The sequence below is a fragment of the Ochotona princeps genome, chromosome 8, assembly GCF_030435755.1.
Source record: "Ochotona princeps isolate mOchPri1 chromosome 8, mOchPri1.hap1, whole genome shotgun sequence".
NCBI lineage: Eukaryota > Metazoa > Chordata > Mammalia > Lagomorpha > Ochotonidae > Ochotona > Ochotona princeps.
This window is the reverse complement of record NC_080839.1, coordinates 8,290,905-8,412,800: the sequence shown is the minus strand read 5'-3', so window position 1 is coordinate 8,412,800 and position 121,896 is coordinate 8,290,905. Positions and strand designations below refer to the sequence as shown.

General features: G+C 47.0%; 3 protein-coding genes and 1 non-coding gene across 4 annotated transcripts; 1 reads left to right on the top strand and 3 right to left on the bottom strand.

The window, feature by feature from the left end:
• The first annotated feature begins 2,171 nt into the window (after positions 1-2,171).
• On the top strand, positions 2,172-12,570 carry CNOT11 (CCR4-NOT transcription complex subunit 11). Its single transcript, XM_004594208.4, has 7 exons — positions 2,172-2,805; positions 4,382-4,546; positions 6,492-6,644; positions 8,750-8,952; positions 10,021-10,223; positions 11,956-12,052; positions 12,131-12,570. Exons 1-7 carry the CDS (start codon positions 2,301-2,303, stop codon positions 12,326-12,328), a joined length of 1,524 nt encoding a protein of 507 aa, XP_004594265.2. The 5' UTR covers positions 2,172-2,300; the 3' UTR covers positions 12,329-12,570.
• Positions 12,571-16,063: 3,493 nt separating this feature from the next.
• Positions 16,064-16,173, bottom strand: LOC118760779 (small nucleolar RNA SNORD89). Its single transcript, XR_004996985.1, has one exon. It is a non-coding gene; the product is annotated as a small nucleolar RNA SNORD89 (small nucleolar RNA).
• Positions 16,174-17,465: 1,292 nt separating this feature from the next.
• RNF149 (ring finger protein 149) lies at positions 17,466-42,796 on the bottom strand. The gene is made up of 7 exons (XM_004594251.4): positions 42,264-42,796; positions 32,018-32,268; positions 31,161-31,229; positions 27,291-27,373; positions 25,032-25,128; positions 21,052-21,253; positions 17,466-18,177 (listed from the first exon to the last, which is right to left on the bottom strand). The coding sequence occupies exons 1-7, from the start codon at positions 42,715-42,717 to the stop codon at positions 18,134-18,136; spliced, it is 1,200 nt and encodes a 399-aa protein (XP_004594308.3). The 5' UTR covers positions 42,718-42,796; the 3' UTR covers positions 17,466-18,133.
• A 43,627-nt stretch (positions 42,797-86,423) lies between these two features.
• Positions 86,424-110,656, bottom strand: CREG2 (cellular repressor of E1A stimulated genes 2). Its single transcript, XM_004594250.2, has 4 exons — positions 110,135-110,656; positions 106,212-106,381; positions 90,171-90,284; positions 86,424-86,774 (listed from the first exon to the last, which is right to left on the bottom strand). The coding sequence occupies exons 1-4, from the start codon at positions 110,573-110,575 to the stop codon at positions 86,627-86,629; spliced, it is 873 nt and encodes a 290-aa protein (XP_004594307.2). The 5' UTR covers positions 110,576-110,656; the 3' UTR covers positions 86,424-86,626.
• Between the last annotated feature and the right edge of the window lie 11,240 nt (positions 110,657-121,896).

The window sequence follows — 121,896 nt, the reverse complement described above, 5'->3', positions numbered from 1 at the left end:
ATGGGAGTAGTGGGAGGGATATCCTCCGTCTGTCGGTTCACTCCCTAAACACCTGTGACAGCCAGGATCAGGCATGTAAAAGCCTGTAGCCAGGAATTCACACGGGTAGAAGAGACCTAAGTAGTTGGGCCATCACCTGCTGCCTCCAGGCCCATTAGCAGGAGGCTGGATCTGAGGTGGACTGGCAGGGCTGGAACTGACCTCCAGTGTGGCGTGTGGCATTCCGAGTGGCAGCTAACCCACAGCACCACCACACCAGAGCCATAGTACTTTTTCCGAGTGGCAGCTAACCCACAGCACCACCACACCAGAGCCATAGTACTTTCAAGCTACTCTGATTCAGTTTCCCAAGCCACCCAGTGACCCTTGCTATTGCTAGGAACACTGAATGGTGCAATCATTATGGAGAGCAATCTAGCAGCAAGACAGATAAGCTTTTCAACAATGCACCACACCTGTTGCCCAGTAATTTGTCTTCTTCAGAAAAGGATTAAGGTGGTGGGCACTGTGGCATGGCTAGCTAAGTGCTTGGAATGCTTGGCTGGAGGCTTGACGATTCACCCTTTGTGATCCTGCGTGCTGCTCCCTGGCAAGCAGCAGAGAATGGCTCCAGTGCTTGGGGTCCTGCCACCCAGGTGGGAAGCCCCCATGGATTTCTGGGCTCAGAGTATCAGGCTGGACCTGGCCAGGCTGTGCTGGGAATTTGGGCAGTCAATCAATAAATGGAAGACAGCACTTTTTCCCCCTTTCATATGTGCTGCTCCACTTCCCATCCAGCTCCCTGCTTGCGGCCTGGGAAAGCAGCAGAGGATGGCCAACTCCTTGTACCTCTGCCACCCTCATGGGAAACCTGGGAGACGTTCCTGTCCTGGCTTTGGACCAGCCCAGCTTTTAGCTGTTGTGGCCATTTGAGGATTGAACCAGCAGATGGAAACTTTGTACCTCCCTTCAAACTCTGCTTTTCAAATAAGTAAACTAGATCTTTTTCAAAAGAAGAAAATCTGGAGACCAGTACTGCTACAGTGGGTCAAACTACTGCCTGTGGTGGCTGCACCCCAAAGGAGCACCAGCTCTGAGCCTGGAATCTCCATTTCCAACCCAGCCCCCGGGTTACAGCTCAAGGCAGGTGTGAAGTCCCAACTGCTTGGGCCCCTGCACCTACGTGGGAGAAAGAAGCTCCTGGTTCCTGTATCAGCCTCTTGGGGAGTGAACCAGCAGTGGGAAGACCTCTCTGTAACTGCCTTTCAAGCAAACCAGCAAATACGCATTAAAAATAAAAGGCTACTTAGATGACACATTAAGAAAAAAATCATCAGAAGACTAGACAAGGAGCAGCCTGCACTGCTTAGCCTACATTCAGATGCCCACACTGGGTGGGAATTACTGATGCAATTACCATAGCGCTAAGGAAATGCCCCCTTGCGGCCCCGCAGCAGGTGCCTCTCAGCCTAGACGGCACCGCAGGCACCCGGGAACGCGTTACTTGTGGGCACCCAGTCAGAATCCCTCGGGAGTGGGGACAGGCCCTGGTGTCTTCTAGCGGCTTGGCCCAGTGAAAGAGGCGAGAGCAAAGTAAAGCAGGGGCGCAGTACGCGATGGCGTCCACGCGTATTTACTGCCAACATTTTCTCCAAGCCTACACACAAACTCTGGGAGAAGATCCCGTGCATGCGAAAGAGGCGAAACCTTAACTCGGCTTAGCGTGTGCTATCTTCAGTTCATGTGAACGGGCGAAGTGATCTGTTTCCAAACAACGAGGTACACTCCCCCCACCCCGTTTCCTGGGGCGGTCTGGTGTCACGCACTGCCCGGGGGGGGGGTCCCGGGGAACATTCCCCCGCCACACCGCGGGCGGAGAACCTTCTCCACAGCCGCCCCGGGAGCGGCGAGGGCGGAGAACAATCTCCACAGCCGCCCCGGGAGCGGCGAGGGCGGAGAACCTTCTCCACAGCCGCCCCGGCAGCGGCGAACATTGCCCCGCCACACCGCAGGCGGAGAACATTCTCCACAGCCCGCCCCGAGCCCGCCCCGAGCCCGCCCGCCAGCTCCCGCCCTCAGCAGGCCTCACCCTCACTTCCGGAGGCGGCGTCCCGTCCACCCCTCCCCTCGGCCCGGCAGCCTCATCCCTTCGGCGGTGCTCGGCATCCTCCTCCTCTCCTCCTCCTCCTCAGCCGTCAGAGTTCCCGGGCGTGTTGGCGTGCGACGCTGTCGTGCCGACGGCCCGCTTTACGGCCGCGAGCACGGAGCGAGCCGGCGCCGGGGCCGCTCGGGCCGGCAAGCAGGGCGGGCGAGCGAAGTGGATGCCCGGCGGCGGCGGGGCGAGCGCGGCGTCTGGCCGGCTCCTCATCGCCGCTGAGCAGAGAGGGACCCGAGAGGCGGCGGGGTCGGCGGCCCGCGGCGGCGCGGGGAGCTCCGGCGTCGGCCGAGGCCTCGGCTCGGGGGGCCCCGGTGCGGGCGGCCCGGCGGGCAGGATGAGCCTGACGCCCAAGGAGCTGTCGAGCCTGCTGAGCATCATCTCGGAGGAGGCGGGCGGCGGCAGCACGTTCGAGGGCTTGTCCACCGCCTTCCACCACTACTTCAGCAAGGCCGACCACTTCCGCCTGGGCTCGGTGCTGGTGATGCTGCTGCAGCAGCCCGACCTGCTGCCCAGCGCGGCGCAGCGGCTCACGGCGCTCTACCTGCTCTGGGAGATGTACCGCACCGAGCCGCTCGCCGCCAACCCCTTCGCCGCCAGCTTCGCGCACCTGCTCAACCCCGCGCCGCCCGCCCGCGGCGGCCAGGAGCCCGACCGCCCGCCGCTCTCAGGTACCAGCCCGGGGACGGCGAGGGGCCTGCTGCAGCTCGCGTCCCTCCCCCGGGGCTCAGCCCGCCGCGAGGCTGGGTCGGCTTGCCAGCCTCTGGTCCGTAACTGCAAGTCGGTGTGCAGCCGGTGGCTGGAAATGCATGTGAGACAAGCGTGGGAGGATTCAGGCAGTCGCCTCCCTGGGTTTGTTAGGTGCCCCTGGATCCTGGGCTGGGAGCACAGTGAACGGTCTCGGTGTTGTTGAGACAAAATGCGTGCCGGTAGGGTAGATGGCGAGGAGGCATTTTGTTTTTATTTTTTAAGCGCAGGTGAGAGGTTTCTGTGAGTTTGCCCTGGGAGGCTCTTCAGCCAGGCACAGAGAGGGTGATCATGAATAACAGGACTTAACTGGGAGCAGCGTAGTGCGGGAGGCAGGTGGTTGGGGCCGGTGAGTATCTTGGTCTCTTAGCCCCTCGCTGGATTATTTCAATGCCCAAGAGGGTGCCTGTGGATCCCAAGTCTTGGTTAACTGCACTGCCTTTACCTTAACAAGGCAGCTGTGTTGTCCAGGGCGAATGCCCTTGAGATCTTGATACTTAGGCCCCCCTGTGAACAACAAGCCAGAGGCCGGCTTCAAATGCAAGAATCCTGATGCGGAATGTGGGTACTGCAGCCTACTACATGCTAAGCGCCTGCCCCTTGGTGGGTGTGATTTTAAATGGAAGAATCAGGCTTGAGAGAAGAGGTTTGCAAAGTAAGCTAGATATTAGACTCCAGAGCCTGCAGCCTGGTTGGGGGCACAGGCCCAGCAGCGTGGGGAGGGCTTGTTCTCCGCCACGGGCCTGTGGAGCCACGGAAGTTCTAAGGATATGCTGTGCTGGCTGCATGCGAACCAGGGGTTGGGGTGCCAGGGAGCAGTGGCGCTGAGGACTGGTGCCCTTAGAGAAGCTGGGGGGCCTTGCGCAGCTGGGTGCCCCCTGCCTGGATGGGAGGGCCCTGGAGGGTGTGCAGCCTTGTCTTGTCTCTGGGACTGTGCTGTGCTGAGCTTCCTGCTCCAGCACAAAGGGGGTGGGGTAGGTCGGGAGGGCCCTGCTGTGAGCCAGTGGGGATGGAGCTGAAGGAGTGCTTTGTGAAAGTTGACCAGAGTCTGGGATAGGTGAGGTTGCTGAGCCAGGGAAGGTGGGACACTAGGGGAGGAACGTATAGTGGGTGGGGGTGTGCTAGCTGTACTGTGTGTTGAAACCAGGTGTGCACAGGTGCCATTGCGTTGTTATTCATTGCTTCCTGTGTCAGAAGAGGAGTAAACACATTCAGAGTGCGGTAGTATGTATTACCTGGCTCTGCCTTATGCAAAACATGTGAGACAATGAAATTCTTAATAGTTAACAGGACCCTTTAATTTGGCTGACTGTCACAGATGATAGAATTTTTCAGTGACAAATTTAATTACACAGGTCATCAATGTATTTATTTGGCTAATTGAAACTGATAACTTGTTCTTTAGAAATCTGAAAGCTTGAGTTAATACTAATTGTTCTAGATTCACGTGAATTTTTCAAAGTAGCCACTGGAAAAAGTGTCCTATATTTCTGTTGACAGGATTTTTACCTCCCATAACTCCACCGGAAAAGTTTTTCCTCTCCCAGCTGATGCTGGCACCACCCAGGGAACTTTTCAAGAAGACCCCTCGGCAGATTGCCCTGATGGACGTCGGCAACATGGGCCAGTCTGTGGACATCAGCGGCCTGCAGCTGGCCTTGGCTGGTAGGGGAAGCGGCCATCTGGGCCTCTTTTCTTTAGGGGTTATTACTTCCATGTAAAGAAGTAGATCAAGTGCTGGATGCTATAGGGTGTATAAGTTCATTTTTGAGTTTTCACTTCTCTTCTAGTTTTAGAGGATAATACAGGCTAAAGTTTCATTTTTATAAGAGAACTGCGATTGAAGACTGACTATCGATAAGGTGTCAGTATTACTCAAAACAGTCTACAGATCGAGTGACATTCCAGTTAAAATACTAGCAGCATTTATGTAGAAAAAGAAAAATTTTAAGGAATTTCTAAAGCTGGTTCATCCCTCCCAAAAAAGACAAAATTTGAATGTTAGTTTTTCTTGAGGCATGTGTTTGTTTTTAAAGACCTATTTATTTTTATTGCTAAGGCAGATTAATAGAAAGAAGAGGTAGAAAGATCTTCCATCTGCTAGTTCACTGCCCAAATGACTGCAACGGCCAGAGCTGAGCCAATTTGAAACCACGAGCCAGGAGCCTCTTCCAGGTCTCCCACACAGGTGCAGGGTCCCAAGGCTTTGGGCTGTCCTTCGCTGCTTTCCCAGGCCACAGGCAGGGAGCTGGATGGGAAGTGGAGCAGCCAGGATACGAACTGGCGCCTATATGGGATCCTGGTGCTTATGGGGCATGGATTTAGACACTGAGCCATTGTGCTGGGCCCAGAGGCATGCTTAAAGGATTACAACGAGGTGAACCTGAAGCAGTGGCATCCCAGGTTATGAATGGAAAGTCTTCAGGGCCTAGAGGCTCTAGTGATCTCCCGACGCTGTGCCTGGCTGCGCCCTGTCCCCGTCACTGACTGTGATAATCACTCTCGGTTCGATTGATCGCCTTCCCTCCTGTCCAGGCCTGTGTTCCACTTTAGGTATCAGATGCATGTTGACTCATCCAGCCCTTCCTTCTACTGAGGAGTGTTTGAGCTAGGAATCTGTTGACTTTTCATTGTTGAAGTATTTTTATGCAATAGTATGCGAATTCTGTTGGCATGCTGTTGTTGAAGGATATAATATAGCTAGCTCGTGGTTTGAAAGCTCACTGTGCACACGCATGGCACAGGGTCTAATGAAGGCCACCCAGTGGATGGTGTGATGTAGAAGATCACATTTTTTTTTAAAGATTCATTTATTTTTAGTGGAAGGGCAGATTTACAGTGAGGAGACAGAGAAAGATCTTCCATCCGCTGGTTCACTCTCTAAGTGGCCACAACAGCCGGAGCTGAGCTGATCTGAAGCCAGCATCCAAGAGCTTCCTTCAAGTCTGCCATGCAGGTGCAGGGTCCCAAGGCTTTGGGCTGTTCTTTGCTACTTTCCCAGGCCACAAGCAGGGAGCTGGGTGAGACGTGGAGCAGCTGGGACATGAACTGGCATCCTTAGGGGATCCCGGCGCATGCAAGGCAACGATTTAGTCACGAGACCATCGTGCCAGGCCTGTGGCTCACATTTTGAGTGGAAAGCCAAGGAGGGCAGGAAGAGCTGGGCCTGCTGCTTTGATAATAACCCTGCCTACAGGGTGCTGGGGGTTAGGATCCCACATCTCCAGTGACCCAAGCACCTCCTCAGAGGTTCTGGGGACTGAGACTCTCACACCTTGGTGGGGGTACCCCAAATCCAGACCACAGTACATGGTAATGTCACATTGTTTCCCAACGTTGCTGTGCCATTTTTTCACTCCCAGTAGTGGCAAGTATATCTTCTACATTTGTTTAATTCTTGTAAGCTTGGGTCAGTCTGGAAGGAATATGTAGTATGGTGGACTTTAATGGAATCTTCCTTGGTTTTTAAATGGATTAAATGTCATCAAATGTATGTTGACCACTCAAGTTTCCTTGTAAAATACCTATTAATTTTTTTTCTGTAATAGTATCTTTTTTTCTTTCTTCATGTTGTCCTCCGTTTTAAAAATTCTCTTTTAACCTGTTGCAGAACGTCAGTCTGAACTGCCGACGCAGAGCAAAGCCAGCTTCCCTAGCATTCTCAGTGACCCAGACCCGGATTCCTCCAATTCTGGATTTGACAGCTCAGTTGCCTCTCAGATCACGGAAGCTTTAGTCAGTGGACCAAAACCCCCAATCGAAAGTAGGTGCACGCATACATTCATTCCCTGTTCCATCAGCACTCCTAAGAACTTGCTTTTTTGAGGCACCTTGTACTCAGCGGCTACTTGAACTGGAATTTAACGGGAAACTTCCTTAGTATAGTGTCTATAACAGTAGCAATAGAAATGCTCACTGAAAGTTCGCTGCTGCTTTAAAAAAATTATACCTAAGTTATTATTCATCATGAAGATGCTTGAAGATTTAAATTGTTTGACTCTAATGTCTTTGTAGCTTTTTTTTTTTTTTTACTGGAAAGTCAGATTTATAGAGAGAAGGATCCACAGAGAGAAATATCTTTATCTGCTGGTTCACTCCCCAAGTGGCTGCAACAGCCAGAGCTGAGCTGATCTGAAGCCAGGAGTCAGGCGCTTCCTCCAGGTCCTAAGGCTTTGGGCCGTCCTCTGCTGCTTTCTCAGGCCACAAGCAGGCAGCTGGATGGGAAGTAGAGCAGCCGTTATATGAACCGGCACCTGTATGGGATCCTGGTGCATGCAAGGCGAACATTTAGCCACTAGGCTAATGTGCCAGCCCTTGTAGCTTAATTTTAACTTTTATATATTTTTGGTAATCTTCTCACTGTTACATCCAGCTCCACTTTAAAGCTTGATTGATCTTACAACTCTTAATTCAGAGAAAGCACCCTGAGTTGAAGTGTGGCTGCGTTTTTTTGTTTCAAGGGTTCTGTCTGGTCTGAAGGAAGAAGACAGTGCTTTCTGTGGAGGCTGTAAGAACTTGCTGTCCATGTGTTCATGTTCCATGGATTTGAAATTCATGCTGTGGTTTTTTTATAGCATTACGTTAGGTCTTTCATAAGTGGTTTAATAGTGCATTTGAAGGAGTTGTTTACTGAGGTGGGGAACCTTTTTTTCTTCCCAGGGTTGTGGGTATTTATGACATTATTCGTGAGCTATGGCCTCCTGTAGAAGTATTGCATTTTTTTTCTTTTATTCATTCTTCAGGATTTATCCCAAGTGTCCTTTCATTAATTAATTTACTTAATCTATATCTGACAAATATTGTCTTACATGTCAAGCATATAGAATTTTTAAAAATAATACTCTGTTTAATCATTCTATTTATGTAAGGTGATCAAATTCCATGCGTTTCACAACATAGATTCAGGAGCATAGTGACACACTCCACCCTACCCTCCCTGCTATCTGCATTCCCCACCCATCCTCCTCCTCCCTTATTTGATGTATTGAATTTGAAGTCCTGTCTGTGGTTGTTTGGCAGGCATGAGATAGCAGGTGGGACACCTCCCAGGTAGCAGGTGGGCTGGACAACCCCGATTTAATACATTCCAGGCACAACTTTGAAGTGCACGGTCCCCAGGAAGATGTGAGCGGCGCACTGTTGATCGTGAGTGACTGGCTCTACAGCGGGTGTCGCTGCCATCTCGGTGCTGCTTCCCGTAGTGTTCAGAACTGTGGATGTTTCTGTGTGCTCTGAAGGACACAGCCATGCCAGAGTCTATGCTCAAACATGGTGGCTCTGTTGAGCGACCAGGGTGGGTTGATACTGATTGAGAAGTCCTGGCCAGCAACTGTTTTAGTGGACTTACCACTTAGAGATCAATCATACAAGCAGTTTAAGGATTCAGTCTCTTCATTTTACTGTTGTATTTTTACTGTTTTTCATGAATTCCTAAATTCACAAGTACCCTGTTCAGTTTCACAAATCTCTAGGATTCACCCGAAAATGTCCAAACTCAACCATGTTTTGGTATATCCTTGAATTTCCCCCCATAGTGCTTGCTTCAGCAGCACATATATGAATCTTCCTCATCAGTTTTCCCTGTAAAGTTGTAAGATGTGAGGGAAAAACCAGTACAATTCCAGGTCACCTTTGCATAAAACAGTAGTAACTTAAAGAGTAAAGTAAGTGAGGACAAGTCATATTTCCTTTCCCATCAGAAAACTTACCATGATGTCAGGGTTTCATTCTGAATTGCAATGAGAGAATGTAAAAACGAGCTCTTTATGTTTGGAGAGTAGAGGAGAGCATGGCCGTGTTCTGACAGCTTTAATGCAAGTGGATCCCAGGGCTTGGCAGTAAAGGGCCCAAATGCCACTCTGCTTACAGGCCACTTCCGGCCGGAGTTTATTCGCCCGCCGCCTCCACTGCACATCTGTGAGGATGAACTGGCCTGGCTCAACCCCACGGAGCCGGACCACACGGTTCAGTGGGATAAGTCCATGTGTGTGAAGAATAGCACTGGTGTGGAGATCAAGCGGGTCATGGCCAAAGCCTTCAAAAGTCCCTTGTCTTCCGCCCAACAGACACAGGTATGTTTACTGCAAACGTCTTGTGCACGCCACCCTGAATCCACTGGTTTTCATAAAGGGATGAATCAGCAACGAGCGGCTGCCATCCATGTGAGGTAGCAATAGGGCATCGGAAAGGTTCCTTTGGCCCCTGAATCTTTGTGCAGTGTGTTTCCTTTTGAAAATTCTGCTCTGATGAAATGGGCATTAAATCTGGCAAGCATTAAGTATTTCAGCTTTTGTTAACAACCAGTTTTGCTCTTTGCAAAGAGATCTAGAAGTTTTGTCTTCCTTTTTGGCATCCCACTGCTACCACATGCCAGCCAGGCCCCTTCCACACAAGGCTGTGGCAGGATGGACAGTCTCCCGGGGCTGAGTGCTATTACCAACTTCCGGGGACAGCAAGGGAAGGATGAGCTAGCTGCCTCCCGTAGAGCTTGTGGAGGAGTTGAAGGTAAAGACAGCCCTGGCTGTGAGTGGGAGCATGCCACTGCAGGTGGCGTCTACCAGGCTCATCGCCAAGTGTTATTTCAGAATCAGGTAACGAACAGCTATGTTTGTTCACTTGCCACGGTCCAGTGTGGAATGGAGAAGTAGGCTGGCACAGAAACACAGAAAGTTTTAAAGACAAAGCACTTTTTTAGTGGGAAGGAAAGTTAGAACGAGAGTGTGGGTGTTGTGTCTGGGCCTGGTTGCCTCTTTGCCCAGCCTCGAGGGTGGGCTAGCACTGTGCTTGCTAATGGCAGTCCTCTGGTTAAGCTAGTAATTAAAGACTAGTTTTGGTAATAGCAGATGACAAACATTTAAAAATCTTTAACAGTTTAAAAAATTTGGTTACGAGCATTCAATATTGAACCTGGTTCATGTCCTCTGGGGTGGGGGGAGGACAACCATTGGGAGATTCAGTACCACATTTCACATAGAAATTTGAAATATGCAACTTGAAGATCATGGATTTGAGGGAAGAGATTTGTATAATAGATTTTTTTATAGTTTTTTGGGGGGTTATAAAATGAAGTATTGGCTTTTGTATGCAGGGAAGAATTGTCAAGTTTGACTCAACTTCTCTTAAAATTTGGTTTTGTTTAGCTCCTGGGTGAATTGGAGAAAGACCCCAAACTGGTTTATCATATTGGCCTCACTCCAGCCAAGCTTCCTGACCTAGTGGAAAACAACCCTTTAGTGGCCATAGAAATGCTGCTGAAACTGATGCAGTCCAGCCAGATCACCGAGTATTTCTCTGTCCTTGTCAACATGGACATGTCCTTACACTCGATGGAAGTTGTGAATCGGTAAGTTTCCATGTCTGATGCAACGTGTGAGGACATGTAGACCCAGATGGAGTAGGAGTGACTCTGCCTTCAGTCCAGAATAACCCTCTGAAGAAACGGTCTTGGTCGTAGCATTCCACTGCGTGTGAATTTAGCATTCACTGGAAAGAGCTCAGGGCAGAATTTCAAACACACTTCAATGTTACTAGAAATTTAAGGGAGACTTAATTGTTGAAATCTCCCCAAGCATAGTTGTGTCTAGATTATTACTGCATGAGGACAGATAATTTAGTTCTTAAGGACTGACAGCTAAATCATGGGCTAGGGTAAGAGACTTCCAAGGGAAACAATGCTTTCTGACATACTCTGCAGTTTCCACATTGCTTTTTTTTTTAAAGCTTTATTTATTATAAAGCCAGATATATAGAGAGGAGGAGAGAAAGAGAGGAAGATCTTCCGTCCGATGATTCACTCCACAAGTGAGCCGCAACGGGCCGATGCGCGCCTTTCCGAAGCTGGGAACCAGGAACCTCTTCCGGGTCTCCCACACGGGTGCAAGGTCCCAATGCATTGGGCCGTCCTCAACTGCTTGCCCAGGCCACAAGCAGGGAGCTGGATGGGAAGTGGAGCTGCCGGGATTAGAACCGGCGCCCATATGGGATCCCGGGGCATAGGTCTTGTGTTCTGAACTCCCTTTCATATGCTATTTTGGGTGAATTTTATGGCACTTTTGTTATGTGGGGAAATGAGAGCCAGGCAGCCAAACTTCTGTTCAAATCCTGGTACTCACTTCTCATCCATTAGCAGCAGCTGTCTTACACTGACTCTTAACCCAAGAATAACTATTACCTTGTGTTAGTTTGAACCTGTCTCCCTCTTATCTTGGAATTTCAAGGAAAGGCCCTGGTTTTTGTTTTCCCCTATTACATATCATAATTAGTCCTAAGTGTGAAGCAAACTTCAGGTGGCTGCAGTAGTCCACTGCAGTGTTTTCCTGGCACCCCAGTTCCTTAGTGCCTCAGGGAAGACAGCTTGAGTCAGATAAGCTTGAAAAAGGCAGTGTGTGTTACCTGGGGAATGTGTTCCTTGTGGTTAGTCTAGCAGCTTTGCAGTACCAAGCTTATTTAATGTGACCCAGTCTTTTCCAGACTGAACTGGCAAAGAAATGTTACCCAGACATTTACTCCTTTGCTTAAAAGATTCCATGTAGTCCTTTGAAAAATACGGACCTTGGCCTTCAAGATACTAAACTTGAATTCTTTTAGTTAACACCCCAGCCACTTTTCTGCTGTGTTCCTGAATATGCCATGCTTAGGACCAAATCTGAACCTTTATGCCGGTTTTCCCTGGTTGCCAGGATTGCCCCTTAGGTTCCAGTCATGTGTCCTTCCATTACTTTCCCCAATAAGCTCCGTTGGTGTTTGGGTCTATGTTGTACTGCTAACACCGTGGATTTATGGCTTCTCTGACACAGTGCCTCTCACAGCACTGACGACTGGAGCTGGGGAGGTAACGGACCTTGACACCTGACTCAGTCAGGAATCCTGAGGGACATGGTGCTCAAAACAAGAGTGCTGTATGTAGTGCTTAAACAGACTAGAGGGGTCCCAATAAATGAGTGAGGGTTACTGTTAGGTTTATTCATCTAAGTATATGGTAACCTAAGAAATTAGGTCATCTGTCAGAGGATCACTGACTGGCCAAAGGAAGTTTGGGTTTAACTGAAATAAACCTGTTTTCTCTTATGAAACAGACTGACTACAGCTGTTGATCTACCTCCAGAATTTATTCACCTTTATATATCTAACTGCATCTCTACTTGTGAACAAATCAAGGATAAGTACATGCAGGTAGGTAATAGAAACTTCTGTCCATTTCCTAAGTACCTGCTAGGAAAATGGTCACACTGAAACTTTTTTCTTTTTCAGAACCGCTTGGTCCGTCTGGTGTGTGTCTTTCTCCAGTCCTTGATCCGTAACAAAATTATTAATGTGCAGGACTTGTTCATAGAAGTGCAGGCATTCTGTATTGAATTCAGTAGGATACGGGAAGCTGCTGGCCTTTTCCGGTTGCTGAAAACACTGGATACTGGGGAAGCGCCACCGGAGACCAAAATGTCTAAGTGATACCTCAGCCAAGCCACCCTATTCATTGTCATTGCCTTGCTTAGACGTGTTGGCCGCATGCATCCAGACAACATTCTATCTGCTTCAACCACGTTCGGTTTTCCTGGATGACTTTTCCTGTAGGTGAATATTTGTAAGAACTTGGAAAAAATGTTTTTAAGAATCTTCCTGGCTATCCACAGGAAAAAGTTATCCACCCACCAAAGTTATTACAAAATAATTTTTGTTTTGCACTGCAGAGTAAGTGCAGACTTGATCAGGAGTTGTTTCCCTGAGGCGAACAGAAGTTTGGTTCTCGTACCTACCTACAAATGGGAGCTTTCCACTTCTCACGGAACACAAGCCGAACCAAGGACATGCTTGTAACTTTACATTTCGTTATGGGGACCTAACAGACAGCAGGAGAAATGCATTTCTGGTGTCACACAAACACCACGACTCTGACGCCCTTTTTTGGGCTGAAGCAGCCGGCAGTTCCCTATTGTTTTTCTTTCTTGAGATGTTCTCTTATTTGTAAGAAAGCCAATTTTTGTTTTAAGGGCCAGTATCCGTCACCACTAAGACCCACTGTACACTGAGTGGGATGGGCACCTTCCTAGCATACACTGGGCTGTGTGATCTGAAAAGCCAGTGCAGGGGGTAGGGCTGCATGAGCTGTTATCCTTCATGTGACTGTGGACAACAGTGCCTTCCATTAAAGTTTTTAAATCAGATGTGTTTTCTGATGCGTTTTTTCCTCCTTTAAGAATTCATGAAATACTCCTTTTACCAAGAAGATAGTTCCAAGGCCAGTTTATAGGAAAAAGATCTGTTCAACAGGAATTATCCTCTAATCCAACACTTGGCAAGAGTTAAGAGGAAAACAAACATAATGGTTTAAGAAAATTACAATCTTAAAACACTAAAGAACAGTATGTCTAGGTTTGTAACAAATTGTGTCTGCTCTTATGAAAGTGTTTACTTGGAGGAAGCAATGATCCAAACCCAGAGTACCTTCATATAGCTAAAGTGATGTAAAAAATAATTCTCTTAGTACCTTATGCATCACTACTTTGCACGTCAGAATTTGGAATTCTACTAGAATGACAGTTTCATTGATGGCTGGACATAACCCCACTCTGATTATCTGTGGTAATACAACAGTGAGTCTCTAACCACCACAGCATTTCTCCTTAAGCACATCATGGCCTATTCAGGTGGAGGCCATTTTGAACAGCGATGGTGCCAACAGAACTATGAAATGATGGCATAAGTAAGGCCGTCTTTGTAATGTGAGCTAGAACAAACAGCAGTCCCGCATGCAGCCTCGGGAGCACAGGTGTCCGGCACACAGACTCGAGCGTGGGCCTGAAAGCACACATGCTGCACGTGAGGACTGTAAGCTCAGATCCGAGCAGGCACAGGCTCGGGTAGGCCTGAGACAATAAAGATCACGGAAGTCATGTTGAACTAGAAAACCAAACATCTTCAAACAATGATTTTTTAAAATTTTTATTGGAAAAGCAGATTTACAGAGAGGAAAGACAAAGATCTTTCATCTGCTGGTTCACTCCTCAGGCAGCTGTCAATGGCTAGAGCTGACAGTCTACCTACAACAGAAGGAACTATCACCCTGGGTTCAATAACTACAATTATGTGTAATGAGTTCAGACCTTGAGTTCTCAGGATTTCCCAGTTCCAACTTCAAGCTTTAGTGTCTTCAAATCACCTGTTAAAGAAGACAGCAATAAGTTATATCTTAGGGCAGAAATTTCAAGAGGAAACAGTTTCTGTTCTTAAATGTTTAAGTACATTATTCATTTAAGCAACTTTAAAAAAATATCGGGCAATTTCAGAGCATATATTCATTCACACCTAATTTTGTAGCTTACTGTTATTGTGTAATTTTTACGATTCATACTCCCAAGAAATGAATCCTCTATCTCTTTAAATGCAATTTTCTGAGATCTTTTACACTAAAAGTTCTGGAAAATAAGTGGATAGGAAGAACTCTTTACAGATTAAGAGTCTAGGATCTTGTATCTAATCTAGTAAAACATTTTGCTCACCTTACATCAATGGCAGAGAAGCGGAGATCTCCAACCCTCTGGTTCACTCTCTGAACGCTTGTTTAGGACAGTGAAGGCTGAGCTATTCTGGAATTCATTTTGGGGTCTCCCACATGGGTGGCAGGGAGCACTTGTGCATCACAGGGTGTGGACTGAGCAGATCTGGACTTGAACACAGGTACTGTGCTAAGAGCTCCAGGTGTGCTGAGTGGCATGTGAGCCACTGTGCCCGTCCCTATCTTTTCATGCAGCCACTAGTGTTTGAACACATCTCCCAGCATGCTCCAACAGAATGGGTGTAGAGCTGGCCACAGTAATTGCAGGCAGCCCACAGAAGCACCGGGGTTGCTAGGTTTATTAGTTCATAACATAAGCACAATTCACTGAAAAGGATCCACTTTTCTCTATTATTGTCAATATTTAACTATCTTCAGGGCAAATCCATAAGTTTGATACTCGTTGCAGACAGGGGTCAAGTCTAGCTGTCTGGCTCACAGTGATACTATGGACATTCAACTTTTTAAAAAAGCAGTGCTAGTATTTTTGAACACTAAATGGTGACAAGTACTTTAAAGCTTTACTAGCTGGGAAAGGCGTAGGTGTCTTCAAATTAACTGGCTATTGCATCATAGCAGCACCTGAAACACCACAAAACTAACTTTGAGTCAAACAACATCCTGTGCTGTACTAAGTTGCAACGTAGGGCTTATACTGGGCTGTGGAATCTAGTTTTGACCAAAACGTAATTCTCAATTCTAGCCAGGAACACATGTTTAATCTCGGCTTTCACTGAGCAAATGCATTTTAATGTGGTAGAGAGACTGCTACCTAGTGAAGTGACCTTTCTGGGGAATCTGGTACTCTTGAAGGTCTGTTATTTTACAGTCTTAGCAGCTTCCGATTAGGTGAGTACGTCTCAAGGAACACAGATGCTTACTACATGTTCAAGCCCCAGTGTTTTCAAAGGGTCAATTACCTTTTTAGACTTATTTTCACTTCAAAGACACATTTACAGAGAGGCAGATACAGAATGATCTTCCTTCTGTTGGTTGGTTCGCTCCCCAGATGGTTGCAATGGCCAGAGCTGAGCTGATCCAAAGCGAGGAGCCAGAAGCTTCCTCCAGGTCTCCCATATGGGTGCAGGGTCTCAAAGCTTTGGGCCATCCTCTACTGCCTTCCCAGGCCACAGGCAGGGAGCTGGATGGGAAGTGGAGCAGCTGAGACACAAACTGGTGTCTACATGGGATGATCTGCTTGCAGGTGAAGGATGAACTTATGGAGCCTCAGCACTGGCCCCAACATTTTCTTAAATCCAGTTCCGTGGTAGGTGTCTGGCTAAGCTGTTTCAGACACCCTTGCCCCTATCACACTGCCTAGGTTGGATCCCTAGCTCTGCCTCTGGACTCCAGCTGCCTAATGCACAGACCCTGGAGCAGCGATGATGCTCAGGTGACTGGGTTCCTGCCACCAAGCTGGAGACCTCCATTGCTGTTTCTGACTCCTGCCTTAGGTGCCAGTCCAGCCCTGGCTAGTGTGGGAGTCTGGGGACTTGAAGCTGTGAACGGGAAGTGTTCTTTCTCTGCCTCTTAGGAAAAAAAATATAATCATCTCTTTGGGAATGCCTTTGTTGGTAACTTCATCTAGAAAAGCTTCCACATGAAGCATGAAGCTCCCCACTCCTGACATCACTGAGGTCAGACCAGTAGTTCGCTTCAGGAGATTTTGTCATCGTGTGCCCAGAGAGCAAACTGTTGACAGACACTGCAATTCGGCCTTTTACTGTCATCATTCCTCAGTCCTGCAGGAAGCGTTTTTTCAGGAAAGGCTGTATATTCAAGATCTCTAAAAAACAGCATGCACAAGGAAATGATTACCTGCCCGTGTGTCCCCTCTTCCCGCTTCTTGGACCTCTGGCTTCCTGCTGGATGTCCACTCGACGAGGGAAGACGCCAGGAGGCAGGGATTCGCAGCGAGCCTCACCGCCACTGCCGATCTCCAACTTAAGAAACATCAAAGCAGGAACTCTGCTGACTTCATTAGACTACTGTTTCTAGAGGGAAGATGACAATGATTCCAGCCTCTTACCTTTTATTTAAAGGAAGCTGTTTGCCAAACTGTGTGACCAGAGTGCATAGGAAGTGGAGCTTGACAACTGATTAAGGACTCACCCCCTCTGCATTAGTTAAGGCATTTCCCCTAATAAGGACGGACATTCTGAGAGCATGGGGCAGATTTCAAATACAGCTGTTATTATGGAAACCTACTGTGAAGCTCAAGGCAAGAACATTTCCTATTTCTGAAACTTCTCATTGACTCTAATCACACCGTTTATTCTGGCAAAACTGTTTACTCATTTCAGATAAAGAGATGAAGGAAAAAAGTTTTATAAACCCTTTATCCTAGACAAGGCTACAGGATAAATTCTTCATAATTTTAAAAATTGTTTGTCAGTAAACATTTATTCTTGTTTACAAAACACACATAGTAATCTGTTTAGAAGGAACCAGGAATTCCACATTCACAAATGAATGCCTCAGCTCCGACTTCCACCTGCAAGATGTGAACACAGGTGAGATTTACGTCATCACGTCCTCAGCGGGGCTACAAAGCTGCACATTCCTCTGCACCTCTGACCCACCAGCAGGAGCAGCCAGGTGGGTGTCTGCTAAAACACCAAGCAGTAGGCATTTGACACAGCGGTTAGGACACTGGGATGCCCACTCCCCTTAGTGAAGGGCCAGCTTCAGCCCCAGGTCTGCCCCGTTTCCAGGTTCATGCTAAAGTCCATTCTGGAATGCAACAGTGACAGCTCAAGTAATGGTGTCCCTGTGACACTGGTGGAAGACCTGGGTTGAATTTCCAGCTCCTGGTTCTGGCCAGAAAGGTCTCTACAGCCATGTGGGGAGTGGACGGAAGCTCTGCCATCTGTTTCTTGGGTTTGTTTCTCTGCCTCTCTCTAATAAAAACTGTCCCATATCACACTTAAATGTGAAGATCAAATTATAATTGAAATCAATACATTATACCGTTGAAAAAAGTCAGGATATGCCTACTTCATTTCACAAACAAGGCCATGAAGAACTTAATGCTCATGTATAGTAAGGAATCTTAGTTTTATTTATAGGAAACACTGGACAAATTTTCCCAAAAGTGTCATAAGAAAAAATGCAATAAAAGGGAAAAGTGTAAATCCCAAAGTCCTCTAGTGCTGCTCTCTAATTCCAAACAAGGATAAGGTGTCCCAGGTCTGAAATCTCTATGTGCATACAGAAGTGCAAGAAGGCTGCAGATTTCTCATCTCCTAACTGTAAATTTCCTAAAATGTCTTTCCGCCAGGGAAAGCCCATATGACCAATTACTGAATTAAACAATTCTATCTCAATTATCTAAACAAATCTGTGTGTTCAGACTTAAAAAACCTTCAGAAATAGGATTATCTTGTTTCTGCCGTATCATGTAGCTAGTCTGGTATTTGGAAGCACACCTGCCTTTCAGTAGAGTGCCTCACTTGGTGTCACCTTTGTGACAACCTGAAAGCACAATTATCCTAAATGCTATTTTAGTAGATAAATATGAAGACTAATCAAAAACTTCTGTAAGAATAAAATATCTTAGCCTTTCACATATTAAATCAGAACCTGAAGGTAGAATAATGGACATTGCTTTCAAGTATACAAACTATGTGCTTAAAAAAAATAAAAATGTCCTTTAGTTCAAGCCAAAGTTGTATCCGAGACGCTGTCAGCACGAACATGTGCTAGGAGTCAGGTCCTGCGTGCTGCGGGTCACTCCTGCCAGTGTCTGCAAGAAAGCAACAAAAGCCAGCTAACGTGGGCTGGACAACAGCCCATCCCAAGTTTAAGTTACACAGACATAGCTTCTCATTTAAAGATAACTTAGGAAACGAATTACAGAGGATATAAATGCGAAAATGACAACCGATTCCAGGGAGATAGCAATAAGGAGAAACCTCCCAATGCAGAAAGTTTCCCAGTTTTAGCCCCACAGCACCCTAATAAGCCTGGGGTTACGGAGACACAGCGCGAGGCAGTGGTACTGCAGTATCTGCAGAGGCAAGCATGTGGCAGTGGGGATGACGACTAAGGAAAGGAACAGCTCACATCTCCTGGACATTCAAGTACTGAGGACTCTCAGACACACTGGCATTATTATTCCCATTTTGTAGATGCCAAGAAAGCACAGGAGCTATATGAAATGCAGATAGCTGGGGGATCACCAACAGTACAGTGAGCAGGAAGTGCAAAACCACTTCGATGTCAAAGGCTTCTGATGACCACAGATTAACACTTTAACACAGCAACAAACCAAATACCCTCTTTGCAAATTAATTTTTAATGGTGAAGTAGTACTCATTAAAAGCTCATCCTCCCAGTTTTAACACCAGTTTTTTTAATTGGTAAAATTGCATATTTGTGGCAAAAATTTCATATTTTTGGTGTACACCATGTTTTCAAATATGCATCCACCATGGAATGGCTAAATCAAGTCAAGCAACATATGCATTACAACTTACACATAGCTTTTAGCTTTGAGAACACTTAAAGAAAACTATTGTGCACAATTTTCAAGTATATAATTGTTACCAGTTATCAGGCCACAGAGCAGACCTTTTGAGCATACTTCCTTCTATGTACCCTGGAATCCTGGCTCTTTTGGTCAGGACACATCAACCCCACCTAGTTCCCAGACTCCCTTCAGAGGTGTAGAGGAAGTAGTCAGTGGGAGGGCGAGGAGGAGGAGCTGGCAGCGCCTGCTCTGAGCTCTGTCATTAACGATTTCCAAGTTGCTCACGAGAAGCTGGAAACCAGGTGTTACGGAAATAGAATGCCTGCTTGAAATAACTGGTTTTCTACATTTAAACTGTTATAAGAACATTATATAAATGACCCATCAGTTTACTAAAGAACAATACTTGGGAATAAAAAAAAAAAATGAAGAAAAACAAACCCTGAGCTCAGCCCCAGAACACCACAGGGAAGCCTGGTGTCCACAGGAAACCAGAAGCGCCTGGGCCTGCTCCCCAAGGCCCTGTAGTCAGGGTAAATGCTTCTAAGCTACAACAATCATAAACTACAGAAACCAAATCTACTCCTGAGTTTATAAACACTGGCAGACACCAACAAGCGGGCCCCGCCTAACTCCACGCACTAAAAATAGGCCATTTATGAATAAAACACAGTGTTCTGAGCTGCCGAAGGGAAGATGCTCCTACAGGTCAGCTTCTATCACTGTGCCATTCTCCACAAGTGCTCTCCTCTTCCTAACACCCATCTCAAACTGAAGTTTCAGTATTTCATGTTTTCTTAGCTTCACAGTCACTTAAACATTTTGATATGAATATGATTTAGCTGGAATTTTATTATTTTGGGGAAAAAACATGCTTCCTTGTCCAGAAGAGCAAAATTCAAGAAACACCAACTTTTCCCAGTTGGCAGTAGCAATTCTGATGGGATTTTCTGTTACTTTGTAAAATAATTTTAGGATTAATCTTTAAAATTTCATAATAGGACCTGGCACTGGTTCATATCCTGGCTGCTCCACTTTCCATCCAGCTCCCTGCTTGTGGCCTGCGAAAGCAGTAGAGGATGGCTCAAAGCCACCCGGAAGAAGCTCCTGGCTCCTGGCTTTGGATCAACTCAGCTCTGGCCATGACAGCTACTTGGGGAGTGAACTAGAGGATGGAAGATCTTTCTCTCCCTCTCCTCTAAGTCTGACTTTCCAATAAACATAAATAAATCTTAAAAAAAAAATTCATAATAGCCCAGAATGTTTTTAAAAGAACAAAAATGTATGAATTTGCTTTGCCTTGCAAATATTAAATTTGCAAGTTAGTATTTATTTACTACACAATATTAGGACAACTGTTAAATACTTGGGGGGAAAACTGATTAGTTAAATCATATCTTAAATTATGTGCACTAAAATTTTAAATGTAAAATATAAAGCCCATAATTATTAGCAAAATGCCAGCCAAAACCTACACTTGATCTTAGCAAAAAGGCCAAGAAATGATTAGCCAAAATTTAATTCTGAAATAAAACATCATCCTAAACAAGCATGCTACTAAAGGCAGAATAATGAAAGGGGAAGGTAAATTCCATACAGATTAAAATTTCTATGTAATAAAATTTATGAAGAAGTCAAAAGATACAGAAATTGGGAGGAAATGGAAGACAAAGACCTGACACTTTCAACAGTAACTAACTCTAAGAGTCCATATGGATAACTGGTATCTTCACAGAATCAGCTAGGGAGGGATGGGTACTTCCTGAGAGGCCCAGTGACGCACACAGCAAGGGTTAAGGGCATCCCTGATATTAGCGGGCAGTGCCAGACAACAGAAGCCACCTAAGCAAGGGCTAACACATACAACAGCCTGATTACAAGGTGTCACTCGTCATAAAGGAAATGACAGAAAATCCAACATGCCAGCAACACACAGCTATATATTAAAATAGATTAAAAAGCTGCTTCTTGAAAAAGGAGCTTTATTCAGTGAAAAACACAGCGTGTGTTTGGTATCTTTTCCCATCCTCAAACACAGAAAACACCGGGGCTGCCCAGGGTTCATTTTTTCCTTGGTGTAGTTTCTGCATTTCCTGATCTCCTGCCTGCTGCTGGCAGCCCAGCATGGCGGGCCCCACAAACACTCACCGAGCAATGCTGTGCTTTCTCCTGCGTCCTCCTTCAAGCCGGCGGGGTCCTGCGGCACAGCTTCGCTTGTGGATGCCGACAGCAAGCTGCCCGGGTGACTTCTGTCATCCTCGTCTTGCAGACTCACATGCAGAGTCACCGGAGAAACGCTTCCTGGGGTGGCCTCGGGAGCAGGCAGCTCCTGCACAGCCTCAGGCTCCCCCTGAGATTAGGACAGAAGAAAAATACTTCGCTAAGCAACAGGTTCAAAGCTCATCCACCATGTTGCTTCTAGTTCCCATGCTACTCACTTCTCCTTATCTGAGACTATCAGAAAATCCACGGCTTCTCCTAAGCAGCCTGCTAAGGCCAACACGTCCTTAATTCTGCAACCATTTCTTCCCTTTCGATATGAGCTATTCTACCTTCGGAATCATTTATTGACATAATGGGACGCTACCTTCTGTTTTCCTACTTCTGCTGTACATCATGACCATAACCATGAATTAACTGCTGCCTCACAACACTTTACACACTACATTTTCAAAGATGAACAGAGGGCTTCATACTGTATTTTAATCTTCTCAAGAAGTAAGAAAAATCAGTTCTGGCATCTTCCTTACTGTTTCTCAGCTGCATCCCACTTCCAGTTTCCCTTCACTACCTACTTTAAAGATAATAATGTTAGGCTGGCGACTCCATCAGCATCACAGTACAAAGTCTCAGTTCCTGGGAGCACTCCAGCGAGCCGAAGATGGTGCCACCTGCACCAACTTGGTGTGGGCTCCTGCAGGACACAGCCACTTCCCCAACCCCACAAGGCCCAAAGGCCTGCTGTCTCCTGTTTATCTCAATACCTACCCAAACTTAATTACCTGTCAGTCCCAATCCCAGAGTTCAATCCACAAACATGTCATCAACCTGACTCCCAGCTCAGCAGCCCTCTAATATCAACTCTTGAACTTCCCACTCCCAGGCGGCAGGTGAGTTGCTCCTAGACAGCACTTCAAACACATCTCTGTTGCCATGCTGTGTGTGTGTGTGTGTGTGTGTGTGTGTGTGTGCAGTCCAGTCCCAGCAGACCACAAAAGTGAAATCCTCAAGACTCTGATCCAAAAGACCAAGAAAAGCTCTAACACTTCCGACGACACTCCTCTGACCACTGCTTGCCGAATGAGTGAAAGCAATGGTAACAAGTGGTGACAATTCAAGCCAAAGGATCCTGCCTCGTAGGCCCGCCGTCTACCCGGCTGTGAGGACTGAGCTGGTCACCAGGGCAGAGCGTTCATACCTATCCCAAGCACCTGGTGCAGAGCAGGCAGGGGTGACCATCTACCAGCACAGCGGGAAACATCAAACACAACCAGTAACCAGCACACTTCTGAGAAGTGACATTACTACATGTTGCTGTTCCTCAAAAACACAAGTTCCGGGGACACACATCCTAGACTTCCAGAAGTAACATCTTTAGAAATCAGCTCAAGCTTATGAAAAAAGGAAGAATCTTGACTTCTAATATATGAAGCATGCAAAAGTTAGGATTAAAGTCCATTTGCTAAGGTCAGGGACACACCTTTTAGGTAAGTGTCCAGAAATAAAAAACAGGGTTAAGATTATCCCCTAATAAAGTAAACAGCTGTGAGTGAGCTTCTAAAACCACCCAGGGCCTGGCGCGGTAGCCTAGTGGCTACATCTTAGCCTTGCATCTGCCCGGATCCCATTTGGGCACTGGTTTGGGTTCCAGCTGCTTCACTTCCCATCCAGCTCCCTGCTTGTGGCCTGCAAAAACAGTGGAGGACGGCCCAAAGCCTTGGAACCCTGCACCTGTGTGGGAGACCTGGAAGAACCTCCTGGTCCCTGACTTCAGATTGGCTCAGCTCCGGCTGTTAAGGCCACTTGGGGAGTGAATGCTCACTGTTATCTCCTCTGTGTAGATCTGACTTTCAATTAAAAAGTAAATAAATTTTAAAAGAACAACAACAAAACAAAAAAACACACTTTGCCCAAAGCTTCCAGGATTCCAGTATTTAAAATGTTGTCCCAGAAGGCCTACCCTCTTCTCTAAGGTACAATTTACAAGGCTGAGCAGATGAACCCAAGTTCATGAACAAAGGTTATATCATGGTTATATCATGCTAGGCAGAGCTATAAGATCAACAATCCTGAACAAGCAACATTTATAAATTCCAGAGGAAAGACACTTTCTAGACATCTCAGAATGAGTTTCCAGCAAGATGTTTCCTAAAACCTGACCTTCCCCCTTTGTGTGTCCCTGTGCATTCTGGAAGTTGCATCTAAAACCATAGCTCCCAGGGGCTGGTATGGGGGGTTAGCAGGCTCTGTTCTGTGGTGTTAGCATCCCATATGGGTGCTGGCTCACTTCCAACCCCGCTCTCTGCTTATGGCCTGGGAAAACAGTGGAGGATGACCTGAGTCCTTGGGACCTTGCCCCCATACAGGAGACCTGGAAGAGGCTCCTGGCTCCTGACTTCGGATCAGCTCAGCCATGGCCTTTACAATCATTTGGGGAGTGAACCAGTGGATGGGAGATCTCTCTCTCTGTCTCTCTGTGAAATCTGCCTTTTAAGTAAAAAATAAATAAATCTTTAAACAAACCCCATAATTCACAAGAAAGTATAGTAGCCATCAAGGTGGAGATTTCTTAAATATTTTTCGAGGACACCTTAATCTGGAAGGTGTAACGTTCTAAGTCGACCTGCTGTTCAGAAGGCAAGTTTTCTAAAGAAGTAGAACTGTTTAGTGACGCTATTCAAACAATCTTACATGGCTATTATGGCCTTGAATTGTGTAACATGACCATGATATTTCTGTGCTGTTCAGGGCAGGTGTTGTGGCACAGCAAGTTAAACTGCTACTGGCAATGCCAGCTTCCCATATTGGGGCACTGCTTCAAATCCTGTCAACTTCACTTCTAGTCTAGTTCCCTGCTGATGCACAGTGCAAAGCAGTGACATATGGCCCAAGTGCCTGGGAACCTGCCAACCACATGGGAAACCTGGCTGGAGTTCTGGCCTTCCACTAGACCTAGCCCCAACTGGTACGGCCATCTGGGCAGGGAACCAGCATAGGAAATCTCTCTCTCTCTCTCTCCTTTGCACATATGTTTAGCAACAAGAAAGTATTTTTGATATTTTTAATATGTACTTTTTTCCCAAAGACCCTTAAACAGCATTATTTAATAGAGTATTTTGAACATTAAAAGATTGCATTAAAAAAAAAAAGATTGCATGGAGCCTGTAAAATCAATGAAAAATATGATCAGAAAAACTTTCTCCCCCGTGTGGCTGCCCTCCCTGGGTAAGGCAGTGGTTACGAGCTGCAGCTTGTCATCAAGCAGCCTCATGTCTGCGAGACGGTTCTCAGTTAACTAGCTGTGGGGCCACGGCAAGTTACTCAGCAGACTCTGGGCCCAAATATCTAGTTAGTAAAGCTGGGTGTGAACACGCCGTCCACCAAGGTGGTGAAGATACACACAACCACACAGATAAGGCACCTCGGCACGTGACTGGCTAGCCGCCACTTGCACCTTCCACTCTTGTCTACCGAGGAAAGTCCTATAACCATCTAAGGATCACAGCCTGTTGGACTGACAGGATGGTGATGTGAAAGTGTTGGCCTCAGGTTCCTCACATGTCAAATGTGCTGTATGAGAGAGAACAGTTCAAGGATCCCTAAATTTCAGACATTTTGATTCTGGTTTATTCAGAACTGACTACATGCAGACATTCTGCAGTACAGCTTACCAGAGCACACTGCTCAAGTCATTATAAATTCTGGCATCTCATTCTATCATACATTCAGTACATTTATTTTGGATTGCCTTAGGAACTCGTTTTAACAGAGCAATGTTTTTTCAAAGAACCACAAGGATGTTGGGAATAGCACCTCATCAGTTTCTCTTGCCTCTTGTCAATAATGGAACGGGAATCCCTCAGGAAGAACCGGGGCAAAGGTTGAATATAAACAAAAATGCAACAAACCCAATATCCCAGGGCTTTGATGACATCAAGTTTACACATTGGACACGTTCGGTGATCCAAAAGCCATGGGTCAATGCATATTCTATGAAAAATATGCCTAAAAAAATTAAGTATGTGTTAATGTCTCAGAGTAAATGTTTATAAACTCTATAAAGGATATAAGACATTCTCTAACTCATCCTCTCATTACAATTATCTGACAATACCTCAGCAACAATCGGCCAGTCACCTGCCCTAACTCACTGCTCATCTGCGGTGTGCAGTGACATCCTCCCCGCAGGCCAGGAAGACCATGGCCCATGTGCACTTCATGCCAGGCTGCACACTTTACGTGCCACTGTAAATTACAGGCCCCCCGGGAATGAATGTAGCACAAATAAGCTAAGAAATAAATTAATATTGACTTAACAGATATTGATACTGACTTCACAAAATGATTGCAATGAAAACAGCAAAATATGAACAGAGCATCTGCGAGCCATAAGCTTAAAGAATACTTTTCCCTTCCCTGCCTTAAGCTGGGTCTCTTGGCTGTTGTGGCCACCTAGGGAATAAACTAGTGAACTTCCTCTATCTCTTTCAAAACTACATAAATCAATCATATATTTCCATAAATATATATATAGGGGAAAAGGTCATTTAACATTTTCTTCTTTTACTTATGCATCTTAGATGGCTAACTTTTCCTCTTATGTGATGAAAATCAGGAGTTCTGGGTTTTGGGCTTGAAAACAGCTGTGCAAGCTGAGGGCTGTGACTGGAAGGAGGCTCCTGTGCTCTCTGCACCTGTACCAGCGGTATTCGCAGGCACACACCAAATGTGTGCAACAGCGCCAGGTACAGCACAGAGCTGTTGTATGTGACTATTATTGTTCTCAGAAGATACTTTCTTCAAACAGAAATCCAATATTTACAGTCCAGTTTGTCTTTTGGCCTGTCCATCCTGACTAAACACAAAAGGAATATATATATATATATATATTTTTACAAAAACACAAAAGAAACATTGGCTTTACTGGGGACTTTGTTACATAGAACACAAGAAAATACGGGGAACGGGGGATCCAGTCCCAAGAAGGAGGCCGAGAGTGTGCACAAGCGACAGGCCTGCACCGGAGGGTCGAGGGTAGACTCCAGCCCCGCAGCCAGCATCCTCCTTAGTGCATCCTCCCCATCTGTGCAGGTACGGAGCACCGCTGCAAGGCAACAACCTGCTCTAAACCAGCAGCTAGCACGACCTCACTGCCGTCAACACCCACTGCCCCAATCCCATAGCAGTGCCTCCACGTTTCAGACAGCTACTTCTATTCAGAAAACTTTCATTTTGTTATTCTGAAACTTGTTGCTTCAGTTCATTCAACAAATGATCAAGAATTTAGCCTGGCAAATATCTTTGCATGCATAGTCCAAAAACATGTAAAATGGAACTAAAAGGGCAAATTTATTTTGGTGCAAAAATATTCTGCAATACATGCTCATAAAGTGTCATCTTGTTATGTAAACCAAGCAATTATTAAAAAGGTTTTGATTCAAGTATCCCATTAAATCTCAAACTTTCTGTTGGTAAACAAAGCCCCCGCGGTAGCTACAATAAAGAAGGAAACACTCATTTTATACTACTTCTGAAAGAACCAAAACCCAAGGTGCAAATCACTAGGGCCAGATGCCACCTGCGATCCTGGCAACCCACGTGAGCACTGGTTACAATTCTGGCTGCTCTGCTTTGGACCCAGCATTCCCACTCATCTGCTTGGCAAGGCAGAGGAGGATGACACAATTACTTGGGTCCCTGCCACCATGTGGCAGATGCAGATGGAGTCTGGCCGGACCCAGTCCTGGTCACTGTGGCCATGTGGGCAGTCAACCAGTGGCAGATCAACCTGCCCGCCCTGGCACCTCTGTGGCTTAGCCGCTCTCCCTGCCTACTTCCCACTGTCTATTCGGGGCCCTCTCCTTTGGGGTTCTGCACTCTTCTTCCCTACAGTTTCTTCTGTCCTAACACAGCACACTTTTGCCTTGCTGAAAGTGGATAAAAACTCCTGGGATTGGAATTAGCTTTGATTATGAGCCAACCCATGATAAAAATACATAATGAAACTTAATGGTCATCTATGAGTCTCCTAAGCAAAACATTTTTAGAGTGACACTGAAGTTCAAGTTTCTCTTTTAAGAGATGAGACGACCTTATCATAAAGATATATAACTCTTATGGAAATCTATTATGTAATTTTTAATAGCTCATTAGAAAAGAGAACATACTTGCATGGCAATATTCTGATAATATCCTTTACTTTAAAATTTTCAATACACACTGCACAATTTTCAGGATCAACGTCAATTCCCTGTAAAAAGATGAGAAGTATTTATTGTTAACTTTGGTGTACACTGCATCGTTTCAACTCATTAAACCCTGACTAAATGAGGAACAATATCTCCATTGGTACAATCTGAAACTAAAACAGAAATAATTGTACTCTGTATTTACTTTTGTCACCATCAAAAGGTTATTTTAAAGGTGGATGTCTGCCCTAGAGGTTACAACACGCACATTATACATGAAGAGTGGCTGAGGTGGCACCAGCATGCCATGTGAGAACCAGTTTGAGTTTCAGCTGCTTCACTTCTGATCCAGCTTCCTGCTAATGTGCGTGGGAAAGCAGCAGAGGATGGCCCAGGTGCCTGAGCTCTTGCATCCCCATAGGAGACCTGGATGTGTCCCTGGGCTTCAGACTGACCCAGCTCTGGTCACTGTGGCCATTTGGGAGGGAAGCAGCAGATGGAAGATCGCCCTGTAGTGGTCTCAAACTCTTCCAGACAACTAACTCAATCTTAAAAAAAACTAAATACATACACTCTTAAAAAAAAAACAAAAACAATATTTAACAAATCTGGCTGGAGAGTCACTGATTGCCTAATCAAATATCAACAATATTTAAATACTAAACCAACATACATGCTTTGCTTTTAATACCCAGTGCAGTAGTAGCCTAGTGACTAGTCTTCTCCTTGCATGTGCTGGCATTCCATACAAATGCTGATTCGTATCCCAGTGGCCCCGCTTCCCATCCAGCTCCCTGCTTGTGGCCTGGGAAAGCAGTAGAGGACGGCCCCAAGCCATGGGACCCTGCACCCAAGTGGGAAACGCAGAGGAAGTTCCTGGCTCCTGGTTTCAGATTGGCTCATCTCCAGCCGTCGCGGCCACTTGGGGAGTAAACCAGTGGATGGAAGATCTTTCTCTGTCTTTCCTTCTCTCTGTCAAATCTGACTTTCCAATAATATGTAGATAGATCTTTTTAAAAAAAGTATTCATGTTCAAAGAGAGATATATATATATAGACATGCAAATGCCTGCTGTGGCATGATAAGTTATTTTCCAGATATAAAACATAAAATATGAAGGAAGTGTATATTCAATAAGCTGTCTTCTGATACCATTAAAAAAAATAAATTTGCTAAAAAACAGAGTTAACAATTTGTAAAGGAGAAATGGTAAGTGGCTAAATACCTGAAAATGTTCATCTAACTAGATATAAAAAAATTATAAACTAAATAATGATTTTTTTAATCCAACAGTTAACAAAGGTACAGAAAACCCAAAACAGCTGAGGAGGAGGCAGCATTGTGACACCACATCCCCCTCTAAGGCCTCTCTGGTGGGTGCTGCCTGCACCTGCCTGCTCAGTCCTGTCCCCATCCACCAAGCAGCCAGGGTCAGAGCAGTCATTTGACCCACGACAGCCCCACACAGTGCTCTTTCCTGGGATTCCGGGGACAGAATTCTAGAAGCAGAAATCGCTGTCTCCATACGGCTGCCTCTCTGGCAAATCCGTTTTATGGAAGGCAGTGACACAATCCTTGGATAATCATTCAAAAAAATAGTATGTGGCCATATGCATCATTCACTAACAAAGAAGCAGTAACAACTCCAATTTATATGTACATAATATTATCAAAGTCTGTATTAAAATTAACTTCAGACATTTAAAATTTTACCCTGCAACGAAAGTAAATACTATCACTTACGATTAGCAAATGCCATGCAGAAGTACCAAAATAATTTTGAAGTCCCTAATAATGGTCGGTAAATGCATATTTATTAATTTATTTAAGATTTTATTTTTATTGGAAAGTCAGATTTACAAAGAAAAGGAGATACAGAAAGAAAGATCTTCCGTCTGATGGTTCACTCCCTAAGTGGCTGCCAACAGCTGGAGCTGAGCCAATCCAAAGCCAGGATCCCATTTTCCTCTGGGTCTCTCCTGAGATGCAGGGTCCCAAGGCTTTGGGCTGTCCTCCGCTGCTTTCCCAAACCACAAGCAGGGAGCGGGACTGGAAGTGGAGCAGACAAGGTATGAACTAGCATTCACACAGGATCACAATGCATGCAAGGCAAGGATTTAACAACTAGGCTACAGTGTTAGGCCCAATGCATATGACTCCAGAAGCTGTTTAACAGGTAGATGGAAAAATATTTTTCTGTACAATTTTTAAAAAAGATTTATTTAACTGTATTGAAAAGTCAGATATACAGAGAAAAGGAGAGACAGAGAGGAATATTTTCCATCTGATGATTCACTCCCCAAGTAGCCACAACAGCTGGAGCTGCACTGAGCAGAAGCCAGGAACCAGGAGCTTCTTCTGGGTCTCCCACACGGGTGCAGGGTCCCAAGGCTCTGGGCCACACTTGGCTGCTTTCCCAGGCCAAAAGCAGGGAGCTGGAGGGGAAGTGGGGCCGCTGGGATTAGAACCAGTGCACATATGAGATCCCAGTGCATTTAGCCATTTTAGCCACAAGGCTACCATGCTGGGCCCTCTGTACAATTTTAAAATGTTAAAACAGCTATTTCTTGGGACTATCCAGGCATGCTTTTCAAAAAACTGTCCCAGAAGCATATTTTCAAAACTATTAGGGAACTCTTTATCCATTTACTTATATCCTCAAAGACTTGACTCAGTAAAGCATGCTATATCCTTATTTTTAAGGATAGTGATTTCCTCCTAAGTCGTGTTCCCAGAACATTACAGTGTGGGCTTGTTAGTAATTTATGATGATGAAAGTGTGCAGTGTCACACGCGGTACAGACTCGCCCCCCAAAGAGGCTTGATGATTTGTGAATCAGATGCTAATTAAGCCCCTAGAAGTAATTTTTTTCTGTTAAAACCTTTTTGGCTTAATACACTGTATTACTCTGTTCAATACATGTGGAAAGAAACCAGAACCTTACATAAATTACTAAAATGAAAATGCGTAAGAAAACAAAAGTTATTAGGGAAGGAAAGACAGCCAGCAAGATGATGCCCCCGAATATCTTAACATTACATGTGATCACCAGAGCCGTTAACAACAGTCTCCAGATTTCTAAAAACGTTGATAATTTGCTATTTTTCCTCTAATTTTTAAGTAGGTCATAGAAACATATAAGCACGAAAAGCTAAATTCCTCTCTTTTAGTCTCAATAATTTAGTGAAATGAAAACAAACATAAAAAGAACTTAGCCCAGCATACCAGTTAACACTTCAACACTGACATTCCACAGCAGAGAAGCAGTGTACAAGACAAAGAGCAAATGCTACTGCACCTGCAAGCTTTCTCCTCGCAGGGATTCTGCCTCCTGGATTTCAGATCAACCCTATTCCCAACTGCTTTAAAGCTCTCGGCCTGGTGCGGTGGCCTAGCAACTCAAGTCCTCGCCTTGCAAGTGCTGGGATCCTGTATGGGCACCGGTTCTAATCCCGGTGGCCCCACTTCCCATCCAGCTCCCTGCTTGTGGCCTGGGAAAGCAATCGAGGATGGCCCAAAGCCTTGGGACTCTGCACCCTTGTGGGAGACCCAGAAAGGCTCCTGGCTCCTGGTAATAGATTGGCTCAGCTCTGGCCTATGTGGCCACTTGGGGAATGAAAAGCCAATGGAGGATCTTTCTGTCTTTCCTACTCACTGTAAATCTGCGTTTTCAATAAAAATAAATAAATCTCTACAATGAACTCTTGTATGAAAGCTTGTGCCAGTCAAACTTGTTCAAGCTCCACCAGCTTGACCATGAATTAGCAGCCTGCAAGAAAATTACTCACATTAGAGACACATTCTACAGAGTCTAACCCAAAATCAAAAGAAAACCAGGAAAATATTACCTTCTCCGTATGCTTTACAGTGTGAAGTGGAAGCTGGCCAATAACTTTCTTAGTCTCCTTTCTATGACTCTAGGCAGAAAAAACACACCACTTGATGAAATTTTAATTAAATCACTATTTTTAAAAGTCACAAATAATATAAACAAGTATAAAGGAAAAAAGTCATTTACAAAGCAAAGCTGAATGACTACACTGACAATAACAAGTAAGTAAGAAAACACACAAACAAAAACCAAGCCATTCAAGTATTAATGTAAATAACAGCCAGATGTAACTGAAGAGCTGTTTGGTCAATACTTTTTTTCAGTTCCACGTTTGAAGAAGGAATGAATGTTCTGGTTACCATTAGCAAGACAGTACTTGGCAGAGGAAAGAGCCCTGCCAAGCCCAGTGGTAGGGAGTGAGGCCTGGGCATGGTTGTGGGGGCCTGGCAGCCTGGGTGTGGCTGTGGGGCCTGGGAGTGGGCACACTGCTCCTTGCTGGCCCGAGACAGGACCTCCCTAAAGCAGGTGGCTGCATAGCAGCTCAGCGGGGTCCCCTGCCTCTCGGCTCCTGGCCTATAGGCTTAGGCAGAGCAGCAGGGTTCTATAGGCAGCAGGCCTGCCCCACTTCATGCCCCAAAAAGGACAAACTGCCTTATTTACATAAATCAAGTGTGCAAATTTCAAGGAATCTAATTCCCCACAACAAATCTGTTATATTTCAACTGAAAAAGTTATTTCCAAAAAGTTGCAATAACCACACATGATAATGAAACTAACAAGATAACAACACAACAACTTCAGGGAATATAAATATATCTCATTTTTATGAATTATCTTTTAGAAAGCAAAATTATAAGAGTTAGCCATAATTACCTGCCTTCCAAACTGTGAGCCCGTGTACAGGAAGCGCTGTATGTAGTAGAATATAAGCCAGGCCAAGGAGATGATCATCATGGTGATAAAGGCGATGGCCACAAACACCACAGACTGACTGTTGATGAACTCCTGCACGTGGCGCATGCCAATCCCGATGGTCATTTTGACTGGAATGCCTTTTTGCACCAGATCCAAAATTTCTCTTCCTTTTGGGTAACTAATCATAATGACCACTATATTTCCTGTTCCTGTAGGGAAAACAAGAAAAAACAGAATAAAGACCCTAAATACAGAGAGAATGAGCAGTGTTGGAGCACTACGCCCGTCTACACAGTTACACACACTGGAACACTTCAGTGAGATGGATAAGCCTCAAGGTGAACACCAATTATAAAAAGTCGTTCCCAAAGAGAAAAAAAGACCAATTATCCTGGAAACAAGCATCAGTGATCTTTAAACGGTTTCAGAGTTAAGATGACAAAAATCTAAGTTTCAGAATGATTTCTAAGATCCTAAGTATATAAACACAGTCACGAAGAATCTCACAGAACAGTTCTACTTTTGAACACTAATACCCAATGCTAAAAGCAAGCTGATTAAACCCAGGAGGCGAGAGAAGAAAATCCCCCATAGTTATTATCATTAAACACTGCCATTTCCCCAAAAGCATGAGTACACACAAGACAAAGCGAAAATAAGCAAGCAAGCAAAAACAACCCAGAAAAGCAGGACAATAATCATCTCTAAAATTAATGGAAGAATCATTTTAGCAAGAGGATTCTTCTTCTTTTTTGGATTTATTTTTATTGGAAAGTCAGATTTACAGAGAGATGGCGAGACAAAGATCTTCCAGCCACTGGTTCACTCCCCAAATGGCCCCAATTGCCGGAGCTGAGCCCATCCAAGGCCAGGAGCCAGGAGCTTCCTGGAGGTCTCCAACGCAGGTGCAGGATTCTCAAGGTTTTGAGTCATCCTCTACTGCTTCCCCAGGCCAGAAGCAAGGAGCTGGATTGGGAAGAGGAGGAGCAGCTGGGAAACAAACCATAAGGGATCCCTATGCCTGCAAGGCAGATTCAACCACATGAATTAGGGCACCAAGCCCAAGGTCTTAAACATTGCTACTTCACAAGTCTGTTTAGGGAGAAATGAACAGAAAGAATTTTAAACAGCAAAACAACTAAATAAAGCAGTATAGTACTGACACATGAACATCCCACAAAACAATGGGCTGACTGAAAAACCTAGAAGGAGACTGAGATCTCGCAAAGAATCTAGAGGGTGATGAGGAGAATTCCAAGGGCAGGCATCTGGAAAGGCCATAAGATACTGCTCCTGATAGTGGACATCCGGATGCCGGGGCTGAGGCCCAGCAGTCTAATGGGACTCCCAGCTGAGTCCCGTTTCCAACTCCAGCTTCCTGGCAATGGTGAGGCAGCCCTGACACCCACGTGGAGACACAGTTCCTAAACACTAGTTTCAGCCTGGTCCAGCATCTGTAAGGGAGTGGTGGATGGGAGCTACTGGCCTCTCCAGTGAGCCGGACCAAGTGCACGCACAGCACCTGGACGCCACCTGGAATAGCGCCCCACGCTGGGAAGGCTGGGTGTGAGTCCTAGTGTCCTGCTGCTGATTGCGGAGGCCACAGGAGCCGGCTCCAGTGCTTAGGGTCCCTGCCACACATTCCAAAGACCCAAACCCAGTGCCTGGCTCCTGGGTACAGACATATGGGGAGCGAACCACCAGATGTAGGTATCTCTCTGCTCACAAACAAGCAAAACAAATGAGATAAAAAAAACGGTCTACTATGGGAAAAAGATGTAACATAACAAACAAATAGTTAGTTCCTTTGGGCCAGCACTGTGGTGCAGGTTACGCAGCAGCCTGTGACTGGAAAGCTGGTTCAAGTCCTGGCCACTTCACTTCCAATTTAGTTCCTTATAACATACTTGAGAAGACAGCATTGATGGCTGGGACTCCTGCCACTGACGTGCGAAACCTGAATGCAACTGCAGGCTCCTGGCTTCACTCAACACTTTAAAAAGTGTGTAATTCAATGATTTTTACCATATTCACAGGACTAAGCAACCAATGAGCAACATGTCATGTTTTCATCACCTCCAAAAGAAATCCCGCGCCTCCTGGCAATCTCTAGCAACTGGCTCCCAAACCCAAGAAGGCTGCAGGAGAGATGAAACATGGCCAACGGCAGAAAGACAAAAAAGAGCAAAGCAGCTGCTGCATTACCTTGGCATGAGTAACTATACACGGCTGGGGCAAGGAACTACAGGGAGCAACAGGTAGGGACATTTTTATAATGGGCACACCTCATACACCCAGCAATTCCACATCTAGTACAGCTCCACACACATGTCCTTATGGAAGTACACTATGAAGCATCTACAGGGCCCGCTGCGGTAGCCTAGGGACCAAGGTCCTCTCCTTGAGCACACCAGGATCCCATAATGGCCGCCAGTTCGTGTCCAAACAGCCCCACTTCCCATCCAGCTCCCTGCTTGTGGCCTGGGAAAGCAGTCAAGGATGGCCCAAAGCCTTGGGACCCTGCACCCATGTGGGAGACCTGGAAGAGGCTCCAGGCTCCTGGCTTTGGATCTGCTCAGCTCCAGTCGCTATGGCCACTTGGGGAGTGAATTAGTGCAGGTAAGATCTGCCTCTTTGAAGTCTTAAAAAAAAGAAATATCTACAAAGATACTGTGAATTTTTTTCTAAAATTTTATTCTTACAATGTAAATAGCCATCAAACATAAAGCAGCCATAGACACTGCAGATGAGTACCTACACAGGTAAAAGCAGCAGCCTGACAAACACTCATGGTACTCATAACAGAAGCGGCATGCAAACCTGACTGGATAGCAAACCGGTGTTAAAACACAAAGAACACCCCAAGAGCAAGTGTCACACACGTCTATGTGCTACCCATGGAAAGCCACTCCAGAGACCAGGGACCAAGAGAGCCTCTGGGGAGAGGAACAGAGCTGACAGGAGGAGGAGGGGTGGGGGGAGAGAGTGTACTTTGCATAGGAAAAACTGTGCACCATACACACATTATTTACTCAGAGAGCTCTAAAGTGAATATAAAGAATGCTTCCTGAAATGACCCTGAAACCACATCCTAATACTATTTTATGGCAGCAAAGAAATTTCACCTGTAGCTGATCTACTGTGGATCTTAGCCGCGGGATTCAGTTACTGAAACACCAGAAGGCCACTCGTGTGGGAGCCAACCCTGAGCCACACCAGGGCCAGGGCGCAGCCTGCATTGCGCTCCCAGGCGCCTGTGCCATCCCCGGGGACGCCCTGGCAGGATGGCACTCACCATCTCCAGGAAACCACACACCATTGTGTCGGTTATGCCACATGTAACAATTACACGGTACTCTACACAAACTCAAAGTCTTTCACTAAACCTCCACACGTGGAAACTTTCAAGGATGTCCAGGAAGAACAGCTCCATGAACCTTATGTTCCTATTTCAGCAAAAAGTGTTGCCACGGGAAACAAAACTGCTTCGATGCTGATTATGGGAGAGCATTTCTGATACTGATGCAGCATTCTCTGTGTCATAATGGGAAAACACAATTTAAGCCACTTTCATATTTCTGTCCCTTAAAGCAGACAGGGGCCACGTGGAGAGCTCGCATCCTTAAGTGGGTTGCCCAAACATCACAGACCACCTGGAAAACCAGGTTCTAAGGTCTGAGACCCAGCTCCCAGATAACATCTCCTGTCCTCTCTTCCATTTAGGCCTGGGCTTAAATCTGTTTTGCCCCCCTCCTTTTTTTTAAGATTTATTTATTGTTATTTGAAAGGTAGTTACAGAGACGGAAGGAGACAGAGATCTTCTATGTATTCACTCCCCAAATGGCCACAATGGCCAGAGCTGAACCAGTATGAAGCCAGCAGCCAGGAGCTTGCTCCAGGTCTCCCATGTGGGTGCAGAGGCCCAAGGACTTCAATCCTCTTCTACTGCCTTCCCAAGCCACTAGTGCGGAGCTGAATGGAAAGTGGAGGCATACAGGAAGCTGGCACCACAGGCGGAGGCTTGGCGTGCTACATGCCATGACCAAAGGCAGGAGGTTCTTTTGAAGGCTCTCTCATGTGGGTGCCAGGACCCAAAGACTTGGGGGCCATCCTCTGCTGCTTCCCCAAATTGGAAGCAGAATAGCTGGGACTCAAAGCAGTGCCCAAATGGGATGCTGGCACTGCAGGTGGCTTGACGCAAGCCCTTGAAGAGTCGCATGGACTTTCTTCTCAGGCGGCAGGACTCGGGACAGAGAAAGCCTGTAGAACTGTTTCTTTCCCTGGGCCTCAACACGGCCTGACCGAAGGAAAGTCCCTCTTGCACAACAAACAGGGGAACCTATACCTCTCCCCACTAGATGGGGTGCTGCTTAAGGGCACAGGTTTTTTTTGTTTTGTTTTGTTTTTACTTAGCTCAAATTTTTTGTTTGTTTTTTCTTGTTTTGTTTTGTTTTTTACCTAGCTCTGCACATCATTGATGACCAAAAACCTGCTTGTTGAACAACTGACACTAAAACAAACAGCGAACCACACTACCTGTAACACAATTGTGTTCCTCTTATCACCTTGTCAAAAACAAAACAACTACAAAAGGTACACATTTCTGACTTGGCCCATAACTCCAAATTCTGTGATATTTACATTCCCTCACAAGGAAACTAAAGGGAATTTCAACATTCTGTTGAAGGAGATGGGCACTAGGGATATATGTAAAGTGCTGGATTGGATTTCTGTTCTAGAGAACTCACTGAGACACAGCCAGAGAACCCCATAAACTCTCAGGCTTTCTTTGCGTCAGCTCACGGATGTGTCACACTCACTCCACTTCTCCCCCTTCCCTCGAGAGTCCTTGGGTGGATTTTCACAACTCAGCTCAGGTTTCCACTGCAGGCTTCCTGGCCTGACCTCCTCTACTCACGCTAATAGTAACCCTCTTAGAGCTGCGCCCTCCTGCACAGCTGTTCCAAGGCGTCCATGGGCCTCTCCAGGCAGGCCAAGTTCCACCTGTTCCTTTCTACCTACTGGCTTATAGCCTTGACACCACACAGTGCCCAGAGGAGGATTTCTGCACGGACTGACCTATCTGAGGGATCTTCTAGTCCTACACTGAAATAACCCACATCAGAATTACAGACTTCGAAGCAGGGCATTAGCACAGGAGAGCCAACAGAACTGTCTTTGAAGTCTGAAGCCATGATGAAAAACAGCTGTTTTTACAGTTGGCCAATAACTACAATTCTCTTTTTGGCATTTTGGCATTTTAAATTAGATTCTGAGCAATCTGGCTTGCTGAAAACTATCCTGGATTTCTTGAATATACTGTTCAGCAGGCTTAGAACTTTCGCAGTTTTCCCAGTGCACGGCTGTATCTCAAGAGCCTCAAGCTTTGGCAACTGCTCTTTTCTCCACCAGGTATGTCCTGTACACTACTGCACGCTATGCACACCTTTCTCACTGATCTAAAAACTTTTATTTAATTATTTATTTGAAAGGTAGGGGATCTGGAGTGATAGCTCAGTGGCTAAATCCTCGCCTTGCAACTACCAGGATCCCATATGGGCACTGGTTTGTGCTGCGGCAGCGCCACTTCCCATCCAGCTCCCTGCCTGTGGCCTGGGAAAGCAGTCGAGGACAGCCCAAAGCCTTAGGACCCTGCACCCGTGTGGGAGACCTGGAGGAAACTCCTGGCTTCGGATTGGCTCAGCTCCGGCCGTTGTGACCACTTGGTGAGTGAATGACTGGATGATCTTTCTCTCTTTCTGTCTCATCCTTTCTGTAAATCTGCCTTTCCAACAAAACTAAAAAGGATATAGATGGAGGGTGGGGTGTATATTAACATCTGCTGCTTCACTCCTTAAATGGATGTGATGTTTAGGACTGGGCTAGCGGAAGCTTGGGGCTGGAACTCCAGCCAGGCCTCCTATGTGAAGTCTAAGCACTTGGGGATCTCCTGCTGCATTCCAAGGCAGCATTAAGAAGCTGCATCCCAGCTGGAGCACCCAAGACCTGGACTGGTGCCCACACAGAATGCTGGCACTGCTGCAGCTCAATTTACCTGCTATACATCGCTGTCCTCTCCGCATCAACATTAATCTGTCCTTCTAAACTGAGCCTTTCTAGAGAGCATCCTAGTTAGGCCCACCTCTGGTAGGCTGTGAGGAGTGTTTCTGTCTTCCTACAGAACCAAAACACAGTTTAAATTTGAATCTAGGATTTTAAAATCATTTGAGATAGTGCAGCATTACAGATTACTAAGAATTTATTATTCGCTCACAAAACAAAGTCAGAGATTGTTCCTACATCTTTATAATCGTCTCTCTTCCCAACCCAACTCTGGCCATTTCCTCAAACACAGCTTTGAACTTTCCAAGTCCCGAGCATCCAGTAAGCAACAAAGGAATGAACATGATGGTTGACAGGAGAGATTTTCAGCTGAAGGACCATCTACTAACCAGCAATGTCCTGCAGGAGAGCTTTCATTGGAAGGACTTGCCTGTGATCCCACTGCCATCTCCTATACCTCTCCATGCCCGCTGCATGTGCCTACCTCTGAGGCCTTTGGGGAAGGCAAGACATTCCAACCCAAAAGCACTTCTTTGACTTACCTCAAGCTGGTGATTCAAGAGACAGCCTGCCCATGCAGACACAGCAGTGGCTGGAAGAGCCGTCTTCGTGCAAAAAGAAGCGGACAGCTATCTACATTAGTAAGGTCCCACAGATGTGGCCACAGGGGTAACCAACAGCAGCCCTTGGCCTGGGAGAGACATTTCCAGGATTGCCCAGACAGGTGCCGACACCTGGGAGACTCCACCACAAAATAACACAACTCATGTCTGCCATGACCTCTCCCTACCGCCACCCCGTCCTCCCAGAAGGCCAACTCATGGTGCCTGGGCAGATGTGTCGAGTCCCCTATCCTCTCAGAAGGCTAACTCATGGTGTCTGGACAGATGCATAGAGACCAACCACTGCACCATGGGCACCTCCGGGGTAAGCACTGTTACACACAGCACACCTGGCCCACACGGCCACCCGACAAAAGTAGCTCAGTAAGCAGAGCTAACCTTGGCTATCAGCACAACATTCCTTAAAGTGTTCTCAGAGATTAAAGTCACTTTCCTAGAGCCACGATAATACAGATCTAAACTAAACAACAACAAAACAGAACTGTACTAGAGTCTAGAATAGACAAGCAATGGGTTTTAGAAAAACCTACAGAAATTTTCCCTCCAATTTGGGGTGGGCCCACCAGTATTTGTTTTTACAGGCAGATCACAGCAAGGCACATAGGAACAGCAAGGTCACCAATCAGCAGATTTTTCTGCCTCCACTCACTTTTTTCCTTCTTTTTTTTTTAGATTTTATTTTTTTATTGGAAAGTCAGATATACAGAGAGGAAGATCTTCTGTCAATTCACTCCCCAAGCAGCTGCAACAGCCAGAGCTGAGCCAATCCGAAGCCAAGAGCCCGGAGCCTCTTCCAGGTCTCTCCACACGGGTGCAGAGTCCCAAGGCTTTGGATCATCCTTAACTGCCTTCCCAGGTCACAAGCAGGGAGCTGGATGGGAAGCAGGGCCACTGGGATTGGAACCAACATTCATACGGGATCCCAGTGCGTGCAAGGCAAGGACTTGAGCTGCTAGGTACTTGGACCCGGCCCTCCAGTTGCTTTCTTACAGGAAACCTAACTCTGAGCTGCTTTCCAGGCTCAGCAGAATCGCTTGAAACCCAAGCACGCCACAGCGGGCTTCTCTCGAGGCTGCTTCATTCCATCTGCACAGAAATCATGATACAGGAGCCTAGCAGTTAAGACACCTGCATCCCACAATGAAGTATGTGAATTAGTTTCTCAGCTCTGGCTCCTGACTCTAGCTTTTTGTGAACAAGGACCCCGGGGATGCAGTAATGGGTCTTGTCACACACCTGGATGGAGATCCCAGCTGCCCCCACCCTCCCAGCCCCTCACATACCTGGCATTTGGTGACTTAAACAGAAGATGGGAACTTGCTCTCTCTGCCTCCACGGACACACCGCGAGCCGCAGGTAAGTCAACATTACAGTTTCTGGCCTCACAGTTCTGTCTGGATGCCATCTCCAGGGTTCCCTCCATTTACTCTGTAACACTGCCACCAAACTCATCTCTTTCAGGTCAGTGGTCCCAAATGTTGGATGATTTTTCACCACCCCCAAACCCAGCATCTGGCAGTATCTGTTGACATTGTGGATGTTCACAGCTGAAGGCATCCTTTGGCGTTGTACCGAGTGGTGGCCAGGAATGCAGCTACACATCCCACAGACACAGCGTCTACCATAACCAGAACGACATGATCAGACTGCCCTGTTCTCCCCAGCCAGTCATTTACATTCTTCTGAGTCTCTGTCTTCTCATTAGATTTCAAGTATCAGCCTTAAAGGGGCAGCACCAAGAGCCACTGCACACAAAACAAGGTCTACAAGCGGGCATTTTTCCCCCCTCAGTTTTTCTCTCAATCAGAATTGCTCTCGTGCTGTGCAGTCTAGAATGGATGTGGAGAACGGAAACAGAATGATTTCACATCATCACCATGTTTCCGTGAGGTGAGCGTCTGACAGTGGTTAAGACACAGCTTGCAAATGAGGGCCTGGCTTGAGTGTCAGCTCAACTTCTGACTGCTGGCAGGTAGCAGAATCGGCACTGTTGGGGAGACCCTGGCCCTGGCTTTACCCTCGCCCAGCCCTGGCTGTTGCAGGCATTTAGATCATGAGTCAGCAGACAGAACATCTCTCTCTCTCAAAAGTACATTTTCCTGAGTCTGGAAAATTATATGTTGATAATGTAAGTGAGCAAGTTTGCTGGACCAGGGGCAGAACAGGCACCCTTGCCGGGAAAGATGTGAATGTACTTATCCAAAAACGCAGTAGGGGCCAGCACAGTGCGACGGCAAGTTAATCCTCTGCACTGCGGTGCCAGCATCCCATGTGAGTGCTTGATATCCCAGCTGCTCCACTCCTTGTGGCCTGGGAAAGCAGCAGAGGATGGCCCAAGTCCTTGGGCCCCTAAAGACCTAGAAGAAGCTCCTGGCTCCCATATTAGCTCAGCTCTGGCTGCTGCTGCTATCTGGGGAGTGAACCAGAAGACGAAGACCTTCTCCCCCCATCTCTCTTCCTCTCTCTGCAAAATTCTGCAACTCAAAAATATAAATCTAAAAAAAGGGAGTAGATTTGAAAATTCTGAGGTGATGAGCCTGCTGTTTGATGGAAGGAGCCAGTCTCGGCAGAGCCTGGCACAGCTCCTGGATGGAACTACTAGTGCGCGTGGGAACAGTGCTAAGGTGCAGGGGACTGCTCCGTGAGATCTGACAGCATGCAACATGACAACGAGCTGGACTTGTGCCCACAGAAGAACCCACACCAAATGGTCGTGCCAAGGGCAGTGCCAGCAACCAGACACCTGCCCTTATTCCCACCTCCCCCCAGCACTGTCCCTGAGACCTCCGCCTCCTTCATTCAGATCACTCCTGCCACACACTCCCTCGATCTGTGGCCAATCTTCCTGGATCAACTGCCCTAACTGGCTCCCATCACCACGATCCTACGAAAGAGGCCAAATCCTGCCTCACTTCTCTGCCCTCTTCCTACCGTGAGGGTTCTGAACTGGCATCCAACTAACTAGAACAACACAAAGCAGAAGTGCACGACAGGAAAAGGATGTGTCACACACACACAGAGGAAGCTCGCGATGAGTCAACACAGAGCTTTTCCCAAGGCGAATGTGAACTCAGAAGATGTGACTGCAGAAGCCCTGCGTCACCCACCTTTCTTACCCTGGGCTCAGCGACCAGGACGCTATTTCACACAGCGAGACTTGGAAGCTATCGTGCCTGAAGACGTCAACCTCCGCCCGAGGATGGCCAGCTACCCAACAACTCAGTACTTCTGGAACGAACATCACCCACTTTACCATGCGCAGCTCGAGACTCGAGGAATCAGATGGGCAGCAGAGCCAGGGAGCAAGTGACGCAAGAGCTAACACCCAGGTTTTCTGACTCAAACATCTAGAACATTCAGACACACCTGATGCCACCAAACTCTCACTTCACGTGAGATGGAGAAGAGCACCCCAGGGAGCCACCGCCTCTCCGACTCCCAGCACCCCTTCGAAGTCCCGCACGGGTCATCACGACCCCCGAGGCCGAGCAGGCCGCCAGCCCGGCGCCCCGGCTCACCCGCGTGGGACATGGGCGCCGTCAGGTTCCCGTAGAGCTCCTTGTTGTACACCACCACGGCTGAGGCGTTCCTCCGCGCCGCCACCAGCACCTTGTCCTTGAAGGTGCAGCCCCCGCGCGCCACCAGGGCCACCCAGGGCGCGGCGCCCCGGTCCCCGGCGGCCGGCCCGAAGCGCGTGTCCGGCGCGCACCCCTCCAGGTCCCCGGCCGGCGTGCGCGGGACGCCCACCAGGCCCTGCGCGCCCTCCTTAGGCGAGCTGTCGCCGAAGCGGCCGCTCTCCGACACGCTCCGCACCGTCAGGTTCGTGTGCGGGTCCACGTACTCGGTGCGCACCACCGCCGAGTACCACTCGAGCTCCCGGCTCCTGGTGCCCGGCGAGCACACGGCCAGGACCAGCAGCGCCAGCGCGCCGCGGGCCCCGACGCCGGCCTCCCGCCGCCGAGGCCTCGCCATGGCCGCCGCGCCGAGCTGCGGACGAAGGGTCGCGGGTCGAGAGGCAGGGGGCCCCCCGGGCCGAGGTGGCGCGGGGTTGCAAGACGCCGGGACACACCGACGCTCTCCGCCGCCGCTCCCGCGGACAGTGAGGCCGGCCGCTGCGCGGGGGCGGAGCCGCGGCGCACGCGCACCGGGAGTGGGCGGGGCGACGAGGGCCCGCCCGGCCCGGCCCATCCGCCCTGTGCGCAGGCGCGGCGGGGCCCGTCACGTGAGCAGCACCCCAGCTGGAGTTCCGGGGTGCGGTTGTGGGGCGCGGTTGGACCAAGTAGAAAGTGGGGAGACTCCTGTGGGCGGGCGTGGGGCTGCGGTGCCTCGGGGTCGGCTCCAGGGGTGAATGTACAGAGGTGGACTGTCGGGAAATTCTAATTTCTACCCTCTGAAACGTCTTAGATTCAGTCTGTGATAATCCCCATAGATAAGAACAAGAAGGCTTTGCCTTTCTGAGCCATTTAAAAAACTGTACTTTTGACCTAAGAAATTCAAAGGCATATATTTATTAAGATGCCTTTTGTTGCCAGTCTTGTGATAGAGTCCTATGTTTTTCTCAAGTGTTAGCCTTTGGGAGGGGGGAAAGAGGTTGAATATTTTCTGTATAAACGAAATTTTTGAAATAACTGCATCAAGCTACAATGTAGATAAACACATAAGTTGCAGACCATTCAGTAAAAGGAAAAGAGGGGAAGGGTTTATTGCTTGGAAATAAATCCTGGGTCACAGAGAGTTCATGAAAAACTGTGGATACAAAGCTTGTTTGTTAGATAACATTGAAGTGATTTGCTGCGCTGACACCGTGCTAGGGAATGATGTTCTGCCACACAAACTCGGAGCTTCTTATCCAGGAGAAAGCGCCTTATCAGACCCAAGTGGACAACTGATTAGATCTATAGGGAAGATCTATTGGAGAGAGGACTTTGGGAAAACTTGCCAGTGTGGAGCCAGGGCTGATTGCACTCCTGCAGAGAAAACTCTGGAGCAGTTGATATGGAAATGAACAAGCCAGTCTTCAGGTTTAGATAACAGATCAAAGAGAAATACTTTCTCTCTCACAGCAGGGGAACAGGAACTAACAGACCTGAGGAAGGCACCTGCTGATTAACAAAGTGTTTACTAGCGAACTGCCTCTTGCTGTTGATGTGTAAATGCCTCAAACTCTCCTCCCTGTGCCGGCTAGACCCTCACTCTTTAAAAAAGTCTAATGCTGTTAATTAACTCCGGCTATTGACCATCTGTCAATACTCCATCATCACTGTGGGCCAGCAGAACACCAGCCTGCTCTGGAACCCCAAATAAAACCTGGGTTCATTTGCTTGCCTTACAGCAAGCCAATCTCTTAACAGCAGAGTTTAATAAGAAAGCAAGTATTTATCTTGCCAAGGGCAAAGCCAGGCTCAATTCCTGGAAACTAAGGGATTAAGAATAGTGAATCTTACAAAGTGACAGTTGAGCAATGCATGATCAGCTCCTTGGCAGTTGTCTGGTTGGTCCACGGTGTTGTTGGGTCCTTGAGTGGTCAGCAATAGCATAGCCATCCTGTTTTTCAGTGTTGGGTAGATAGGCTCCAGTCTGTCCGGGGTCTAGGTGTAGATGGCTATTACTTGATTTGTGCGAAGCCTGGGGTTCCTGTGAAGTGTTTCAAAACAGAGTCCAGCATTAGGGTGCTAATTGCAGAAGTGATAACTAGAATCTTAACTTTGTATTCCTTGGTCTCCTGTCATGTGTCCGTTCCTTAATTTGATGAGTTAGTCTTCAATAAGGAGTGTGTAAGGAAAAAAATGGGACAGAGAATGAAACGAGAGCCTGACCAGGTTTATTTATGTATTTTTAAAGATGTATTATTTTTATTGGAAAGATCAGATTTACAAAGAGAAGGCGAGACCCTCCACCCGCTGGTTCACTCGCCAAATGTCGGCAATGGCTGGAGTTGAACAGATCCAAAGCCAGGAGCCAGGAGCTTCTTCAGCTTCATGTGGGTGCAGGGCCATCCTTGACTGCTTTTCCAGGTCACAAGCAGGGAGCTGGATGGGAAGTGGAGCAGCTTGGACACGAACTAGCATCCATATGGGATCCAGGCACCTGCAAGGTGAGGATTTTGTCACTGAGCAATTGCACCAACCAGGTTTATTTTTAAACAGGCTTGGCAAGGGGAGGGGGATGCTGCCCTAAAGCTGGACTGTCCTGATAGGGGGAGATCCTGGGCTGGGCAGCCGAGATAGAGAGAGCCTGGGAAGAGTGAGGAGTGTTAGACTGAGGCTGGGTTCTTCAAAGTGTGGTGTGTGCATAGAGGCACAGAGGGACTGTGCTATCAGGGCTGCGAGGTAGAAGGCCTGTTTGCTGTCATGCAAGTGAGAGGCCAAATGGGTCTAAGGTTTCTGTCCTTTCTCCATCAAAGTTGACCTGTGGTCATCAAAGCAGAGGCAGAGGGACTGCAAGCCAAGGGGAAGAGATCAAGGCGACAGTGATGGCATTGGAAGTAGGAACTGAGCTTCCCTGCTTCTATTACTCCAGGACTGAAGATACAGTTAAGCCTAGTAACTTCAAGGACTGCCTGCTGCTCCACCCAAGTCCAGAGCTCAGGCTGTGACAGATTGGAGCTCATCTCCAAAGCTTGGCCTGTCCCTGTGGCTGTAGCCCTCAACATGGAGGGTCTTCTCCTGTATCCTTGGATCTCCGCTGTGGTGGGGCATGGGAAACCCACAAGAAACTCCTGGTTCCTGGCTTTGGATCGGCTCAGCTCCAGCTGTTGCAGCCATTTGAGAAGTGAACCAGCAGATGGAAGATCTTTCTCGGTCTCTCCTCTCTGTAACTCTGCTTCTAAAATAAAAAAATAAATAATTTTTTGAAAGACACTATTGCTGCAGGAAAAGAAGTTGAGAAGATTAATTTTTGGGCCCGACAAGTGGCCTAGCGACTAAAGTTCTTGCCTTAAATGTGCCTGCATCCCATATGGGTGCTGGTTCTAATCCCGGCAGCTCCACTTCCCATCCAGCTCCCTGCTTGTGGCCTGGGAAAGCAGTCGAGAATGGCCCAAAGCATTGAGACCCTGCACCAGTGTGGGAGACCTGGGGGAAGTTCCTAACTCCTGGCTTTGGATCGGCACAGCACCAGCCATTGCGCTCACTTGGGGAGTGAATCATTAGATGGAAGATCTTCCTTTTTGTCTCTCCTCCTCTGTGTGTCTGACTTTGCAATAAAAATAAATCAATATTTTTTAAAAAAAATAATAGAAGATTAAATTTTAATTGACTCACCTTATTTGTGTAGGAATCTGTAGGTAGGGGTTATTGGTGGTCAGACCACATGTTTTCATTGGACCTTAACTCTTCATGAGTTTCCTCTTGGTCTTTATATATACATGGCTTGTTTTGTTTTTGTTTTTAGTTGAAAGGCAGAGTTATGACAAAGACAGGAGAGACAAAGAGAGATTACTAATCTTTCATCTGCTGGTTCACTCCCCAGATGGCCACCATGGCTGGAGCTGAGCCAGTCTGAAGCCAGGAGTTTCTTCTGGGTCTCCCACATTGTTGCAAGGGCCCAAGGACTTGGGCCTCCTTCCTCTGTTTCTTTCCCAGGCCATTAGCAGGGAGTTGGGCGAGAAGTGGAGGAGCTGGGATGCAAGTTGGTGCCATGGGTGGAGGTTTAATGTGCTACACCATGACCTTGGCCCCTCCTCTTTGTCTTTTCTTGAATTCCATCTGAGTTCCAAAATTCAGCCTTGTCCACAATGCATGAGTGCATCCAAGTTGGGTTTCTTCTTCCTTTCTTATCGGGAAGTTAATTTTAAAAATCCCCAGATTTTACAAGTTTAAGATCTTACCTGAGTCCCAGACCTAGAATAGTGGATATTGACACAAATAATCAGTCTCTACAGAAAAGTTAATAGAAGGCTTACTCAGGGTGATGTGGACACAGGTCTAATATTTTTTCCCCAGTTCCTCGCCTCACACAAAGACCGACATTCCAGGTACAGAGATGTGTAAGGTATGTAGTGATAACACAGTTTGTTTAAAATGTGAGTAAGTGAACACACAGGCTCACATGAGTGTGGGATGCCCCATACAGAGTGACACCCATTATAAGCAGGCTAGAGGAATGCCCGAAAGGAGGAAATTGAGGGAGGGAAGAAGAGCGCCTGTGTGTATTATCCCCAGGTGAGAGGCAGTTGGAACTCTCCTGAGTGGACCTCTTTTATAAAGTAGGGCATGGCGCATCTATAGGTGTGAAGCCGCCTTGGAATTTTAGGGTATTCCCGCAAGCTCCTTGTGAAACATAAGCTCCATATTTTCGTGGTGTTTCCCCCCATTAGGATCTGGCTGAAGTAGTTGCATCCTGGGAAAGGAGCATTTTGGTTGACAAGTAAGTAGGAAGATGGTATTATATGTGAAGGCTTTCAGCAGCTTCCTCCTACGGAGTAGAAACCAGCTACCTGCCTATTCACCCCACATTAAGGGCATAAAATGGACAACATGGACCTGGAAGACATAAGCCCCGTAACTTTTAAGGAGTCCCAGGAATGTTCTACAATGGTCAGTTTTATGTATTCCACAACAGCAAGTTTTCCCTTAGCAGGATACCTTGAATATATGCTGGCTTGGCATATAAATAACAGGCTTTAGGTAAATTGGGTCAAATTTCTCACAGGCTGGGAATGACTGCTTTTAGAGCAAGATTGATTGCAAACATTCTCAGAGGCAGGTACGCTGAAGATTACAAGTTCGTTTTAAGAAGGATATTTCTTGGAATAGATACAAAAAAGGAAAGCATAAAGGACAAAATGTTATGGGCAGGTACTACAAATGGCTAAGGTAAAACGGACCTTTCATGCACATTCATCAAGTCACCTTAGTCTGATGGACAGGATGAGTAACTGTGTGTGACTCTCCTCAGACAAGTCTTAGCAGGTATTTCTCAAGTGCTTTGGAGGCTTTTTTAGGGAGCAGTTTTATCTTAGGATAGTAAAGCATAATGGTGAGTGAGGTTGGAGGACAGATTCTAGGCTTCCCCCACCAAAGTTGCCCCTTTAATTGGGTCTCTTCTGGATACCCTGAAACTCTAAAACCCTCTGCTAGGATTCTCTGTTTTATTACTGAATAAACAAGGTAGGTCTACTTTCTGTTGCACAATCTGCATGGCCTCTTTGGAGAAGAAAAAGTCTTTCTTCCCAGGAGGGGGCAGGAGAAGAGGAGTCAAATTTACCTCCTCAACTGGGGGCCTGAAAAAGCCTTGTGGGTTAAGTGGGAGAAAGATGGTGTGCGGGAACACCTGGTGCGGCAATTTCAGATTGAAGGACCTTGGAATCAGACTGACGTGGTCAGATAGACTTCTGATTCTGATTGTTGTGTCAATGAGGGTCCTGGTATCTTTGAACTCCTGTTGTGCGCTAGTTTCTTCGATTGCTTTGGCTGGATTCCCCACGTGCATATGCCCAGGCTGTGTCACATGCAGTTCTCTGGGTTCCCACTGCATATGTTCAGTACTGTCCAAAAATGCAGGGACTTGGGGCCGGCATTGTGGTATAGTGCGTAAAAGCTGCCTCCTGCAATACCAGCGTCCCATATGGGTGCCGGGCCTAGTCTTGGCTGCCCTACTTCCCATACAGCTCCTTGTTATTTTACTGGGGGAAATCAGCAGAAGATGGCTGGTGTGGCTGCACCCCGACACTAAGTGAGAGACCTGGATAAAGCTCCTGGTTTGGTCTGGCCCAGTCCTGGCCATTGTGGCTATCAAGAGAAAACCACCTTGGGCCATTCTCTAACAGTAGATCCCAGTTGTGAAAGCCTGGTCACAAAATCACTGGTTCTTGTTTTACAGGCTTCACCACCAAGCTGGCCTAAGTCTGTCTCAACTAGATTGGCAAGTTGGGCAGCAGAGGGCCAATGGAGGCCTGTGACCTACAAATTACGCATCCCTTCATAGAACCTGCAGGTGGAGAATTTAGTAGTAACAAAACAACCAGCTTTGGGAAGTGGAGGTGTTTGATGTTATGACATTGGCTGACTGGGTTTTCTCATACTAATCCATTCATGGGTCCTGACAAGGCCCAGCCAATCAAAAATTGCCAATCATATGTCTATACTCCAACTTCTCTTTCCTGACCCCCTGAAATCTTTTCCTGGCCTCCAAATCAGAGAGGAAGATTTGGGTTGTAACTGTCTCCATGCTTACCAACTTGCACACTAAAATTTCTTTTCACATAAGGCTGACAATTCAGATTGGCTTTATATACTTCAGGAAGCTAACCTACCTCTTTCAGTGACCTCCCACTTTATAATACAGCAAAACAAATGCTTGAAGTTCCAAGAGCTTGCCTGTGGTTTCATGCCATGCCTTGCAAATCCATTTCCTTCTTTCTGCAGTAACCTCCTGCTCCTGGTCCTGGTGCTGGCCAACAAGAACTTGATCTTCAAGTTTCAACTCAAAAGCTGTTTCTAGGCTTACCTAGATGCTTCCCCTGTGTCCCCTGTTGTTTGGGTATGTTCCACTTATGCATCAAAGCTGATCCGGCAGTCCTGCTGTCCAGTTAGGAGGTTTGACCTCGTCAGACTTGGTGAGGACTGTGCTTGCACAGTGGCTCTTTCCACAAACCTGCCTCAATGAGTATCATGTATATCATCAGCGTTTGTTAAATGAGCAAAATGGCTTTCATGTAAAAATATCTATGCTTGGTTAAAGACTTGTTGCCCAAAGAAACCCAGCAGACCAAGAGGAAGAGCATCCATGGCTTATCTTTGTTCAAATGAAAAGTTTATTTATATGAAAGAGTTACAGGTGAGGATGGGGGAAGAGACAGAGGCACTTTTCCATCCACTGGTTCACTTCCCAAATGCCCTTGAGTGCTGTGGACGGGTCAAGGACTCAGCCCAGGGTTCCCATCTGGATTGCAGGAACACTATTACCTGAGCCATCACTGCAGCTTCCACAGGTGTGCATCGACAGGAAGCTGCAGTCAGGAGCTGGAGGCAGGGGTCAAACCCAGGCACACAAATGTCTTCACTGCTAGGCCAAGTGCCTGGCCACTCCATTGGGTTATTTTGAAGCAAGCCACAGATGTTATAAATGTCTTTTATTCATAAACACCTTTATTTGTACCATTAGAAGATAAGGATTTTATAAAAACAACCTGTTGGAACAGTACATTGGTTGCACTGCCTGATGCATCCTGTAAGCCAAGCTCAGAGACATCAGCATTCGCAAAAGGAGAGTTTAGTATTTGCACAGTAAAGCAACAAAGGTAAGGGTTCTCACTCCAAACTACTTACCCTGAGACTCAACCAACAGGTGACAGAGATACAGAAGCAGGAGCTGGGCAACTTTGGAAGAGGAATCTGGAATTGTCCTTACAGTGGTTGGGATCAAATCCTCGCTCCACTGCCAATTTCAGCTTCCTGCCAGCATGTATCCGGGGAGACAGCAGGGTGCTACCTGTGGGGAACCCTGTCCTTCACTAGGTTCCTGGTTCCTGGTTCCTGGCTTCACTGTGGCTCATTTATGACTGTTGGGTGCATTTGGGGAATGAGTCAGCAGATGGTAGATTTCTATCTCTATGTATGTCTCTGTTCCTCTCAAGTGGATAAAATAAGAATATTAAAATACCAAAGCAAACTTGCCATCCTTTACCCTTGGTTGAAAAGGTTAAAAAGACCCCAGCGTATGCCTGAAATCACAGATGACAACTAAACTATATATGGTAGTTTTTTCCTCTATATACATAAATACAATAAAGATTAACTTGTAAATTGGGTACATTAAGAGATTAACAATAACTAATAAGAGAAAAATATACTCATATACTGTAATAAAATGATGTGAATATAAACTTTTTATTTCTAGAATTTTCTATTTAATATTTTCAGACTGTGGATAACTGAAATTGTAGAAAGCAAAGCTGGATAAGGGGAATTGAGCCATGTTGTGCATGATAATTAATGACATGACTTAATAATTTGCAACATGCGTTGCATTATCCATTTGGCAAGATCACAGACTGTGTAGCACAAAGAAGCAAACTTAAGGGAAACCATGAAGTTTCATGAATACTAACTCACCAACATTCATCAATGTTCACCAATTATAATAAATATCTACAGCAACACGAGATGTTAGTAATAGGAGAAATTGAGAGGGAGGATATTGAAGCTATAACCCCTATCCATTTTTTTTTTCTCTGCAAACTTGAAAACTACCCTCAGAAATAAAATCGCTAATTTAGAAACAAAAACAAAAAATGAAGGTCAACATGCCCCCCAAGAGTCTTGAGCCAGGCCTTCCCATAAAGGGAACACATTTCATCTAGACAGTTTTAAGAGCATAATGATACTTCTCTCCCTCCCTCCTACCTTCCCTGGTGTGTTTTTCAAGGATCTCAGGTGCTTAGGAATGTGATGACAGACTTTCCCAGCCTCTACACAAACCAGTTTGGTCAGATTGTCTGGAGGTTGGACCCAGAGTTTGGCAGTTTTCAAAAGCTCCTCCTGATGATTCTAACTTGCAGTCAGACCTAATACGGAAGCATATGGAAGAGGATGACTTATGATTCCCAGTCCAACCCTGGGCTGCACCCAGAACAGCCGTATAGGGAGAAGCCAGGACTTCCCTTTCTTGCAAGCACATCTGGTTAGTGCAGTCCCCTGAGATTAGCCATGCAGACTGCACCAGTGACTCCCAAAGGGCGGCCCTCTGACCAGCATCTCAGCATCGCCTCCAGGTTTGTCAAATATGCAAATCCTTGCACCCTGCACTAGACCTACTGAATCAGAAGCTGGGGAGAGGATGAGGAAGGAGGGCCTAGCAGGTTGTTACACGGAGGAGCTCTCCTTGAGAACACTGTGTGGCACACCCATATTTGAGAACAACGGATCTAGTCTAAATTCCTCCTGGTACATGCAATTTGACCTTGCTTCTTGAGAAAAAATGCACCATGAAGCAGAGCAGGAGGGGACCCCAGAGCGGAGCAGGGGGACAAGAGGAGGCTTGTATGCCAACCTTGAAGACTCCCGGATCCTCACCAAGGACTATCAGTACGAGCACCAAGGACTACATCCCAACTGCCAAGGAGACCATGGGGAATTGGAGTGCCTTCGGAGGCCAAGATCTCTAAGGTCATCCACTCTCGCATGGATCTACCACATGGGATGAAAGAAGTCCAAATCCTTCCTCGCAGGATCCAAGGGCGTCAGAACAATAGCCAGGAGCCCTGAGCAGTCCTCAGAAACAGAAGAACAGTAAACTTCCTTTAGGACTAGGGAGCGGAGCTTTCTCTTCCTCACTTGGTTCCAACTTTGGGTTCCCACCCTCTCTGGCAATAACCATCAGGCTTGCTCCGGGAACCCCTCAAAACAAACAAACAAACAAACAAACAAAAACTCTAGAATAGATAGAGAACAATAAGGAAAGCTTAGAATCAGACAGGAAACGATCACGTGGATTCACTTATACCTTACTAGGTGGGACACAAAGATTAGTTACTCCTCGTTAGGGTGTTGAAGATTTCTCTGCACACCCCTCTTAAAACTGTTCACCTAAACTGTTGACATATGCCTTGTTAGAGTTATAAGCCAGTCTAGACTACCTGAAAAAAAGCCAGGTTCAGCAAAACTATGCTTCCATGCTATAAAATGCTAAATACTATAATGAAAACAGACATGAGACAGCTAAATAATAATCTATAGCCATTTTAAGGTGTGTAGAACCCGGTTGTATATAAACTAAAATTGAAATGTCAATGAAGAAGTCACAGGATGTGGTAAAAAACTTGCATTTTTTTAACATATTGATTACTCAATACTATGTCAATTAATTCCATAATGTTATAAATTGTTGCTGATGTTATGTTGGGGCTTTTAATTGATTGGGATGATACTCTGCCGGCTCTACCTTCAGACCAGATGTGGTCTCCCCAACAAGCCGTTGAACTTATCTGGACAATAAGATGCTGGATTCTATGCTTGGTATATGCTTGCAATGAAAGAATGTCAACTGAACTTGAACTGTGGTAATGCAACAAGGTGGAGGAATCCACCATGGTGGGGAGGTTTTGGGGAGGGGTGGGGGGAATCCCAGTGCCTATAAAACTGTGTCACATAATGCAATGTAATTAAAAAAAAATTTTAGTGTCCTTCCCAAAAGGCCCACGTGTGAAGTGCTTGATCCCCAGTTTATTAGGTTAACTGATTAAGAATAGAACTTAATTTGCTTGCAGATGTCTGAGGGTGGAGCTTGGAAACTGATGAGACTGAATATAGTTGTCAGGGAGGAGCTTTGTTGACTAAATCATTGTGATGCTGCAGAGAGAAAAAGGCACACGAGTGTGAAGCAAGAGTGTGCTCCTGGGGCGGGCACTGTGGCATAGCATGTTAAACTGCCACCTGATGCATAGCGGTGCTGGTTCTGGTCCCTGCTAATGTGCCTGGGAAACATGGAAGATGTCCCAAGTGCTTGGGGCTCTGCACGCACATGAGAGACTCAGAAGAAATGCTCTGGCTCCTGGCATTGCTCTGGCTCAGTTTGCGCTGTTGGGAACCATTTGGAGAATGGACCAGTGCATGGGTCTCTTCCATGTCACTGTAACTTTGCTTTTCAGATAAATAAAATAAATCTTAAACAATCAAACAGAACAAACCAAGAGTGTGCTCCCTGTCTCTGCTTGCTTCCTGACTCAGTATGTGATCACCCTGTGCCTGAATCACTAGGGTCCCCTGATGTCGGACTGCAAACCTCTGAGCTTGGCACCCAAATTTTCTTTCCTAAGCAGCTTCTTTTCTGTATACAATTGTAGCAATGAAAAGCTGACTAATACAATGGCTTACTCTACAAGAGTTCCTGTGTTACCTGTAACTGATTATGACTGCAAAGAAAATTCCAAATTTCAAAGCTGAAACTAAGAAACACACCTATTGGGCTCAGTGCGATGGCTCAATGGCTAAATCCTCACCTTGCATGTGCCACAATCCCGTGTGGGTGCAGGTTTGTTTCTCAACTGCTCCACTTCCAATCCAGTTCCCTGCTTGTGGCCTGGGAAAACAACAGAGGGTGGCCCAAAGCCTTGGCACCCTGTAACCGCTTGGGAGAGCCAGAGGAGGCTCCTGACTCCTGGCTTGGGATCAACTCAGCTCCGGCCGTCGTGGCCATTTAGGAAGTGAATCAGCAGATAGATCTTTCTCCCTGCCTCTCTTCTGAAAATCTGCCTTTCCAATAAAAATAAATAAATCTTTTAAAACAAAACACACCTATCAGAATAATATGTTGCTATTGTTATATTATTTGATTCACACCATAGACTTTGTGTGACTATGTTGGCTATTTCTTGTTTCACCTGTGTCTGGATAAAACCTTTTTTTCCCCCTCACAGGTGTTTTAACTTTTTGCAAAATCGTATTAACCGGAAGAAAAAGTGTAATTCTGTTTAGTTTCCTCAAGCGTCACAGTGGAAGCCGACACACAGCCACCTGTCAATGTGAGCAAGGCTTTCCTTTAGAGTGTGCCAAAAAATCCCCGGGAGGGCTCAGTGTTGTGGTGGAGTCTGTTAGGCTGCTGTCGACAACGCTGGCATCCCTTACAGCTGTCAGTTCAAGCCCTGGCTGCTCCACTTTCGATCCACCTCCCTACTTCGAAAAGTAGAAGTTCTTTGACCCTAGCCATTCCTGCAGGAGACACAGAAGGATCCTTAGGCTCCTAGCTTCAGCCTAGTCCAAACTTGTCGTTTCTGGCCTTCTGGGAACTGACCAAGTGAATGGAGTCCCTCCTATTCTTCCTATTTTCTCTCTTTAACTCTACCTTTTGAAAAAAGAGACAGAGAGGAAGATCTTCCATCTAATGATTCACCCCCCAAGTAACTGCAATAGCCAGAGCTGCGCTGATCTGAAGCCAGGAGCCTCCTCCAGGTCTCCCACATGGGTGCAGGGTCTCAAAGCTTTGGGCCATCCTTAGACTGTTTTCCCAGGCCACAAGCAGGGAACTGGACGGGAAATGGGGCTGCCGGGATTAGAACCGGTGCCCATATGGGATCTTGGCAGTATGCCCATACGGGGCCCCAAGAAAATAAAATTCAAAACAAAACCCCCATGAAAGTTGTTAGAGTTCAAATGAAGCTGCTTGTGGCGAACTCCAACAAAAAATACACGCAGGTGATTCAGAAGCAGGGGCTTGCATGCCTGTACACCTGATATCAAGAACTCCCACAAAACTGCCAGAACCACAACCTTACAGAAAGGCTACTGAGAAAAACTGCACACACACACATACACACACACAGATACACACAAACACACACTCACTCATACACACACAAATACACACACACACACACACACTACTTTCGCAAGGACATCTTCCAGTCTGGAGTGATGCCACCCTTAATGCCAAGAACTAGTACTTCAAAGCAGCTTACACAACCCTCCTTATCTTGCTTTTAAGGTTCTCCCCTTGCTTCCGCATCCTTGGATGTGCACACAGCTTGTAACGTCACCCGTGTTCCCTGCCCTTGAATGAAGTGGCTCATTCTAGGGGAATCTCTGCTTGGCATTTGTCGTTGACATCCCTAAAGGGCCCTTAGGGAGTAAGAGTGGTGAGGTCAACCGCCAACAGAATTCTATATTCAAAAAATGGTTTCTTGTCTCCTTGATCAGAAGAAAAAACGATCGAATATTAGTTGATGTGTCCTGAAAGCTAGAGAAGCAAAGACAGAGAGCTCTCCCATCTGTCGGTTCGCTTCTTGAATGCCTCCAACAGCTCAGTGGGCCAGGCCAGGGCCAGCAGCTGGAAGGTCTCCACGTCCAGGCACCCATCCCTGGGCACACAGCTGGCAGGAAGGCGGAACTGGAGCTGAGTCAGGCCCTGACCCAGGGTGCAGGCATTCCAAGAGGCATCGTGACCACCACACCACTACACCAAGTTCTTGTTCCTGTGTTGATTTTACAATCTATGTAGCAGGGGGTGATCTTCTCCACAATCTTTAGGTACACAGAGTTTTCTAGCTCTTTGTTCTTCTAGGTGACTTTTTGTTGTTGTTTGTTTGTTTAAAAAAAAAGATTTATTTATTTTTGTTGGAAAGGCAGATAGACAGAGAGGAGACACAGAGAAGAAGATCTTCCATCCGTTGGTTCACTCTCCAAGTGGCTGCAATGGCTGGAGCTGAGCAGATCCAGAGCCAGGAGCCAGGGGCTTCATTTGGATCTCCTACCTGGGTGCAGGGCCCCAAAGCTTTGGGCCGTCCTCCACTGCTTTCCCAGGCTACAGGCAGGGAGCTGGACAGGAAGCAGAGCTGCTGGGCTCAGAACTGGTGGCTACATGGGATCCTGGCATATGCAAGGGGAGGACCTGAGCCACTAGGCTTTCGCACCAGGCCCTGTTTGTTTGATTTTTAACTACTCAAGAGGTAGACTGTTCTCATTTGCTGATTTACCTGATGGCTAGAGCTGGGCCAGGCAGAAATCAGACATCAGTCTAGGTCTCCCACGTGGATGGCAGGGACCTAAGCCACTACAGCCACTACCACTGCCTCCTGGGGTTGTCATTGGCTGAAAATGTCACCAGTGTCAGGCGTGGAGCCAGACCTCAAACCCAGGCATTTCAGTATGGGATGCGAGTGTCTTAATTAGTATCTTAACTATGAGACCAAATTCCTCCCCTGGATTTTTTTTTTTTTGTCTTAAAGATTTTTGAATATTTATTTGAAAGGCAGATTTACAGAAAGGAGAGAGAGGCTTTCTATCTGCTGACTCGTTCCTCAAATGGCCATGACAGCTGCAGCTGAACGCACCATGGACTATGGACTCTGTTCCCAAATGGGAGTTGCAGCCAGCATGGGATTCCTTAAAAACAGAATTCCTGAATTCTGGTGCAGTCCGGAATCTAGGGCTGGACCCTGAGAAGGGTGCTTGGGTCTGTATGGAGGACAGAAAGGTGTGAAGGGAACTGTTCCATTGCAGGCAGGGCCACCAGGAATTTCCCTCTGCATGGCAGGCCTCGGAGGATGTCTCTGCATCCACCTGAAGGCAGTTCCATCTCCCTTTGCATGGACACTGGATTACCCGGCTGAGAGTTCTATAATCTCTGGAGGCATTGTTTGCCACTGCTGAGTTGGTGCTTACTATCAGTGTGAGCTTGGAAATTGCTGTTGCTGATAACATCTTGCAAAAGGGCCTTTTACAATTCATGCTGTCTCTGTCTCTGCTGCCCTCATTGACTTTATGCTAATCAAGGGATCTATGTTTAGGGTTTCTTTCATTCTTTCCTCCATCTTTAGGGTCCCCCCCCTTTTTTTGGTGATGCATTTCTTCCCTTGACTGATTCAAGATGAAGTTGTAGAAGGAGGGTTGTAGTAGGAATGGATTGATATGCACCATCTATTGAGAACTTCTGGTGAGAGCTTTAAAGTGAAACACCCACTTGACCATGACGTAAGAAGTCTGTGCCAGAGCTTGTGACTGCTTTTGTATAAATAAAGGGGACAGTTTCCTTGCATGGTCCATTATGATCCTGAAGTTGCTACAAGACTGTTTATTTTCTCTTACGCTACTCCACCCACCCTCTGTGAGTTCCTAACTCGGCTGGAGCTGGACTCCGGCAGGGGGGAGGATTACGTGGTTAGCAGCGTGCTGAGCATACATTGCCACTTCTTGCTGTTTGTGTGCTGCTCGCATCCCATACGGACACTTGTTCGAGTCCCGTCTTCTTTACTTCTTTTTTTTTTTTTTTAAGATTTATTCATTTTATTACAGCCAGATATATACAGAGGAGAGACAGAGAGGAAGATCTTCCATCCAATGTTTCCCTCCCCAAGTGAGCCGCAACGGGCCGATGCGCGCCGATCCGAAGCCGGGAACCTGGAATCTCTTCCGGGTCTCCCACGCGGGTGCAGTGTCCCAATGCATTGGGCCGTCCTCGACTGCTTTCCCAGGCTACAAGCAGGGAGCTGGATGGGAAGTGGAGCTTCCGGGATTAGAACCGGCGCCCATATGGGATCCCGGGGCCCTCAAGGCAAGGACTTCAGCCGCTAGGCCACGCCGCCGGGCCCCCGTCTTCTTTACTTCTGATCCTGCTCCCTGCTAATGCACTGGGTCAGTAAGCAGAGGGTGACCCAAGTCCTTGGTATCCTGCCACCACATGGAAGACCCCGATGAAGCTCCTGGCTATGGCTTGGCCCAGCTCTGGCCATGCAAGCCATTTTGGGGTGACCCATCAGGTGGAAGATCTCTCTCCTTTTTTCCTTCTCTGTGTTACTCTATTAAAAAAAATCACGAAATAAAAGGTTTTCCCTGACATTTGTTTAAAGAACTCAGTTTCTTTCTCAAGTACCAGAGATCTTCGGTTCCAGGACTTTTGTGTACCTAGTATTTCGTACTTTCAAAATATGATATTTTTTCTTTTACAAATATTCCTAAAGGGATCCATGAAGTAACTCTTTATTTTTCATGATCTAGTTCCTCAGGCTCAGGGATTTCTCCTTCCACCCTCTCCTACCCCTCCTCTACCTTCTTACTTTTTTGAAGATTTAGCTCCAGTAAATGAAAAAAAATTACTAAAACACTTGCATGAAATCTTTCTTATTTTGCGAAATAAACAGGCTACACATACCACAACTCCCAAAATATAAGTAAGCAGATTTAAAAATGGTTGCTACAAGGCTAGAAGAAGGTCTGCACACAGCGTTGTCATCAGTGCAGGCTGTAATTTATAAATTCTTAGTGAGTTTTTAGCTCTAGGTCATCCAGTGATTATACCTAGAAGTAGAAAAAAATTGCTGTGTATGATAACAAATTCTTCCTTAACTTAAATTCTTAAGTTTGTGGATCAAATTGTTCTGGAAACGATGCAGCATTTATTGATTTACATTCGTAGGACATTTAAAAGAAAAGGCAAAGCTGTACTTCACTGATCTGGGTAGGCAAGTAGTTGTAGCTTTAACGGGAAATAATTCAAGCAAGAAGTAATGAAGGTGTAAGATGAACTCATCTGATGAGATTTAGGATGCAGGTTATTTTTAAAAAATGATTTATTTTCTATTACTTGAAAGTCAGAAAGAGAGAGATCTTCCACGTACTGGCTCACTTCCCAAATGGACACAATGGCCAGAGCTGGTTGGTCTGGGACGAGGAGCCAGGAACTTCTTCCAGGTCTCCCAATGCTTTGGGCTAGCCTCCTCTACTTTCTCAGACCATTCGGGAGCTGGATTGAAATTGGAGCGGCTGGGACTTGAACTGGTGCCCGTATAGGATGCTGGCACTGCAGGTGGAGGATTAGTCTGATATGTCACTGTGTTGGCCCCAGAATGCTATTCTTTTCTTAACTATAATTAGTCTTTAGAAATGTGTGTTTATGAATAGGCAAAAAGTATACCTCTGTTGTGTAGATAATTTGTTATGTTTGCCTTTCTAATAATTATTTTTTCTAGGCTACCTTATTGGCATATTATTGGGAGATCTGAAAACATTTTTAAACAATACTTATTGAGTTTGAGAAGGAGAGACAGAGAGACAGTTAGACAGAAAGACAGACATACATTGAGAGACAGAGAGCTCCCCTGTGAGCAGGGATTAGAGACCAGGGAGAGATGAACAGAAGGAACATACGGGGCAGTAAACACTCTGTGTGGTGACATAATGATGGGCACAAGTCATCCACCCTTGTTCAAAGCCATGGGAAGTGCATCACCAAGGTGAGCCCTAATGGGAGCATGGACTTGGACTGACTAGGTCAGTTCTTGAAGCTGAACTCATGTGCCCTTGTGGTGGGGGATGTTGGCAGTGAGGGAGGCTAAGATGTAGGCAGAGGGAGGGCAAGGAGGGCAGGGGAACTCACTGTACCTTCTGTTCAATTTAGCTGTGAACTTCAAAACGCTCTTTGAAAAAAATATTAAAAAAAAAAAATAAAAAGCAATTGGAATGTACTGTGTTCCGGGGCAGTGCCAATTCAAAGCATGGTTGGGTGCCAGGCAGTGAATTGTTTGTTCTTGGTCTGCTATGAGATAACAGTTTGTTCCAAAAGGCAATTCAGTCTGCTATTGCTTTTGTTCAAGAAATCTTGCCTTGAAAAGAAAAAAAAAAATCAGCCAAACTTCAGTGTGCTTAATGATGTTCCTGCGTTAGTACCCAAGGCTCTGTCCCGGAGCTACAAAGGGAAATGTGACACAGGTTTCCTTACAGTGATGGGCCATGAAAGATACATCCGTGAGCTGGTGGTTGGGTAAGCTGCAGCAGATCCCACAAGACGCTCCAAAAAATAGCGAGAGGGTTTCCCATCAGAAAAATCCTTTATTGCTTCTTGGAAACAGTGAATCTGAATTAAGCTTTCAATGCTGGGGAAGATTTCGCTGGCAAAAGTAGGGCATAGAGTAAGAGAAGGCTCGGAAATGGAGTTGACGGTTTTATTAGGGAATGTGAGAGATCTGTTTGGAATGGAGAGTTGAGTGTGTAAGTTAAATACAAGGGTACTTCAAAAAGTTTGTAGAAAAACATAGATTGAAAAATTTTTGACACAAAATTTCTAAGTCTCTGCATAGTTTGTTCATAATATGCATTTTCCATGAAATTTTTGTGATCCTTCATAGAGTGAGGTAATTTCAGAAAGTATTTGAGACTAAATTAGAACTTGGATTCAGTATCAAGGGGTCTATCTTCCATTTGGTGAACAATATTTTGGGAGCCCAGCACGATGGTTCAAAACAAATCCCTGTCTTGCAACCACCAGGATCCCATATGGGCGCTGGTTCGTGTCCTGGCAGCCCCGCTTCCCATCCAGCTCCCTGCCTGTGGCCTGGGAAAGCAGTAGAGGGTGGCCCAAAGCCTTGTACCCGTGTGAGAGACTCCTGGCTCCCAGCTTCATATTGGCTCAGCTCTGGTTGTTGTGCCATTTGGGGAGTGAGCCATTGGATGGAAGATCTTTTTCTTGGTCTCTCCCTAAATCTGATCTGCCTTTACAATAAAAATAAATGAATCTTGAAAGAATAAATGCACAGTACTTTGAGCCAGGAAGTAACACGATCCTATGCTGACTTGGAAGATTAGCCTGGTGGGTGGGCATTTGGTGCAGCAGTTCTCTGGCTGCTGGAGATGCCTGCATCCCACATCAAAGGATCTGGGTTCAATACCTGGCTCTTTTCTGACTCTAGCTCCCTGCTAATGTGCACCCCGGGAAGCACTGGTGTTGGCTCAAAAGACTGAGTTGTTGCCAGTCAATCCTAGACTGAGTTTTGACTTGAGCTGGGGCTGTTGCAGCATCTGGAGGAGTGAGCCCACAGCTTGGAGTGTACACGTCTCTCTTTTCCCTTTCTCTCTTTCTCTATCTCCCTGCCTTTCAAGCAAATGAAATTTTTGAAAAAGAAAAAAAAAAAAGGGCCTGGCGTGATAGCATAGCGGTTAAAGTCCTCGCCTTGGATGCACCAGGATCCCATATGGGCGCCGGTTCTAATCCCATCCAGCTTCCCATTCAGCTCCCTGCTTTTGGCCTGGAAAAGCAGTTGAGGATGGCCCAAAGCCTTGGGACCCTGCACCCCTGTGGAAGACCCAGAAGAAGTTCCTGGCTCCTGGTTTCAGATCGGCACAGCACCAGCCGTTGCGCTCACTTGGGGAGTGAATCATCGGATGGAAGATCTTCCTCTTTGTCTCTCCTTCTCTCTGTATATCTGCCTTTCCAATAAAAATAAATAAATCTTTTAAAAAAAGAAAAAGAAAAAAATTTGTATCTTCTGTCACTAAAAAAGGAAAGGGCAGGAAGGGGGACTTGCAATTAGCATGCTAAATAAACAGTAAAAGCCTAATCGTGAGGGATTGAACCAAGGTGACAGCAGTGTGATCCAAAAACAACCCAACATACAGGGAAATAAGGGAGACACAGACTGAAAGGTCTTGGAAACTTCTGAAATAAGAATATCCAGGCAAAGAAAGGGTGCCTGGAGGGATGATAGTACAAAAACCAAAGAAGGGCAGACAGCCAGCAGAACTGGTTTGGTGGGAAGATGATGTACTTGGGTTGGATTGAGTTTGAGGTACTTGGCAAGAAATGCAAGTAGAAATGAGGCGAGACAAAGTAGGTCAGCAGCTTGAGAGAGAGAGGTGAGGTCTAGAGATCCTATTTTGAGAGGCAACAGCCCAAAGAGGATTAGGGAGCCTTGAGGATTGAGGTGCTGTATGAGAGGCATGGAGGGAGAAGGGACTTTTGGCAAGGAGAGAAGCTTGGGCCTTATGGGGAGGGGGAGAGAAAAGGCAGTGTCAGAGAAGAACAGGGGAAGCAGAAAAGCCATTGAAAAGAGCCATCAGCATCCAGGGGAGCATGTCCTGGCATCCAAGGCAGGAGGAGTTCGAAGGCCACAGAGAAGAGTGTCACAATATTGGCAGAGTGCTGGTATTGGCTGCCATTTGGAAAGGGAGCGGAGCTACACATGTGGATCACTTTGTGTTGTCTGAGAAGAAGCAAGTTGGTAATCCCAAGTAGAAGGGTTGAGGGGAGGATTTCTTTCCCAGGGTTTTGGGAAGATAGGAATGTTTGTAGGCAGACGGGTTGGAACCAGGGACATGGGAAGGTGGAGGCTGCAGACTGGAGGATGTGGTTGAAAGAATAAGTCCGCCACAGGAGTTGAAAGGTGGGAGTGGCATGAGTGGGTGACCCTGGATGGAAGGAGATGTGTGCATTTCTTCAATGCAAGGGAGCAGATGAAAAGGTTAGTGTGGACACAGAGTCGTTTTGATGTGTAGAGGCAGGGAGCTGATGGTGTTTTTGGCAAGTGGTGCTTCTCAAGATATTAAGTGATGTCACCAGAAGCTGGGATGGGATGGATGTTGAGACTGGAGGATAAGAGAAAGGATGGTGGGAGCTGCTAGGATTGAGCTGGGGGTCCACTAGAAATGAGTAAGCAGATTCTGAAAGCCACTGCGAACCTAGCTGAGCCTAACTCCAAGCACAACCAATAAAACCACTTAGCACAATTACACAAATGAAGCAGAGAAACCAGATAGTGGGGTCTACCCAAGAGACAATCTAGTCAGCTCTCCCTCTCTTTTTAAAGATTTACTTATTTATTTGAAAGTCAAAGAGAGAAAGAGAGAGAGAGAGTGCTTCCATCTGCTGATTCACTCTCTAGAGAGCTGCAATGTTCAGGGCTGGGCCAGGTTGAAGACAGGAGCCAGGAACCAGGAGCTTCTCCCTGGTCTCCCAAGTATTGGCAGGGGCCCAAGTGTTTGGGCCATCTTCTGGGGTTTTTCCTAGGCTGTTAACACAGAGCTGGATCAGAAGTGGAGCAGCCAGGACATGAACTGGTGCACATATGGGATTGCGGCATTGCAGGCAGTGGTTTTACATGCTATGCCACACCTCCAGCTCTCTCATCTGTGTATTTTGCAGTAGCACTGCAAGTAGATTCATTCCTTATTCATCAATGTAGACCCAATATCCAGTGTAATTAGCATACTCATACTTAATAAATGTTTATGGATCAAATGAAGGAGATGTGCAGTGAGATCAAAGACTCATTAATTGGCTGCTACACAGCCAAGAAAATAGTAAGAGAGCAGCAAGGGTATTGCTAGGGGTGAGTCAGTGCCCTGCCAACAGCTGCCCTATCTTCACAGGCTAGGCCAAAGGCATTGGAACCTCCAGGTCCTCTGCCCTTGTGTACGGAAGCTGCCTAAGCCCAGCCTGTGCTGTGGAAAAGCTCCATTAAAGTCCCCACTTGCATCCCCTCGCTTACCTTGCCAGTTTCATTTGGCTTCCTGGGATCTAACAGGTCCAATAAAGGTCACAGTCATACTTTACTACAAAGACTTTACCTTCTTTTAATATTAATAAATTGGTGTGATGGCTTGTAAGCTGGCTCTAAGTGAACTCAGTTCTTGGGAAGCACATTAGTTAATAAAACAGGTTCTAAAGCTACAACCCTGGCCAGCAGCGTCAGGATCACAAACAGTCTACTGTGTTATTCTTCTTCCCCAAACTGCCTTTCTAGAACATGGCTAAGCCTGAAGTGAAAAAATAGAGTTCAGAATTTCCTTCCAGTATGAACATTTTGTGTTTCAGTAAAAGACATAAAAATGTTTAAATGCATAAATAAAATCAGACTCCATAAAGCGCGTAAGATCAACTTGATAATCATTTAGATTTGTTAAGAATTTATTTGTTTTACTTGTAGGATAGACACACATATAGATAGATACAAAAAGAGAGATCTCTCATGTTCTGATTCATTCCACAACGAGGCAGGCTGGAGCCGGAAGCTGGGAACTCAGTCCAGGTCTCTGGTGTGTGGCAGGCGTTCAACTCCTTGAGCCATCACCTCCTACCTCCCAGGGTGTGCATTAGCAGGAAGCTGCAATTGGACTCTGCCAGGAGGTGCAGGCATCCTAAGGAGGATCTTAAACCCATTCCTTTAGTTGTTATGTAGTTGTTTATGTGTAGTTGTTATGTTTGTAGTCTGCAAACCTTCACTTGCAGCACACAACCTTGAGAATAGTTAACTTTGAAGTTGCTGTGCTTACGGACCCTGCTTCATTAACATGGAATTGCAGGTGTAGTGAACTGGTGGCTGCTGGTTGCTCCAGCTAACAACGGGGTGTGTACTCGCAGATGCAAAGGCACCTGGAAGACAGTAATTGTCTTGCTGCTGCCTTAGGCAAGGGAGTCTCCCTGCAGTCTTATAGAGCCTTCTTGGTTCACACAGAGGTTAGGGACAGTCCAAGCCTCCCTCATTCACTTGGGGTCACGTTGGTTGCTCTCAGCCTTTCCCAGTTTCCTCCCCATCATCTTGTATGAGCATAATAAAAAGCTTACATCATTCATCCCATCTTGGAGTCTGTTTCTCCCAGGACCTGGGCAGATGTGGAACCTCTGCACAAGAGTCCAGAGGCTACCTAGGGCTGATGGCATGTAAGTTCGCATAGCGTTCTGCAGTTACTGCATAGACTGACACATCAGAAAACCAACGAAGCATCACTAGCAAACAGATAAGTCTATGGACTGTCTCCTCTTTCCTCAGTGTAAGAAAAACCTCTTAACAAAGCTGGCCTGGAAGAAGTCATGGCAGAGAAGAGCAGAGCTGCTTGGTAGCTTTTGTGTCTGGCCCTGGGAGCCCACCCCGAGATGGCAGAGAGGTGTAAAGCAGAGGTATTCAGCTCCTCTGCAGGGCGAAGCAGACCCATCAGGTGGGCTGGGGTGGAATGCGTGATGAATAGGCTCAACTGCCACACATTGGCCTTCACAAAGCACTCCCTGGCAGAACTATGCTCTGTAACTGACACCTGGCAGTTTTCCTGGGGAGAGCATCTGGCAGGTTCCTCCTCTCCCCTTAACAGATAAGAGGAGAGAGGGGCAGTATACGGGAATGGAGTATTCTGCCCAAAGCAGGCCCCTGAGATCAGAGTAGTGGGGACCTGTGGAGGTGCTTGGCCAGGACTCATTCCCTGATCTTCTGTAGGACATTGCCGTTTTGCTTTGTAGAAATAGCCTTCTACACCAGACATGGTCTTTTTTTTTTTTTTTTTTGAAAAATTTATTTATTTTTATTGGAAAGTCAGATATACATAGAGGAGGAGAGACAGAGAGGAAGAGGAAGATCTTCCATCTACTGATTCACCTCCCAAGTGACCACAACAGCCGGTGCTCTGCCGATCCAAAGCCAGGAGCCAGGAGCTCTTGTGGATCTCCTACGCGGGTGCAGGGTCTCAAGGCTTTGGGCCGTCCTGGACTGCTTTCTCAGGCCACAAGCAGGGAGCTGGATGGGAAGTGGAGCTGCCGGGATTAGAACCGGTGCCCATATGGGATCCTGGTGCTTTCAGGGCAAGGGCTTTAGCCGCTAGACCACGCCGCTGGGCCCCAGACATGGTCTTGATGAATGTATCCAGGATGCTTCCTCTTCCGGTGGTCAAAGGTTGGGCAAAGGCAGTCATTTGGCCAACCAGTTAAGATGTCAGTTAAGGGGCAGCTGTTTGGTAGGCAAAGTTAGCCTCTGGGACATCTGTTTGCTATACAAGTACCTGGTTCAAGTACTGGCTACTCCACTTCTAATTGTTCTTCCCGCCAAAGTGCATCCTTGGAAGCAGCAGACGGTGGCTCAAGACTTGGGTTCCTGCCACTCCTGTGGGAGATCGTGCTGGAATTTCAGCTTCCTGGTTTTGACCTGGCCTAGCTCTGGCTGTTGCAGAAAGGCATTTTGGAAGTGAACCAGTAGATGGAAGATCTCTCTGTCTCTCTTTTTTAAAACATTGATTTACATGCTTGTGTCCCATATTGGAGTGCCTGGGGTCAATGCCTGACTCTGGCTTCCGACTCCAGCTTCTTGCTAATGTGGACCTGGGAGAGAGCAGCAAGTAATGGGAATCAAGTAATGGGAACCTTGCCACCCAGGTGAGCGGTCTGAGTTGAGCTCCATGCTCTTGGGTGGGACTCCAGGTTTGGATGAAGTTTTTCAGGGGCCAGGATTCTAAAGGGGTGCAACTTGTGTCTTGCTGCTGTTCAGAAGTTGAGAATTTCAGCTTTGTTTGACATCTATGGTCATCTATGAAGGCTTCTAAGACAGTGGTTTGCTTCAATTAGCCAGAGGTGGTGTCAGCTGGTGGAACTGATCGTAGCCCTAAACAGAATCCCTTCAAGATAAAAGCAGAAAGGAGCACCTAGGAAACCCGGACATTTGCCCCTCCTTACAGGTGAACACACCTCTTTCCTTAAGTGCACTATTACATTTGTTGTCTCAATTGGACCCCTCAAGGTCATCTTCACTGTCATTATTTTCATCATCATCATGGTTGTCATGGTCATTTCATCCACATTATCCTCCTAAGAAAACAAGCCTGCCTGGGATAACACAATTAGGGACTGACAGTGTCGGCAAGAAGCTATAGCCAATTCTGATTCACTAAGGTTGTGTTAGGGTCTCGACACCCCTCCACAAGCCCGCCCTGGTCTCAAGCAATGATTTGGGCCCTACCACTGGTAACTGGCAGCCCAATAACATTCCTCTGGGCTCAGTTCCCATGTTACAGCACGATATCCTACAGAGGATAGTCTGCCTCCTCAGTGATGCTCCCTCCTTCCCCCAGTTTACTCTTTCTGTGAGACATCGTGGGTAGAAAATATAAGCGCAAAATTACTGCCATTTCCTCAGTGACTTCTGTGTGTCACACCCTACCTTAGCACTCGATATAATTGATTCAATTTTCATAATAGCTTGATGATTAGGCACTATGTTGACCCATGTGACGGCAGATGAGGGAAGTCCAGAGAGTTTTACTGATTTGATCAGAACCACAGGCAAGTGGCAGATCTGTTAACCACCATGCATTCTGCTCCTGTGACAGGAGCCCCATAAGGGCGTGTTTGCTTCCTTCCTGTGCCTACTCAGTACAAAGTAGACACTCAGTAAACAACTCTAATAGATAAATAAACAACTTAAAAGGAAGAAAAAATAAGAAACTGGGGGCTAGGATATGGTGTAGCAAACAGAGCTGGTGCTGTGAAAGCCGTCATCCCCTATGAGTGCCACTTCAAGTTCCGACTGCTCCACTTCCAATCCAGCTTCCTGTTACCATGCCTGGCAAAAAAGCCAAGGTGGCCAAGATGCTTGGGCCCCTTGAAGCCATGAGGGGGACCTGGATGAAGCTCCTGGCTCCTGGCTCCTGGTTTCAGCCTGGCTCAGCCCCAGCTATTGCAATCATTTGGGGAGTGAATCAGCAGATGGAAGAGTCATCTGTCATTCTGCCTTTTAAAATAAATCTTGAACAAAAACAAACAAACAAACAAAAAAGTCCCCCAAAAGCAAGAAGTGAAAGAATAAACAAGGAGGAAAACAGAGTCCATTTTTTTCCAAATCTAAATCTAAATCTAAATCTGATTTTTGTGATGCTATTTTTTTAAGTAGGTAATAGACATTTTAAAGCAGTTTATGAATTGGTTCCCTTTTTAATTTCAGCTGATGTGAGGATGTATTCTATGAATCTGTTTCATTTCTATATTTTTTATTTCAAGCAAAACAACTAACTCTACTACAATACCCAACTGTGCTAGTGCTGGGATGAAGACTCAGTGTCGTTTGTTTCATCAGGTTTTGGTAAAGGCAGTCTCAGGGTTATGAAATGGTTTGTTGCAGCCCATGTAGCCTGGTTCCAGAGGGGATTTCTTTGAGCATTTCATTGAGGAAAAATGCAGGCAAACTTGGCCTTGGTTTATGATACGTGGGCTGGAAGAGCACAGCTTTAGGGCCTGCCTGCAAGGCAACAGGAAGGGGGAGTTCTGAGCTGAAGTTTCTGGATGGGGAGAAGGCCAGAGAAATGGCACACATGATTCAGGGATAATACTGGAAGGCTGGCTAGATAGTTATGGCCTTGGGAGATAAAAGCTTAAGGACAAGGACTTCTAGAAAGACAGCATGTGAAAGATATCTATGAACTGGGCAAAGGCTATAGAGATGTTAGGGATGCTTTCCAAAGAGCAACTTCTGTAGAGAAAGAACATGCCCAATCAGAGAGCAAGATGCCCTGTTCTGTGGGTGTCAGCCTGCCTTTGCCCAATAAAGATAGGGACTAGACAACACAGGGACTCAGCCACCTGCATTTACTCTCACAAGGCCAACGCAGCTACTGCAAATTCTGCGTGCTGGGTCTTCCAAAAACAGATGTCAGTGCTGGGTCCCTGATATGGCGGCATTCCCAGAAGGAGCAGCCCACCCAGCTAGCACACAGGTGTGTTACAGGGGACCTTCACTGCACCCTAGGGTTCCTCATGTCCTGCAGTCACGGGCAGGCAAGCTGTGGAGACTGCATCTCATCACCAAGGAGAAAAGGGCTCTTGCTACACAGAAGGAGTTTGAAATAGTGGATGACTGCAGCAACCAACAGGGTAAGACTGTTAAACACCAGGCTTGCCAGGAGTGCGGTTTCGGCCATGCCTCTCGGTAGTAAGTCTCATCTGACCCGCAAAACAAAATTTAAAGGAATGTGGAATGGATAACAGAGAGAGAACTGTCAGCTATGGTCTTGGGATCAGGTCTGTGAAAAGGAGTATAGCAGCGATCACATCTTCTCCTCTTTATCCTCTTTATACATTTACCCATATTTGTTAAAAGTCTCCCTCCTCCTTCCCTGTGTTTTAGCAAATATTTTAGTTCTTTTATTTGTTTGAAGTCAGAGAAATCTCTCACCTGCTGGTTTGTTCCCTGAATACCTATAGCACCCAGGGCTGTTTCAGGCCAAAGCTGGGAGCCAGGAACTCCATGTAGGTCTCCAACATGGGTGGCAGAGACCCTGTGCTTGAGCCATTAGCCACTGTCTCTCAAGGCCTGCGTTAGCACGACGCGGGAATGATGGGTAGAGCTGGGATTTAAATCAAGATGGTTTGATGTGGGATCTGAGTGTCCCAAATGGCACCTGAAATTGCTGAGCCAAAGCCTGGCCCTATCACAGTGTCTTGAAGTTAGATGCCGGGGCTTGTGTAGAGTGGATGTGCCCATGTGAATTGAAGGGTGTGGGTGCTGAGTGGTCCCTGGGGTGAACTGTGCCGATTGGGGCTCAATTGTTCTCACATCCCTGATGACTTTTTTCTATATTTCTCTGTACTTTTCAGGCCTGGGGTCTGCATATTCTCCTGGAATGTGGGATTTCACCTGGAAATTCCAGACTCTTTTGCCAGCCAACTTTCAGTTAGCTTCTGCCAAAAGGAGGCCCTGGTGGGAGAAGCCAATACTAACAGGAGAGAAATGATATACTTTAACAGATAAAAATAACTATTTATGCTACAGTAGATAGTAATTTTCTCTCTCTCTCTTTTACTATTTTCCATGATGCACTTTCGTGGCTGAAGGGAGTTCCCCCTGGTTTTCCCCTCACACCGTTTCCCTCCACATTATTCCAGTAGTATAGTCTGTTAGTAACAGTTAAAAGTCTAATTTTCTGCTCAAATAGCAAGCCATTTAATCAATCTTTTCAGGTATTTGAGTCTTATATTTGAAGTTGTTAACTTAAAGGTCACATACTATTAAATACAAGCACCAGCACGTACTCATGGTGGCCAGCATCACTGGATATTCGCCATCAAGTTTATCCCAGAAGTGTTGTCCTGAGAAGCCTGTGGACAGGTGGCAGGAAGGCTTATCAGGTTAAGCCACCTCTTAGGAGACCTGTGCTGTACATCTGTGTGTCTTTTGTGAGTCCTGTCTGCTCTCTTCAATCCAACTTTCTCCTGATGGATCTGGGACAGCAGTGGATGGTGACCCAAGTCCTTGTGCCCCAGGCACTCACGTGGAGGGACTCAGATGGAGTTCTTGTCCTAGGGGGACATGGAACCAGTGGAAGGAAGATATCCTTCTCTGTCTCTCAGCCTTTCAAGTCAATCAAGAAATAAATCATAACAGATCAAGAAGGCCTGCGGCACACCCCTCACCCTGCACATATCGAGCATCTCTGCTCTGTGAAAATGGGCACGGTGTGCACTTTGCTGGGCAGTCACATTGAGAGTCTTTTTGATCATTGTTGGATTAAGATTTGGCTATCTTTGTTGGCATCAGAAAAGGAAAAAGGCTGTCACAGAAAGCTGTTTGAGGTCTGGCTTCTTTTACTAACTGGAATTATTAAAGATTCATGTGTGGTTAATATTTGGTAGATACCTGGGTACTTGAGGTTTGTGAAAACAATTATTTAAAAAAAGACCTTGGTTACACCATATTGTGAACCTGCTCAATGCTACTGAACTTTTAAAGATCTATTTTTTTTTTTTGAAAGTCAGTTATACAGAGAGGAGGAGAGACAGAGGGGAAGATCTTCCACCCTTTGATTCACTCACCAAGTGACTGCAATGACCAGAGCTGTGCTGATCTGAAGCCAGGAGCCAGGAGCTTCTTCCAGGTCTCCCACACAGGTGCAGGGGCCCAAAGCTTTCGGCCATCCTTGACTGTTTTCCCGGGCCACAGACAGGTGGGACTGCCAGGATTAGAACCGGTGCCCATATGGGATCGTGGCATGTTCAAGGAGAGGACTTTAGCCATTAGGCCATCGCACCAGGTCCAATGCTACTGAACTTTATATTTAAAATGACCAATTCTCTGCTTAATGAATTTTCCTTCAAGAAAAACATTTTAAGTATTTCTGCACATTGAAAAAGCCAACTGACTTGGACTTGTACCTGGAATTCTGGGTTTGCAGTTCCATGGGGGTGAGCCCACATATCCCCCCCAGATTTCTCTGTGCCTGCTTTGCCTCATCTCTGCTGAGAGCCGTTTGATGCTCTTAGATCTTGAGCAGTTTTCATGCTCAGTGGAGTTTATGATTGTTAATCACATTATAGATGAAAGAAGATGTGAAGGACTCACTCGCCCCCGATTACTTAACTACTTCAAAGGGTTGAAAACAGCCAACTGTGGGGCATGCACACTAGCTTTCTCACAAGTCCTCAGAAAAATGACCGGCTTGAGATTTGTATGAAATGATTAGAAAGGAATTTTGAAAATGAACTCTGCACAGATTTACTCAGATAATTACAATCAAATGTGGCATGAATGCAAAGAGTTTGGAAGCTTGTTCAACATTAATCTTAACTTTCATATTTTTTTTCTCCATATGAGGGAGCTTAAGAAAGCTATATGATTCCAGCCCTCATTGCCATTACTCCCAAGCTGGCAGCAGCTTGGGGCAGCTAGCTTATGTGGGTTTGGGGGTGTGGGCTTGCAGGGGGTCAGGGGAATAGCACTGGTGGGGGCATGTGGGGACCTGGGAGCTCATTCCAGGCAGGCAGGGCGAGCCTGGGGATTTCTCCAGGTGCTTGGTCCTGGGTAGGGTGTGGGGAGGGGAGGGGAAAGTCCCAGGTCAACATGCAGGTGGGCAGGTGAATTGGGTTTGGGGTACTTTGGACAGGCCTGGATCTTGGGTGTGTGAAGGGATGTGATCCCAGGCCAGCACACGTGCCATGAGCCAGGAGGCTGGGCTGAGACACCCAGCCACTGAGTGTTGGTCAGGCTGGGCAAGATAGCTTCACCTGTTGGCAAGTGTGTGTGGTGGATCTGAAGGGGGGCAGACTGGCAGGGCTGGGCCCTTCTTGACCTATTGATAAGTGCAGGCACCAGGCTGGCATGCGGGTCATGCTGGGCTAAGCTGTCACACCTGCCAGTTTGCATGAGCTAGGGATGGCAGCAGACTGGGTAGGGGTAGGCTTCAGTACCTACCAGCAAGAGTTGGGACTGGGGTGGGCCGGAATGGGTCAGGCTGCAGCATCCAAAGGCACAGGCCAAGACAGGGGAGGGGCTATGTCAAGTTGGGTCAGAGCAACCACTGTCATGCACAAGATCTGTGGCTGGGCACAGTCCTGATTGGGGAGCTAAGAGGACACCCCAGCTGCATTGTGGTTCCCACTGGTGAGTGCAAGGGCTGGAGTAGGGGGTGGCAATCTGGACTGGACTTAACTGCAGTGTCCCTTGGCACAGGTGTAGACGGGCCTGGGGTACACCAGACTGGGCTAGACTCTAGCACCAGTGGTGCTTGTGAGAGCCAGGGTGTGTATAGGATAGGCTGAGCTAGGTCTCAGCTCCCACTGAACCATTTGAGAGTTGTGTCTGGGCATGGACCAGGTGTGGCTGGACTGTAACACCCAATAGTAAGAACCAGAATGGATATGGGCTGGTTGGGTAAGGCCGCTGTTGCTGCCAGGACAGGAGGTAGACTAAGTTAGCCTGGGCCAGGGACCAACTGGTATGTGTGAGATTTACCAATGGGAAGAGACCTGATAGAAGAGCTTGGGGAACTCTGTCAGGAAGCAGTCCCTGCAGGTAAGAGCAAGAAACAAGGCTGGGAGCAGCTCAGACCAGGCCAGGTTAGGTACTCACTGGTATATGTGTGTGTGTCAGGTCTGAGGCAGGGCTATAACACCTGTTGGCTTGCATGTGAGCTGGTTTAAGGGGAAAGTCAGGCTGGGCTAATTGATTGTACCCACTAGTGCGTGCATAAGCCAGAGTTAAGTGCAGGCTGTTTGGGCTTTTCCACAGCATCAGCGGGCAAGTGCTGTGTCTGGGGGCAAATCCTGCCAAACTAGACTGGTAGAACCTTCTGTAGAGTGCAAGATCTGGGACTGGGAGTGGACCCATTAGGGAAATGGTGGGCACCTCTTTGATGGGTTGTAACTCCCACTTGGTGAGCATGGGAACCAGGGGTGGGACAGACCTGGCTAGACAGTTGGTGGCACCTGCTGGCATGAGTGAATGTGGGATGCAGAGTGGGATTGGTTGGATTGAGCTAGACTTCAATACCCTGACATGGGCAGGGTTGGGTTGGGTTGGGTCACAGTATTCCACTGGTTTATGTAAGAGATGGGGCTGGAGACAGAACTGACCCAGGGACTGCAACTTACAGTGTGTTGGGGACGGACAGAGCCGGGTCCTATACTGGTAAGCACACACAAGAGTCAAGTCTGGGATCACCTCAGACAAGGCTTGTTTGCGAAATCCCTTCAACTGAACCACTGAACTTAAAGCTCCAACCATGGGGAGCATTGAAGGTTCCATGGTTTGACTGTGGAGTGCATGTGTCAGAGCTGGGCCTCCTCAGTGACTTAGACGGAGCAGTGGGCAGCATACCCAGATGCATGTAGAGTATATGGCAGTCCACTGGGGCCTGCAGAGGACATCTGGTACCATAGCAGAGGAAGAAGGGCAGAACAGAATGATCAACTGCCCCAGCCAAGTGTTGGCAGCAATTATCTGGGCAAATGGAGAATCTAAAGTAGATTGTATCAGCAAATCGACCTTGAAGGATTTCCTTATTCTTAGACTGGTGAGACAAACAACATTTCAGAACTACTAAGCTAATTTTAAAAAATTTTATTAGTGATGATATATACATAATTAATCAGGGTAGGGAGGATAGAGGATCAGGGGGTAGTGGGTGAGACCCTTGTTTACACATTTTCTTCTTCTTCCTGTATATGGGAGAGAGGGAGATACATGAGGAGAAATCACGTCCAGTCTCCCAACCACTGCATTACGCCGGGGTTTGGGGAACTGCCACCCGATATCATCCCAAGTTCCCTATTACAGAGCATTTTCTGGGGATTCTGTTCATGTGTTTTTGATAGTTCTGAGATGCTGTTGATATCGCCACTCCACAGATGAGGAAATCTTTCCGAGGCCGATTGGCTGCCATAGTCAGCCTCTGAGTCTCCATTGGCCCAGAAATTTGCTGTCAGGTTTCATGAGTTAGTTGATCAATTTGTTCTGCCCTCCATCCTCAACAAACCAGTGGGTGCTGTGGCCTAGCCCAGCCCTGTCCAACACATATTTGGCTCTAACGTACCACAGGGGGAGTTGCAGCCCAGTCAAAGCAACCCCTAGTAATCCCCACTGGACTGGTCCCCAGCTCTGGTTCCTGTGCCTGCCAGCATGTGCAGTAGACTGGTCTGTTCTGTTCCACATTCCATTGAGATCTCATATTCATCATTGGGCATTGTAGCCTAACTCAAACCAACTGACTCCACCCTCCAAACCACACTCATGTCAGTGGGTGCCATCGCCTGTCCAGCCAGGGCCACCCCAATCCTGGCTCTTCTGCTCACCAGTGGGAGTTGAAGCCCATGAAGGAGAAGCCCACAACCCCTCCACTGGACCCTCTTTCCAACCCTGTATCTCGCACTCTCCAGATGGTTTTATGGTCTAGCTTGACAACAAGAACTACTAAGCTATTGAAACCACATGAGCAGAACACTTGGAGCATGCTCCACATCAGGACCCTGGGATGACATCGGGTAGCCATTCCCCATCCCTGGGTACTGAAGCGGTTGGGAAACTGGATGCAGCCTCTCTCCATATCTCTCCCCTCCCCCCAGATATTATATTGAGCAGTTCCACTAGCATCAACCTAGAACAGATGGTTGGGCTCAGAACACCTCCTGGCTTAGAGCACAGCACTGTACAAGCCAGCCTTGCCAGGGAGTTAGCATTGACACAGCCTGGCGCCCAGGAAGAGGGCGCAGCACTCTAACTCGAGTCTGCAAGTGCCACTTGGCTGTGTTCTTGGCTGGGAATAAGGATGAACTTGTTTGTGAATTTAACTAACACCCTTTCTAATCCATTCCACTTTTCCTAACTTTTGTTTTGAGAAATATTTGCTTGAGGGGCGGATAAACAGAAACAAAGATGTCCAGACAGCAAGAAACACTTACCTTCCTGCAGGAGCTGAGCTGGGCTGGTCTACGGGGTGGGGGGATTCAGCTACCAGGGCCATCCCTGCCTGTTTCTAGCTGCAGATAGGAGCAGGAGCTGGGAACTGAACTCAAGATATCTGATAGGAAATGTAGGCAACTTTAGCACCAGGCTAAGCATCTGCTCTTCCTTCTTCCTTTGTGATTCATTTGTGTGCGGTTTTTTTTTTTAATGTATGCTTTAATTTTTATTTTTCAAGATTCAGTTCAATAGCCTCAGGGGATTTGTCCTTCAGCAACAGTCAGAAGTTCATCATTCTGCTGCTGAAGTGTATCATGTCATTTAGGTATATCTAGGTGAGAAGTGGAGCAGCCGGTGCCCATATGGGCTCCTATCGTTCAGCATCCTATTGTGAAGACATGCTTCACAGTTTCATTGGAGATCCATCTTTTATTCAGGCGTAGAGATGCCTACTGCACTGTATCGTTCTTCTCGGTATGCTAGTTTCTCTTACACAGTTCCTCTAGATGAATATATGCACACATATATACAATTACCCACACACTCCTGATCTTGTATATACTCAGGGAACCACTGATAATCTCTCTCAGCCTTCCCAGGCACCAGAAGGGAGTGTGAAGTGGGAGCATTTGAAACTCGGCTATGACCTGTAGCTAGTGAGCCCTAGGCCTCCGGAAAGAACTCAAAGCCCAACCAAGTCAGGTTCATTGGCTCTTGGGAATTAGAGAGACCAGTTCCTGGAGGAACGTGGCAGTTCACTGAGTACAGACAGAAATAAGATCATCATGTGATTTGGAGGGAAGGAAGGGAGGTGCAGGAACGTTTGGGTGACTTCAGGGCCAGCGGGCTGCCCATCAAGGGTCCACTTTGCATTCAGGCTACAAGGTGGACTGGAACCTGCTTCTTGGCAGGTGGGGAGTTAACAGAGCGACACAGAAGCCTTCCTCTGGAGCCTGCAACTGTGTGAGCAATGGAAGCTGTTCTTGCTGTTCAAAGATGGTCATCCACAGGCAAGAGCAGAATATTTCATTCTCATTGATTGGATTTCAAAGAGCAGAACCTCTGCCAGCCTGTAATTTCAGAGCAAGCTTTCTCACTGGCTCACAAAGCACAGTCCCTCACAAAGAGGCTGTTTCTCAGTGGCATTTGGCAGCTGGAGCGGGACGGGGAAACTGTGGCTTTACCTGCGTGCATCACACCTGCGGCCTTTTCCTTTCTCTCTGTGGCTCCATTTCCCCCTCTAGTGTCTGCAGCGAGAATTGCTTGGGTCTTTATGCGAAGGGGCACCAGCTACTCTGCAGGATCTCGTAAATTCTAGATGAAAACAAGAAAAAGAAAATCGTTGCCATGCTAAAAAGCAAACCCCAAATCCTCTCCAACCTTCATGTTTTATTGTCCCCAAAGACTATCAGGATGACTGTATAACTCTCCAAAAAAACTCTATTAAAGAGCGACTTTCATAGACAAGAGACCTAAAGTTGACAAAAGAATCACAAAAGTTTAGTTGCGAAGATTCGGATTGGATTTCTCTGTAATTGTAGCATGGGACAGCATTGTGGTCCCTAAAACAGAATGACAGCATTCTGATGGGCTGAGCAGAGGGACTTGGCTTTTCAGGCAGAAAAATGGATGAGAAAGGAGAGAGAACAAACTGTTGATTGGTGATTCCCAAGGTATTTTCCATGTAGGGTGGCTGCAGGGAGTCAGATCCGCAGGAAGTAACTGACCGGGCAGCTACGGGTGGCTTTCCCCAGTGAGGACCAAGGCACAGGGAAGTTCATCATCCTGCCGAGTGAAGCTAGCTTTGTGGGAGATGAGGTGTGACACTCTCATCCTTTTCCTTTGGAAGATTAAAAGACACTTTAAAATATCAATTAATTTATTTGAAAGGCAGATTTTACAGTGAAGGAGAGAAAGAGGGTTCTTCCATCTGCTAATTCACTCCCTAAATGCCCTCCATAGCCAGAGCTGAGCAGATCCAAAGTCAGGAGTCAGGAGCCTCTTTTGGGTCTCCCACGTGGGTGCAGAGTAACAAGGCTTTGGGCCGTCCTCCACTGCTTTCTCAGGCCACAGGCAAGGAGCTGGATGGGAAGTGGAGCAGCTGGGATGCAAACCAGCACCCATATGGGAGGATGACGCTTACAAGATCAGCCTGTTACCGCACCAGCCCCCAGAAGACACTCTCCTTTCTTTGTGTTGATGGTGGCTTTAGCAGGCATGACTCTGTTTTGGGTTCTCGTCTGCCTTGTTGGGCCCCAGTGTAGAAGCTTAGTCCAAAACAATGGCCTCCTGGGACATTTCAGTTACCAAAGTAACTCAAATAGTACATGCAGACATAGAAAAGGTGGGACCCGGTTAGCGCCACTGCCTCCATTCTGTGCACACCTAAGTGCCCAAGGCTGTGGGCATCTCTGCTGTGCTAGTCGGTATCCAGCAAGAACATGGAACTGCTCTCGACCTTTGAGTGAAGAGGGACTTCATGTAAGGGAATAGCTCTGAAGAGGCTGGGAGGGTTGGAAGAGCAAGAGGGGGCTGGAGTCAAGGGACAGGGCTAAATCCACCTGCTTTGCTGCTGGCCAGCCTCCTGAGTCCATGCTGGAGCTCACAGGTCCTCCAAGGAGGATGGAGTCAAGCTCAGATCTGGTTTAGACAAGGACTCAAGTCAGTCTGGGTGAGACCACTGGTTGGAGCAGGTACTGTGTGCTGCAAGCTGCATGACTGGCAGGATCCTTCACCCGGCGGTGAGAGGACAGAGCCCCCTCCTCACCGGAAGTGGGAAGGACTGGATGAGGCTCGGCCTGGCAGGGCGTACCTGGAGGAGCCTGTACTCCTAACATTCAGGCGAGTGGGGCCCTGGGAGTGTGCCGGAAGCAGCCCACCCTGGCCTGACATCAGAGTCTGGACAGCTGCCCTCCTGGCAGGGACTGAGCAGGGAAGGAAGAGATGAAAGGCTCAAGGAGCAGGCTAGAGAGCTGGCGGAGTGACTTCCTGAAACACTCAACCCCGCAAGGGCACGGAGAGGAAGCTGTGCTTGGTGCTGGGTGGGTTCTGGCCTGGACCTGGGTCTGTGAGCTTTGCTGGGCCTCCAGTTTCCCATATGGAAATGAAAGACTGTATTTCTTTGCAGTGAGGTTGTAACTCTGAATGAGCTCAGGCACAAAGGTCCTTCCACACATGTGCAGATAAAGGACTTGAAAAATGATTTTGCTACCAGAAAATTGAAATTCATGTATGTACACCAATGTGCAATCATCACCCCAAGCCAAAATTCACTTTTAAAGATTGCTATAATTAATTGATCAATTAAATTTTAAAGATTTATTTATTTTTATTGCAAAGTCAAATATACAGAGAGGAGGAGAGACAGAGAGGAAGATCTTCCATCTGCTGATTCACTCCCCAAGTAACTGCAATGGTCAGAGATGCGCCGATCTGAAGCCAGGAGCCAGGAGCCAGGAGCCTCCTCCAGGTCTCCCATGCGGATGCAGGATCCCAAGGTTTGGGCTGTCCTTGGCTGTTTTCCCAGGCCACAAATAGGAAGCTGGATGGGAAGCAGGGCTGTTGGGATTAAAACCAGGATCCCATATGGGATCCTGGTGGGTTCAAGGCAAGAACTTTAGCCACTAGGCCTAAATACTTTAAGCTATCACCATCAAAAGGCCATATATTTTAGTCCATCTTGTCTATCGTGTGCAAAAGATTTGTTCATGTGGTTTCCGAAGGGACAGTTGGGCGTGTCTGTGTGTCCACTAAGGTGCTTTATTCAAGGCAACCCTTGTTTCTTTCCTGGTTTCCAGGTTCTGAGAAACCTGAAGTTTCCAAAAGAAGCCAGCAGGTGGCGAAGTGAGCCTTTGCTCTGGCGGTATTCCCCAAATCGCCAGGCTTGGAAACTACGGAATGTGTGGGAAGTTTGGGGAGGGCCAACAGCTTACATGAAAGTGGTCAGGAGAAACGGGAGGAGCCGGCGAGGGTGCAAGAAGCTGATGGATCAGAGTCACATCAGAGGGAGCGGATGGTTGTTGCTGTGATTTTTAAGGCTACGAGTCAAGTCTATTGACTTGGGAATTGTGGTATGTTTTGAGTAAGGGTATTTATGGATACACTTAGAAAAAACAAGAACTGTGCTGGTGACAGGCATCCACGGAGATCTGTGACAGCCCTGGGCCAAAGCCTGCAGGTACTTGATTCAAGCCTGCTTTCCACACCCGTTTGTTGAACACCCACTGTGAATCAGAACCCAGACCGGGTGTGACACCAGCCCCTCAAATGCTCCTAGCCCTGTGGACAAACAACGCTATACAATGTGAAAACAAGCAGTCACGTGATGCAGCTGTTCCTGTCTTAGTGGTGTGCCAGGTATGGTGGCGAGCATCTCATCAACACAGGAGGCTGTGGGGTACATAGCCAGGTAGCACGTTCACACGTCATTCCATCCTCCCATTTGCCAATGCTAATGCCCCCATCCCAGGATGCAGCTGCTTCATCCAGAACCCAAGGCAGGAGGTGGGACACTGAAAACAAGGATGTTGAACATCATGCAGAACCGGTGCAGGTGCCACACCTGCAGTGGCACCACTCGCTGCCTCATAAAGCTGGGAGGGGCTCTCTTTCTGGCCACTGCAGATGCTGCTGGCTGCCATGTACCCCCGCTCCCCCAGTCCCTTAGAGCCATCCACCCTCTGGTCCAGTGTATACCAAGATGGGTGTTTCTCCATGTGCGGTGACCCATGTCCATGTGTGCCTGTGTGATCGCCTTTGGAAGAAACAAACTCTGATCTCACTTGTGCCTTATGCATGTCTACACTCGGGATGCCTGCCTGTGTGTGAGACAGTCTGGAGTGAGCCAGATACACCTCTGTACACATCAGGACATCCAGAGGGTTCACTCTTCCCACAATTTACAAAGCTAAGAAACTGTGGGTGCCTGCACTGTTTCTCAGCCACACTTAGATGATTAGTCCCCCACTCCTCAGGAACTGCAAAAGTAAAGGACTTGAGTTGGGGGTCTCAGAAATTGCAGCTTGGGAGTCACGCTCTCAGAGAGCTCTGAATCAGCGTCTGGAAGGAGGTGGGGAGACTGGGGTCTTTGGGGGTTGCAATCCAGATGGATGGCAAGGTGGAAGAATGCCTTTCTAGGGAACTTGTAAAACGCTAAGGCCAACCAATAGGAGAAAAGAATGTATCCACCGAATGGAAAATTCCATCAAATAAGAGTCCTGTGACCACATGTGTCACAATGTAATTCTCTTTCTGGGGAAGGAACCCAAAATTCACATTCCAGGTGACAGCTTGGGATGAGCAAATGTCCTGTTTCCTTAAGGGTGATCATCTCATGAAGCCCCTGCAGTGCTGCCAACGTAGCAATCCTCCTTTATTTTCCTTATAGTCTCCTCGCCCTCCCCCCACACCTGCCTCTAGCTCAGGAAAACCCAGGCTTGCACCTGCCTGTATCTAGGCTCAGTGGCTTCCTCAGAGGAGGAAGGGGCTGCTGTGGCTATTTTATAGAACTCCCCTGGGGGTGGGTGGCGGGAAAGCTCCTCCCAGTTCTCAGGGAAAAATCCTTGAGAGAATATGGGGAGGGGATCCTGTCAAGGACATGGAGCATAGACGTTGGGTGGGAAAAGCCTGTGGATGAGGTTAAGGTGAAGAGATGAGCACCCAACTTGCCAGCCGCGGGCTGGGAGTGCCTTGTGGTTCTCATGGAAAACAATGATGGGTAGAGGGAGCTCAGCACCCCAAGACTGATGTCTGCTTCTCACCTGTTCTGCGCTAGTGTCTGAGGGCAGTGCCGCCTTCCCCACGGTCATCCCGCCCCGTCGTCAGCCGTGATCTTGAGCAGGTGCATCAGGAGAGAAGGTTGAAGCAACCCAGCACAGGATAGCTGACGCTGGAGGAGGTGCCAGCTTAGTTCTGAGGAGGTGACCCACTCCGGGGACTCACCCGGGACACGTGCCCTCTCTCACCCTAGAGGGCGCGCAAAAGCCGGGTTTCCACCTGTCGCCACCGAGCAGGACTGCCCTGACTTAGCCTCCGGAAGTTGCTGGCGCTGCGAAAGCTCCAGCTCAGGTGAGCCTGCGGAATGGGTTCCCTGAGTGGCCCAGGATTGCGCGTTCAAGCCCATGTGCCGCTGTAGCCACACTGTGTGTGTGAGACTCTTCCGCTGTGTTTTTCATCCATGAAATAGAGCTCCTTTTCAGCCCTGGTCTCTAGGAATGGCAGCTATTTCAGGAGTGGGGACGCCGAGGGGTGGTTATGGAGCATTTGAAAGTCTGCAAGTGAAGCTTCTTTTACACAGAGCTATAATAACCATGTCACCAGAAGTCTCTTTCTTTAGTCATAATTTTAAAAATAATTCAAGAGGAGGAGGAAGAAGAAAAGGGAGGGGAGGGAGAGGAGACTTAAATTGCTTTTGAGGTGGCTAGCTTAGTTGCCGAAAGTTCACTCTGGCTGGGACTGGCTTGGGCCAACACTGGAAGTCAGGAGCTTAATCCAAGTCTCCTGAATGAATGGCAGAGACCCCAGCCCTCACCTGCTGCCCTCCAGGATACGTACTGCTGGGAAGTTGGAGTCAGCAGCAGGGCTAGCATTTGAGCCGGGAGCTTCTTCCAGGTCTCCCACGTGGGTAGAGGACACCAGGCACTTGAGCCACCCTCTGCTACTTTTCCAGGCCATAAGGAAGGAACTAGATTGGAAACGGAGCAGCCAGGATAGGAACTGGTGTCCATATGGATGCTGGCACTGCAAGTGGGGGCTTAGCTTGCTATTCCAAGGGGCCAGTCCCCCTAGGCGGCGTTTTAAGTGCTATATCAACTGCTCACCCCAGTTTTTTCATTTTTAGTAAAAATTTAGTCATTCTAGCTGGCGGCATGGGGAAAGTGGTGGAAGATGGCCCAAGGCCTTGGACCCTGCGCTCACATAGTACACCAGAGAGAAGCTCCGGGCTCCTGGTTTCCAACCCATGCAGCTTCGGCCACTGCAGCCACTTGGGGAATGAACCATGAGATGGAAGATTTCTCTCTCTATAACTCCCCAAACTCTGCCTTTCAAATGAAAAATAAAAGATGAAAATAAAAACTGAATTGCAACCACTGTTTCACTGCAATAGAATCTATTTTCTTAGAAACTGAAAAACATTAATTTGTAACATGACATGAAAGGACTGGGGTGTAAATATTAGGCTTTCATTTAATTGAGCATGAAAATTGCGCCAGGAATAAAACGGTCTTTGGCTGAATAGACATGCTTCGTTTTGGCAACAGATTTTACACTCCACATGCATTACATGGCATAGACAAAACATAACTTCCATACACTCCACATCCTTACAGTAATTGATTTGCTGTCACGGCAATCCCATAAGCAAAAATTCATAAATTATTTTAGAGAGGCTTCATTTTCAGAATATTTGATAAATTGTTAAAAATGAAATGCATGGTTTTGCAAAAAAAAAAATTTAGAAATACATTTAAACCTTGAAACAAGTCTCTTAAAAGGAGCCACTGTATCCATATCACACTGGAACCAGTAACATCAGAGTCACATGAGACCATGGACCTGTACAGAGATTGCAAATAAAAGCAAGGGCTTCCTGAAATAGTTTCATTTCTTTGAAGACACAGAACAGAATATTTAGAGGGAAGATAATTGCAAATATATTTATTCTCGAAAAATATCCATGGAAAATTGTTCTGTATAGATGGATATTCACAAAAGGTAGCGTTTACTCAACATGTTTGTGTTGGAAACTTGAAGATCTATTTTTACCCCTCTAAGTGACCCATATAAAATCAACACATAGTATTTGTCAAATTATTATTAATTCACATCAATATTAAATCAAACACAATTAGAAGACTTCTAAGGAAGTCTTATTCTCTTCCACAAATGCACATGTTGATAATTAACAGAAGGAATGCCTGTTTCTTCTAAGTTTTGGCATATAGCTCAGTTCTTCATTTTTTTAGGAACCAATGAGAGAAAGATGGCATAAATGTTGTTCCCTCAAGCTAACCCTTGCATCTTGCTTGTGTTAAACCTTTTCCTATGAGGTAACTGTGGATTCTCAGACAGTTGTAAAGGACTCCTGTATGGCTTTTTGCCTGGATCCCCCCGATGGCAGCATCTTGCTAAACTGTAGGACAATTTCACAGTTTAAACGCTGATTTGGTCAAGGCACTGAATGCTTCCAGCACCTCAGGGGTCTCCTGTGTTAGTCATGTTCCCTTTTCTGGTTCTCACTCTGCTCCCTCCATGCTCATCACTTGGCATCGCGAGAGATTCTGAAGTTGTAGAGTGGACATTGTGAGAGATGTATTCTGTACTTAGAGCCTCGTCCATGATGTGGCTGTGGCAGTTATCCATTTTTTTAAAGATCTATTTATTTTTTATTACAAAGTCAGATATACAGAGAGGAGGAGAGACAGAGGGGAAGATCTTCCGTCCGATGATTCACTCCCCAAGTGACCACAACGGCCGGTGCTGCACTGATCCGAAGCTAGGAACCCGGAGCTTCTTCTGGGTCTCCAACGTGGGTGCAGGGTCCCAAGGCCTTGGGCCATCCTCGACTGCTTTCCCAGGCCACAAGCCGGGAGCTGATTGGGAAGCGGGGCTGCCGGAATTAGAACTGGAGCCCATATGGGATCCCGGAGCGTTTAAGGCAAGGACTTTAGCCACTAGGCCACCACACCAGGCCCAATAAATAAATCTTAGAAAACAAAACAAAACAAAACAAACAAACCCAAACAACAACAACCTCCCAGTGGTTCTCTAGAGTGCCTGTTGCCTTTCACATTTCCGCCTTTCCACCAGTACTACAGGAGGGATTCAGTTTCTCTGCACCCTTGGCAGCATTTGGTGCGGTCACTTTAATTTTAGCGACTCTGGTAGATGCGCAGTGAAATCTCATTGTGCTCCTAGTTTGTAGCTTGCTCATGACAAAGGATGCTGACTATCTCATCAGGTGCTGACTTGCCATCTGTATATTCTCTGTCACAAAAAGCTCATATTCTTTATTTTCCCATTGGATTTTTCCCCTAAACTCTCACGTGCCTGGAGTTCTATGTATCCTGGGCACTGGTCTTTTAGATATGTGGCTTCAGATAGTTTCGTTCTGAGCGTGTCCTATGTTTTCATCCTTTGAACATGATTTTTTGCAGAGCCAAAGTGTTAAATCTTGCTGAAGGCTAATTGATCAAATTTCCTTTTTTTGTGGATTATGCTTTTGATGTCGACTCTAAGCAGTCTACTTAGCCCACAGCCCTCCAAATGCTCTACTTTCTGTTTTTCTTCCCTCCTCCCCGCCCGTAGTTCTAGCCTTCATGTTTAAGGACATGATCTCCTTGAGTTGATTTTTGTGTAAGGCATGGAGTTTAGGTCAAGTTTCAGCATATAGATGCTGCACATATTCTGTTAACTTCATAAGAATTTCATTTTCTTGAGAACAGTTGTAAATGGTATTGAGTTTGCAGTTTAGTTTCCATATGTTTGTTGTTAGTATGCAGAGATGTGATTAAATCGCATATGCTGATATTGTGCCCTGAGACCTTGCTGTATTTGATATTTCTAGGGTTGTTTTGGTTTGCTAAAACTAACGTATTTAGAATTCCCTATGTAGGCAATCACGTCAACTATCAGTAGGGGCATCTTTCTTTTTTTTGCAATCTGTTCTCATTTATTTTTTCTTGCCTTATTGCCATAGCTAGAATTTCCAATTCAGCTGAAAATTTTGAGTCCGCGTAAAGTTTTAAAGATTTGTTGAAATGCACCGGACTGAATGGGGCCCACGAGACACAAGCCCATGAGTACTCAACAACACTTTATGGTCAAACCGGCTCAGATTTCATTTCTTGTGATCTGAAGAAATAGCTGACAACAGATGCCAGTTTTTCTTTATGCCGTATACTCTGCAAAGCCCTGTTAAGCACCAATGACTTTCAGTGAGCTGAAAAGAACCTGGCTGGACGAGCAACCCCCGGCACAGGGTCACGATTTGCAAGATAGATCCGAGAAGGCAGTGCTGCTCCAAGAGTTAAGATCTGGGCTTGGCTTATGAAGCATTTTTGAGCACACGTTTCATTCTTACAGTTCTCCCCCTCCTTTTTTTTTTTTTTTCTAAATTGAGGGTAGCAACAATTTAAATATTGATTATAGGAAATATTCTCAAAGGTCCCTCATATTTACACACAAAAATCACTATTGCTAGGAATTTATGAAAACTGGCTTGTGATAACTAAAGAATTCTGTGCATCTTGCTATCTGCCTAGAAACAGGCACTTAAAATGCATCTTGACAACTCAGACTCTTCATGTCTTATTTTTTTAAAACAAAACTAAAAACATCAATAACACTTTTATTTAAGAGTCCATATTTCCTACCCATAATGGTGTATTTTTATACTGTGCAGCAACCTGACCCACCTGAGGGTGCATAATCATCGTAAAAAGATGGAAAACTTGGATATCACTAGATTCTTTCTATGTTTCAACTATGAGGTCATGCCGTACTCACACAGGACCAGACTGAGGTTACAAATGCACACAAAGGAGGCTTAAAACAAACACAAGGAAGTGTTGCACATGGTTTGTAGAACATTTTAATTTGGTCAAGGAATCAAATTTCAGAGATTTTCCCCACCCTCACCTGACCCGGGAAGCAGTGGCAAGTTAGGTCTTCTCTTTCACCGTCACTTTACTGATGTTCTTGGTTCAGTGTCTACCCGTGTATATCCCAGTAATTCTTCTCCTTAAAATAGGAAGTCTTGTAGGTACCATTCCTTCCCTTGTTTGCAATGAGTTGTGCAGTCTGGTCATGGGAGGCTGACATAGCCTTGCTGGGCCTCAATGTCCCTGTCTGGAAGAAGCAATGAGCACGTGTCTCTTGCTGATTGTAGAGCTCAAGCGAGATGCCCACTCTCAAAGGCTGTGCTCATGGCTGTGGGATGGGCCTGAGGCCAGTGGCTTCTTCCTTCTGTTTCCTTTTTGCTGCCACTGCTTCCTTCCCAGCTCCATCCTCTTTCCTCTCCTCTCCTGAGGAGGAGGAGGGCCGAGGAACTCCTTACTTGGGATGCCACCTCTCATACTTGCTAGGGGGAGTCTAACAGAAATCTGAGCTGCAGAGACGCTGCCAAAGATTCCCCATTCTCTTTAATATACAACCCTGGCACACTTGCACCAAACTGGATGTCTTAGAGCAGGGGGACAAAGACTCCATAACCAACCCATACTTTCTAGCAAATATGACCCAGTAATGCATGTGCAGTTCAACTGCATAATGGGTAAGCAATGGACAACAGTCATCTGTCCTCACCCTAACACAGGGTTGTGGCACTGTGATGCATGTGTTGCTCCTCTGTGCTGGCGAAGAGCTTAGAACCAAGAGGTTGCTTTTGTCACAGCAATCAACTAAACACTCTGACAATACAACGCAATCACATTCCACGTCATTAAAGAGTGGAACAGCCACAGTCTCAATGTGTCATTTTGACAACCAACAATGGTTTCCAAACGGGAGAGTCAGGATTGAAAACAATGTAAACCAAGACATCTATGTGAAGTACTTGCATGGAGTGGTCTATAAATGGCCACTTGATTCTCAGGTCCAGTGTGAGATTCCTCAGTCCCTCTCTCTCATTCTGTGCAAGAGCTGGCAGAACTGCCAAGAACTCTCCGACAAAGTGGCAGCAGCCAGGAGCAGGACTGGTGGCATCACTCAGAAGGTTTTTGTTTGAATGCAAACACTGAAGATTCTCTTTTTACTGTGTTAATCCTTTCTGGGGACTGCTTTGAAATATTCTTCTCTTGAAATGTCAGCCACTCCTCCATACCATTTCTGAAGCCATATGTGCTCTATCCTCATCTTCATGAAGAACCATTCATACTGACGAGGCCACTTCCTCATCCCTGGGTGCCTGCGGGGACAAAAGGAGGTCACAGTGAAATTGCATTCACCCAAAGGGGTGCACCATTGGCTGGGGAGTGTGGGATCTTCCGAGCTTGGAGCAGCCTAGGAAGGCAGTAAGCTGTCGTCCCACAGTCACTGAAAACTCAACTTTTGAGCCAGGTTCTTCTGTCTGAAGCCTGGTTCATTTCATCAGGTGCTGTGATGGCTCATGGATGGGGCTGTTTCCTTACCTCTACCTGGATCATAGGGCTAAGTGGAGACCAAATCTGGACGTACATGCAAAATGATGCATTTTAAAAAATGATGTTTTGGGCCTGGCGGCGTGGCCTAGCAGCTAAAAGTCCTCGCCTTGAAAGCCCCAGGATCCCATATGGGCGCCGGTTCCAATCCCGGCAGCTCCACTTCCCATCCACCTCCCTGCTTGTGGCCTGGGAAAGCAGTCGAGGACGGCCCAATGCATTGGGACCCTGCACCCGCGTGGGAAACCCGGAAGAGGTTCCTGGTTCCCGGCTTCGGATTGGCACAGCACCGGCCGTTGCGTTCACTTGGGGAGTGAAACAATGGATGGAAGATCTTTCTGTCTCTCCTCCTCTCTGTATATCTGACTTTGTAATAAAATAAATAAATCTTTAAAAAAAATGATGTGTTTTGAAATAATTATAAATATGAAATTAAAAGCACATTTTTCTTTCCTGGCCAACTGAAAGTAACTGCTGATCAGATGCCCTTGCATCACAAATACTCCGCTGAGACAGTCACATGATCGTTCCTATTTTTTTGTTATAAATCTTCCCACAAATATACAAGCAGCAAAAATAGAGTTTTTCAGAACTCCATGTTTTTTAAAGATTTTTTATTTATGTATTTATTTATTTATTTTAAGATTTATTTACGTTTATTGCAAAGTCAGATATACAGAGAGAAGGAGAGACAGAGAAAAAGATCTCCTGTCTGATGATTCACTCCCCAAGTGACTGCAATGGCTGGTACCGCGCTGATTTGAAGCCAGGAACCAGGAACTCTTGTGGGTCTCCCACACGGGTGCAGGGTCCCAAGGCTTTGGGCCATCCTCGGTTGCTTTCGCAGGCTACAAGCAGGGAGCTGGATGGGAAGTGGGGCCATCAGGATTAGAACCAGCGACCATATGGAATCCCAGTGTGTTCAATGCGAGGACTTTAGCCACTAGGCCATTGCGCTGGGCCCAAGATTTATTTATTTTTATTGGAAAGTCAGATATACAGAGAGGAGGCGAGACAGAGAGGAAGATCTTCTGCCCACTGATTCACTCCCCTAGTGGCTGCAATGGCCAGAGCTGAACTGATCTGCAGTCAGGAATCTGGAGCCTCTTTTGGGTCTCCCATGTGGATGCAGGGTCCTACGGCTTTGGACTATCTTCGACTGGCTTCCCACGCCACAAGTATGGAGCTGGATGGGATCCTGGTACGTTCAAGGCAAGAACTTTAGGTGCTAGGCCTTTGTGCCCAGCCCAGTTGTTGCTATCTTAAGCCACCTACTTTTGCATTAATAACTGGAACAGAGTTTAGTACCTGAGGGTGGGTCTGGAGTATAGGTATAATAACCTTTCACTTCTGGGGCACTGGCTTTGGAACCAGGCAATGGGTGGGAGCAGTAGGAGCTGACTGTGTGGTTGAAAGAAAGATAAAGAAGGGTGGGCCTTGGATACAGCCATTAAGATGCCCAATGCCACATTCAACTCCCGATTCCAGCTTCTTGCAAGGAAGCAGTGATGGCTCAAGTGTTTGGGTTTTTGCCACTCAACTAGGAAAGTTGGGTTAAATTGCTAGCTCTCGGTTGCTCCACAGCTCAATCCTGAGTGTGTAAGCATTTGGGGAGTAATTGTTCTCAAAAGAACAATTCCCTCTTTTGTGAAAGAATATAAGGCCCAGCTTTGTGGTGCTGTAGGTTAAACTACTGCTTGTAAAGCTGCCATCCCACATTGGAGTGCCATTCCAAGTTCCAACTTCTTTACTTCCAATCCAGCTTCTTGCTAATGTACCTGGGAAGGCAGTGGAAGATGACCCAAGTACCTGGGCCCTGGCCACCTGTGTGGAAGATCAGGATGGAGCTGCTGGCTTTAGGCTGGCCCAATCCTGACTGTTACAACTATTTGGGGGAGTAAATCAGAGACGGAACGGTCTCTCTTTCTCTCTCTATGTCTTTCCTTCTCTCTGTTTCTCTGCCTTTCAAATAAATAATCTTAAAGAAAAAGATGATGAAAGTTTATAGGAAGCTGGAGCTAAAGGGACCAAATTGGTACAGGTGTCTGTAACAATGAGGAAGGTTGAAAATGGACCTATGGAACCCAGTGATTCTGGGAGAGATTTTGGCCTGTTCTCATGCCTGTCACAAGGTGCAGGAAATGTGAGAGCATCAAGAATGACAGCCGAGTGTGGAAACACACATATGCGGCACATGAGCAGATAGATTCATATACATACATCTATTCCTCCCTGTGTGCTGAAAATCATGAGTTTCTGTTGAGTGACTCTGCTAGCCCCAACCATGGCAGTTTTCTTTCCTATGTTTTGGTGACTCTTTTCTATGGCACTGAGCAGTGTGGCTTCTGCTCTCATTTCTCGCTTCTTTATTGATGATTCCCTTTATTCGATGACCCTTCTGTCTCCTTCAGCTTGCTGCCTACCTTGTGGTAGCATAGACACATGGTGTCTGCTGTTCTCATCATGACACCACTCCAACGTGGACCTACTGCTCCAGGCTGTGCACACCCTCGGCACCTGGAGACTCCAGACTGAAAGACCATCCTTGTGTACACTTCCTCCTCACAAGCCCTTGCCTAGGCTCTGGCCTCTGCACAGGGCCACTCTCTCATCACCCATTTTGTTCCTTATGGCAGTGGTTCTCAAACTTCAGATTGCACATTAATTTTCTGGGGCTGAATTTTATTTCTGAAGTATTTGAGTCACTTTTCAGGTGTGTGGGGGGGTGGAGGCAGAGAGCTGTGTCTGTGCAGGATCCCACTGATGTCAGGGTGAGAAGATGGCCCTGAGAAGCCCTGATCCTGCACTCCTGGCAGGCACCATGCTTTGCTCAGTGTAGGTGTGGGAACATGTTTTTGCGTGGACTTGACCAGACAGCTCAGTTGGTGTCCTTGCAAGTTGAGGCACTGCCTGAGGTTGGAAGTAAGCAGGAACTCTGTAGGGGTGAACTCTGCTAGTGATGATAGCCTGCTACCCACACCTGTCTGGCCTCTCTACCACAGCTGGTGGCCACAGTGACAATGAGAGAGAGCCTGTGTTGCTACTGAAGGGCAGCTTGGGTCAAGCTCCATCATGGCATAATGCGCATCAAATAGCACAGCCCTGATATCTCCTTGTTATCACTGTATATTTTGAGGCAAACTGATTTGACAGTGCTTGCAAACCTTGAGAACATGGCCTGCTTGGCAAATTCTACTTCCTCCGAAGACACCACCATCATCCGGCCAGTGAGCGTCAGCCGCACGCATCGGGGATCCTCTGGGTCCACGATGTTCTTTCTGCATGGGAAGAAAAGTGTTCATTTGTCAGAACAATGGTAGGATGCTAGCATGAAACACGAAGGATCTTATAAAAAATGAAAAATATGGGGATGGCATTTGGTATAGCTGGCAAGACGTCTGCTGGGTAAAGTGCCTGTGTTTTAGTCCAGGCTCTGGCTCCTAACTCCAGCTTCCTGCTAATGCAGAACCTGGAAGGTGACAGGTGATGTTCCCAGTAATCAGATTCCAGCCACTCACGCAGGATACACTAATTGAGTTCCCAACTCCTGGCTTCAGCTGGATGGCAGTGTGTCAGTCTGTCTCCTGCCATTTGCTTTCTTGAATGAACAAGATACTAATCACATTACTGACATATCAGGTTTTACATATATCAGCATTACAACCTTAAAATATTCGAGCATAGACAGTGTGGTAAGAGTGTGTCCATAAGGTGTATAGTAGTTTATGTTGTCAGGGCAGTAGAGAGTGTACTGTCCAGGGGGGAGTAAGGAGCTGTTATTCAAAAGGGTTAACATTCAGTTCACTGGATGAGTAAGTTCTAGAGCTATTATGTATAGCCAAACATCCTAGAATCCATACAATATTGTGCACTTAAACTTTATTAAGGGTCGGTGGATATTATGCAAATCCAATAGCTAAAGCAGATTAATGGTTAGCACTAAGAAGAGAGTTGGGGAGAGGCTACTAATATATGACATTTCTGTTGGGGAAAATTACAATATTCTGAACTCACACAATGGTAATTGTTCATAACTGTGAATGTACTAAAGCCAAGAACATATAACACATTAAAAAGGTGAATCTGGGGCCTTTGTTGTGGTGTAGTAGGTAGAGCTGCCACCTGTGATGTTGAAATCCCCATATGGGTGCCACCGAGAGTCTTGGTTGTTTCACTCTTGATCCATGTGAGTTTATTTGAAAGGTGCACACACACAGACATCATCTGCCGGCTCATTCCCCAAATGCCTTCAACAGCCCAGGTTGAGCATGGGGGATCTACACTGAAGCCAGGAGCCAGAGACACAGTTCAGCCCTCCCCTGTGGGTTCCCTGTGGGTGGCAAGAACCCAATGACTTGAGCCATCACACCTACTTCTAAGGGTTTATATCAGCAGGAAACTGGAATCAGGAGCTCAAGTTGGGAACCAAACCTAGGTACTCCAAGCTGAGTATTATACCCACTAAGCTAAAAGCCCACTCCCCATTTTTATGTCATTTCTGTCTGTTGAGTGCCTCTGAGCTGCTAGAGGTGTTCTGACGTTGAATAATTTTGGTTTGTATTTGTGACAGCTGTGCTAAATTTCTGAGGGTCTAGTCTCAGAGAGACTGTTTACTATGTTACCTGTGCCAAGATGCCCAAGTCTGTTTCCTTTTCTGTAAGATGTTAATTTCTTACATGCCTTCTTCACTGGTGCAAACATTCATCAAAGCCCTTTGAGTCTCATAAAGGAATAATGACTAGTATTTTCATATAGAACTATTCTCTTCTTACATGGAATTAATTTAAGTGAACAGATAAGGATGGAGAAGATACTTCTTTAAAACAATATTTATTTGAAAGAGCATGTGAGAGAGAGAGACAGAGAGATTGATTCCATCTGCTGGTTTCCTCCCCAAATGACCACCATAGTTGGCTGGGGCTGGGCCAAGCTGAAACCTGAAACTTGGAACTCTACCCAGGTCACTTTCATGCATGGCTGGAGCCCAAACACTCCCACCATCTTCCATTGCTTTCCATGTTGCACTATCTGGGAGCCGAATCAGAAGCATAGCAGCCAAGACTGGTGCTCAAATATGATGCTGGTGTTTTTTTAAAGAGTTACTTATTTCTTATTGGAAAGTCAGATATACAGACTTTAGCGGCTAGGCCACTTTTTTTTTTTTTTAGATTTATTAATATTGGAAAGGCGGATATACAGAGAGGAGGAGAGACACAGAGGAAGATCCTCCATCCGATGTTTCACTCCCCAAGTGAGCTGCAATGGGCCGGTGCTGTGCCGATCCGATGCCGGGAACCAGGAACCTCTTCTGGGTCTCCCACAGGTGCAGGGTCCCAATGCATTGGGCCGTCCTCGACTGCTTTCCCAGGCCACAAGCAGGGAGGTGGATGGGAAGTGGAGCTGCCGGGATTAGAACCGGCGCCCATATGGGATCCCGGGGCGTTCAAGGCGAGGACTTTAGCTGCTAGGCCACACCGCCGGGCCAAAGTCAGATATACAGAAAGGAGGAGAGACAGAGAGGAAGATCTTCCATCTGTTGATTCACTCCCCAAGTGGCCAGAATGGCCGGAGCTGAGCTGATCTGAAGCCAGGAGCCTGGAGCTTCCTCCCAGGTCTCTCTCTATATATATACTCTCAGGCTGCCTCTTTCTTTTTTTAGTCTATTGCCCTTGAGCAATTTTCTGGCACCGCATTTCATGAGCTAAGGCTGGATGAGAAATCTTTGTGATAGATTGTTCTCCAACATCAAAAGAGGAAAGATATCTTCTACTTTTCTTTTGTTTGAGGTCAGCTATAGCCAGGGAAACAAAGAGGTCCCTTCTTGTCAGTTCTGTATAACCTGCATGGCTGAGCATTCTTACATACAGGAGCTCACTGACACATGGAGAAGGGCATGAAAGATGCATAACGGGGAGTTGAAGCGCATGGGCTGTGTCTCAACCTCCTAAGTTTGGAACTAGGTCATGACTCACCCTTTTTGTGTCTCAGCCTCTGCGCTTGTTAAAAAACAAAACAAAACAAGAAAACACAACAGATAAAAGTAACGTCTTCCCCCTGACGATGGGGCAGGGGGAGGGGAAAACTCCTACAGCATTATAACGTACTTCTCCCTCACTACTCAGACTTAAATTAATTGGTTCATTTGGAAGACACTGGATACGTGCCATGTTACCCCTTCACCCTGCAGGAAGCACACATCATGCTGCAAGAGGTAAATAATCTATGCTACTTCTTTATGCCATGAATTGAGAAAAGGCTTACCACAAATGTTTCCTTTTTCTGTAAGATACTCATTTCTTGCATGCCTTCTTCTCAGGTACAAACATATATGGCCTCTCAGAGAGGCTTATGGAGCAGCCAAACCTGCCCAGCAGCTTGACCTTGGATGTCCAGCCGGCTCTGGGGTAGCTGGTTATGGTATGGACGATGCAGTGATGGTAGAGAATGAAGGAAGATAACAAGCACCAAGTCTCCCTCCGTTGTCTGTCTGGCTCAGGCGCTGAAGGTGTACTAGGGTAAGGTGTTAGGAGGGCTTCAGTGGGCAGGGTCGTGGATAATGTATAACATGGACACACGCTAACCCATAACATTTTGGCCATGTTTGAGCCAAGCTGAAAGCAGGAATCAGGTGTTCCATACGCGTTTCCCAGTGGGTGACTGGGCCCAAATAAATACTTCAGTCTTCTTCCTCTTGACCTTGCATAAGCAGGGAGTTGGATCGGAAGTGGAGTAACTGGGACTCCAACTGGCATTCCAATATGGGGTGACAGTGTCATTTGGTAGTTTTACTCACTGTGCTATAATGCCAACTGATGCCTTTGTGGATCTTGAACTTCATCTTCTCATTTGAATACTCTTAGCTTTTCTAGCAAATAATGGTCTGGCAATACCTGGCCATGCTGACTGTGACAGTCCCCGTTTTTAGGTAGATGGTATCATAAAACAGCTGTTGATGGAAGAGTCCCTAAAATGTCAGTCCCTGACATTAAAACTCTTGAGAAAGACACATCTGTCAAGCACAACACATGTGCTGCTACACTGAAAGACATATTTTCACCTGTCTGGAAGTTCTCTGTCATACACCCTGTTGTGTTGTAATAAGCGAGAATAATAGTGGACAAGCCCACATATCCAGGTACACTGATGAGTGTGAGAACATCATGTAACATTCCAAAGGCTATGTTGTTTTCAACCCTGCAAAAACATGGAGCTGCTGAGTCATGAATTTTTCTTGTGGGTGACGATGAAAGAATGATGGATGTGATCTACAGAATAACCATCAACTCTGAATCCACAGTGAAATTTTTCTACAGAAAACTTGATATGCAACATGAAAAAATAAAGTAAAAATAATAAACAGGAACTAAATTTCCACATATAGATACACACGGGATTTGTGTCTCGACTTATTTGTTCACCGTGAAGGTTGATTTTTTTCACAAATTCTCTCTGTGATGAAACTAACGAAATTAGCATCCATAAGCAGATCATTATGGTAAACTAAGATCTTCGTGCAGGAACATGCGTGCTCTCTACTATGGGTGAGCAGAAAGGAGATAGTATATTTAAATAGGTGAAGAGAAACCTTTCTATTCATTCCATGGGAAATCCAGCTCAATTTTGTATCATCTCTTTGACACCTGCGGTAGGTGGGATAACGGCCACCATGCAAAGATGTTCATATCTCAATTTCTGGAACACATAAATCTGGTACTTTAACTTAACTCAGCTGTCTTTGGATAGAAGATGAGCCTCAATTACCTGGCTGGGTCCAGGGAAATCAAGAATGCTGATCAAGGGAAGATGGAAGCAAGAGACTATGACAGTGACCTGACCTGCGAAGATCCAACTGTCCATTGCTGGCTTTGAATTCAGAATGTGGCATGAGCCACAAAGGCAGGCCGCTTGTAGAGGCTGGAAGAAGCAAGAAAAAAGACATTGCCTCAAGGCCTCTAAGAAGAAACAATCCTGCCAACACCTCGGTTTTGGTCCAGTGAGACCTGCTTTGGTCTTCTCTCCTCTAGACTATAAGATGATGAATCTGGTATTGCTTTAAGACATTATCACTTGTAATAATTTGCTACAACAGCAATGGGAAAGGAATATACCATCTAAGGAAAGTTGGATTGCAGCCTTGCCTTCATTCACATGAGTGTAGCTTGCCTGAAATTGCTGCCAGCCACCACTTCTCACATGGTCAGCAAGTGCAAGACCAACGAGGGAAAAGGAAGCTGTGTACCCTGGGGACCACGATGATCAGCTATCAAGTTTAAGCATCTCTTTGGTAAGCAGGCTCTCTGTGAGGCATTGCACCTCCTCTTGGCAACGAGGGCAATCTCCTAACAGTGCCATGCATTGTATATTCATTGTATATATTGTATTCATTGTATATATTCATTGTATATATTGTATGTATTGTATATTGTATAACAGTTCCATACATTGTATATTCAGCTATCTTTTCATTGTATATTCAACTGTCTTTTCCCAACCCTACTATTAATCTTGCTTAGAAATGTGCATCAAATAAGGGATTTAAAAGAGGAAAACTGCCTGGTACTTGAATGCTTGATTTACCTGAAAGAAAAGGTAACTCCAGGGACAGCAGAGGTCAGAGGAGAGGTGGGTGCAAGTCCAGGTGAGAGCTGTGTGTTGAGACCCATGGAGTGGAGGGTGGTTGTGGCTGTGGAGACTGAAAACTGAATGTGCTATCTATTTGGCTGTTCTCAGCCCTTCGATCTCTTTATCTGCAAAAATGCAAGGAAGAACAGGTGATCAGGGCCCTTCCTGATCATCAGCCCTGCTGCAGTATCAACCATGTTCCATGGAGAGTTGTGCTGCTTTGTGACTCTCATTTGGCTCAGCCTAGTAGCTTCAGCTCTGCCTGTGATGCACAGACCTCATGGATCCAGGAGCAGAAGGGAACAGACTGCAGACCAAGACCAGCAGGAGTTCACGCACACAAATACCCCAGTTGTTCTGGCAGAATGAGCTTTCAGAGTGAGGAGCCTTGAGACCTACCCATTCAAGGAGGTTGGGTGCTAGCATCCTAACCCATGAAAAGAGAGACAAAGTTCAAAAAGAAAATGAAATCCTGGGGCACACATTGGGGACCATTAGGACAAGCAAATTTCAGTATAGTCTGAACACAAGAAAGGAAAAGGATAGGAAGGCTCTCCATGGAGATTAGTTTCTGATTTTTGAAGGAGAAAACAAGCTGAAATGGATGAGATTGGAGTGATGGACACATGGCTGGACAGACAGATGGGAAGTGAAGAGGTTGAACCTTTTTTATTTTTATCTCAATATTTTATACATTACTTTGCACACAGTATATTTAATGTTTAATTGAATTGATTATCAGTATCTTTCAGCCTTGTCTTTACATTATTAAAGTAACTGTTTTTCCTTATTAATCCAACTAATTAAAATCTTTTTTCTTGGCCATTTTCTTACCATTTCTACACATAGATAATTTAGGTACATGCCTGCATTACCTTAGAAAAATTACTTCAATTACTCGCTTGTCTGATGGGGGAGGCAAAGCTTATAGAAGTAGAAGGATATTGACTAAGCACAGATCTGAAAGTCATTAGGATCCTTGGAAATTTGTCTGTTCCTTTCAATGACAAAAGAAGAGCTACTTAGGTTAAAACATGAACATGTTCAATATACGTATAAAATGATGCTTGAATCATTAGGCAATGTGAGTCCAACCATCATGAGCTATCACTACTAGCACAGCCATAATCAAAGACAAAAACAAATGAGGATGAAGATGTGTAGAACAGGAGCCCCCATACGTTGCTGGTGGGGATGTAAAATGGTGCAGCCCTTCAGGAACACAATGGTAGCTTCTCAAAAAAATTGAATATTGAATTACCGTATAACTCAGAAATTTCACTCCTAGGAGCATACTAGGGACCTGACAACATATGTCTGCACAAAAACTGGGTACACATGCTCAAAACAGCATTATCCATGGCCACCAAAACCTAGAACTGGCATCATTTGTTTGAAGGATGGATAAACAGAATGTGTAATTATCCTACAATAGCATATCATATAGCCACAGAAGGAATAGTGTATTAGTACAGGTTGCAAAGTGACTAACCTTGAAAATATGCTGGCAGCCCATATCAGAATGCTGGTTCAGGTCCTGGCTGCCCCTCTTCTGATCCAGTGTCCTACTCCATGCTTGGAAAGGTGGTAGATAATGGCCCAACTGCTTGAGTCTGTTCTACCCACCTGGGCGACCCGGATAGAGTTCTGGCTCCTGGGTAGGCCTGGCTCAGCCCTGGCTATTGCAACTGTTTAAGGAATGAATCAGCGAATGGAACCTCTCTCTCTTGTCCTCCCTGTCTCTCTACCTCTCGGTTCTGTCTTTCCAAAAATAAATAACACTCCTAAAAAAAGGAAAATGTGCTAAATGAAACAAGCCAGATCCCTAAAGTCACACATTGTATTATCCCATGTTCATGAAATGTCCAAATCAGGTAACTCTTCAGAGATGAAAAGTAGGTTCTGATTGCCAGGACCTAGGGCCCTAAAATAAAGTCCTTGCACCCATCTTACTAGCCCCATAGGCTCTTCGAAGGTTGTGTATTTAGGGGAGGTACTTCTTCATGTTTTTCTGCCCATCAGGTGAGTGCCACATTTGTGAACTGGGTAGAGAGTAATCAGCAGACAGAGGAAAAGGCAGTGCAGGGACAGAGGAACTGGAATCACTAGTGGATTCATGAACTGGACAGAAACTATAGGGACAAAACTTTGTTGGACTGAAACAAAATTAAGCAGAGACGTGGCTGTAGATGGCTGAAACATGCCCCAGAAACGAGCGGAAGATGTAAAAACAGCACTTGAACTCTTGCTTCATTATGTTTTGTCGTTGCAGATTTTTCTAACTCTTCTTAGTGCTTTTAAGAGCTACGCAGGTTAATGCTAGCTTCAAGAGTACAGGAATGTTTGAAGGGGGGAAAAAAGGGAGCAAAAACCTAAATCCAAACAGAGAGCAATTTATTTAGTTCTATATGCTGCATTCAAGGGGGCAGTGAACAAGATTCAGTGAAGAGAAATCTTGTTAGGGCTGAGCCCTGTGCTTTGAAATGGACTTGAAATCGACCTTGCATTGACAGAGATGCACTCGGCTCAGCTGGCTGCTGCAGCAGTCCGCCTCCACACCGCCCTTCTGTGTGTGCAGCTGCTGGAGCTCTTGCAGACAGCAGCTGAATGAATAGAGTGTCTTACAAACATCCTTCCCGGGGAGCCTTCAGTGAGTCTGGGCTGAGGATTCATCGTTCGACATTGTCTTCCTACGAGTGCAGAGACGGAGGCGGGAGGAAGAATGCTATGGAACATTGACATTTCCAGACCCTTTTTACTTTTCCACACAGAAGAAATGTTCAAGTTCAGTGCATTCAAATTCAGGTGTTTGTGCTCACTAATGGTTGACCCTGAACCCATGGTCTAAGGCAAATCAAGCCCCTCTCCTTAATGATCCTGGTTCCTGCTCTGTTCATGCATGCCATATACCAAGGCTGCCAGTAGAGAGGATGGGAATTAACATTATGTGTGGGCAAATGACCCCAACAGCCACTGTGTGGGCAACATCTTTTTTTTTAAACTAATTTGATTTATCTGAAAGGAAGGCAGGAGGTAAGAAGACAGAGATGAGCAAGAGGAAGACAGGAACAGTGAGCAGGGGAGAGAGAGCGAGAAAGAGATCTTCTATCTGCTGGTTCATTCCCCAAATGCCTGCAACAGCTGGGGTTCGGTCAAGCTGAAGCCTGGAGCCAGAAACTCCATCCTGGTCTCCCACGTGGGTGTCACTTGATGTCCCTCAGGACATTTCCATTAGCAGGAAAGCTGGAATGATTAGTGGAGCTGGGTCTGGAACCAGGCAAGCGCCTCTGCTGGTCGTTAGGGCAGGAATACACTCCTCTTGGGGGCACAAAGGAGATTTTATTCCTTGATGTATTTTGCTAGAAACCTATGGCAGGGGAGGCCTCTGGCCAGCAGGTAAAACACCTGCACTCCTGCATTCGTCAGTGGGAGACTGGGTTTTGATTTCCAGCTCCAACTCCTGACATTGGCTTCCTGCTAATGAAGATCATAGCAATTAAGGCCCAAGGAATTGTTTTCCTGCTGCTCATGTGGGAGACGTAGATTGAGCTCATGGCTCCCAGCTTTGGCCTTTGGTCCAGCCCTGGCTGCTGTAAATGGGAACTCCCTTTCCCAAATAAACAAATCAGCAAATCAAACAAAAGACTTACGGAGAAGATCCTCTTTTCTTGACAACCACAGTCTAGTTAGATACCTTAACATTTGTTCAGATTATCAGCTGATTTTGTTTTTCATCCTAGAAAAATTACCCGATAAATTTCTTGTGACTTCCTACTGCTTGTTACTTTATCTTTAAGATAAAAACTGATTCAACATCATCATTCAGCAGAGTTCTTCCAGGTGGATCCCAGAGCTTGCTGCCCTGCGGCCCAAAGAAGACACCAATGGAAAAGCTATGGTGTAACACGTGTGCATGCTCTGTAAGGGAAGAGGTGATTACGGAAGATAGATGTATCATGTGGTCTTTATCCATCATCACCTATTGAATTTTCATCCAGCTGGGCCTCTGGTCTGATCATATATATGTTTAGTTGCAGGGGTATCTGTTTAAGTTTATGTGTGTTGACAGGACAAAGAGGTGAAGGGATAGTCAGAGAAACTTCTCAGCTGAAACCTTTGCAATTTTCCAACTGAACCTGAGCTAATAGATTCTAATCCTTAATTCATCTAATTGATTAAATGAAGAAATTAACATCATCCAAGAGTAAACAGAATACCAATAAAACAGACTTTCACGAGCTAATGATTGTTAGGCGAGACATTCCTGTAGATTCTGGTTTGGAGGGGAGTAACGTTTGACAAGCAGGAAAAGCCATTCCCCATCCTGTTTTTCAGGTCATTATCTTTTTTTGTATTACCTTTTAAGATACTGAATTGTCAAATAAAGATTGAATATATTCAGGTGCATAATGTGATTTGATGTATGCATACATTATGTGATGATTACTGTAAATTAACCTCTCAATCATCAACCATCCCCAGAGCTTGCTCATCTTACAACTGAGTCTCCTCCCCTTGACCAACCATCATCCGCCCACCCCCGTGTCCTCCACTTCCTTTTCCTGAGGACAGCCCTGTTACGCCTGCTTCCTGTGAGTTCAGCTTCTTGGATTGCGCATATAACTGACATCATGCAGGGTGTGTCTGTGAGACTGCAATTCTGATTTTATTCTACAAATGACAAAAGCCTTCATGGAGGTCAAACCGCAGTTCCTAGCAGGTCTTTTCTGGAAGCCGAGGAAGTGCATACAAGACCCACTCAATGTCCTCACTTTCCTGAGGCCTGTTGGAAGCCTCCTGGAACTCATGAAAGCTCCTAGAAGACTCTGGTCCTTGGCGGGGAGAGGGACAGGCTGTCCAGGCCATTACTCTGTCCCTTTCATTCCTGACTGCCAAGCAGTTGGAGTTCACTCTTCTCTTCTAAATTGGAGGAAGTTCCCCCTTAATTGTATGTTTTATAATAACCTACATATATAAAGCACATAGCAACCTACATAGGGCACATTGTACATATCCTGACCTACAATATGGATACGTTCTGCTAAACACAACCTCGGTTGAAACCATTAGTAAGTTAAAAAAAAAAAAAAAGCATTGACTCCACCTATCTACTGCACATTCTTGCTGAGAACCAGGGCAGCCTACAGAGTGTTGTTTGTTCCCCTCAGAGCTGCAGGGCTGACAGAGCTACAGCTGTTGCTGCATGGCACAGCCAGGGAGGGCTGGACTACAAAGGATCCAGCCCCCAAAAAGACCAAATTCAAAAGACGAACCCCAGTTTTCCCCCAACTGCACATTGCAAACCATAGGCTGGATACCCATGAGTTGATAGTATGGCAATCTAAGTGGCTGTTCACATCTGCTGTGCTGTCACTAATCTTGGAATATCCTACTTCCCATCACTCACAGAGCCACAGCACTTCTCAGACATCTTGCTCTCCCTCTCATTTTCTCCTGTTTGCAGCCTTGATGGTGTCTGCTTGAGTGAGTACCTGCTGGTAAACAAATCCAGCAATGGAGGAGTGCTGCAGCTTTGTAGAGGGATCTAGGTTCAGTGGCCTATTTCCCAGGGCAGGTGTGCACGGATTCTGGGATTAACATGTCCCAGCATCGCTGATGTTAGGATATGTCAATCAGGGAAATCTGAGATGTTAAGGAGAGGTATTGTGGGATTTCATATCTACCAACAGCAAAAATGACATCAAAAACAAAACAGGGAGAATATTTCATGATAAAGGAAACATTGCTTTTCTGGGCTTTTTTGTCACAACCCGATAGAGAAGTGAGTCAGCTGAAGTGTCCCCACTTGACCAGGGTGAACAACTGGGGAGAGGGGAAGGCTATTAGGCAGGTTGTGCTTCACAGCACATAGCAGCCTTGACTATCTTCCTAAAGAACACATTGTTTGATTTTTGTGCTTCTTACGCTGCTCATAAAGATGACAGAATATCCGAGATGAGATGCAGCCCCTTGACTTTCTGAGGCATCACCTCTTTTCACAGGGTTGCTAGCAAGGTCCTTGCAGTGAAAGGACTCATCCAGGTGCCTGCTCTGGCAGGGGGGAATTTCATACTGCAGCTGCCACACCAGTTCAGTGCAGCTGTGTCCTTGGCGGGAGAAATTTTGAGTTTTGAATTCCTAATTTGGACAAAAGGTATCTGAAGCAAAGTTCCATTTTTGCCTACAAGGGACTAGAAGGTTTTTATTGTAAAGTTTTTGAGCAGGTGCATTAGAGGTTGCTAATTCTTTGTGGCACGCATTTGGGATGGAAGGGTACAAATGAGTAGCAAAGGCAAGTTACTCTATAATGCACATGGAGGGAGACAGACTGCAGATTCTTCCTTCATCAACCTTCAGTCCTTTCCTGTAATACTAAGAACTATATTTTACTCACCCAGTGTTGTGTGAGGCACTTGGCCCCTACTTCCAACACTGCTAGTAAACTCCATCATAAGGAGGAAATGATTATAGATAGCCTGGACTTACAAAGGCTGTCTTGAAATATTTTCAACTATATGATGAGATAAATGCTGTCAGGAACATCACACTTGAAATTGTACACATTGGGGCAGAGTCCAGGTGAGTCTGAGCAGCGGTGCGAGTGTCTGGATCTCCCAGCCATGTGGCTGTGGCTGGGTGTACCTGTGCCGGCCCAGGCTTCCTGCTGGGGATCCTAGCTCCCCATGCAATGTTGTTAGGCAAGGGGAGGGTCCTGGACTTGTGCGTGGCCAGAACACCAACTGGCACTGGGCTTCACCTACTGGTCGCCTGGCGGTGAACTCTAAGATTTGGGGGTATGGAATTACTGCCTAGAGACACCCACGTATAAGGCCACTGTATGTGTAGGTGAGGGATGAATCCTGACGGACACCCAACGACAGGGCTTCTGTACTTGCAGGTAAGTGAGGGGACTGAGACCTGGTGGTTAGGAGGGAAAAGACCTGAAGATTTTTATGGGTCAGACTGATGCACCACATGGGAGTGCTGGGTTGGGCTTGTTAGCATGGAACATGGCTAACCAACACACACAAGTTATGGTTGGGGGCCTGTCTGGAAGGGCTAGATCCCAGTACCTGACAGTGAGTGTTGAATCAAGGTATAAGTCACATTAGACTGGGCCATGACACCAATCAGCATGCAAGAGAACCAGGTCTGGGGTTGGATTCTGTGGGGATAAGTGGGTCCAACCCTATGGAACTACAAGTTCCACTGGTTAGCTTAAGAGTTGGGGTGGTGATGGACTGAGCTAGGTGTGATCATGGAACTCACCAATGCTCACTGGTACTGGGGCTGGGAACAAGCAGGGCAGGTCCAGGCTGCAGTATCTGCATGAGCACCCTAAAACAGGGTTTGGGGTAGGCCACACCAGCTCATACAAGTTCGGGACAAATAGATGTGGCAGGCCATGTTGGGTAAGGGCCAAGCACCTGTTGGCATGCGTGAGATCTGAGTGTGGGAGTGATCTGAGTGAAGGAACCTGTGAAACTCCCCTAGTGGGTTATAGCTCCCATTGATGAGCATGTGGTCCAGGCCTGGGTGTTGGGCAGGCTGGGCAAGGTAGCTCCATCCATTGACGAGTATGTGAGTTGGTTTTGGAAGGGGACAGACCAAGTAGGGCTGGGCAAACCATAGCCCACTGGCAAGTGTAGAAACCAGGATGGAGTGCAGGTCATGCTGGGCTAGGCTGCCACACTTACTAGTTTGCATGAGCCAGGGCCAGGTTGCAGCACCCACCAGCAAGAGTTGGGACTGGGAGCTGGCTGGGTCAGGCCAGGTTGCAGCATCGGAAGGCAAAGGCCAAGACAGGGCAGGGGCTATGTCAAGCTGGGTCAGAGCAACCACTGGCAAGTATAAGATCTGTGGCTGGGATCAGGCCTGGTTGGGGAGTAAAGGGGATACCCTGGCTGGGTTGTTGGTGAGTGCAGGAGCCAGAGTGGAGGATATGGTCTGGTCTGGACATGGATACAGTCTCCCTCGGCACGATGTAAACTGGGTCTGGGGTATGCAAGACTGGGCACCCATTGAAGCTTGTGAGAACCAGGGTGGGTGTAGGATGGGCTAGGCGAGGTCTCTGTCTCTGCTGAGCCATGCGTGAGCTGTGTCTGGGTATAGACCAGGCTAGGCTGGGCTGTAGCACCCAACAGTAAGAACCGGAATGAGTGAGGGCCGGCCAGGAAAGGCCACTGTTCGTGCTAGGACAGGAGATGGATTAAGTAGGGCTGCCCCATGGACCCACTGGGGTGCGTGAGATCTGACACTGGGAGAGGTTCTGATGGGAGAGCTTGGCAATTTCTATGTTGGGACACAATCCCTGCAAATGAGCACAAGAACCAAGAGAGGGAGCAGCTCAGACTAGACCAGGTTATGGTACCCATGGGCTTACCTTTGGCCCAGGTCTGGGGCAAGCCAGACTGGGTCAGGTCATATCACCTGCTGGCAAATCCGAGAGCTAGAATGGCATGTGGGTCATGCCAGGTTGAGCCGCAATACCAGTTAGTCCACATTAGGCCCAGGATTGGGAGCTGGCAGGGCTGGGCTAGGCCGTAATCCCCACCAGCATGAACTGGAACTGGGGGCAGGCCAAGCCAGGCCAGGCTACAGTAACTACTGGCAAGTGCCGAGGTGAGAAGGACCATGCCAGACTGGGCCGCAGTGCCCAACCAACACACATGAAACCCAGGGTTAAGTGGGCGAACCCAGTAGGGGGCTGCAGGAAGTCTCCCTGCTGGGCCACTATTCCCACTAGTGAGCATGAGAGCTGGAATTGGAGGCAGACCAGGCTGGGCAGGGCTACAACACCTGTTGGCCTGCATGTAAGCTGGATCAGGGATAAGCCAGGCTAGGTAGTCTGTACCTAATAGAACATGCATAAACCAGAAGGGGTGAGGGTTGGATGAACTTTGCTGCAGCATCAGCTAGCAGATGCTGGCATGGGGGGAAACTCTGTCGAGCTAAACTGCGATACTAACTGGAGAGTGCAAGATCCAGGAGTGGACCCAGTAGGGAAACAGTGGGCACCTCCCTCTTGGGTTGCCACTCCCACTGGTGAGCATGAGAACCAGGACTGGGACAGGCATGGCTAGACAGACAGTAGCACCCACCAGCACATGTGTGGGCAGCATAGTGGGGCTGTTTGGCATGAACTAGGATTCAATGCTCATTGACCTATATGAGAGCTGAATGGGATGTGGGATAGACTGGACCAGCCTGCTGTACATATGGGCAAGCATGGGAACCAGAGCAGGAGGCAGACCTGGTGGGGGTGATTGCGGGTTGCTCTGATTAGGCTATTGTTTCCACTGGCTTGTGTGGGGGCCGAGTGTGCAGTGGGCAGGATCAGGCTGAATTGCAACATCCATCAGTTTGTGTAGAAGACAGGACTGGAGACAACTGACCCAGCAATTGCAACTAATAGTGCGCGCCTAGGCTGATTTGGGGGACAGACTGTGCCGGACCCTGTATTGGCATGCATACACAAGAATCAGGTCTGGGATCACCTCAGATGAAGTTTCTTTGGGAATCCCCTCAACTGAACCACTGGACTCAGAAGTCCAACCATGGAGGAAATTGCAGGTTCCATGGTTGACCATGGAATGCATGTGTCAGAGCTGGGCCTCCTCAGTGACTTTGATGGAGCAGTGGACAGTATATCCAGTACACTGGAGTACACTGGAGCCTGCAGAGGACACCTGGTACCACAACAGGGGATGGAGGACAGAACAAATTAATCAACTGCCCCAGCCATGAGTTGGCAGTGAATATCTGGGCAAATGGAAGCTATAAGGTGGACTGTGTCAACCAGTGGATTCTGGCAAGACTGGCAGCAATACAGAGTTACTGAACTATCAAAACCACTTGAGCAGGACCCTCGGAGCATACCCCATATCAGGGTCCCTGGGATGTTTGAGAGGCTGGGTGTAACTTCTCCCCTTATCTCCGCCCTCCCCCAGATACACGATGAAAAAAAGGGAATGTCACACCCACTTTCCTCTAGTCCTTGACCCTTCACAGCCTAATGAAATATGTAAAAATCATCACAAATAAAATGTATAAACAGTTATAAAAAAAGAACAGGTTAAAAAAATTGTAAATGTTGGTCTTCTCCTGGACTAGCAACCAGCATGGCTGTTGCTCACTTTCAGTATACTCTACATTAAGTTAGATGAGATAGTCAGCACTTTTTCTAACCTATACATTATGTTAACTGACTTACACAACTGTAGGCTAGTGTAAGCATTCTGAGCATGTTTAAGGCAAGGAATACTGAACTACAATTTTTGGCAAATTAAGGGTATTGCAAGGGTATTTTCAATGTGTAATGCATAGAAATGGCTTGATCAAGACATAACCTCATTTGGAGTTTACAGGTGAGAAAATGGAGGCTGACAATGGTTAAGTAGCTTACTCTAAATTACACTGCTTGTTGAGCAGTAGAATTCTAATTTACCCGATTCAAAGGGTGAAGACAGCAGTGTGCACATCAAGGTCCTGCTGAGGCCATGTGGCCCATGGGGGGGGGGGGCCAGCCCTGGCTTTCTACCCTAAACACCTCTAGGATCTGTGCAGATGAAGTCCTTGCCTACCTGCAAAACTCCGTTTCAGATTCTGGCAGCGTCAGCGAGGCCATGGGGTTCTTCACCAGGTTGGCCACCACAGGGTCCTTGGCTGTCATGTAGAAGAAAGGAATCCCAGTGCTGTTGTTGAAGGGGCCATCACTGATGAGAAGGCAGTTTCCAAAGGGCAGTCCTTGGATCTAACAAACACCAAGAAGGGCCATCTGGTTAAGGAGTCGTGCAGTGGTTAGATCTGGGGGCTCGGGTTGTATGTCTAGACAGGGAACACAGCATGGAGGACTTGGGGAGGGCACCTGGGCATCACAATCATGGCAAGGTCATTCCCTACCTGCCCCCAATGGGCACTGAGAGTTCTCTACGGGGGACGCTTTGCAACGGCATCCTGCCTGGAAGGCATGGCGCAAATCTCATTGTTGAAGTCCCCTCTGTGCCTCCAGTCTACTCACTTGAACAAACTGGACAATAATTGAGGGATAGTGTCAAGCCTTCACAGAAGCTGCCCGAGAGCCCCACTGCCTTCAAGGTTTTATTTTATTTAAAGATTTACTTATTTATTTAAAAGGCAGAGTTATACACGCACAAATAAGGAGGTATACACAGAAAGAGAGAAAAGAGAGAGAGAAGATTGATTTAGAGAGATCTTCCATTCCCTGGCTTACTCCCCGAATGATCATAATAGCCCCTGGGATTTGGGCTCTCGGTCAAGCTGAAGCCGGAAATTAGTTGCTTCATCTGCATCTCCCACATGGGTGCAAGGCCCATGCCTTTGGGTCATCCTCCTTGGTCTCCCTGGGCACATTAGCAGGGAGCTGGACAGAAAGTGGCATAGCTGGGATAGGAACCAATGCCCATGAGGGAAGCTGGCATCCCAGACAGCTGCTTAATCTGTTGTGTCACAACGCTGGCCCCTCCTCCATGGTTTTGATAGAATTTAAATCTTAAATTCAGTGTTACGCTTGTGTTAGTGTGGTGGGGTGCAGTCAGCTAATGGCACCCCAAGGCAGTGAGCAGATGTGATATTTTTAGAGAGGATGGGAGGGGGTTAGTGCCTTAGCATTGTGCTGGGTTTCAAGTGTGGCTAGCCACAGCAATTTCCCTTTGTATTGATTGGCCTAAAATGTGAGTTGATTGATTTATAATATGCACCACCCGAGTTGATTGAAGTTCCTGGCTGCTGTGTGTCAATGAGAGCTTAAAAAACCTTGGACTTTGGCCACGCGAGATGGTGGTTCCTGGAGTGTAGCAGGAGCTGCCGTCACCCGCTTGGATATAAAACCTCCTCCTTACATCCTACACCTGTGTCCTGTGGGATCTCTCGCTCTCCGCAACACTGGGGACACTAAGAACTTTTCATTGCGACCAGGACTTCATCATTTTCCTATTTATTCATTGCATTTTTAAAACTGCAAACAAGAATAGGTCATATTTAAATTAATTATAGAAAATGGGGTTGTTATTTGGCATAAACAAAGTCTTCATAGAAACACAACATACTGATTTTTGTTTAAGTCATTCAGTTAAGTGGCTGAAGAGCAGTATATTATTATCTTCCTGTGACTTCAGACTTAGACAAAAATATTTAAATCTTAGGATTTCTAAATTCTGTGGAGCCAGCTTCCTAATTTTTTTTTTATTACAAGCTTTATCTCTTACACAAGGCAAGTCATTTTGCTTAGCTTGAAATTCAGGGGCTAGCTTTGTCTTCTTCAAAATTTATTTGTTTGGGGCCCGGCGGCGTGGCCTAGCAGCTAGAGTCCTCGCCTTGAACGCCCCGGGATCCCATATGGGCACCAGTTCTAACCCCGGCAGCTCCACTTCCCATCCAGCTCCCTGCTTGTAGCCTGGGAAAGCAGTTGAGGACGGCTCAAAGCATTGGGACCCTGCACTTGTGGGAGACCCGGAAGAGGTTCCTGGTTCCCGGCTTCGGATCGGCGCGCACTGGCCCGTTGCGTCTCACTTGGGGAGTGAATCATCGGACGGAAGATCTTCCTCTCTGTCTCTCCTCTTCTCTGTATATCTGACTTTGTAATAAAAAAATAAATCTTTAAAAAAAAATTTATTTGTTTGAAAGGCAGAGTTAGAGATAGGGAGATGGGTGGAGTGGGGTAGGAGGCGGCACAGGGAAGAGATCTTTCATCCCCTGGTTCACTCCCCAAAGGCTGCAAAGACCAGACCTGGGCCAGGGCCATGAACTTAGAGCACCATCGAGGTCTACCAATTGGGTAGCTGCGCCTGGGTACTTGTGGCATCCTCCACTGCTTTCCCAGGCCTTTAGCAAGGAACTGGGTTGGAAATTGAGCCAGTGGACTCGAATCAGTGCCAATACGGGATGCCAGCTTTGCAGGCAATGGCTTTGCCCACTATGCCCCATTTAAAGTGTGCATGATAACGGTGTGTAAACTGTAAAGCGACATCTGTAATCTTTTAAGAACATGAGATGTTAAGGATTCCTCCAAAATGAATGTCACTTCATCCACAAATTGTTTGGCATACATGCAAATGCTTTCTGAGTTTGGTGAGTTTGAAATAGACCTCAGTACTGGAAAAGGAAACTCATATATACATATAATATATATCTCATATATATAATATATATATATATATCTCATATATATGGTTGTTCTCAATTTTTTTTTTTTTATTTTCACAATATAGTTCTTTAGGTTCAGGGATTTCCTCTCCTTCAACATTTCCTCCCCTCCCCGGGGTTTCTCCCCATGTTATTACAATAGTATAGTTCTTCAGCAACAATCAGCTAGTTAAGTGTATCCTGATATTGTGGTTACAGATTGCACAGTCCAGCATCCTATTGTCAAGATATATTTAAGTTTCATTGGAGATCCATCTTTTATTCAGAAATAGAGATGCCTACTGCATTGATTCTCATCAGAGCCAGGTAAATAAATGCTGACAGTTAAAACTATTCTAAGGTATACCTTTGAACTGTAAGTTCTACCTATGGGAAACCCCTGGATACTGTGAATACTCAACCCAGATCCAGCTGGCTCTGAATTATCCACTAAAGGGGTTAATATTATCGCCACAATAATATTGCCATGCAGGTAACCTCACAAGCCAAAAGGACCATCAGTGCTAAGTGTAGGGGCCAGTGATTGGCCACCGTCTGGGTCTGGTAAGACACAGAGCTGGGGCAAGACCCTGACCCGAGGCCTGAAGCCCCTGCATGCTAAACATATTAATTCTTCTCTGCACAAAGGAAGTAGGAGCCCAAATGACCGCTCTGCAATTATACCCTTAGAACCATCTCATCAGCTCCTAGAAGCCTTGCGGAGGCTTACACTCCAGAAGGTGCCCCCTTGCTACTTGCCCGGTGCATCTGGATAGAATCGCGTCTAACAGGTAGGTGAACCAAACACCTGTGAACTGAACATTGGAAATCGCAGCGGATCCCAGCTCCTTCCACAGCTGTTATCTTGCCTTCCGGAAAAATTCTCGAGTTTTTTTTTTTAACCGTAATTTTCCACCCAAGCCCAGGTTGGTGTTTTGCTCCCCACGGCTGCCTCGGTGGCGTGTCTGAGGCAGCAGGGCAGGCTTGGGGGCTGTAGTTTGTGCTGTGGGTTGTGCCTGCTCCCAAGGCTCCTTCGGTCCAGATCCCTGACCAGACGCTGGCTATTGGCATGTCACTCTGGCTGTCTTTAGACCGATTCGGTCCCCAGCTGCCTGGCAGGAAGCCTGGGTTTCAATGTTCTCGCTTCCGCCCCGACACACACGCTTTGCCAGGCCAACGGCAGAACAACCAGTTCCATTGTTCATGCGATGTCCGTGGCCCGGTGCAGCCCTCGGGGTGCGTCTGCCTGTCTGGATCTCAGTACGTGAGCTGTCACCAGCTCCTCCCTGCGCCCTGGGCGCGCCGCCTGACTGTCGCCGCGAGAGACTGCACCTGCAGTTCGCGCCCGGCCCGCGCGGCTTACCTGTTCATGGGCAGACACAGTGGCCAGACAGCCCCAGGCGCTGGCGTGGGCCAGGGAGCGGGCGGTGCTGGCGCGCAGCCTCGGGTCAGGGGCTGCGCCGGTCGCTGGGCCCCTCTCCCGGCGGTAGGAAAACATTCCCGGCGGCGCAGGGGGCGGCCTGGCACGGGCGCCTCCCGCCCGGGGCCGCAGGTGCGCGTCTTCCTTGTGCGCCGAGGCCGGGAAGCTCTGTTGCCAAATGCTGCCCGAATCTTCCAGCAGCGCGGGCAGCGCTTCCTCGGTGGAGGCGCTGTCCAGCTCCTCGTCCACCTCGTTGGTGACGGCCCAGGAAACCGAGCTCACGATCACGTAGCCCGCAGCCGGGGTCAGTAGGGCGCTGCAGCACAGCAGCCAAGTGAGCCGGGTCCCGGGCCGAGCCGGGCGTTGGCCGTGGCACACCGACATCTTTGCGGGAGCGGCGCGCCCTGCCGCGGGGACCGCCAGCTGCGAGCCAGCGGCCGGCAAGGGCGGCAGCGCCCCCCTACGACGGAGGTGCGGAGCCTGACCACCCCCAACCTTCTCTCCCACTACTTTCCTGGGGACCCCCACCCCCCACATCCGCAGGATTCCTGGATGAAGTCCTCAGCACGAGTCCCGGGAAGCCCTTGCAGGTGCACTTCCCGCTGGGGAGTCGCGGCCCCGGGAAAACCCGGAGCTCACAGAGGCACGGCACAGACTGTGGCCGCGGTGCGCAGTGCCCGCGCGGCGTGCCGGCTGCGGGGCTGGCTTCGCGTTTTGGAGGAGCGCACGGATTCCGCATCCGGGGGTTCCGCATGTGAACCTGCCATGGCACGTAGCATCTCTCCGTGCCTCATTTCCTCAGCGGCACCTGCCTCTTCTTAGGCGCGAGGGGATGGTACGGGATTTCAGGTTCGAAGGGCTCAGGAACCCAAATCTTTGTTCGGGTCATCAGAACCGAAGGGCTTGTGGATATCATATATGGGGAGACAATTGGGAGAAGGGTGGTGGTGGTGTTGGTGGTGGTGGGGTAAGATCAACACCCATTGTTCGTGATACCAACTCCTGTTTTTCTCCTAAACTTTGTTGGGTCTGGATGACGTTGGCACCTGTGTCTCGGAAAGCGGAATCAAATCTCTTCCATTTGAACTTAAATAATAAAAACCCATGGCAGACGTGGCAGAGTGAGTGCACGGTGTTAAAGCCTTCTATTACTGGTGGAGCTAGCGCAGTGTAACAGACGTCAAGGTATTTCTCAACGAATCATGCTTTCTTGTCTCCTCGTATGGCGTCCATGGTTTAATCCACTTGCAGAAATTTTTCTGCCCCAGTTTTTCTACCTGAAATCTGATAGTCCTGCTGTCATTTGTTCAGAGTGAAAACAGCCTGAAGTTACACTAGGTGTCTGAAGCAGTCTTTTGGCATTTTTTCCCCCAAAGGAGCCAGAGGACCCCTTCTCTGCCATGCGCCTACTCTCCCCCCATTCAAAAACCATTTTTTCTCCATGACGACTGGAGAGCTCCGGGCTCCTAGGCATGCCCAGCTGCCCCCTTGCAGGATGACCCTTCCTCTCCCTGGGGCTCCCCGCAGCCTTCTCCTGCTGGGAGTGGGGAGGCGGGGTTTCTTGCCCATCCGGTGCAGCCTGACGCCCTCTGTGCAGACTGCTTTCCCTCTGGCTCCTAACATTGACCTTCTAGCTGGGGGTTCTGATTAGGGCCCTTTGTGCTCTGTGCACTCTCCCTGAATGATTTCACGGACTCTTGACCCTGGAGCTGCTGACTCGCTGGTCTGCAATTAACTGCTGTTTCTCTCTCTCTTCCTCCGTCTCTCAATCTCTCTCTCTCTCTTTGAATCTCTCTCTCTCTCTTTCTCTCTGTTGGTCCTGGATGTGTCCCATAGTCTCAGAGAGCCCGCTTGGTAAGCCATTAAAAACATGAACCCTGGCTTCAAATAAATTCCAGTCCCTCTCTGTTGACACCTACCAGTTGGGTGATAGTGGGGCGTCGTTTGACTCTTCTAAGTGTTCATGAACTTGTCTGCAAGCTGGGGAGAGTCCCACTGTCCTGGACTGTGATTACAGAATGGATGTCCTACACGATGTTACTCCACTCAGGGGTTGCATATCTACAGCCAAGTATCTTTTAAATTTGTACTGGATATGTAACACTGTTTTTTCTTGTCTCCATCCCACAAGTCCCACATGCAACTATTTACACAGTCTGTGCATTGTATTATGTTTTATACATAATCTAGTAGTGATTTCAAGTAAATGGGAGGGATGACCTGCATTCCAGCTTTTGCACTGGGGTGCTGGTGGCAGAGCCTGGGACCAAATAATGGGGGGTCCTGGCAGTGGCCGGGTCCCCTGAATCCCCGGTGGTGATGTACCACAATGGGTGGGAGCTAGCAGTGTCACCAAGATGCTGGTGGAGGCCCAACAGTACCAGTGAGGGATTGTCTTAGCAGACCAGCTGGTTCACATGGCCAAGCAACTGAACATGGTTAAGCCCAACATGGAAGAATCTGCCAGCTAGCATGAGCTGAAGATCTGGAAGAATCTTGAGTTCAGTTTCAAGACATGAAACTGAACCCAACCCAACCATTGGGGTGATTTGTCTGGCCACTGGACAAGGATTTTGACCTGACACGTTGGGAGTGGGCACTTCTTTTAGGGTTATCAAAGCATGCCTAACCCAAAAGCACCAAGATAAAGATCTGATAACTCTGGAAGAACTTCATCAACAGGTGTCAAAAGAAGGGGTAAGTTTGTATAGGATATCAACCAAGATGACCTCATCAGGGCCATCAAGAGACTCGAGGTCCGGGGCAGCACTCGCCTTCTGCAGGAACTGTTCCAGCTAAACTCAACATAGATCACACCATGATGTGATGCAGCTGGCAGAGAAAAATGGCTGCATGGCTGTTTGTGACTGGGAGACCAACAAGTGGCCTGAATGCTGGAACACCTGCTGAAGGAAGGGCCTGCCTGGCTGGGCATGCAGGCTCCAGGTGAGCCCCATTGATGGCTGCCTCTGCTCCTCACTGACATCTGCTTGCATATCACAGCCAAGAAACCCAGAGACACCCATCCCCAGTGGAAGGGCACACAGCAGCAGGCAAGAAGGAGGACACCTGCTGGGGAACAAACTAGGGCAACACAAAGTAGATGCCTTTCTTTTTTACATAGCATCTTTTATTGTCACAAAATTTAACTTCCCTTGTTGGAGTATAAATGATTCATGGCTTAGGACTTCAGTTTATAACAATGGGAGCTGGTATGGTGATTTCTCAGGCCAATCCTCTGCCTGCAAACGCCAGCATCCTGTACGGGCACCTTTTGGGTTCCTGTTGCTCTACTTCTGATCCAGTTCCCTGCTTATAGTCTGGAAAAGAAGTGGAGGATGGCTTAAGTGTTTGGGTCCCTGCACCTATGTGAGAGACCCAGAAGAAGCTCCTGGCTTCAGGTCAGCCCAGCTCTGACCATTTGGGAGAGAACCAGTGGACAGATCTTTTCCTCTGTCTCTAACTCTGAAATCAAATAACATAAGATAAATCTTTACAAACAAAACACGTTGAATGATGTTCCTCCTGGAAGCTGCAGGAAAATCTAACACCAGGAAGTGTACAGATTGAGATTAGGCAGAACTGCAGTAAATACACACGATGGCAAGTCTGATTTAGTTTATGAGGCGTGGCTGAGTCGTTATGTAAACTCTAACAGGGATGGGAGATGGGCCAAGAAGGGCAGTCTTCCATGTTTCACTTCTCTGTTAATGGGTAATGTGCTTTAGAACCAAAATTTGCTTGACATCTTGCCAAGCCCAATTCAATTGTCCTTGGGTTGATTTCTCTGAGTGTTAAGTTGAACCTGACTAGCTGGCATATTGCCATAGCTAAAGCTACTGTGTATGAGTATGCAGGACTGTTCCACAGGTCGACCAAGAGAAGGGCCGACAGACTCACGCAGGCAGCAGTTTGAAGAGAGACTGATGACGTTCTAAGTCCCAGGGCCAAATGCAGCAGCACGTGCACCCGGCAGCTCAGGGGCTCCACAGCTCCTCTGCGGGGATGCAGGTTTGAGTCTGGGAAATACTGCCCTTCTCCCTAGGCTTGAAGCCCCTACCTGTGTCCGATGTCACAGCTGCCGGGAAGGATAACTGCTTTGAGCAAGGGTGAAAAGATCTACAACGCAAAACAGCATCGTGCCTCTGCATAAGACACTTTCTCTGATGCTGATTTCCTTAACTACATGTCTTAGAGAAACTAAACGGAATCAGATACCTCCTGATATACTCTTACTAAATATCACAAACCCTTCCCAACCCCGAAATGCATACAAGTCCCTTGTATTGTACATTATGCACCAGTTTGGGGTTGAATGACGTCATAACTACAATGATAACAGTTCAGGGAAGTGGTATTGCAGGAGTCCTGTCGCCCACCCGCTGCAAAGCAACACACTGGCCAGAGGTGGCCAGAGAGGGGACACATCCCCTGTCAGAGAGAGGGTGTGGTAGAGGATACCCAGTAAATGTATTAGATTTATTTTTATTTCAAAGGGATAGTTACAGAGAGAGGAAAAGAGACAGAGTCCAGCCAAAGCAAGAGCCAGGAGCTTCTTCCAGATTTCCCATGTAGGTGATGAGCCACGAGCAATTGGGCCCTGCTCCACGGCTTTCCCAGGTCATAAGTGGGGAGCTGATTCAGGAGCGGAGCAGTGAGGACTCAAACTGGTGCTTACAGGGAATGCTGGCACCATGGACAGAAGGTTAGCCTACTACACAACAGTGCCAGCCCCTAGAAGTATATGTTTTTTTTTTTTTTTAAAGATTTATTTATTTTCCATTACAAAGTCAGATGTACAGAGAGGAGGAGAGACAGAGACAGGAAGATCTTCCGTCCAATGATTCACTCCCCAAGTGACCTCAATGGCCGGTGCTGTGCTGATCCGAAGCCGGGAACCAGGAACTTCTTCCGGGTCTCCTACAGGTGCAGGGTCCCAGTGCTCTGGGCCGTCCTCGACTGCTTTCCCAGGCCACAAGCAGGGAGCTGGATGGGAAGTGGAGCTGCCGGGATTAGAACTGGCGCCCATATGGGATCCCGGGGCATTCAAGGAGAGGACTTTAGCTGCTAGGCCAGGCCGCCGGGCCCTGGAAGTGTATGTTTTAATGTAACTCCTTATACCTTGTCTATCCTTGATCCTAATCTTGAATAACTGTAATACTTCTGTGAAACACAATGTCTGCTTCATGGAGGAAGAGCAGTGCACTAGGATAAGTATATCTATATCTATATCTATATCTATATCTATATCTATATCTATATCTATATCTATATCTATATCTATCTATATCTATATCTATATCTATATCTATCTTTAAGATTCATTTGTTTTTATTGGTAAGTCAGATAAACACAGAGGAGAAGAGACAGATTTTCCATCTGTCTTGGTTCACCCCCCAAGTGGCCACAATGACCAGAGCTGCGCTGATCCAAAGCCAGGAGCCAGGAGCTTCTTCTGGATCTCCCATGCAGGTGCAGGGTCCCAAGACTTTGGGCCATCCTCAACTGCTTTCCCAGAATACAAGCAGGGAGCTGGGAGGGAAGTGGAGCAGCTGGAACATGAACTGGTTCCCATATGGGATCCTAGCACATGTAAGGTAAAGATTTATTTTAAATTTTTTTAAAAATATTTTTTTAAATTTTTATTGGAAAGGCAAATATGAAGAGAGGAGGATGGAGAGATGGTTCACTCCCCAAGCGACTGTAGCGGCTGGAGCTGAGCTGATCCAAAACCAGGAGCCCAGAGCTTCTTCCAGTTCTCTCACATGGGTGCAGGGTTCCAAGGCTTTGGGCTATCCTCGACTGCTTTCCCAGGCCACAAGCAGGGAGCTGGATGGGAAGTGGGGCCACAGGGACACTAACTGGTGCCCATATGGGATCCTGGCATATTCAAGGAGAGGACTTTAGCTGCTAGGCTACTGCGCCAGACCCAAGACGAAGATTTAGCCACTAAGCTATTGTGCCTGGCCCAGGAGAAGAGATTCTTAGGGAAGATCTGAAAGTGTTTCCTCCATAAGGTGTATTTTACTTGGTAAGTCTTTGCCACTTGCTTGTCACAGAAGTAGGTATCAGAAAAGTGGTTCCAGATGCCAGCTGCCCCTTCTGAGACGTCACAGTTGTGGTTTTTTTGGCCACCGCCTTGAAAGTGTGTAGCTTGGGCAGCAGATTGCAATCAGCTAGTGTCGTTTCATTGCCCTCAAGAGATTCACATGTAGAAAGCTCAGTGTTCTCCAAGCGCTTCTCATCAGCTGTGTCAGAGAGGTGAACTGAGGCAATCATGTGGTTTTTGCAGCATCTTCAACCGTCCCTCCCTAAGAAGTACTTCATTAACCCCTGACTTTGAATTCTTGACACATGCCAGGAACTTGGCAAAGGCATCCATGCCACCAGTGTTCAACTTGGAGAAAGCATCAGGTACTTTTGGCAGGACACAAGACTCCTGCAAGAAACTTCTGCATGTTATTTACACCTGTTGGACATCACCACTGAAAGTTATAAATGTTGGGTTGGTCCCAGAAAACAAGATCTGCAGGCTTCCTTTCCAGGTCAACACTGGTGGCACTAAATGCAACTCCTTTGAGCCAAAAAGGAATAAACTCTGGGTAACCGGGCAATGGGTAAAGCTGAGTGACCAGGTGGTGACCTAGGCTTGCACAGTCACTGCTGGCCGGGACCAAGGGAGCTCTATGCTCCTGCAGGCTCCCGCTGTGGCTCTGCAGCTGGCCCAGCGGTTGCTGCTGCTGCTGCTCCGGGCTGCTCTGGCTGTGGATTCCACCCCACATCCCCAAAGTGACCATGCTTTCTTTTTCACAGAGCAGAGGGGTGCCCAGTGCAAAGCCCAGAAAGGGAAAGCTGCCTGGAATCTTCCAGGCTTTGGACTGTGTGCTCATCCTGGGTCCCCAGCGGGAGGTGGGATGACTCCTCCGGTCCCCTGTGGGAGGTGGGATGACTCCTCTGATGGGTGAGTTTGCAGGAGAGGGGCTCAGCATGCTTGTCTTAGCCCTGCAGGACAATTCTTTTCTTTCCCTTCTTGCCCTCTTTTCCTTTCTTTTCTTTTTTTGTCAAGTACTTTTTCTATACTGAGATCATAAGATTTTTAGTCCTTCATTTTATTAATGTGGAAAAATTATATTGATTGATTCTCATATGTTGAACCACAGTTTGCATCCCATGGATAAAATCCCCATTTGGCAAGCTTGTATGGTATTTTTGGATGTGTTGTTGAATTTGATTTCTTAGTATTTTGTGGAAGATTTTTGCATCTATGTTAATCAGGGGTATTGGCCTTTGGTTTTCTTCTATTATTTTTTGTCTTGGTTTGTTATCTGAGATACCAAATACAAATATGATGAGGTCTGAAGCATAACTTTTTTGAAATAATTTGAGAAGGGTTGTTGTTAGTTGTTTAAATGTTCGGGAGAACTCACCAGTGAAGCCAACTAGTCCTGGGCTCTTCCTTGCTGGGAGGTCTTCAATTATTATTTCCATCTCTATTAACAATTGGCCTATTAGGCTCTCTTTACTTATTTATTGGGCTTTTCTTTTCTTGACACAGTCTTGGTAGATTATGCTTCTGGAACTTTATCCATATCAGCTAGCGTCTCTGTTTTGTTGGCATATGGGCTCCTATGATCCTTTCGTTTCTAAGGCATCCATTAAAATATTTTCTTTCTCTTTGCTGATTTTTTTCATTTGAGTCTTCTCTTTCTTTCTTAATCTAGCTACCGATATGTCAATTTAAAAAATCAACTTAGTTTTGTACATTTTTTTTTGATTAGCTGCTTTGTTGGATTTTGTTTAATTTCGATTATTCCCTTAATTCATGTCTTTTGTTTTGTTTTAAAAGCTCCATTTAGGGCTTGGCTTAATGGGAAGGGAGACATGAGAAAATGGTCTTTTATGCACCATTTCAAAGAGGGTGACGAATTATTCTTAGGGTAGAGAGGGGAACACACTCCCGGTGGGCAGCCTGGTTCCTGGCCAACAGGTGTGACTGGTGGCAACCTTCTCCCATTCTCATGATAAGCTGAAATCTTAGGGTCCATCTCTTTGCTTCCTCATGATACAAGATGCAAGGTGACACTTTGATCTGCTCAAAGATCATGGGACTTCATGACCCTTTTTAAATTTCATGGTGGGGAGTATGCCAGCAGAAAGGATCTGTGGACCCTCCCTTACTCATATGCAGGCTCTGGGCAGGCGGGCAGGGCCCCAGGCCGGCATGCCACACAGCCAGAAGACCAGGCTCAGGGAACTGCACACTCCTGAGCAATGGGGACTGTGGATTGCTCAGGGAAGGAAGGGTATGGGGATGTGTGGGAGTGAGAAGTGGTTTGAAGGAGGGAAGTTGGAGGACCTTTCTGGGTCATACAAATGCATCCACCCACTTGGGAGACCTGACTAGAGTAGTTAGCAGCTTCCATCATCTGCTGGTACACACTAAAGCTGGGGCTGGGGGTCTGCCTGGCAAGGCTAGACTACAGTATCTGCCAGTGAGTGTTGTGGGTTGGGCATTGTTAGGACATGACATTAACTGGCACATGAGAGAACCAGTTCTGAGAGGCAGATTCTGTGGGGAATTTGCAGGTTCAGCTGGCTTGAGAGCTGGGAGTGATGATAGGCTAAGCTAGGCATGACCCTGGAACTCACTGACACTTATGAGAATTGTGGCTGGGTCCAGGCAGGGCTGGTCCAGGCTGCAGTACCTGCATATGCACCTAAGAGTTGGGTGTGGAGTGGGCCAGGCAGCAACATTCACTAGCACACACAAAGACTGAGACTGAGGGGTGGACTATGCTGGGTAGAGGCCTAGTATCCTCTGGCACACGTGAGATCTAGGTCTGGGAGTGGGCCTGGTGGGGAAAATTGGGGAACTCTCCTACTGAGCTATGGCTTCCACTGGTGAACAGGAGAGGCAGGGCTGGGTGTGGGCCAGGCTAGGCAAGGCTGCTTTACTGATAACAAGTGTGTGGGCTGGCTTGTGGGGTAGACTGGGCAAGGTCAGGCCAAACTGTAGCACACTGGCAAGGGCTAAGCCAGTTTGGGTCAAAGCAACCACCAGCATGTGCAAGATCTGTGGCTGGGAGCAGGCCTAGTTGGGGAGCTAAAATGACTCCCTGCTGGGCTGTTCCCACAGGTGAATGTGAGAGCTGGGAATTGGAGTTGGCTGTGTTGGATATGGTTGCAACATCCCCCGGTGTGTGTGTGGGCTGGGCCTGGGAATGTGCCAGATTGGGCTAGGTTCCAGTACCTGCTGGGGCTCATGAGAACCAGAGTGGGTGTGGGACAGGCTAGGCTAGGTCTTGGCACCTACTGAACCATGTAAGAGTCGAGTCTGGGGATGGGTCAGGCAGGGCTGGACTGTAGCACTCACCAATGAGAGCTGGAATGGGTGTAGACTGGTCTGGCAAGGCTGCAATACCTGCTGGAGAATGGTAGGAATGGAGGTGGGCCAAGTCAGGAGCTGCATCTTAACAGAAAGTTCCTCAAGCTCTACTATTAGACCAGTCGCAGATCTTGCACACACTGGTGGGTGTTTGACATGGCCCACCTCCATTCCTACCAGGGAGTACTGTGGTCCAGTCTGCCATGTCTGTTAAGATGCAGCTCCGGTTAGTGAGTGTGAGAACTGAGGTTGGGGTTAGTTCAGGCCAGGCCTGGTGACAGTTCCCTTCAGCATACATGTGTTTTAGGTCTGAGAGCAGGCCAGGTTGGGCTAGGCTGTAACACTTGCTGAGAGGTGTGACAGGCCAGGCTGCTGCATCTGCTGGCACATGCAAAAGCCAGGATAAATGCCAACCAATGTGGTTTTGTTGCAGTAGCTGCTAGCAAGTGTTGGGACAGGGTGCAAGACATGGCAGACTGGACCACAGTACTCCCTGGAAAGTGCAAGATCTGGGACTGAAACTGGGTGTAGTAGGGAAACTGTGGGCACTTCTCTGCAGGGCTGCAGCTATCACTGTTATGTATGAGAGCCAGGGTTGGGAGCAGACCAGACTGGTCAAGGTATCAGCACTCATTTGCCTACATGTGGGCTGGGTCTGGGGACAGGTTGTGCTGAGCTAAGCTGCATCACCTATTGGAGTATGCAAGAATCTGGGATGTGGCATGGACTGGACTAACTTGCTGCATGCATTGGCCTGTGCAAGAATTGGGACTGGGGGTGGGGCGAGTGGGGGTTGTTGGGGGTTGCCACAACTAGACTACAGTTCCTGCTGGTGTGCCCAAGTGTCAGGTCTGTGGCATGTTGGGTTGACCTGGGACACAGCATCTGTCCATTTGCATAGGACGTGGGGCTGGGGATGGAACTTACCAGGCAAACTACAATCACTGATGTGGGTGATGGACTGAACCTGACCCTGTACTGAATGGAATATGTAAGAATCAGATCTGGGGTCACTTCTGGTGAGGTTTCTTGGAGGACTTCTCAACTGGACCACTGGATTCAAAACTTCAGCCACAGGGAAAAATCACAGGATTTGTGGGCTGATCTTGAAATACATATGACTGGGACTCCTTGATTGCTGATGCCTGTGCAGTGGATGGCATGCCCAGATGCATAAGGGGGACTTGACTACCAGCCCGTTTAGGCCTGCAGAAGACATCAAGTGTCATGTAAGAAGATGGAGAGCAGAACAGGTTGGATAACTCTCCTGGCCAAGCTTTGGCAGCAAGTGTCCAACTGAGTGGGTGCGCCAGAGTGGACTCTGTCAGCCAATGGACCTTGGAAGGATTTTATTTTCAACTTTGGAGCAATGAAACCACAGCATCTCAGAACTATCAAAACCACTCAAGCAAGGCCCTCGGAACATTCTTCTCCACATCGGGGTTTGTAAGATTACATCAAGTGGTCATCTCCCTTCTCCAAGTACTGATTCGGTTTGGCAGCTGGGAGCAACCGCCTCCTCCTTCTTTGTCCCACCCACCTTCTCCCATACCTCGACCCTTCCCAACCTAATCAGTGGTCCTCATCGGTGTGTATTCTTGTCAACGCTATAAACAACACCTAAAATAGGGGCTCCACCTAGCAGCCCAGTCGGTATTATGGACGTTGGAGCACAACGCCTCTTGCTCCCCCTGATGTCTGTCTGTGGTACTGCAGAATCTGGGGGTCCCAGGGACTCCAGAACCACTCAAGTTCTTACAAAGTAGCAAACAAGGAATTAGGATTTTCTCCCACTTCTTCCACTGGGCTGGGGAAGGAGGGGATATAAGTGAAAATGTGCTAGCTCAGCTTGTCAGCACTTTCCTTAATGGTTACTACTGCTTGGATCTCGATGATGGTTCTATAAAATATGTCATCTGATTGTTTTGCCTATTGTATGGAATTACTTTAGCATGACACAAGGGAGATGTCCAGATTCATTTCTTCCCCATGTAGATATGTAATTACGCCAGCACCACTTCATTGAGAGTCTGTTTTCCCCACGGATCTCGAGAGCCACTCCTTTCTTAGATCATTTGTAACGGATGCTTGGTTTAGTTTCTGATCTTTTTGCTTCTCTCTCCATTATCTTCCATTTGTTTGCCTATCACATCACTAACACTGTATCGCCTTAATTATAATGGCTTCACGGGGAATCTTCATACCTGCTAGACCATGCAATACCTTGTATGAATTCTGCATTTTTTGTTCCTTTTGCACTTCAAAACTTAAAAAAAATATATCTATTGGGATTGCACTGAAAAGGAAGAACAACAGTTGG

What these genes read in the sequence shown, in the direction of transcription:
- RNF149 (XM_004594251.4), bottom strand. Translation starts at nt 42,717, where the DNA reads ATGGCGAGGCCTCGGCGGCGGGAGGCCGGCGTCGGGGCCCGCGGCGCG. An exon ending in CTGTAAAGCATACGGAGAAG is followed by an intron (nt 27,374 to 31,160) that starts GTAATATTTTCC and finishes ATCTTTTTACAG; the next exon opens with GGAATTGACGTTGATCCTGA. An exon ending in TCAAAGCCCTGGGATATTGG is followed by an intron (nt 21,254 to 25,031) that starts GTTTGTTGCATT and finishes TCCTAATCTCAG; the next exon opens with GGGGAGCCTGAGGCTGTGCA.
- CREG2 (XM_004594250.2), bottom strand. Translation starts at nt 110,575, where the DNA reads ATGTCGGTGTGCCACGGCCAACGCCCGGCTCGGCCCGGGACCCGGCTC. An exon ending in CTGTGTCTGCCCATGAACAG is followed by an intron (nt 106,382 to 110,134) that starts GTAAGCCGCGCG and finishes GGTGTTTGTTAG; the next exon opens with ATCCAAGGACTGCCCTTTGG. An exon ending in AAGCAGGCCATGTTCTCAAG is followed by an intron (nt 86,775 to 90,170) that starts GTTTGCAAGCAC and finishes TTGTCCCCGCAG; the next exon opens with GCACCCAGGGATGAGGAAGT.
- CNOT11 (XM_004594208.4), top strand. Translation starts at nt 2,301, where the DNA reads ATGCCCGGCGGCGGCGGGGCGAGCGCGGCGTCTGGCCGGCTCCTCATC. An exon ending in CCTGCAGCTGGCCTTGGCTG is followed by an intron (nt 4,547 to 6,491) that starts GTAGGGGAAGCG and finishes AACCTGTTGCAG; the next exon opens with AACGTCAGTCTGAACTGCCG. An exon ending in ACCAAAACCCCCAATCGAAA is followed by an intron (nt 6,645 to 8,749) that starts GTAGGTGCACGC and finishes CTCTGCTTACAG; the next exon opens with GCCACTTCCGGCCGGAGTTT.